The sequence below is a fragment of the Ranitomeya imitator genome, chromosome 6 (assembly GCF_032444005.1).
Source record: "Ranitomeya imitator isolate aRanImi1 chromosome 6, aRanImi1.pri, whole genome shotgun sequence".
NCBI classification, from domain to species: domain Eukaryota; kingdom Metazoa; phylum Chordata; class Amphibia; order Anura; family Dendrobatidae; genus Ranitomeya; species Ranitomeya imitator.
The window spans coordinates 86,471,318-86,615,496 of record NC_091287.1 but is presented as its reverse complement, the minus strand read 5'-3'; the positions used below and the strand labels follow the sequence as shown (position 1 = coordinate 86,615,496).

Below are 144,179 nucleotides of genomic sequence, written 5' to 3'. Positions count from 1 at the left end.
TAGTCATCCGACGCCTCTGTGACTGGAGGTAAACTTTTTGCCTCCAGTTATAGCTGCTGGTGGGGACCGCAGCTCTCTGACAGTATGGCAAACAATGGATGTTCGGGCACTCCATGCTTCTGAATGGAGTTTGGGTTCGGATACTGTTCTTGTACCCAAACCAAACTTTTTTTTAACCATTTGGCAGAATCCGCTGGACCCGAACCTCCAGGGGTTCACCCATCATTAATTGTGACATTAGCACAGGACATTACACAGGACAATATCACTGTATAAATCCTCATAGACTGATCAGAATAATAATGTGAACTGTCTGAGTCTCAATTTGTTTGTTTGGATTTTTTTAAGACACAAACATAAATGCTGGATGCCAAGATGTTTTAGACGAAAGAACCGTACTGCTGACAAAAACATGTAAGTATTTAACCCTTCCCACAAATGGATGTGCCCTAATGTCCTAATTGCTATCTCCTAGATGCTAAGTTATACAATGATTTGTTCTGGTAGTTACACAGGCAGATCAGTCCCCTTGCAAGAGCATATGAAATGTATGCAATGAGCTAATAGTTAGGGCTCATACTTACCTGCGAGAAACTCGGATGAGTCTCGCATGTCAATACCCGGCACTGCACCCGGCACTCAGGAGCGGAGCGTGAGGCTGCATGTATTGCTATGTGGCCGCACGCTCCGATCTGAGTGCCGGGTGCAGTGCGGGCATGAGGTGCGAGACTCAGCCGAGTTTCTCGCAGGTGAGTATGAGTCCTTAGCAATGACATCTATCTATATCATGTGGTGAAGTATATGAATCAGGTTGTATATTATGTTTATTGCCTGTGTCCTTATGGGGCTATGACTGGTTCCTGATTGCTACTTTAAATGATATTATTTGTGATAATTTCTCCACCAAAGTAAGTAAAAGCTTCCCCCATTGTTGTATGTGACATGTTGTTACACGTAGGACTCGCTCACACTGATGTATAATGCAGAAAAGTGCAATGCGAGAAAACATTTCATTGTAGTAATTGCTTATCTGTGGGACTTTCCTCAGCTACAATGAGTCTGAGGAAAAAATTGCAGCACGCTGCGAGTGGCCATGAATATAGGATGAGACACCAAAGCAATGGGTGCTAAAAAAAAATTGTACAGCACACGGGACATGCGTATGCTGTCAGATTTTTATGCACACATCTCAAAGGAACCACAAAATTTAATCAGCTAAGTACAGTAAATTCACAGCCAGAACTCTCAGAATAGATAAATAGATAGATAGTTAGAATATATTGATATCCTGTAGATATATATTTTCAAAAGACCCCTCCATATAATAAACTTCCATCCTTTAGTGTCTTTCATGTAGCACTAAAGGGTGTTTAGCCTTGTTTAACCTAATAAATAAATAAATGATGTGAGATCCCCCTATTTTTGGACAACCAGCAAAGGTAAAGCAAACTGCAGAAGGCTGATATTTTCAGGCTGGGACAGTCCATGATTTTAGGGAGTTCTCAGCCTAAAAATACCAGCCTGCAGCCACCCCAGAAGTGGTACATGACATTAAATACACCAATTCTGGCGCTTTGCCTGGCTCTTCCTGATTACCTTGGTGTGGTGTCAGTCAAAGTGATAGTAGTTTGGGTTGATGTTAGCTGTAACTTGCCAAAAATCACTGGCAGTAAACCCTGGGGTTGGTAATGGAGAGGTGTCTATCAGACATCCCCATTACTAACCCAGTAATCCAAAAATAAAATCGCACACAAAAAAAAAAACACTCCTCAATGCATTCCTGGTTCTCCAATATATTAAATCAAAATACATATAAAAAAAGCAATGAAGGTTCGCCTTAGTCCAGGGAATCCGCTGTAGTCCAGAAATTTATACCTGAAAAACATAAAGAGAGAAATAAAGATAAGACCTTGTCCCTCGGTCACCAATTTGATAGAAAATAAGAAGTTCCCACACAGGTCTCCGTCTTATGCCCTGACTCCTGACTGCGGATACAGACCAGCGTGAGACATGGCGCTGATCTGTGCCACTATTCACAATAAAAGGTGCAGTGTTCTTGGGCTTAGAAGTGCCAACTGCTGGAGTGGTGCAGATCTGGGTATTGTCCTGACAAATTCTGAATTAATCGGAAAAATCTCACCTGTTCATGAACGGTTTATTTATCTTCTTAGGGTGGGTTCACTCCATTTGACCAAGGTCTGTTTCTTGCCATATTTTTCCAAAATCGTCACAAAAAATGCACCATAATTGCACTGTGTGTACACACTCTAACCATCTCTTAAAATGGATTATGTTATTTAGTGAGGAAGAGAGGGGACAAGAGACCACCATGGTCGAAATATTCAAAATGGATGAAATAGAAGAGAACATCAGACCGTAAGCAAAGAGATAATGACATATACACATATGGATTGTATAGGATTGTATATGTGTAACTGTGACTGATACCTGACTTGTTACAACTGGGTACAGACTGAGGAAGGCTCAGGCTGAGATATACTAGATTTCACATGGCAGACATGGAGGCCTCCAGAAGGTTCCCGTCAGTCATAATAACCGATCGGCACCCCACAATTGCGTCTGATGGAGGAGGGGGTGTCAATGGCTGTCAGAAGTGAATGCACTCTAAAACTCATTTATAAAAGGATCAACTATAACAATGGCCATTTATTAGAGAGTTAATGCTTATAATCTGTTACTGCATGTGTAACAAGGTGGAACCTGGGGAGGATATCAAACATGGCTGTACATATTGTAAGGGATCAGCGGTAGACGCTGCTGCACACACACAGGGTTCAAAACAAATGTGCAGTTTATTAAATGTCCATAAACTATCCAGCTTAGCAAACAAAAACTGCCTCTTCTTCTACAAAAGGTATAAGATCACCAAACATAACATACACCGTCCATACATAGCACGGGCTCACTCGATTAAACGTTAGACTTTAATTCAGCCTATAGCAGACTGAGCCACACAAGTAAGGTCTCTTCACCTTGCACACAGCACCATACTGATACAGGTGGACTTCCGTACCACGCCCCGGAGTGGAGATATGTGGACACTAGTGATGAGCGAATATACTCGTTACTAGAGATTTCCCGAGCACACTCGGGGGTCCTCCAAGTATTTTTTAGTGCTCTGAGTTTTAGTTTTTAGTGCCACAGCTGAATGATTTACATCTGTTAGCCAGCATAAGTACATGTGGGGGTTGCCTGGTTGCTAGGGAATCCCCACATGTACTTATGCTGGCTAACAAATGTAAATCTGTCAGCATCATGGTTTGGGCCTGATTTTCTTCAGCAGGGAGAGGGAAGATGGTTAAAATTGATGGAAAGATGCATGGAGCCAAATATAGGACCATTCTTGAAGAATACTTGTTGGAGTCTGCAAAAGACCTGAGACTGGGACGGAGAATTTGTCTTCCAACAAGACAATGATCCCAAACATAAAGCAAAATCTACAATGGAATGGTTCACAAATAAACGTATCCAGGTGTTAGAATGGCCAAGTCAAAGTCCACACCTCAATCCAATTGAGAATCTGTGGAAAGAGCTGAAAACTCCTGTTCACAAACGATCTCCATCAAACCTCCCTGAGCTCGAGCTGTTTGCCAAGGAAGAATGGGCAAGAATTTCAGTCTCTCGATGTACAAAACTGATAGAGACATACCCCAAGCGACTCGCAGCTGTAATTGCAGCAAAAGGTGGTGCGACAAAGTATTAAGTTAAAGGGGCCGAATAATTTTGCACGCCCCACTTTTCAGTTTTTGAATTTCCACAGAAATTTAAAATAACCAATAAATTACGTTCAACTTCACAATTGGGTTCCACTTGTTGATTCTTCACCAAAAATTTACATTTGGTATCTTTATATTTGAAGCATGATATGTGGGAAAAGGTTGAAAAGTTCCAGGGGTCTGAATACTTTCGCAAGGCACTGTATGTGCTGGAGCCTGCTTTTCCATCCTTACATCACTGAGGATACCAAACTCAATGCTACATATCTCCCCTCGAGGACCTGTATGGCAGCCTTATTAAAATATACATGTCTGTAGGTCTTCCTCTGTAAAAGGGGTGTTTGAATGTCAATTGTGGAAAAATGAGATAATGAACATGAGGCCACAAAAGGAGCAATAGATGGATCATGGTAACAGAACTGAGTGACTCCTTTGTGCCCATTTGCCCATTTTGTGCAAATATTCTGTGAATATTCTTGTTTCGGTGCTGTTTATGTACTTCTGATCTTCTCTACATCCCTAAGTTTCCTTCTTTGTGGGCGTCACCACACCCTCTGTGTTCCCCTGTATACTGCTATCTGCCATCCCCACAACCCTAACTTTCCTGCAGTATTGGGGTTCTCCCTACCTTAGGCAGATTCCCCCAACACATTTTTCCCCCTCCACTCCCTTTTTTTCGGTTTCAATTAATTGTATAAATATCAAGGTTGACTCACAACTTGGTCCAAGTTCTTGACTTTGGCCCACTGTGTACTTGAGTTTGACATCCCTGGATACAACATGGCTGCATATACTGTACATAATTGATGTTAGAAGAGTCAAAAAAACATAAGAGCAGTGAGGACAGAAACCCTCCAGCATTTTTCTGAAGTTTTCACATTGTTATGTAAAGATTCTCATATAGATAGAAGTGAAGTTTATCGAGTCCATTGTTGGTTACCTTTTTTTTTTATCTACTCAGTCTCTATAACTGTGGTCCTGATTGCTACAACTTCAGTCACTGCATTTATTTACTGTACAGATGTTATTTTCTAACTTTCTCTATTTCTAATGAAAACTTAATTTTTGTTATACATATGAAATAAAGAATTCATGGGCTGACACACAGCCAATCCCTTAAATAATAAGAGCAATCATGGCTGCATTTACTCCAATGTATAATTGGATTTTTGAATGATGATATCATATTGTGACTAGTGATGGGCGAACCTGAACACTAAAGTTCAGGGTCCATACTGATCACTTTCTGTTTGGGCACAGACCCCGAACATGGTCTTTTCCAGGAAGTCCATTTTACTGTTCGGGTTCAGTACCCGAAACATCAGGTGTTTCCCACGTTGTTGTCTGCATGACAGGCCGAAAAACACCGGTGGCTCTGATTGGCAATAATCTTACTGCTGATCAGAGCACCAGCAGCTGTGACTGGAGGTAAAAAGTTTACCTTTGGTCACAGGGGTGTCAGCTGATGATAGTGCTACTCCCATCAGCCAATGCCTGCTGCCACTAATAACAGTGAGAGCATGTGCCACTAATGGGAATACTCATCATCTAGCACTTGCGCTATAAATAAATGTGAAAAAAAAGATTTTCTATTTTTGATAACCAGAATAGCAAAACTGACAGCTGCAGGCTGCAACCCTCAGCTGTCAGATTTATCAAGGCTGGTTATCAAGAATAGAGGGGTCCCATGCCATATTTTTCAAATTATTTAAATACATAATGAAAAAAACACCTGGGGGCCCTCTCAATTTTTACAACCAGCCAAGCTAAAGCGGACAGCTGAGGGTTGGTATTCTCAGGCTGGTAAAGGGCAATGGATATTGGCCCTCTCAGCCTAAAAATAGCATCCCGCAGCTGGCCAGAAAAGGCTTATCTATTAGCATTTTCTCACTGTGAACAGCAGAGAACTCATTGACCTCAGTGCTGCACCATGAGACTTTTTCTTGGTGATGGCTGCTATTTTTAGGCTGGAAGGGCAATTTCCATGGCCCCTTTCCAGCCTGAGAATATCAGCCCCCAGCTGTCTTCTTTAGCTTGGCTGGTTGTAAAAAAATTTGGGGATCCCATTCCATTTTTTTTAAATAATGTTTTGAATAATTAAAAAAAAACATTGGTGAGACCTCTCTATTCTTGATAACCTGCCTTGCTAAAGCTGTCAGCTGAAGGTTGCAACTCACAGCTGTCAGTTTTGCCATGCTGGTTATCAAAAATAGAAAGACCCATCATTTTTTTAAAATGTATTTATTTATAGCGCAGGCACCGACTGATGAATACTCCCATCAACGAAGCCTGATCTTGGTTTTATTAGCGGCAGCAGGCGTAAGCTGATGGAAGTAGTACTCTCTAATCAGCCGACGCCTCTGTGACAGCATGGCAAACAATGGATGTTCGGGCACTCCATGCTTCTGAATGGGGTCTTTTTTAACTGTTTGGCAGAACCCGAAAATCCAGGGGTTCACCCATCATTATTTGTAGTATTAGCACAGGACATTACACAGGACAATATCACGGTATAAAACTCATAGACGGATCAGAATGATATTGGGATGCAACAGCTTTCATCCAAGACACACAAAAAAAAAATCAATAATTTACAGTAAAGCTCTAAGGTACATAAGGATCTGTTCAATGAGGGCAGGAAACTACACCTACTATCACTGAGGAAAACATTCCTACTACAAGGGTATCAGCCACTTGTAATTTATGAACAGATCCACAGAGCTACAAGGATCACAAGAAGCAGCCTCCTGGATTACAAAGAGAAGGAGGACAACAACAAGGTGTCTCTTGTGGTCACATACAACCCTCACATGAACATCTTAAGGAAAATTGGCGCTGACCTCCAACCCATATTCCATAGAGATCACAGACTGAAAGCAATATTCCCAGAACTGCCAGTGCTCTCCTACTAAACCTCCCAACCTAAGGACTATCCTTGTTAGAAGTGTCCTCACATCACCATCACAGACGGCACAGTCCCCTGTAACAGTAAGAAATGCAAGACCTGAACCCACATATCACCATCAGATTACATCCCCATACCTAACACAAATCAGGACTATAAATAAGATCATGGACTCTTTTTCATGTACATCCTCCAATGTGGTGTACATGAAACAATGTACAAGGCGCAATGCAGGGACATACATCGGGGAAACAAAACAAAAACTACAAACAAGAATGAATCTGCATAGACATACAATGCAAAATGAGCTGGACACGCCTGGAGGAATACACTTCTCTAGACCTGGATACAGGATGGCAGATCTAAACGTTCTGATATTGAAAGGTCATTTTAACAGTGACAGAGAAAGAAAAATCTGGGAGTTCAAGTTGATAAATATGTTTCAATCTCTAACAATAGGACTCAATTTGACCCCTGGATTCACGACTCACTACATGGACACAGTTCACACCTCCACAAGAAGGTCTTCAGATCTCTAATAGAACATGTGCACCTCATCTGCATGTATAACAAAAACCTTAATTTGATCTCCTTGGCCTATCTCTAGCAAGCATCACCTCATGTCCTTGTGTAATTCCTACTTAAATGTTGCCATCTTTTCTCAGTAATTCACTTGTAATTTAGCCTGATGAAGGGGGCTTTTGAGCTCTGAAAGCTTGCAGATGTAATTTCTCTGGTTAGCCAATAAAGGTATCACTCCTTGAACACTTATCTCAATTTTTTGGGACATAAGTATTTACATTGATTTTTCTGGCTAACACGGTACCACAATTTTATGTTGCATTGTACATATGCACACATCACAAAGAAACCACAAAATTTCATCAGCTAAGTACACGAAATTCACAGTCAGAACTCTCAGAATAGATAAATAGATAGAATAGATTGATATGCTGTAGATATATATCTTCAAAAGCCCCCTCCGTATAATAAACTTGCACCCTTCAGTGCCTTTTATGTGGCACTAAAGGGTGTTTAGCCTAGTTTAACTTAATAAATAAATTAAAAAAAGATGTGAGATCCCCCTATTTTTGGAAATCCGCAAAGGTAAAGCAGACACCAGAAGGCTGATATCAGGCTGGAACAGTCCATGATTTTAGGCAGTTTTCAGCTTAAAAATACCAGCCTGCAGCCACCCCAGAAGTGGAACATGACATTACATACACCAATTCTGGCATTTTGCCTGGCTCTTCCCAATTACTTTGGTGTGGTATCAATCGAAGTGATAGTAGTTTGGGCTGATGCCAGCTGTAACTTGCTGAAAATCACTGGCAGCAAACCTTGAGGTTGGTAATGGAGAGGTGTCTATCAGACACCCCCATTATTAACCCAGTAATCCAAAGATCAAAGCACCCACAAAAAAAAAGACTTTATTTGAAAAAACACTCTTCGACACTTTCCTGGTTCTCCAATATATTAAATCAAAATAAAAAGTAAAAAAAAACAAAAAAACGAAGGTTCGTCTTAGTCCAGGGAATCTGTCGTAGTCCACAAATGGAAAAAAAATAAAGATAAGACCTTGTCCCTCGTTCACCAAATTATTAGAAAACAAGACGTTCCCACACAGGTCTCCATCTTCTGCCCTGACTCCTGACTGAAGATACAGAGTGGCGTGAGACATGGCGCTGATCTGTGCCACTATTCACAATTAAAGGTGCAGTGTTCTTGGGCTTAGAAGTGCCAACTGTAGGAGCGGTGCAGATCTGGATAACGTCCTGAAAAATTCAATTCCGAATTCATTGGAAAAACATCATCTGTTCATGAACAGTTTATTTATTTTCACAAGGGTGGGTTCACTCCATTTGATTGAGGTATGTTTCTTGAATCAAAGCAAAAAAGACCAGACACAATTTGGCGTGCACATCTGTTTCAATACTCAGATCAAAATAACAATAATAAAATATATAGGTTTACTTGGTCGTTAGGACACACAAATCCACAAACAATAAAAACAATTATAAACACATATACATCATGGCGGTCAACCCGCACCCCTCAATATGAAACGGTGACAACCTGTCAGTTTTCATAACCGTGTGTTAAATCAACAAGACACAACTGGCTGTTCATAATAAGCTATGACAGAATCACAAATCAATAAATTACAATAATTTGTGAGAATAATTCATGACTAATAATTCATAGCAACCGTGGCCAAACATCGAACGTGACCTATTCATGCCCAGAATGTGACCCAGTCGTCCCCTACAATAATGGGTTAAATGTCAGTAAACTGAGATTAGAATTGCATGGTATTTAGGTCACAAAGCACAAAAAAAAGTGTGCACATCAAAATATCTATTCAAGCTTAAAGCTCACCACTGCTGGCAGGAGGAAAAAAAAGCCAGAAATGTCCATTTAAAGTGAGTGCTTTTCAATACTGACAGGAGGAAAGGCCAAGGATATCAGTAGGAATGATCCAGTGACCTGAAGAAAAAAGTCCATAGGCATATATACCCGAAGACACACGGGAAGCACCAAGAAACTGCCATGGTGGGCAGTTCCTAAAGAAAAAGGCGTGGGGAGGAGAGCCCACGGGTATCGCTGTCTTAGGACAGCTTCATCAGGGAAGCTCAATCCTATTGATATCCTCGACCTTTCCTCCTGTCAGTATTGAAAAGCACTCACTGTAAATGGACATTTCTGGCTTTTTTCCTCCTGCCAGCAGTGGTGAGCATTAAGCTTGAATAGATATTTTGATGCGCACACTTTTTTTGTGCTTTGTGACCTCCATACCATGCAATTCTAATCTCAGTTTACTGACATTTAACCCATTATTGTAGGGGATGACTGGGTCACATTCTGGACATGAATAGGTCACGCTCGATGTTTGGCCACGGTTGCTATGAATTATTAGTCATGAATTATTCTCACAAATTATTGTAATTTATTGATTTCTGATTCTGTCATAGCTTATTATTAACAGCCAGTCGTGTACTGTTGATTCAACACAGTTATGAAAACTGACAGGTTGTCACCGTTTAATATTGAGGGGTGCAGGTTTACCGCCATGATGTATGTTTGTTTATAAATGTTTTTATTGTTTGTGGATTTGTGTGTCCTAATGTCCAAATAAAGTTATATATTTTATTATTGTTATCTTGATCTTGGTATTGAAACAGGTGTGGACGCCCAATTGTGTCTCTGGTCTTTTTTGCTTTGATTCCGGTTGTATTTTCAGGCACGGTGTGGCACCCTGCTACACTAACTGACATGCAGACTAACGGAGGTGCACCCTATTTTCTCCCCTTTTACGAGGTCTGTTTCTTGCCATATTTTCCAAAATTGCCACAAAAAAATGCACCATAATTGCAATGTGTGTACAGACTCTAACCATCTCTTAAAATGTTTTATGTTATTTAGTGAGGAAGAGAAAGGACAAGGGACCAACATGATTGAAATATTCGACTTAGATGACATTGATGAGAACATCGAACCGTAAGTAAAGAGATGAGATAGACACATATTATGGATTGTATAGGATTGTATATGTGTAAGGCTGTGTGCCCACATTGTGTTTTCTATGCATTTCCGAAGCGTTTTTACCGCAGCGGAAACACTTAAAAAACGCTTAAAAACGCATTCCCATGCAATTTAATGGGATTCAACAGTTGCTGTGCCCATACTGCGGATTTTCCCGTTGCAGAATCGCATAGCGGTAAAATCGGCAGCATGTTCATTATTTCTGCGGAATCACTGCGATTCTGTCGCCAAAGGATTGCATTAAAACGCTCACTTTACGCATGTGGCTATGCCCACCATGCATAAAGTGAGCGCTTCATGTGCAGATGGCACCCAGGGTTTGGAGGAGAGGAGATTCTCCTTCAGGCCCTGGGTACAATATTCCTGTAAAAAAAAAGAATTAAAATAAAAAATAAGGATATACTTACCTTCTGATGGCCCCTGGAGTCCTCCCGCCTCTCAGCGGTGAACGCGGCAGCTTACGTTCCCAGGGATGCATTGCGCGAATCACCTGAGATGACGTCGCGGTCACACGACCGTGACGTCACAAAGGTGGTTCTTCACACAAAGCATCCCTGGGAACGGAACTTACCGGGAACGCCGCTGAAGAGATCGGGGGCCGTCGGAAGGTGAGAATAACCGTTTTTTAATTTTTTTAATTATTTTTAACATTCTATCTTTTGCTATTGATGCTGCATAGGCAGCATCAATAGTAAAAAGTTGGTCACTCTTGTCAAACACTATGCTTGACAATTGTGACCAACCTGTCAATCACTCTTCCAAGCGATGCTTTAAATCGCTTGGAAAAGAGCAAGCATTCTGCAAGCTAAAAACGCTTGCAAAACGCTTGTGTTTTGAGCTAAAACGCATGCAAATTCCGCATGCGTTTTACCCGCGGCAGTGAGTTGCGGAAATGCTGTGGACATTTCCGCAGCACATAGCTTAACTGTGACTGATACCTGACTTGTTACAACTGAGTACAGACTGAGGAAGGCTCAGGCTGAGTTATATAGTAGATTTCACATGGCAGACATGGAGGCCTCCAGAAGGTTCCCGTCAGTCATAATAACCGATCGGCACCCCACAATTGCATCTCATGGAGGAGGGGGCTGTCAGAAGTGAATGCACTGTAACCCTCACTTATAAAAGGATCAACTACAACAATGGCCATTTATTAGAGAGTTAATGCTTATAATCTGTTACTGTATGTGTAACAAGGTGGAGACTGGGGGGATATAAAACATGGCTGTACATATTGAAGGGATCACCTCTCAGGGTTCAAAACAAATGTGCGGTTTATTAAATGTCCATAAACCATCCAGCTTAACAAACAAAAACTGCCTCTTCTGGGTACAAAAGGTATAAGATCACCAAATGTAACATAACCCATCCATACATAGCACGGGCTCACACCATTAAACGTCAGACCTTCACTCAGCCTCAAGTAGAGGCTGAGCAACACAAGTAAGGTCTCTTCACCTTGCACACACTGTCCTACTGATCCAGCTGGACTTCGTACCACGCCCCGGATTGGAGTGGACATATGTGGACACCTATCTCTCTGACTGCTCGTAAACCTTGAACTGGACACGCTCTATTAACTCTCTCAGCACTATATGTGCTGGAGCCTGTTTTCCCCCTTACATCACTGAGGCTACCAACCTCAATGCTACATACCTCCCCTTGAGGACCTGTCCGGCAGCCATATTAAAATATACATGGCTGTAGTTCTATCTCTGTAAAGGGACCATTTAATGTCAGTTGTGGAGAAATGACATAATGAACATAAGGTCACAAAAGGGGCAATAAATGGAACATGGCCACAGAAATCAGTGACTCCTTTGTGCCCGTTTGCCCCTTTGGTGCAAATATTCTGAGCAGCATAAGAGCAGTGAAATCAGAAACCCTCCAGTCGTTTGTTCTGCAGTTTTCACATTCTGGTGTAAAGATTCTCACATAGACAGAAGTGAAGTTTATGGAGTCCATTGTTGTTTATCTGTTTTTTTTTTTTTTATCTACTAACTTTCTATATCAGTGCCCCTGATTGCTACAACGTCAGTCATTGCATTTATTTAGGAGACACACTGTACAGATGATATTTTCTAACTATCTCTATTTCTAATGAAAACTAAATTTTTGTTATAGATATGAAATAAAGACTGCCTGGGCTGACACAGAGCCAATCCCGTAAGTAATAAGAGCAATCATCGCTGCATTTACTCCAAACTATAATTAGACTTTTGAATGATGATATATTGTAACTAGTGATGGGTGAACCCGAACACTAAAATTCAGGGCCTATACTGAACACTTACTGTTTAAGCACAGACCCCGAACATGCACTTCTCCAGGAAGTCTGTGTTTCTATTCGGGTTCATCACCCAGAACATCAGGAGTTTCCTACGTTTCAGGCTGCATGACAGCATGAGAAACACCAGCGGCTCTGATTGGCGGTAAGATTCTTACTGCCGGTCAGAGCGCCAGCAGCTGTGACCGGAGGTAAAAAGTTTTCCTCCAGTCACAAGGGCGACGACTGATGAGAGTACTATTCCCATCAGCCAACACCTGCTGCTGCTCATAACAGTGAGAGCAGGCACCACTGATGGCAGTAGTCATCATCTTTCGAATACGAATAACAAGAATAGCAAAACTGACAGCTGCAACCCTCAGCTGCCAGCTTTAGCATGGCTGGTTATCAAAAATAGAGCGGTCCCACGCCATATTTTTAAAATTATTTAAATAAATAATTTATAAAATAGCCTGGGTACCCTCTAATTTTTGACAACCAGCCAAGCTAAAGCAGACAGCTGGGGATTGGTATTCTCAGGCTGGTAAAGGGCCATGGATATTGACCCCCAGCCTAAAAATAGCATCCTGCAACCTCACGAGAAAAGGCTTATCTATTGGAATTTTCTCACTGTGAACTGCAGTGAACTCACTGACCTCAGCGCTACACCGTGAGACTTTTTCTTGGTGCTGGCTGCTTTTTAGGTTGGGAGCCCAAAATCAATGGAGCACACAGACCACCCGTATGCTGTCCGATTTTTACACACACATCTCAAAGGAACCACGAAATTTCATCAGCTAAGTATAGTAAATTCACAGCCAGAACTTTCAGAATAGACGAAAGGAAAGATAGTTAGTTAAAATAGATTGATATCCTTTAGATATATAATTTCAAAAGCCCCCTACATATAATAATCTTGCACCCTTTAGAGCCTTTCATGTGGCACTAAAGGGTGTTTAGCCTTGTTTATCCTAATAAAAAAATGACATGAGATCCCCCTTATTTTTAGACCATCGAAAAAGGTAAAGCAGACAGCAGAAGGTTGATATTATCAGGCTTGGACAGTGCATGATTTTAGGCAGTTCTCTGCCTAAAAATACCAGCTTGCAGCCACCCCAGAAGTGGCACATGACATTAAAAATGCCAATTCTGGCACTTTGCCTGGCTCTTTCCGATTACCTTGGTATGGTGTCAATCAAGGTGATAGTAGTTTGTGTTGATGTCAGCTACATCTTGTCAAAAATCACTGATTTTGACATTCCTGGGTACAACATGGCTGTATATACTGTACATAATAATAACTAATGTTAGAAGAGTCCAAAAACATAAGAGCAGTGAGGTCAGAAACCCTCCAGTCGTTTGTTCTGAAGTTTTCATGTTTTGATGTAAAGGTTTTTACATAGGCAAAAGCAAAGTTTATGGAGTCCATTATTGTTTATCTGATTTTTATCTACTAACTCTCTATATCTGTGCCCCTGATTGCTACAACTTCAGTCATTGCATTTATTTAGGAGACACACTGTACAGATGATATCTTCTGATTATTTCTAAATTCTAACTACCTATTTCTAATGAAAACTTTATTTTGTATAATAGATATGAAATAAAGTCAGTGAAAGTTAAAGTTTGTTTGGATTTTTTAAGATACAAACATAAATGGTGGATATCAAAATGGTATCAAAGAACGAGAAGGAACAATGTAACAAATGTGTAGCTTTTTAACCCTTCCCACAAATGGATGTGCCCTTATGTGCTAATTGCTGTCTTCTAGATGCAAAATTATACAATGATTTGTCCTGGTAGTTACACAGGGGGAAGTTTAGACCCCTTGCAAGTGCATGTGAAATGTATTCAATGAGCTAATAATTAGCAACGACATATAACTATATCATGTGGTGAAATATATGAGACCGTTCATATATTATGTTTATTGTCTGTGTCCCTATGATGCTAAGATTTGTTCCTGATTATTATATTACATGATATTTATTTGTGATCATTTTTTCTTTTTCTCCAGCAGCAAAAGTGACAAAAAAGAAACAAAGAGACGTCCATCAAAGTAAGGAAAAGCTTCCCCCATTGTTGTATGTGACATGTTGTTAGGCTCATAATATTAGGGATAGATATACTTTGTGTCTTCCCTTTATATATTTATACTTGTATTTATATTGTACAGTATATTTATAATGGAAGAAGCCAACATACTGTCTATCTATATGTCCCATTGAGAGAGAAAATAATTTCCCTTCTCAGTTCCTGTTTTCCAAACTCACTAACTTTCCATTCCTTTCTTCTCCATTCTAAACACTAGGCTCCTCAGAGCTTTTGTCTGCTGTTTCAGCAGACAAACACAATAAATAAAACGTGAGTATAATTTTTTTTATTGAAAGATTTACAAACTCTAATCAGTATCATCAGTTTACTATATAAACATTCGGGAGGTAACAAATAAGTTCTTATGAAAAAAACAGAATTATATGTTGATGAGGGCACATACGTGGAGGGGAGGTAGGAGGATGCATAATTATTTTACATTCAAAGATAAATTCTTTTTACAGAAGGAAGGGACTGCCAAGGGCACGGCCTGTGCGCCATTGTATGCAAACCTCTTTCTCAAGCCTATAGGTGAGGTAGATTCTTCACGGTGGCCCCCAGGCTGCTTTCCATGTGCAGTGCTTGTAAAGGTACATTGATGACCTGCTTATAATTTGGCAGGGCACCAAAATTGAATGTAAAGATTTTATGACTGTGTTGAACCAGTGTCTCCAATATCAGGCTCTCGCACAGGTTTCAAAAACAACAAATAGAGGCTTTGGCTATCCAACTTAAAACATCAGGGTACAAGGTGAGCTGCTTTGTTGGGTGGGGGCGGGGGGTCTTGGGATTGAAGGGGGTTTGTATTGAAAATGTGAATGTAACATGTTAATTGCCTTGTTATTCTTAATAAAAATCTATTTTTCTAAGCAGGCTCCTTGCATCTTCTCGCCCGACCACTTGCACCAGTGACCCCATTCCGTCACATCTCCTCCAGTCCCTTTCCCCGGCTGTCACCTCTCACCTAACAAAAATATTCAACCTTTCCCTCACTTCCGGTATTTTTCCCTCCTCATTTAAGCATGCCATCATACATCCATTACTTAAAAAACCATCCCTCGATCAAAACTGTGCCGCTAATTATAGACCTGTCTCTAATCTTCCCTTCATCTCTAAACTCCTCGAACGCCTGGTCCACTCCCGTCTTACCCGCTATCTCTCAGATAACTCTCTTCTCGACCCTCTTCAATCTGGCTTCCGCTCTTTACACTCTACTGAAACTGCCCTCACTAAAGTCTCTAATGACCTACTAACAGCTAAATCTAATGGTCACTACTCCATGCTAATTCTCTTGGATCTCTCCGCAGCTTTCGATACTGTGGATCATCAGCTCCTCCTCACTATGCTCCGCTCCATCGGCCTCAAGGACACCGTTCTCTCCTGGTTCTCCTCCTATCTCTCTGACCGATCCTTCACTGTATGTTTTGCTGGTTCCTCCTCCTCTCACCTTCCCCTTACTGTTGGGGTTCCTCAAGGATCAGTCCTAGGCCCCCTCCTCTTCTCGTTGTATACTGCCCCTATTGGATAAACAATCAGTAGATTTGGTTTCCAGTACCATCTCTATGCTGACGACACCCAATTATACACTTCTTCTCCTGATATCACACCGACCTTTTTAGAAAACACCAGTGATTGTCTTACCGCTGTCTCTAACATCATGTCCTCCCTCTATCTGAAACTTAACCTGTCAAAAACTGAACTCCTCGTGTTCTCTCCCTCTACTAACCTACCTTTGCCTGACATTGCCATCTCCGTGTGCGGTTCCACCATTACTCCAAAGCAACATGCCCGCTGCCTTGGGGTCATCCTTGATTCTGACCTTTCATTCACCCCCCACATCCGATCACTGGCTCGCTCTTCTTACCTGCATCTCAAAAACATTTCTAGAATTCGCCCTTTTCTTACTTTCGGCTCTGCAAAAACTCTTACTGTTTCACTTATTCATTCTCGTCTGGACTATTGTAACTCTCTACTAATCGGCCTCCCTCTTACCAAACTTTCCCCGCTCCAATCTGTCCTGAATGCTGCTGCCAGGACCATATTCCTCACCAACCGTTACACCGATGCCTCTACCTTGTGCCAGTCATTACACTGGCTACCCATCCACTCCAGAATCCAGTACAAAACTACTACCCTCATCCACAAAGCACTCCATTGCTCAACACCACCCTACATCTCCTCCCTGGTATCAGTCTACCACCCTACCCGTGCCCTCCGCTCCGCTAATGACCTTAGGTTAGCATCCTCAATAATCAGAACCTCCCACTCCTGTCTCCAAGACTTTACACGTGCTGCGCCGATTCTTTGGAATGCACTACCTAGGTTAATACGATTAATCCCCAATCCCCACAGTTTTAAGCGTACCCTAAAAACTCATTTGTTCAGACTGGCCTACCGCCTCAATGCATTAACCTAACTATCCCTGTGTGGCCTATTTATAAAAAAAAAAAAAAAAAAACTATCAGGTTCCTCGCATCATGTTCTCATTCACTTTATGCAGTTAATAGCCCACTGTGTCTGTACTGCTACATACTTAGGCAGTTAACTGGTTCATGCAGCTTTACATGAACACCCGAGCCTTACACTATGGCCGGTCCGAATAACTAAAGCAATTGTTACCATCCACCTCTCGTGTCTCCCCTTTTCCTCATAGTTTGTAAGCTTGCGAGCAGGGCCCTCATTCCTCCTGGTATCTGTTTTGAACTGTATTTCTGTTATGCTGTAATGTCTATTGTCTGTACAAGTCCCCTCTATAATTTGTAAAGCGCTGCGGAATATCTTGGCGCTATATAAATAAAAATTATTATTATTATTATTATAACAAAAAAAAAAAACCCCTCCCCCCTCTTTTTTGTTTTTCATTTTTTCTCTAGCTATAACTTCCCCTCTCTCATCATTTGGGGTTATCTAGTTACAGAGTGGTAGTCCACTCGTATTGTATTTCCATGTTGAATTCTATGTTTTTAGCCTTATGTTTATCTTGATTGAGAGGTACTTTGCCTTAATTTGCAAATTGGAACGCTAAACTAGTTACCGTCTTTAATAATGGGCTTCTGTAATACCGGAAAGAGGGAGGTAATTCCTTGTACCTATGTTTGCATGTTAATATACTAATGTTGAAAATGTTTAATTGAAAATGTTTAATAAAAACAGTTTGGAAAAAAAAAAAAAAAACATCAGGGTATGGCCTTGTACAGACGGATATCTTCAGAAAGGAGATGTTAGGCTGGTTTCACATTTGCGTTTTTTGCCACTGCATTTTAGCGCAAAAAAAGCATGCGTTTTTTTCCTATACTTAACATTAAAAACGCATGCGTTTTTTGCATGCGTTTTGCTGCCGCATGCGTCTTTTCTATGCATGCGTTGTGTTGCAGAAATGCAACATGTAGTAATTTCTAGCGGCGTTTTTTTGCCGCAAAAAAACGCATGCTTTTTTTGCGGCAAAAAAATCTATTGCTGTCTATGTAAACGCATGCGTTTTTAAGCACATGCGTTTGCATGCGTTTTTAAACGCATGCGTTTTAATAGAAAAACACAAGAATACACACTAATAAGCCAACCCCAAACCCTAACCCTAAGGCAGTGTTCCCCAAGTTCGGTCCTCAAGAGCCACCAACGGGTCATGTTTTCAGGATTTCCTTAGTAATGCCCAGGTGAGAACTCCATAATCTAGACAGGCATCGATTCCATCACCTGGACCATACTAAGGAAATCCTAAAAACATGACCTGTTGGTGGCTCTTGAGGACTGGAGTTGGGGAACACTGCCCTAAGGGACCCTAACCCTAACTCTAACCCTAAGGGTTAGGGTTAGGATCCCTTAGGGTTAGGGTTCTCTTAGGGTTAGGGTTAGGATCCCTTAGGGTTAGGATCCGTTAGGGTTAGGGATAGGGTTAAGGTTAGGGTTAGGATCCCTAGGGTTACTAACCCTAGCTATTTCTGTTTAAAGTGGGTTTTCTTGTTGATTTTGATGATTGGCAGCTGTCAGACACGTCTCATCATACGTTTTAAAAACGCAAACGCAGGAAAAAACGCATGTAAACGCGTCAAAACGCCGCGATTGTATTAAAACATGCAAAAACGCATGCGTCTAAAAAACCTGGTGTTTTAACGCGTTTACATGCGTTTTTTTCACCACATGCATTTGTGTTTAAAACGCTGCGTTTTTAAACGCAAATGTGAAACCAGCCTTAGATAGTTAATTACTGCACGCATCTTCAGCCCATATTAGATCAACTATAGGGGGCATCCCCACTGATCAGTTCCTGCAAATAAGGAGAATCTGTTCCTCTGAGGAAAGTTTTGAGACAAATGATGGTCTGAAAGATAGTGCTTTTGCTATAACATCAAGACAAAAATCTATCAAATATTGCTATTGCCGTGCTAAATCTACACTTCGCTTGAATTTATTGACCTTCACTTAAAAAAAAACCACATTGATCCAACATTGAGATTTATTTCCACCTATAATTTTTAATGGGAGGTCATCTGTGACATTTTCCAAAAACATTGGTCTATCCTAAACACTAACTCAGCATTGGCTGTGACACATACTGAAGTTCCCTTATTGATAACTAGAAAGAATAATAACTTCAAGGATTTGCCACTACATTGACAGATCAATCAAACTATTGCATGTAAAAAAAACTATTTAAAATCACAAATTAGATATCATGTGGCACTACACGTTATTTACTATGCCACATATACATGTCATTTGATTTATGTAGGTTTCATTTTCTGGGTATATACTCGTACAGACCAGACAGCATGTCACAGATATTCAGGCAGTACGTGAGATTGATGACATCTCCGTGCTCAAGACCATTACAAGGCACTTCAAGTCATAGCTGTGACCCTACTGGTTTTAAGGTGTGAGGCATAGAGTGGTTCCACTGTGGCATCAGGGGGTGATGTACAACGCCTGCTGGTACAACTAGAATGTCGCTGGATAGTGACTTAGGGTACCAATATTTTACCCATTTCTACTTATTATTTTCAGTACTTGTTATCATTGTTTTTTATTTCTTCTACAAAAATATTCTTTTTTTTTAATTATTTTTATCATGATTTTTGCATAAGTTGGTTACAACAAAAGGTTACATACAAGTGATAACCATTACGTCGGCAAAGACAGAGAAATGATCAAGATAACAGTGAAAATTTGAGTAACCTGTATTGGTTAATTATGGAATATGTAACTTAATAACGAACAAGTCATCAGAAATTCGACTACTCTAGTGGTAAGATAAAGAAAACCACTAGAGTGGTGCTTTACCTTTCATTGCACTAAACATTTTTATTTATTATAACTGTTCTTTGCACTGTTGGGCTTTTCATGTTAACTTATTACTTTGTAAAACAATAAAAAGATTTTTTTTTTTGGGGTGGCGTAGATGCATTCGATTATTATATTTTATTAAATTACTCTGGCTTTTAACCCCTTGAGGACCTTGGACATATACATACTTCCAAGATCGTGTCCCTGCGCCAGAGCCTGCAGCTTTCCCTGCACATAACAGCTGATCTGATCAGCAGTCAGGTGCATCTAACAGCAATGGATGGATTCGCAATCCACTCATGACTGTTAATCAGTTAAATGCCGCTGTCAAAATCAGTTTTTGCGGCTGCATGTCTCAATGGCTGATTGACAGCTACAATACATGTAGGGATAGCCTGTTTGATTGTCTAACGTCTGACATGTAACAGAACCCAGGCAGACCCCATAATAATCACGGGGGTCCCTCTGTCTTCATTTATATCAGATAAGGAACACCAATTTTTTTTTATCACATCAGAGGGAAGTTGTCATCTGATTTCTGCTGCATAAACCCCAGGCGGCAGGGATCACGACCGGGTCATATATACTCTGAAATAATAAAGATCCGACTGGGGACCACAGCCGGAGACCTGACTGGTCTGACACCGACTACTACTAGAACAACCCCTGCTCACACCCCACACTTGGCCCCGATACAATAAAAAAAAGCTTATACTCACCTTTCGTTCCAGCATTATTCATGTGTTGTCGGCACTCGCGGTCCTGGGGTTCTCCTGCAGTGTTGTGACACCGGCACCCAATCAGCACTGGTGGCACTGTCCCCACCTTGGTACAAATTGAACATGAAGAGGAAGTCGGGGCGGCAGCTCATCCCTGGCTTCCTATTCACGTTCAAGTCGTACGAAGGCGGAGACGGTGACAACAGCGCTGATTGAGCTTCGGTGTCACGTGTCACAACACCACAGGAGAACCCTGTGGAGAGCCAGTGCTGACACCGTGGGAACGGCGCCAGCACAGGAGGTGAGTATAAGCTTTTTTTTAATTGGGGCGAAGCTTTGCGCATGAGGTGTTTTCCTAGTAGTGGATGTGTTTAAATGAAATGCGGGATTACTGGTGTGAGACATGTAATGACTGACAGTCTGCTCTCCTGATCTACATGTCTCACACTGGTAACGCCTCCTTCCATTTAAAATAGTCTCTGGAGGCAGATTCTCAGGGAGATCTACGTCCTGCCCATAGATCTTAACCGTTCATTTACATATTAAGACAAATGTAGATTTGTAGCTAATAAGACATCAGACTGAGGATGTTAAGGTATCATTTTATTCAATTTCTTTTTACTTACATGGCCTTATAGATTGCTTAGGATTGATCCTCCTGAACCAGATACAATATTAATATTAAACTTTTTTTCCCAGAACCGGTACAGAAGTCACCATTGGAGTGGAGAGGAGGTCAGACAATATATCATGATTTATCTTATGATCAAGCAAAGAAGACCCCACATTGGGTCATTGAGCATCTTACAAAAGTGAAAATAGTTGGTGAGTAAAAGGAGTATTAGTTCTATTACCTAAATATATGGCTCGTCACTAAGTTTTGCAAATGATTTTATGAATGTTGGGGGCTGAGAATGCAGAGGTTGCAGTGGTCATTCAGGACAGCATTCTCTTCATGGTCATCCATGCATTGTGGGTGAATCGGAGAACATAAAGCAGCGTCTCATCATCTTAGTAGGTGAAAATTGTAAAATTGGCTCTTTTACACATCTCATTTTTGATGTATTTAGTATTTTTATGGCAACTCACCACTTACGCCAGACACGTTGTTGTAGTTATTCCCATGCAATAAAAAAAAAAAAAGTTTTCAAACCTATTCCATTTATTTCTGACTTGACTCAGTTTTCACTTACTGACTTCAATGTTGGGAGAACTGTAGCATTAGACATTTGTCTAGAGCAGTTACATTACAGAGCGCCTTTCACCAGTCTGAGGCTGCCCTTTTTATTTAAGAGAACATTGCACAGCCTCCGACAGTTTTTTTTTTTTTTTAAACAAAATGTTAGCAAATATGCAACAATCAGGTTCAAACTTTCGTGTTGTTGGATCCTGACATGCAGAATCCCACAGTGTGAGACCTCGTGAGGTGTCGTGAAATCTCACGTTGGAACCGAACCAGTGCTGCCCCATCCGGTACGTAGCAGTTACCAGTCAGTACCATCATTAGAGCGGTTACTACCTCGCACTTTGCTGTGATGGAGGCCGGGGAGGGTTGTTGGATCCCGCTCTGCATGTCGGCATCCCACAACCTGGAAGTTCGGACCTGATTTTTTGCTAGGCTGTCCTTTCAGTAAGCCTCTCATTAGGGACACTGCTGAACGTCTTTCTTAATAAGTTTTACTCTGTAAAACCGTCGGTCTGTGGCTGCTCTCTCTTTTCTTACATAAGTGCAGCCACAGACAGGTGATAGCTCTTCTTTAAGTGAAGCTGCAGCATGTCCTGAGGCCAAGTTCACATGTTGCGGATTTGCGGTTCAGTCTGCAGCGGTTTACAGTACTGCAGGAAGGACATGGAGACTTGAAAGTTCCAGTCACGCATTGTGAAAAAAATGAAAGCAAGGTGCACACTTTAAATCTGCAGCGTGCTCATTCCTGTGCAGATTTTCATTGTGGATTTCACCCTATTCAATGCTTAGTAATGGAGTAGGATGGAATCCGCAAGCAACAAATGCAGGATCTGTCTGTGGATCTATTATGGATTTGTTGTGGATTTGTGACCAAATCCCAAGTGGAAATGATCAACAGGGTGTGAACCTGGCCTATATATTTGTTTTTTATTGTCATAGTCCTTATGTATAGATTCCCCAAACTGTTCTCCTCAATCTTCAAAAAGTTCGTCAGCAGTATCTGTCACTCCATGTCGGGAAAGGGTAGGTGGAGCAGAAGGAAGCTGATCTACAAACTTGTGTGGTATTGATGGAAATCAGCAGAAAGATGGGATAAGACCTAACATGCAGAATAGACACAAAATGTCTGGCTGTGCTAGATCTACAGCCAGACCGGCCGCGAGTCTAATGGCCCGAACTCAGCAGTTTCATAGACATATGAGTAGAGATGAGCGAATTTCTTCGGGTCCCTGCTTAGGCTACGTTCACATTAGCGTTTCCCGACGCATTGGGAAACGCTGCGGCGACGCATGCGTCATGCGCCCCTATATTTAACATGGGGGACGCATGGACATGCGTTGTGTGACGCATGCATTTTTTTGCCGCAAGCGTCGGGCGCAGAAAACGCAACAAGTTGCATTTTTCTTGCGTCCAAATTTCGGCAAAAAAACTACGCATGTGTCGCAAAACGCAGCGTTTTTGCGTGCGTTTTTATTTGCGTTGTGCGTTGCGTCGCCGACGCAGCGGCGCACAACGCAAATGTGAACGTAGCCTAATTCACGGATGCAGCTGCAGAGCCAAACAACTGATCAGCCGGCTTGATCCAGGACGCCGGAGTCCCTCTGTAGTTTCTTCGGTAAGTGCTATAGCTTGCCAAATAAGCAGGGAGTCGAAGAAATTCGCTCATCTCTACATAAGAGGCTTTTGCGTTTGGGTCAGGCGACACGCTGCCGGTCCTGGCATGGTGGTCCATACTCGGGCTGTGAATGTTGGATGCGAGAGCATCGTATGCGATATGCTCTGCTCTGAGTGTGACCGAGTGTTAGTGCTCTGTGCTCCGATCCTCTCGCATGACAGGATCGCAGCACAGCTTCCGAGGAGATGGAGAAAGTCATTTCTCCATCTCCTCTGCTGCCGGCGGTAATCGGACTGCACTCGGATGGCATGCAATCGCAGCATGGTTTTTTCCCTATCTGATCGCGATCCGATCGGCGCTGGAAAAAAGAACGCCATTAATAACGAAGCATAGGATTAAATTAGTATGAATGCAATTCGATTTTTTTTTTTTATCGGATTGCATTAGTCCGATTTGATCACAAGTGGGAGTGAGCCCTAATGGTCATATACAGCTGCCAATGGGTAGATTTAAAGGGCCCCTGTTAAGACTGTAAACAGCAAGAAGGCTCAGTATAAATATAGATGCCCCCTAATTCAGGGTGTGTTGTGCTTTATTTTGTATGTCTAGGTTTAGGACATATTTTTTTTTTATCTTTTCCTTAGGCATTGCTGACCGGAAACACTGCCGATTTAATCCGGATCCAAACATTGCCAGCAATGAAGACTATTTACGTAGAGGGTGGTCCCGGGGTCACATGACATCAGCGGGGGACAGTGCATATTCTACAGTAAGAATTCTGTTTATTTGAAGAAGAAAATCTCTAAAAATATTTTTTTTGTTGAATCTTTGTATTTGCATAACAATATGGAATATATAAAGTTCATTACTGTGACTTGTCATAAAGCTTTAGGGTATGTGCACACGTTAAGTATTTGGTGCAGAAATTGCTGTAGCATTTCGGCATCTCTTGGCAGGAAAAACAACGTGTAATTATATGTGTGAGCATATTTGTATATTTGATATTTTTCATTACCCCTGTTCATATTACCTGGTTAGTCTGGTTGGTGTATTGTGGTACAATACTACTCCCCTCTTCCCTGGGTGGGGGAAGGTACAGACTGAGGGCGGATTCAGGAGCAAAGGCAAGGTACGTGGCCCCGGCGTCTTTGCCATCAGAAGTAATCCGGGGAACAGGATGAGCTAGGGTGCCACTAGCATTAGGGACAGGGAAGGAGCCCCTGGTCCCGGGACACCCGACAACAGTCGTGACACCATCAGTGACATTATACACAGGTGCTCTGTATATACTATATAGTGTATAGTGTCAGTGTACAAGTAATACAGTGATCATCAGTGACATTATACACAGGAGCACTGTATATACTATACTAGATGGTGGCCCGATTCTAACGCATCGGGTATTCTAGAATATGCATGTCCACGTAGTATATTGCACAGCCCACGTAGTATATTGCACAGCCCACGTAGTATATTGCACAGCCCACGTAGTATATTGCACAGCCCACGTAGTATATTGCACAGCCCACGTAGTATATTGCACAGCCCACGTAGTATATTGCCCAGCAACGTAGTATATTGCCCAGCAACGTAGTATATTGCCCAGCAACGTAGTATATTGCCCAGCCACGTAGTATATTGCCCAGCCACGTAGTATATTGCCCAGCCACGTAGTATATTGCCCAGCCACGTAGTATATTGCCCAGCAACGTAGTATATTGCCCAGCCACGTAGTATATTGCCCAGCCACGTAGTATATTGCCCAGCCACGTAGTATATTGCCTAGTGACGTAGTATATTGCGCAGCCACGTAGTATATTGCCCAGCGACGTAGTATATTGCCTAGTGACGTAGTATATTGCCCAGTGATGTAGTATACAGCAGAGCCACGTAGTATATTGCCCAGTGACGTAGTATATTGCACAGCGATGTAGTATACAGCACAGAGCCACGTAGTATATTGCCCAGTGACGTAGTATACAGCACCGAGCCATGTAGTATATTGCCCAGCTACGTAGTATATTGCCCAGCCATGTAGTATATTGCCCAGTCACGTAGTATATTGCCCAGCCATGTAGTATATTGCCTAGTGACGTAGTATACAGCAGAGCCACGTAGTATATTGCCCAGTGACGTAGTATACAGCAGAGCCACGTAGTATATTGCCCAGTGACGTAGTATATTGCACAGCGACGTAGTATACAGCACAGAGCCACGTAGTATATTGCCCAGTGACGTAGTATACAGCAGAGCCACGTAGTATATTGCCCAGTGACGTAGTATACAGCAGAGCCACGTAGTATATTGCCCAGTGACATAGTATATTGCACAGCGACGTAGTATACAGCACAGAGCCACGTAGTATATTGCCCAGCCAGGTTTGTCACAGTTTAAAAAATAAATATATACTCACCTTTCCGAGGGCCCCTTGTAGTCCACGGCAGCTTCCTGTCCCAGGGTTGGTATGAGCGCAGGACCTGTGATGACGTCGCGGTCACATGACCGTGACGTCATGGCAGGTCCTTCTCCCATACCATCTTTGCCACCAGAACCCGCAACGGAAGATGGTGGCCGGCGTGAGTGACTACGGAGGGTGAGTATAGCAGGTTTTTTTTTATTATTATTTTTAACATAACATTTTTTACTATTGATGCCGCATAGGCAGCGCCAATAGTAAAAAGTTGGGGACACTCATGATCCCAATGGCAGGGGATCACAAAAGGACAAGCACACAAAAAACAGAACAAGCTCTAGGGTGATGGAAACTGAGCTGACCGCGATCCTGAACCTAATTCACAACACTAGCAGTAGCCGGGGAACGTGCCTACGATGATTCTAGACGTCTCGCGCCAGCCGAAGGACTAGCTTCCCATATTAGAAGAAACAAAGACCTCTCTTGCCTCCAGAGAAACACCCCACAGAAATAGCAGCCCCCCACATGTAATGACGGTGAAATGAGAGGAAAGCACATACGTAGTAATGAAAACAGATTCAGCAAAATGAGGCCCGCTAAAACTAGATAGCAGAGGATACAAAAGTGAACTGCGCGGTCAGCGAAAAACCCTACAAAAAACCATCCTGAAATTACCTGAACTCATGTGCCAACTCATGGAACATGAGGAGTAATATCAGCCCACTAGAGCAACCAGCAACAAGGAATCACATAACTGCAAGCTGGACAAAAACAAAAATAAAGCAAAACGTGGAACAGGAAAAATCAAAAACTTAGCTTGTCCTGAAGATTACTGAAGCGGAAAGCAGAGGTAACAAGACACACTGATTACATTGATCGCCGGCGAGGAAATGACAAGAAAGCCAGGTTAAATAGGAAACTCCCATATCCTGATAGAACAGGTGGACACCAGAGACCGCAGAGAACACAAGTCACCCAGTACCATCTGTAACCACCAGAGGGAGCCCAAAAACAGAATCCACAACAGTACCCCCCCCTTGAGGAGGGGTCACCGAACCCTCACGAGAACCACCAGGGCGACCAGGATGAGCCCTATGAAATGCACGGACCAAATCAGCAGCATGAACATCAGAGGCAACCACCCAAGAATTATCCTCCTGACCATAACCCTTCCACTTGACCAAATACTGAAGTTTCCGTCTGGAAACACGAGAATCCAAGATCTTCTCCACAACATACTCCAATTCTCCCTCCACCAGCACCGGAGCAGGAGGCTCAAGCGAAGGAACAACAGGTACCTCATACTTCCGCAACAACGACCGATGGAACACATTATGAATAGCAAACGATGCCGGGAGATCCAAACGAAACGACACAGGGTTAAGAATTTCCAAGATCCTATAGGGACCGATGAACCGAGGCTTGAACTTAGGAGAAGAGACCTTCATAGGAACAAAACGAGAAGACAACCACACCAAGTCCCCAACACGAAGTCGAGGACCCACGCGGCGACGGCGATTAGCAAACTGCTGAGCCCTCTCCTGGGACAACTTCAAATTGTCCACCACATGACTCCAAATCTGATGCAACCTATCCACCACCATGTCCACTCCAGGACAATCAGAAGGCTCCACCTGACCAGAGGAAAAACGAGGATGAAACCCCAAATTACAAAAGAAAGGAGAAACCAAGGTAGCAGAACTAGCCCGATTATTAAGGGCAAATTCGGCAAGCGGCAAAAAGGTAACCCAATCATCTTGATCAGCAGAAACAAAACACCTTAAATAAGTTTCCAAGGTCTGATTAGTTCGTTCCGTCTGGCCATTCGTCTGAGGATGGAATGCAGACGAAAAGGACAAATCAATGCCCATCTTAGCACAGAACGTCCGCCAAAATCTAGACACAAACTGGGATCCCCTGTCAGAAACAATGTTCTCCGGAATCCCATGCAAACGAACCACGTTCTGAAAAAACAGAGGGACCAACTCAGAGGAGGAAGGTAACTTAGGCAAGGGTACCAGATGAACCATCTTAGCAAAGCGGTCACACACAACCCAGATGACGGACATTTTTTGAGAGACAGGGAGATCCGAAATAAAGTCCATGGAAATGTGCGTCCAAGGCCTCTTCGGGATAGGCAAAGGTGACAACAATCCACTGGCCCGAGAACAGCAAGGCTTAGCCCGAGCGCAAACTTCACAAGACTGCACAAAAGAACGCACATCCCTCGACAAGGAAGGCCACCAAAAAGACCTGGCCACCAAGTCTCTAGTACCAAATATTCCAGGATGACCTGCCAACGCAGAAGAATGGACCTCGGAGATGACTCTACTGGTCCAATTATCCGGAACAAACAGTCTTTCAGGCGGACAACGATCAGGTTTATCCACCTGAAACTCCTGCAAAGCACGTCACAAGTCTGGGAAGACAGCCGACAAAATCACCCCATCCCTAAGGATACCAGTGGGCTCAGAATTTCCAGGGGAATCAGGCACAAAACTCCTAGAAAGAGCATCCGCCTTCACATTCTTTGAACCTGGCAGGTATGAAACCACAAAATCGAAACGGGAGAAAAACAGTGACCAACGAGCCTGTCTAGGATTCAGACGCTTGGCAGACTCAAGGTAAATCAGATTTTTGTGATCAGTCAAGACCACCACACGATGTCTAGCACCCTCAAGCCAATGACGCCACTCCTCAAATGCCCACTTCATGGCCAAAAGCTCCCGATTACCAACATCATAATTCCGCTCAGTGGGCGAAAACTTTCTAGAAAAGAACGCACATGGCTTCATCACCGAGCAATCGGAGCTTCTCTGTGACAAAACCGCCCCCGCTCCAATCTCAGAAGCATCAACCTCAACCTGAAAAGGAAGCGAAACATCTGGCTGACGCAACACAGGAGCAGAAGAAAACCGGCGCTTAAGTTCCTGAAAGGCCTCCACAGCCGCAGGAGACCAATCAGCAACATCAGCACCCTTCTTAGTCAGATCCGTCAAAGGCTTAACAACACTAGAAAAATTAGTTCTGAAACGACAATAAAAATTAGCAAAGCCCAAGAACTTCTGTAGACTCTTAAGAGATGTAGGCTGCGTCCAGTCACAAATAGCTTGAACCTTGCCGGGATCCATCTCAATAGTAGAAGGGGAAAAAATATACCCCAAAAAAGAAATCTTCTGGACTCCAAAGAGACACTTTGAACCTTTTACAAACAAAGAATTGGCCCGCAGGACCTGAAACACCTTCCTGACCTGCTGAACATGGGACTCCCAGTCATCAGAAAAAACCAAAACATCATCCAAATACACAATCATAAATTTATCCAGATATTCACGGAAAATATCGTGCATAAAGGACTGGAAGACAGAAGGAGCATTAGAAAGTCCAAAAGGCATCACCAAATACTCAAAATGGCCCTCAGGCGTATTAAATGCGGTTTTCCACTCATCACCCTGCTTAATCCGCACAAGATTATACGCACCCCGAAGATCAATCTTAGTGAACCATTTAGCCCCCTTAATGCGAGCGAACAAATCAGTCAACAATGGCAAAGGATACTGATATTTGACCGTAATCTTATTCAAAAGACGGTAATCTATACAAGGCCTCAAGGAACCATCTTTTTTGGCCACGAAAAAAAAACCTGCTCCCAAAGGAGACGAAGATGGACGGATATGTCCCTTTTCCAAGGACTCCTTAACATAATCCCGCATAGCAGTATGCTCTGGCACTGACAGATTGAACAAACGACCTTTAGGAAATTTACTGCCAGGAATCAAATCTATAGCACAATCGCAATCCCTGTGAGGAGGAAGCGAATTGGGCTTAGGCTCCTCAAAAACATCCCGATAATCAGACAAAAATACAGGAACCTCAGAAGGAGTAGATGAAGCGATAGAAATCGGAGGTGCATCATCATTAACCCCCTGACATCCCCAGCTTAACACAGACATCGTTTTCCAGTCCAAGACTGGGTTATGAGTTTGTAACCATGGCAGACCAAGCACTAAGACATCATGTAAATTATACAGTACCAGGAAGCGAATTACCTCCTGATGAACGGGAGTCATACGCATGGTCACGTGTGTCCAGTACTGAGGTTTATTCATAGCCAAAGGTGTAGCGTCAATTCCTTTCAAAGGAATAGGGACTTCCAGAGGCTCCAGACTAAACCCACAGCGGTTGGCAAATGACCAATCCATAAGACTCAGGGCAGCGCCTGAATCCACATAGGCATCGACGGAAATGGCTGATAATGAACAAATCAGAGTCACAGACAGAATGAACTTAGACTGTAAAGTACTAATGGCAACAGACTTATCAACCTTTTTTGTGCGTTTAGAGCATGCTGATATAACATGAGCTGAATCACCACAATAAAAACACAACCCATTTTTCCGCCTATAGTTTTGCCGTTCACTTCTGGACTGAATTCTATCACATTGCATTGTCTCAGGTGCCTGTTCAGAAGACACCGCCAAATGGTGCACAGGTTTGCGCTCCCGTAAACGCCGATCAATCTGAATAGCCATAGTCATAGACTCATTCAGACCTGTAGGCGCAGGGAACCCCACCATAACATCTTTAATGGCCTCAGAAAGGCCATCTCTGAATCTTGCAGCCAGGGCGCACTCATTCCACTGAGTAAGCACCGACCATTTCCGAAATTTCTGACAATATATTTCTGCTTCATCTTGCCCCTGAGAGAGAGCCAATAAAGCTTTTTCAGCCTGAATCTCTAGGTTAGGTTCCTCATAGAGCAAACCCAATGCCAGAAAAAACGCATCCACATTGAGCAACGCAGGATCCCCTGGTGCCAATGCAAATGCCCAATTCTGAGGGTCACCCCGCAGGAGAAATATTACAATCTTGACTTGCTGAGCAGGGTCTCCAGAGGATCGAGATTTCAAAGAAAGAAACAACTTGCAATTGTTCCTAAAATTCAGAAAACTAGATCTATCTCCAGAAGAAAACTCTGGGATAGGAATTCTAGGTTCAGACATAGGAGCATGTAAAACAAAATCTTGTATATTTTGAACCTTAGCAGCAAGATTATTCAGGCTGGAAGCCAAACTCTGGACGTCCATGATAAACAGCTGATGTCAGAGCCATTCAAGGATTAAGAGGAGGTAAGACGCAGCAAACTCTGAGGGAAGGGAAAAAAAAACAAAAAAACACAACTTCCTCAGACTACTTTTCCTCCTACTTCGGCCAATATGATTACCACTTTTCTGGCCGGCGATACTGTCATGATCCCAATGGCAGGGGATCACAAAAGGACAAGCACACAAAAAACAGAACAAGCTCTAGGGTGATGGAAACTGAGCTGACCGCGATCCTGAACCTAATTCACAACACTAGCAGTAGCCGGGGAACGTGCCTACGATGATTCTAGACGTCTCGCGCCAGCCGAAGGACTAGCTTCCCCTATTAGAAGAAACAAAGACCTCTCTTGCCTCCAGAGAAACACCCCACAGAAATAGCAGCCCCCCCACATGTAATGACGGTGAAATGAGAGGAAAGCACATACGTAGTAATGAAAACAGATTCAGCAAAATGAGGCCCGCTAAAACTAGATAGCAGAGGATACAAAAGTGAACTGCGCGGTCAGCGAAAAACCCTACAAAAAACCATCCTGAAATTACCTGAACTCATGTGCCAACTCATGGAACATGAGGAGTAATATCAGCCCACTAGAGCAACCAGCAACAAGGAATCACATAACTGCAAGCTGGACAAAAACAAAAATAAAGCAAAACGTGGAACAGGAAAATCAAAAACTTAGCTTGTCCTGAAGATTACTGAAGCGGAAAGCAGAGGTAACAAGACACACTGATTACATTGATCGCCGGCGAGGAAATGACAAGAAAGCCAGGTTAAATAGGAAACTCCCATATCCTGATAGAACAGGTGGACACCAGAGACCGCAGAGAACACAAGTCACCCAGTACCATCTGTAACCACCAGAGGGAGCCCAAAAACAGAATCCACAACAGGACACACAGGGTTAATAGTGGCGGTAATGGAGTGCGTTACCAGCAGCATAACGCGGTCTGTTACTGCCGGCATTAACCCTGTGTTAGTGGTGACCGGAGGGGAGTATGCAGGCAACAGGCACTGACTGCGGGGAGTAAGGTGCGGCCATTTTCTTCCGGGCTGTGCCTGTCGCTGATTGGTCGCGGCAGCCATGACAGGCAGACAGTAGGACAGACGGAAGTGACCCTTAGACAATTATATAGTAGATAGTATATAGTGTCAGTGTACAAGTAAAACAGTGATCATCAGTGACATTATACACAGGAGCACTGTATATACTGTAAAGTGACATCTTTAGGTGAGGCCCTCCCTGTTTCCTATGCTAATGAGGGCTTTGACTAGTTGATGGGGCATAAGTTGTTTGTTACTAGTTAGTCCTCTTTCCATAGCTAGGGGCTCTATGTTCCTTGGCCTGGCCCCAGCATCATGCCGCATCCACAGTGACCGAAAGGGGAGGAAAAAAAAAGATCCCTCTCACCTGCCGGCGCAGCGTCCTCATCTTGCAGATTCAGTATGCTCAAAATGGGCGCCAGAGGCCACTGGCTGACATGAGTGCACCTGTTACATAAGAGTGATGTCATTCAACGACAAGCACACACAGTGCCATACATGTCAGCCTCTGGCCTCGGCAAATTGCAACGGGGCAATACATTTCAACTGAATGTGCAGCTGAGGACGCACATTCAGTTGAAACCAGCAGGCCCCCTCTACGTCCTGCTCGGAGGCCCCAGGGCCTTGCTTTGCGCAGGCGTGGGCCTTGCTTTGCGCAGGCGTGGGCCTTGCTTTGCGCGCAGGCGTGTACTATGGAGGACAGATGAACTTCAATCCAATATTGCAGCCAGCGGGTAAGGAAAGGGTGAATCAAACACCCGAAAACCCCGCCCCTATGGCTGAAGATTATCAGTGTAACCTGCAGTGCACCGCTCCGTAACCTCCAGCACAGCGCATCGTAATCTGCAGCGCTCTCATTAAGAATGAATGGAGCACTGCCCATGATCGACCACCACTCCATTCACGCAGGGTTCCGGGTGTTTGGGAATGAATGGGGGGCAGTGAGTTTGGCATCAGGTAGTTTATAACTAAAAAAAAAGTATGGGCCTGAGTGTGGCTGACGGTGTCCGCTCCCGCTGAGCGCAGCGCCGAGTGTTGCCCGGCGCCCTCCCTCCGGCCATACAGCGCTGCCTGCAGGGGGCGGAGCTATCCTGATGATGTCACTCAGGAGGAGGAGTAGACGCTGCTCTGACGTTTCGCTTGTGTTTTCGAGCCTCGTTCTCACGTCTCAGCAGCCAATAGGGTGGCTTGTTGCGGGGCCTGTGTGTTGTGCGCCGGTGTCGCTTCAGCACTGCTGCTGTTGACTGTAGCGGCTCGGGCCGTGTTCGGGTAAGGAGGGACGGAAGGGGCTGAAGGAGCAGAGGAGGAGGATGGCTGCGCCCGGCGCAGAGAAAAACCCCAACAAGAAGAAAACCGAGAAGAAATTCGCTGCCAGGGAAGAAGCCAAACTGCTGGCGAGCTTTATGGGCGTGATGAATATCATGCGGAAACAGGTGAGCGCCTGCCGGCAGAGCCCGGTACTGCACTGTGTGGGCTCCGCTGTGCTGAGACTCCCTGTGGGACTACAACTCCCAGCCTCACCCCACACATGGCCATTGCAGGACTACAACTCCCAGCCCCATCCCACACATTGACATTGCAGGACTACAACTCCCAGCCTCACCCCACACATGGACATTGCAGGACTACAACTCCCAGCCTCACCCCACACATGGACATTGCAGGACTACAACTCCCAGCCTCACCCCACACATGGACATCGCAGGACTACAACTCCCAGCCTCACCCCACACATGGACATCGCAGGACTACAACTCCCAGCCTCACCCCACACATGGACATCGCAGGACTACAACTCCCAGCCCCATCCCACACATTGATATTGCAGGACTACAACTCCCAGCCTCACCCCACGCACTGACGTTGCAGGACTACAACTCCCAGCATCACCCCACGCACTGACGTTGCAGGACTACAACTCCCAGCATCACCCCACGCACTGACGTTGCAGGACTACAACTCCCAGCATCACCCCACGCACTGACGTTGCAGGACTACAACTCCCAGCATCACCCCACGCACTGACGTTGCAGGACTACAACTCCCAGCATCACCCCACGCACTGACGTTGCAGGACTACAACTCCCAGCATCACCCCACGCACTGACGTTGCAGGACTACAACTCCCAGCATCACCCCACGCACTGACGTTGCAGGACTACAACTCCCAGCATCACCCCACGCACTGACGTTGCAGGACTACAACTCCCAGCATCACCCCACGCACTGACGTTGCAGGACTACAACTCCCAGCATCACCCCACGCACTGACGTTGCAGGACTACAACTCCCAGCATCACCCCACGCACTGACGTTGCAGGACTACAACTCCCAGCATCACCCCACGCACTGACGTTGCAGGACTACAACTCCCAGCATCACCCCACGCACTGACGTTGCAGGACTACAACTCCCAGCATCACCCCACGCACTGACGTTGCAGGACTACAACTCCCAGCATCACCCCACGCACTGACGTTGCAGGACTACAACTCCCAGCATCACCCCACGCACTGACGTTGCAGGACTACAACTCCCAGCATCACCCCACGCACTGACGTTGCAGGACTACAACTCCCAGCATCACCCCACGCACTGACGTTGCAGGACTACAACTCCCAGCATCACCCCACGCACTGACGTTGCAGGACTACAACTCCCAGCATCACCCCACGCACTGACGTTGCAGGACTACAACTCCCAGCATCACCCCACGCACTGACGTTGCAGGACTACAACTCCCAGCATCACCCCACGCACTGACGTTGCAGGACTACAACTCCCAGCATCACCCCACGCACTGACGTTGCAGGACTACAACTCCCAGCATCACCCCACGCACTGACGTTGCAGGACTACAACTCCCAGCATCACCCCACGCACTGACGTTGCAGGACTACAACTCCCAGCATCACCCCACGCACTGACGTTGCAGGACTACAACTCCCAGCATCACCCCACGCACTGACGTTGCAGGACTACAACTCCCAGCATCACCCCACGCACTGACGTTGCAGGACTACAACTCCCAGCATCACCCCACGCACTGACGTTGCAGGACTACAACTCCCAGCATCACCCCACGCACTGACGTTGCAGGACTACAACTCCCAGCATCACCCCACGCACTGACGTTGCAGGACTACAACTCCCAGCATCACCCCACGCACTGACGTTGCAGGACTACAACTCCCAGCATCACCCCACGCACTGACGTTGCAGGACTACAACTCCCAGCATCACCCCACGCACTGACGTTGCAGGACTACAACTCCCAGCATCACCCCACGCACTGACGTTGCAGGACTACAACTCCCAGCATCACCCCACGCACTGACGTTGCAGGACTACAACTCCCAGCATCACCCCACGCACTGACGTTGCAGGACTACAACTCCCAGCATCACCCCACGCACTGACGTTGCAGGACTACAACTCCCAGCATCACCCCACGCACTGACGTTGCAGGACTACAACTCCCAGCATCACCCCACGCACTGACGTTGCAGGACTACAACTCCCAGCATCACCCCACGCACTGACGTTGCAGGACTACAACTCCCAGCATCACCCCACGCACTGACGTTGCAGGACTACAACTCCCAGCATCACCCCACGCACTGACGTTGCAGGACTACAACTCCCAGCATCACCCCACGCACTGACGTTGCAGGACTACAACTCCCAGCATCACCCCACGCACTGACGTTGCAGGACTACAACTCCCAGCATCACCCCACGCACTGACGTTGCAGGACTACAACTCCCAGCATCACCCCACGCACTGACGTTGCAGGACTACAACTCCCAGCATCACCCCACGCACTGACGTTGCAGGACTACAACTCCCAGCATCACCCCACGCACTGACGTTGCAGGACTACAACTCCCAGCATCACCCCACGCACTGACGTTGCAGGACTACAACTCCCAGCATCACCCCACGCACTGACGTTGCAGGACTACAACTCCCAGCATCACCCCACGCACTGACGTTGCAGGACTACAACTCCCAGCATCACCCCACGCACTGACGTTGCAGGACTACAACTCCCAGCATCACCCCACGCACTGACGTTGCAGGACTACAACTCCCAGCATCACCCCACGCACTGACGTTGCAGGACTACATCTCCCATCATTGCCCTGCATTAGTCTGATCTGTCATAGTGGCCCAGGTGACTACATATTTTTTTGCCACTTGCTCTCCGGTCACAGTGCATCAGTATTCTAGGTTGGTTTGGCCTTTTCTTCTGAAGTATCCGCCTCCCAGCGCTTCCTGCTCCAGCGCACCTGCCCCGCCTCCCAGCGCTTCCTTCTCCAGCGCACCTGCCCCGCCTCCCAGCGCTTCCTGCTCCAGCGCACCTGCCCCGCCTCCCAGCGCTTCCTGCTCCAGCGCACCTGCCCCGCCTCCCAGCGCCTCCTGCTCCAGCGCACCTGCCCCGCCTCCCAGCGCTTCCTGCTCCAGCGCTTCCTGCCCCGCCTCCCAGCGCCTCCTGCTCCAGCGCACCTTCCCCGCCTCCCAGCGCCTCCTGCTCCAGCGCACCTGCCCCGCCTCCCAGCGCCTCCTGCTCCAGCGCACCTGCCCCTGCTCCCAGCACCCCATGCTCCAGTCTCTCTGCCCCGCCTCCCAGCCCCTCTGCCCCTCCTTCTAGTGTCCCTGCCCCTGCTCCCAGCACTCCCTGCTCCAGTGTCCCTGCTCCCAGCACTCCCTGCTCCAGTGTCCCTGCACCTCCTCCCAGCACCCCGTGCTCCAGCGTCCCTGCCCCGTCTCCTGAGGACCCTGTGCAGTGTCTATGGAAGCTTCATGAACACTAGAGTGCTCCTTCTATTGTGTGGGAGGCACCAGCATGACTTGTTCCTGTTTGGAATGTTTCTTTTTGCTGTATAAATATCATGTTTAAGGCTGTAAATCCATAGGCTGTGTGTGAACTAGACGCCACAGGAAAATGTCACTCACGTCTTCCAGATTGGATGTACTCTGTTGTGAGATTGTAATGACTGTTCCAGGAGCAGCAGGTTTTGTAAGATTGAACCAACATTGCATTTTTATAGGAGATACAAGGGCCCATTAAAGGGAACTGTCAGGTGATAAATGCTGCCCAAACCGTAGGCAGATATCAGCCACTGGCTGTACGATCCCTGCCATGTATGTTAGTCTCCGAAACACTCGCAGGGGACCGAGCCGCACTCTACACTAGTCATTCAGGTGGGTCCAGGGCGGCTTCTGTCAGCCGCTGACCGTGACAGACAAGCCTATACATGCATGCACAAAGAGGCTTGTCTGTCACTGTCAGCGGGATGGCAGAAGTGACTATTAAAATGATCTTTTACTGTGAAACGCCAAAGTGACTCATAATCTCAATTTTGGCTCCTTTGTGCTAAATTGCGTTAAAGTGTGACCTGACAACTAGGACTAAGGTTCTCATCACCCAAATTATTAGTCAGTGTGATCCTTCACTCACCATTTACATCCATTATACAAAAAATCTGTCAGTCAAATGGAAATTGCCCCCCAAAAAGTCTACAAATGGAATTTCTGGATTGGCTTCTTTTACAAAGAATGTGGCAAGGTCCTTTTAAAGGTTCTGTATTGACTTTTAGGATTCCTACTTCCAATAGATGGTGTACTGTCCTTTTACTGTCTGAAGAAATTACTTGCAGCTTTTATTAGAAACACAATGACGTTAGTGTGAACGGTGTCTTATTCACATGTACAGTTGTATCTTGTGTGTTTCTTCTGTGCATGCCTTCAGATCCTTGCAAAATTTTTTGGCAAGTATGAATAGTTTGTTATATAAAATCTACATCACATGACCATGTGCGGACAAGATGCTATTAAAGGAGTTCTCCTAGAATGTAATAATATGTCCCCAGTTATGTTATTAAAAAAGCAGCCTGTCCTGGTTACTAGTGATGAGCGAGTATACTGGTTGCTCGTGTTTTCCCGAGCACGCTCGGGGGGGCGGTCTCCGAGTATTTGTAACAGCTCTGGTGATTTACGGCTGCATGATTTACGGCTGCTAGCCAGCCTGAGTAGATGTGGGGGTAGCCTGGTTGCTAGGGAATCCCCACATGTATTCAGGCTGTCTATCAGGTGTAAATCATGCAGCTGAGGCAACGAAAACTAAATCTTTCAGCACTTACAAATACTCTGAGACCACCCGAGCGTGCTCGGAAAAACCCAAGCAACGAGTATACTCTCTCATCACTACTAGTTACATGTCAGGACTCGCTGCAATGTGGAGAAAAGTGGCTACCGAGACCTGTGTCTCAACTCACAGAGGAGCTGTATCTTAAGTACACATAACAGTGAGCTGAGGAGAAGGGCCCGTGACAGGAGAGCAAAAAAAAATCTCCGCTGACTGTGCATAGAGGACTGAGGCTGGAGAAAAATCTCCTTTGTACTCAGTCAGCCAAGGAGAAGATTTATGATACTGCTCCTCTGTCAGTTGAGACATAGGTCTCGGGAGCTGAGTTTCTTTATACTGCTGCCTGTCCTGACACGTGATTAGGACAGGTTACCAATTGAATTGTGACTTGGTCATTTTATTACATTCTTAGAGAACCCATTTAAAGGGGTTGACCGACCTTTGTAACCAGTCTGCGATCACCCTATTCTCTGGTGCCAGCAGCCGGCATGAGACCCTGAGTAATCGATTTTCATACATGCTGTTACCTGCTGCCTAGACGTGCACAGCTTCACTCAGTGCAAGTGTATTGAGAGAGAATGGACACGTCTAGTCAAAATGTGGCCGGGGTATGGAAATGTCATACTTGCGGTCAAATAACCGTCCGCTCCTGGCACCGAAGAGTCCTCACAGCGTGTAGTGTGTGCGTTGTGAGGATCACTAGTCTGCAGTCGCATAGAGCGCCTGCAGACTTGTACCCTAAGGTCGGCCTTTAAGGAAATTGCTGTTCATGCCATTGCTTCTGTTAACTTTCCTGCTTGTGTGATTTTAATTTTGTCAGGAAATGTTTTTTTTTTTTGTTTTCAGGTTTTGTAGCTGCAGACATTATCCATGTAGTTATCATAATATATCAGCATGAGGTTAAGGGTACCGTCACACAGTGCAATTTTCATCGCTACAACGGTACGATCCGTGACGCTCCAGCATTGTAACAATATCGCTCCAGCGTCGTAGACTGCTGTCACACTTTGCAATCTACGACGCTGGAGCGATAATTTCATGACGTATGTGCGATGTAGAAGCCGTTGGTTACTATGCGCACATCGTATACGATATATGTTACACCATGCGATCATGCCGCCACAGCGGGACACTAGACGACGAAAGAAAGTTTCAGACGATCTGCTACGACGTACGATTCTCAGCGGGGTCCCTGATCGCAGGAGCGTGTCAGACACAGCGAGATCGTAACTATATCGCTCGAACGTCACGAATCATGCCGTCGTAGCGATCAAAATTGCACTGTGTGATGGTACCCTAAGAATGATTCCTTCTGTCTTGGTAATGCAGGCTCGTCATTATCAGGAACTATCACTTAATCCTCCACTATGTGCTTTACAGTAAATCCCTGCTATAAGGATTAAGCATTTATTATTCTTTGTTCTTTTCTTCCAGAAAACCTTGTGTGATGTTGTTCTTATGGTGCAAGATCGAAAGATCCCAGCACACCGTGTAGTCCTGGCAGCTGCCAGCCATTTTTTTAACCTTATGTTTACCAGTAAGTTAGAACCTATTATATCTACCAACCTTATCATGCTCCGTTTATGCCCAGTACTCTGAATTCAGGCTATGGCATCTTGCCCTGTTATATAATAAGCGTTCCCTGCTTTGCATACCTTGGGAAAAGGCACCGTCTGTGGTTGTATAAAAGAACAGCAGGGTCTATTCTATGTACTAAGCTCTCTCATAAATATAGTGAAATATAAATATGTATGTGTGTATGTACTAGATGGTGGCACGATTCTAACGCATCGGGTATTCTAGAATATGCATGTCCACGTAGTCCATTGCCCAGCCACGTAGTCTATTGCCCAGCCACGCAGTCTATTGTCCAGCCACGTAGTATATTGTAGTAATATTTTTTTTTTTTTCTAGCAAACATGATTGAATCAAAATCTTTCGAGGTTGAGCTGAAAGATGCAGAACCGGACATCATAGAGCAGCTTGTGGAGTTTGCGTACACTGCCAGGTACTGTCTGTGATTTCTACACTGCAAGCATTTGTTTTATAGATCATACAAGGCTGGGTTGACACTGGTAGTTTTACAGTCAGATTTTATTCTTTGTTGAAAAAGCCAAAAAAATAGGAATGTAAGGCAAGGTTCACAATGACAATTCGAGTTTTGTTTTCCAGTTCCATTATATGAAGAAACAAAAACCTTTTTTTTTTTTTTAAATTTACGATATTCCATATTATTGAGGTTTATGGCAAATGGACATAAGCAGAAAGCTTTACTTAGAACTATAGAAGTCCATTTGCATCCACGTTGGTGTCTTTTGTGTGAATCTAGCCTCTAATACCTTGTTTTGTTGTGACTTTTAAAGGGACAGAGTCACCCAATTGGCTAAGAGGCACTACATGGTGGCAGCAGTGATACCTCTTGACATACTTAAGGTACCGTCACATTAAGCGACGCTGCAGCGATCCAGACAACGATCCCGATCGCTGCAGCGTCGCTGTTTGGTCGCTGGAGAGCTGTCACACAGACAGCTCTCCAGCGACCAACGATGCCGGTCCCCTGGTAACCAGGGTAAACATCGGGTTACTAAGCGCAGGGCCACGCTTAGTAACCCGATGTTTACCCTGGTTACCAGCGTAAACGTAAAAAAAAAAAACACTACATACTTACCTTCCGGTGTCTGTCCCCCAGCGCTGTGCTTCTCTGCACTGTCAGCGCCGGCCAGCCGGAAAGCACAGCGGTGACGTCACCGCTGTGCTCTGCTTTCCGGCTGGCCGGCGTTCACAGTGCAGAGAAGCAGAGCGCCGGGGACAGACAGCGGAAGGTAAGTATATAGTGTTTTGGTTTTTTTTTTACGTTTATGCTGGTAACCATGGTAAACATCGGGTTACTAAGCGCGGCCCTGCGCTTAGTAACCCGATGTTTACCCTGGTTACCAGTGAAGACATCGCTGAATCGGCGTCACACACGCCGATTCAGCGATGTCTGCAGGAGGTCCAGCGACGAAATAAAGTTCTGGACTTTCTGCTCCGACCAACGACATCACAGCAGGATCCTGATCGCTGCTGCCTGTCAAACTCAACGATATCGCTAGCCAGGACGCTGCAACGTCACGGATCGCTAGCGATATCGTTCAGTGTGACGGTACCTTTAGAGGTTGTCCACTACTTTATCACTGATGACCTATCTTTAGGATAGGTCGTCACTGTCTGATCGGTCAGGGTCCGATACCTGGGATCTCCGCTGTTCTTTGTGTTGGTTGTTGGCTACTGCCTGCTGGAGCTTCTCCGTCTTCTGATAGTGGCTGCGGCAGGAGACTACACATCCGCATCATATTGATTTGAATAGGAGGCGGTTATGTAGTACCCAGTCATGGTCACTATCAGAAGTCGAGCAGTGTTGTCACCAACACTGAGAACAGCTGATGGGCGGGAGTGCCAGGTGTGAGACGTCGACCGATCATACATGGATGACATCAGGATAGGTGATTAGTGATAAAGTAGTGGACAGGACAACATCCTTAAGTTTGGGGCAGCACTCAAAAAAATCACATCCTGTAAACTATCCTTATAAAGTATTAATAAAAATACTTTTAATTATATGATATTTGTATCAAATATTTTAAATTAGAACATTTGTAAGGCCCCAGGAATGATGCTGTCCGTTATTATATATGGTACTCTGGGTCGTGACTCTTACAGGGGTTGTTCACTTTGAAATTAAATGCAATTAGTTTTGCATCTTTAAAAGTTTTGGGCACCTAAACATAACCTTGCATAGTAATGTTAGATGATCATTCAGATCAATGAATGTTAGGAGAACTCGGATTGCTGGGGGCTGACCTCTGGGACCACCAACAATCCTAGATCGGGGCTCTGTTGAATGTCACAGATGTGATCAACATCCCATTGCCTGGTTAACTTCCAGATAAAGCTAAGCTCTGCACTCTGCTGTTCCTGCCAGTCCCATCAAAAGTAAATGGATCGGACCTCAGTCATGCGTCATCACCTGTGCCCCCTTGAAGGTGGGGCTCTGCAAAACCTAGTTCCCAAGATCCAGACCCTAAATGCTGGGAGTCACAGCAGTCTGCTCCACCAGTGATCAATTTTAGTAATCCCTCTATTTTATAGATATGGGAAAAATTTTGATTTTGGATCAACCTTTACGACCCTTCCTTTCCCCCAATGCATACCAGAGCAAAGTTATCTGAACCCGCTGTTTCCTTCGGCACTGTTTGGCTATCTAAGTGTATGGGGTTTTCCTGATTCTCCCCCAAAGGATAATGTTGGTGAACATATGGATTGCATGTTAATTTTAATGCCCAATGACTGTTCTCAGGGAGCAGAAGACGCCACCAGAGGTGGAGCAGGATGAACAGCTGTCGGCTTAAAGGGAGTCTGTCACCCCAAAAATCGTATATGAGATAAGGCCACCAGCACCAGGGGCTTATCTACAGCATTCTGTAATGCATTCTGTAATGCTGTAGATAAGCCCCCGATGTAACCTCAAAGGTAAGAAAAGCTGGTTATGGTAAACTCACCCAGGGGCGGTCCGGGTCAGATGGGCGTCGCGGTCCGGTCCAGCGCTTCCCATCTTCATACGATGTCATCCTCTTCTTGTCTTCCTGCCGCAACTCCAGCGTACTGATTTGCCCTGTTGAGGGCAGAGCAAAGTACTGCAATGCGCAGGCGCTGGGCCTCTCTGACCTTTCCTGGCGCCTGCGCACCGCAGTACTTTGCGCTGCCCTCAACCGGGCAAATCAGTACGCCGGAGCTGCGGCGTGAAGAGGACGTCATCGTATGAAGATGGGAGGTGCCGGACCGCGACGCCCATTAGACCGGACCGCCCCTGGGTGAGTATAATATAACCTGTTTTTCTTACCTTTCAGGTTACATCGGGGGCTTATCTACAGCATTACAGAATGCTTTTCCTCATAGTTTGTAAGCTTGCGAGCAGGGCCCTCATTCCTCCTGGTATCTGTTTTGAACTGTATTCCTGTTATGCTGTAATGTCTATTGTCTGTGCAAGTCCCCTCTATAATTTGTAAAGCGCTGCGGAATATTGGCGCTATATAAATAAACATTATTATTATTATTAATGCATTACAGAATGCTGTAGGTAAGCCCCTGATGCCGGTGGCCTTCTCATATACCATTTTTGGGGTGACAGATTCTCTTTAACAATTGTTTGGTCCCTAGATATTATAAGTGTATGAGGGCATGTAATGTAGTGTTAGGCCCCTTTAACAGCTTTTTGCCATCAGTCGCAATCCGTCGAATTTTTTGAAAAAAACGGATCCGTCGGATCTGTTTTTTTCTCATAGACTTGTATTAGCAACGGATGTTGCATCCGTCGTTCGCAGGATCCATAGAAAATTAATTGTCCAGCAGCCGGAGACAATGGACAAAGTAACGTTTTTTGTGTTCGTTGTTTGCTAGAATGGAAGCCTATGGCGCCGGATCCGTCAAATGACGGAATCCGGCGACAAATTCTGTTTTGTTTTTTTTTTGTGTTTTTTTAAGCTGTGCATACTCCAATCCAATTAGCCAGATCTGCTATTCGGATCCGTCCAAAAAATGGATCCATCGCAGCAGTTTTTCACAATCTGCGATGGATCCGTCGAGGCAACGAATTGTGACTGGCGGCAAAAAACTGATGTGTGAAAGGGGCCTTACTCTGTAAATACATGCTTGCTTAGAGTCTTACAGACTGAGATCTACGTTTTGCAGCAATTTTCTGCTCTGTCCAATGCACGGATCTTTCCTCTGATCTCCATATGCTCTAATAAGCCATATGGAAAGCGATGTCATAGCTCATCTTCAAGGGAACCTGTCACCCCCCCTCAGGCGTTTGTAACTAAAAGAGCCACCTTGTGCAGCACTAATGCTGCATTCTGACAAGGTGGCTCTTTTAGTTGTGCTGCCTGGCACTGCTGAAATAAACGTTTATAAAATGCACACCCTCATACTGTGAAATCGCCAGGGAGGCGGGTCTTTCCCTCCTAAGCCAGACGCCTCCCAGCCGTCTCTCCGGGCCTGTGCGCGCCGGGCACCACCACCTCTTGCTTCATTATCGTCCCGACGCCTGCGCATTAAGTTTTTTCTGGGCATGCGCAGTTGCGCTGCCCTTCGTACTTACAACGCAGGTCCCGGGGACGATAATGCAGCAAGAGGAGGCAGCACCCGGCGCGCACAGTTCCGGAGTGACGGCTGTGCTGCGTCTGATTAGGAAGGAAAGTCCCGTCCCCGGGACGATATCAGGGTAAGAGGGGGCACATTTTATAAGCGTTTATTTCAGCGTGTGCAGGGAGCATAACTAAAAGAGCCACCTTGTCAGAATGCAGCATTAGTGCTGCACAAGGTGGCTCTTTTAGTTACAAACGCCTGAGGGGGGTGACAGGTTCCCTTTAAATTAGCACCTCCCAGTCTATAGAGCCAATGTATTTCTGTCTTCTTAACAGTACAACAGAACATTATTTGTTGAATGCATTTGCATCATCAGTGTATTTTACAGGATTCCTAATTTAATGTATTTCTATTGACTTATTGCCTTCTCATTTTAATTGTTCACTACACAGAATAGCCCCAGTATTATTGTTCAACCTTCAAGTGTAGCTCCTATTTATGTAACAAAATGGATTTAATTTTTGTCTATCTTCTGCAAACCTATCTGCCATTAAGAAGATGTGTTCATACAGCCCTTAAAGGGACCATGTCTGTGCATTAATGCTGCTCGAACCACCGTGTTATTGCAGCCATATATGTTGTACTCAGAATACACTGAGGAATTAGAGAAAACATACTTTGAAAAGCCAGGACGATGATTAGTCTGAAGCCGGTCTCTGGCAGCTTCTTCCCTCCCTGGACCTCTATACTGACAGGACTCCTACTATGTGTGGGGAATACCTGTCCATCTAGGGGAGAGGGCCGGGGAGAACTGAACGGAAACTGGCCTTTTTGACTAGTCATTTGTCACTTTCCTTTCAAAATGTTTCTCTGAAATTCTGCAGCGTTCCATAGTAGGACATTCCTGCAATAACGCAGCCCATGTTTTATTTATATTGCTCGTGGTTCGGGCAAAATTAATCTACTATCAAGTTCCATTTAATTCTTATTTAGATGCTCTATCCCACTTCTGGGGGTCCCCATTATTGAAAAGTTATATTTCAGTGACCTTTGTATCCATGAATGCATTTAATTCTTTCATTGTATTCCTAATCGGAATAACTTTTATTTTTAGAATCTCAGTAAATAGCAACAATGTCCAGTCTTTATTAGACGCAGCTAATCAATACCAGATAGAGCCGGTCAAAAGGATGTGTGTTGATTTCTTAAAGGAACAAGTGGATGCTTCAAACTGCTTGGGTAAGCTTATAAAAGCGAAAAAAAAATTACAAAGAGTGAAATTTTTTTCTGCTGTGGATCTTCACATTGCCACAAGCATTTTCAGTTGACGATTGTTGGGAATGAGCATTGATATAAAAGAGGATACCAATCACCAAACCAATTAGCAAAACGCTCACGTTGGGAAAATGATTTTTAATCATTGTCCTTTGCAAAACCTTGTCCTTTGTAACCGTATGATCCATTACTGATCTTTCTGTGCACATAAGTGCGGTCAGCCTGCTTAACCCATTTACGACCAATGATTGACATAGCACGTCGTGAACGGGTGTCAGTTTCCGCATCATGACATGCTATGTGCATCATGCATTTAAACTGTCGCTGTGCGTAAACACGCACTAACAGTTGAGTGCCGACAGCTGAGCAGCACGAGAAGTGCGGTGACCCGTGCCATCAGTCCCCATACTCGGGACGCTGTGATCGGTCCGTAAATCTGACGACCCCAAATCACAAAAAAAGAATTCTGAATTGCTTGGTTTTGTTCATTCTGCCTCCAAAAATCAAAATAGAAAGCGATCAAAAAAATGTAATGTGCCTGAAAATGGTGGCAATAAAAATGTCAACTCGTTGCGCAAAAAACAAGCCCTGATGTTACTCTGTTGGCAGAAATATGGAAAAATTATAGCTCTCAAAATATGGCGATGCAGTAAAAAGTGTCTTTTAGTGTGTGATAGCTGCCAAACATGAAAAACTTTATAAATCTGGTATCGTTGTAATGGCATCGACCCGAAGGTTAAAGTTTTATAATCACGAATACCGCACAAGGAACTTTGTAAACCGTAAATAAAACCAATTCTTCACCTGCTGTTGATTTGTTCTTTCTGCCTCCCAAAGATCGCAGTAAGACTTTGCTCATATTTATCCTGCACTGAGGGCTTAAATCCGGGTTTCCTTGTAAATCTCTGAAATACGTGATTCAGACTGAACCCCAGCAGAAGATTCCCTATAATGAGGCAGATGGAGGCACTGTGGGCACCATAGGACCTGTGATCCGGCAGTGTCCGTCTTATTAAACGTGCATAAAAGCGCAGTGTGCCTCAGTTTTGTGCACTTCTGAAAATGCATAACAGAGATCAGACAGAGTCCAGAGAAGATCTGCTGCCTCATTATAGTGAATGGATCTCTTGGGGGTTTAATCTGAATCACGTCACTCAGAGATTTAGATGGAAACCCCGATATAAGTGCTCATCATAGAGCGCCGTATAAATGTGATTCCAGATGTTGTGTAAAGTGTTTCTAACAATAGCTTCAACTCAAGCCACAAAAATAGCAAGTCCTCACTCAGATCCGTCATCTGTTAAAGGAAATAAAGGGGGCTTCCACGTTACTGGTAGCACAAAGGCTCCGGTAAAGCTATATAGCTCCTCACCCCCCACCAAAAGAGATTCAGCAAGTTCTGCACTCCCAAATGCCCTCTCCCAGTGTGCCTAAATCACATATACTGTCCACATGTTTGGCAGGGGTATAGTTTCCAAAAGGGGTCACTTGAGGGGGGATTCTGCTCTTCTAGCACTTAGGGACTCTGTATATGGAGTCTGTAAACTACTCTTGGAAAATCTGGGCTCCAGGAGGCAAATAGCGCTCCGTCCCTCCGGAGTCTCACCGTATGGCTAAGCAGTACTGTACAACCACAGAAAATGTGGGACAAATTTTGGTGCCATTTCCGTGTGTGAAAATGTAGAATGTGGGGTTTAAACTATTTTTTTTTTTAAATATTCCTTTAGTATCCGAACAAGAAAAATGTTTGGCATCATTAAAAGTGAATGTGTGATAAAACCTGAAAATGTGCCTGGTTATGAACTGGTTAAAGAGGGTTAGGTGTAGGCATCGTGCAGCTGCCCTATAGTTTATGAACACCAGTAGTGAGCAGAGCTAGTTTCCTGGACTCCAGGCAGGACGTATAACCTCATCCGCTCCGTGTGATACCGAGTCTGATGCTCAGACATGATATTCTCCAGTCCCCGCTGTCAGCTGTTGTGACTTTTATGCTTTGTGAAGTGAGATAAAGGCGTCCATCGTGTTCTTGATGTGTTGTAGGTATTAGTGTCCTGGCAGAATGTCTTGATTGTCCAGAGCTGAAGTCTACCGCAGATGATTTCATTCACCAACATTTCACAGAAGTATATAAAACTGATGAATTTTTGCAGTTGGATGTGAAGCGTGTTACCCACCTTCTAAACCAGGATACATTGACTGTTCGTGCTGAAGACCAGGTACCAGGCTTATATTGCTGATGTATGAGAATGCTTGGTCTGGGGGAAATTGTGTGTAAATGGGTTAGTAACTGGCTTAGTAATAGAAAGCAGAGGGTGGTTATAAATGGTATAGTCTCTAACTGGGTCGCTGTGACCAGTGGGGTACCGCAGGGGTCAGTATTGGGACCTGTTCTCTTCAACATATTCATTAATGATCTGGTAGAAGGTTTACACAGTAAAATATCGATATTTGCAGATGATACAAAACTATGTAAAGCAGTTAATACAAGAGAAGATAGTATTCTGCTACAGATGGATCTGGATAAGTTGGAAACTTGAGCTGAAAGGTGGCAGATGAGGTTTAACAATGATAAATGTAAGGTTATACACATGGGAAGAAGGAATCAATATCACCATTACACACTGAACAGGAAACCACTGGGTAAATCTGACAGGGAGAAGGACTTGGGGATCCTAGTTAATGATAAACTTACCTGGAGCAGCCGGTGCCAGGCAGCAGCTGCCAAGGCAAACAGGATCATGGGGTGCATTAAAAGAGGTCTGGATACACATGATGAGAACATTATACTGCCTCTGTACAAATCCCTAGTTAGACCGCACATGGAGTACTATGTCCAGTTTTGGGCACCGGTGCTCAGGAAGGATATAATGGAACTAGAGAGAGTACAAAGGAGGGCAACAAAATTAATAAAGGGGATGGGAGAACTACAATACCCAGATAGATTAGCGAAATTAGGATTATTTAGTCTAGAAAAAAGACGACTGAGGGGCGATCTAATAACCATGTATAAGTATATAAGGGGACAACACAAATATCTCGCTGAGGATCTGTTTATACCAAGGAAGGTGACGGGCACAAGGGGGCATTCTTTGCGTCTGGAGGAGAGAAGGTTTTTCCACCAACATAGAAGAGGATTCTTTACTGTTAGGGCAGTGAGAATCTGGAATTGCTTGCCTGAGGAGGTGGTGATGGCGAACTCAGTCGAGGGGTTCAAGAGAGGCCTGGATGTCTTCCTGGAGCAGAACAATATTGTATCATGCAATTATTAGGTTCTGCAGAACGACGTAGATCTGGGGATTTATTATGATGGAATATAGGCTGAACTGGATGGACAAATGTCTTTTTTCGGCCTTACTAACTATGTTACTATGTTATGATGTCTACACCAGGATTGCCATCTGTCAGCTCACACACGGTGCATGGCCAGAGTTAGCTAATTTATTCTGCAATATATGTATCACTTATCTTCAGGTTTCATTTCTGCTTTTTCAAATCGCCTGTAAGAATGTTTTAACTGTGATTTTTACATAGGTATCCAGAAATAATAAAAATGCTGGCAGCACTAGTCTATGCTATTCTTTCTGTATAAAGTTTTATTACATAAACTTTATTTATACACTTTATTATATAAAGTGCTGTAGATTAAAGGGAATCAGACAGCGGATTCATTCTACCTGATCCAAGGTAAGCATGTATCAGGCCGTGGCTGCATGATTTCATCCACATATCCATCTGTATATATTAAACATAGTTTAATGGCTGCTGGAGACAGTCTTATGGGAGAATAGTCAGACAGGCAGGTCCTCTGCGGCTTTCTTTTGCCCGCTGTCCTGGAGTGATAGGTCTCTCCCTGCATGCGAGTATGGGAAGAAACCTATCACTCTTGGGGAGCTGTCCAGGAGACTGCCAGGAACCCACCTTCACGACCAGCCTCCAGCTCGGCCCAGTACCCGGAGACTGTTAGGCTATATGCACACGTTCAGGATTTTTTTTGTGTTCTTCGCTTTTTTTTCCAGTGGTTTTCCACATAAAAAAGGCTAAAAAAAATGCTTACATTAAAGGAAACCTGTCACTCCGAAAATCGCGGGTGAGGTAATCCCACCGGCATCAGGGGCTTATCTACAGCATTCTGTAATGCTGTAGATAAGCCCCCGATGTTACCTGAAAGAGGAGAAAAAGACGTTATATTATACTCACCCAGGGGCGGTCCCGCTGCTGGTCAGGTAAGATGGGCGTCTCCGGTCTGCTGCGGCGTCTCCCATCTTCATTACAAGACGTCCTCTTCTGATCTTCAGCCACGGCTCTGGCGCAGGCGTACTTTGCTCTGCCCTCTTGAGGGCAGAGGATAGTACTGCAGTGCGCAGGCGCCGGAAAGGTCAGAGACCCGGCGCCTGCGCACTGCAGTACTTTGTCTGCCCTCAACAGGGCAGAGCAAAGTACGCCTGCGCCGGAGCCGTGGCTGAAGATCAGAAGAGGACGTCTTGTAATGAAGATGGGAGGCGCCGCAGCAGACCGGAGACGCCCATCCGACCTGACCAGCAGCGGGACCGCCCCTGGGTGAGTATAATATAACGTCTTTTTCTCCTCTTTCAGGTAACGTCGGGGGCTTATCTACAGCATTACAGAATGCTGTAGATAAGCCCCTGATGCCGGTGGGCTTACCTCACCCGCGATTTTTGGGGTGACAGGTTCCCTTTAAGCATCCTATTATTAAAATGCAATCTGCAATTTTTGTGCACATGTTGCGTTTTTTTCCTGCAAAAAAAAACGCATCTCCTGATTTCCCACTATATAATATAGTAGTGGAAAGCTCCGGAAAAATCTGCATTAAAAAAACGCAAAAAAAGCGATTAAAAACGCGAGCGGATTTCTTGCAGAAAAAGTCTTTTTTGTTCAGGAAATTTCTGCCAAGAAGCCTGAACGTGTGCACATAGCCTTAGACTTTGTTTTCCTCTGAAACGCCACAGCTTTTCGGAGTTATACGTACTTAACTGAAATCATGCAATGTCTGATACACATTGCCCCTGGATCGGGCTGCCTGTATCCTCTGTCTGGTTCCCTTTTAATATGGTGTAATCTAAAAAATGTATGTACTTTCCATTTATTTGTTTTAGGTTTATGATGCGGCGGTGAGATGGTTAAAATATGATGAACCAAACAGACAACCATTTATGGTGGATATTCTTGCAAAAGTCCGATTTCCTCTCATTTCTAAAAATTTTCTGAGTAAAACGGTGCAATCAGAATTTCTAATCCAGGATAACCCAGAATGCCTTAAGATGGTCATCAGTGAGTGAAACCTTTGTTTGCACAGTACATGACAGAATGTTGTGAAACAACACACCACGTGTATGTTTTAGTTAAAGCTGCGTTTTTTTGGGGATTTTAAGCTTGTTTTTGTATAACTGCTATGTAGCATGTTCTCTTATTATGTGTGGGGTATATTTTACTTTGTTTGGCTAAGTAGGTTACTCAAGTGATGAGATCACCTAAACCCATTAATGCAGTAAAAAATAATTTGTAGTTACTGCTTAAATTACATGTATATCATTGTAATTGCAGAGGAACAGGTTTCGGATCCTGGCCTTTCAGGCTGAGATCGCACAAGCGTATTTAATGGTCTGTATGTGAATCACAGTGTCCAATTGACCATGGACCATGTCCCAAATCGCAGCCTTATACTTGTATATGTGTCTGTAAGGTCAGGTTGGGAGATGCACGATCAGTCAGGACATTACAGTCCATACCGTGAAATTCCCTTGTATGAAATCTGCCTTATCAACACAGAATATTTAGTTATGTTGGCCCAGAGTAGGGGCTGACATTGTCAATCACACTCCCTCTGCCCACCCAACAGTATTTTGGCAGAGTTTTCTAGTGGTGGCAAAGTACGCTAGCGAACATTTTGGGGAAAAAAATATAAAAATTCAACATGCCTTAAATGTCAAAAATGCCTTTTTTTGGATGGATGATGGGAACCAAACCTTCATTAGGCACCTGGCTTCCCTGACAATCCAACATATGTGTGCTTATGCTCCTTGGGTTTAATGGGGTGACAGTGTGGGCACCCAACCACTTTCAGGCAGGTGTCAGCTGTACGTTAATACCTTTCATGTGCTGTACGTTACATGGGTTAAAGTTACATCATGGTTACCTGACTTCCACGTATCTTGTTTTGTGTAGGTGGGATGCGATATCACCTGTTGTCTCCCGAGGATAGAGAAGAACTAGCAGATGGTACAAGACCTCGGAGAAAGAAACATGATTATAGGATTGCTTTATTTGGAGGCTCCCAGCCTCAGTCCTGTCGATACTTTAATCCTAAAGTATGTTCTTTTTATTATATATGTATATATTGCTTTAAAATGACCAGAGCTGTTAACTATCGTGAAGAAACTGTTACGTCACTTTAATTCTTGAAGGCTTTGTCCAGGTTTGGTAGTAAACCAGGGTTCCCCACTCTATCTATACATATTATCACTGCTTATTGAGCTCAAACTTCAGAAGATCCATGCAAACTAGGAGCAGTTGCATATGTCCTGAGTAAGGGTACCGTCACACAGTGCCATTTTGATCGCTACGACGGTACGATTCGTGACGTTCCAGCGATATCCATACGATATCGCTGTGTCTGACACGCAGCAGCGATCAGGGACCCTGCTGAGAATCGTACGTCGTAGCAGATCGTTTGGAACATTCTTTCGTCGCTGGATCTCCCGCTGTCATCGCTAGATCGGTGTGTGTGACACCGATCCAGCGATGTGTTCGCTTGTAACCAGGGTAAACATCGGGTTACTAAGCGCAGGGCCGCGCTTAGTAACCCGATGTTTACCCTCGTTACCAGCTTAAAAAAAAACCAAACACTACATACTTACATTCCGGTGTCCGTCAGGTCCCTTGCCGTCTGCTTCCCGCACTGTGACTGCCGGCCGTAAAGTGAAAGCAGAGCACAGCGGTGACGTCACTGCTGTGCTGTGCTTTCACTTTACGGCCGGCAGTCAGTGAGTGCGGGAAGCAGACGGCAAGGGACAGACACCGGAATGTAAGTATGTACTGTTTTTTTTTTTTTTTTTACGCTGGTAACCAGGGTAAACATCGGGTTACTAAGCGCGGCCGTGCGCTTAGTAACCCGATGGTTACCCGGGGACCTCGGCATCGTTGGTCGCTGGAGAGCTGTCTGTGTGACAGCTCTCCAGCGACCACACTACGACTTACCAACGATCACGGCCAGGTCGTATCGCTGGTCGTGATCGTTGGTAAATCGTATAGTGTGACGGTACCCTAACACACTGGGGTGGTGTGGCTTAGAGCCTTGGGGGTGTTGGCTGGCGTAAAAGGTACTGCTGGGCATCTCGATGACATACCCTATTATTAGGCGTAGCACTGCATGGGAAAGGACCCACTTAAAGATGTTGCAGTGGGCTTATACATTTTGATAAAAATGTTAGCTCAGAACTTAGTGTTTTTAATTTTTATGTTTGGATGTGTGGTCCAAGTCCTTTTCTACAGTTGTGATGGTTAATATCATGTGACCAGGGGAATAAAGTGCTTTTATCTTCCTATATATAGTATCTTCAAACCCATTGCTATTGGGAAGGATTTACTTTCTTGACACTCTGATTTGCTCATCTTTTACAATTGAAGTATACAGAAATTTCTTGATGAGGCTTACAATTGTATCTATAATATGATTTTTTTTTTTATCCCTTATATTAGGATTATAATTGGTCTGATATCCGATGTCCCTTTGAGAAGCGCCGGGATGCAGCATGTGTATTTTGGGACAACGTTGTCTATATTTTGGGTGGTTCTCAGCTGTTTCCTATAAAGAGAATGGACTGCTACAATGTAGTGAAAGATTCCTGGTACTCCAAGCTGGGGCCTCCGACGCCCAGAGACAGCCTTGCTGCCTGTGCTGCGGAAGGGAAGATCTACACATCAGGAGGCTCTGAAGTGGGTGAGGACCACAGTTTAAAACTAAAGTTGAAAATATAGCAACCTACATAAGTCTATGAAATAAAAGTATTGGACGTCTGCTTTAAGTTCTTGCAGTCTGCTGTGATTTGAGGACTATCAGGTCCACTGTGTACAGAGTGTTCCCTTTGGAAAGGGTTCTTTGGATCAGTGAGGGTCACGCAGCCAGTAGCATCACCAATCTGTTAGATCCTGCCATGGCCTTACGCAAACATTGAATGGAGCTGAATTGCCCAGTTCCATTCAACGTCTAACGACCACTACCGAATGCTGCAGATAAGGTCCTGTTCTCTTGATATCGGTGTGGGTTGTGGGTCCGGCACCCCCGCTGATCAACTGTCTGGCAAAGGCCGGATGTAAACATTGAATCCGAGCTGAACTACGCAACTCCATTTCATGTGTAGCGGCTGCTGCCGGATGCTGCAGAACAATTATTATTCTCTTGACCTATAGGTAGAAACCCTATGAATTAGTGGAGAAATAATTTAAAGAGGACCAGTCACTTATAGGTTCAGGCTATGAAGACTCAGCGAGTCATAACTACTACTAAAGCCATCTATGTTTTACTAGAAGATTTAGAAACCTGTTCAGAGGTGGCAGGTGTCTCTTTAAGGCTGCATACATTATAGTGGCTAGTATTGTTCATCTTTATGATATATTTACATTATATTCTGACTCTTAAGTTCTCCCTTCCCCTATAATTCTTTTAAGGGAATTCTGCCTTGTACTTATTTGAATGCTATGACACCAGGACAGAAAGCTGGCACACAAAGCCCAGCATGCTTACCCAGCGCTGCAGCCATGGGATGGTGGAGGCTAATGGGCTGATCTACGTCTGTGGAGGAAGCTTGGGAAACAACGTTTCAGGAAGGGTGCTGAACTGCTGTGAAGTCTATGACCCAACTACAGAAACGTATGTATCCCCAGAAAATGTGCGGTGGAAGGAGGTGGACTTTGGGAGCCCTGTTCCTGCCATAGGCCAGAGTCTCAGCCGCTATCTCCCCTATCATCATATACTAGTAACATATTCACAAAATACATATTGTTTATGGGGAAATCCCTTTAAATTTTCACTTTTAAGCATCTTGTTGGATTTAGTTTTCAAATGTTTTGGATTTTTTTTCCTAATCTAGAACCGAATAATGGGGCACAGATCCCTCTAACAATAGAATTGCTCTCTGCCGCATAGTGTTACAGTGAAGGGGAATCTGTCGCTAGGTTTTGACCACCTAAGTTGAGGGCATCATAATATTGAGAAAGGGAACCTGATTCCAGCAATGTTTCACTTACTGGGCTGTTTGTCTTCATTTTGATAACATCACTCACCTTATACCTCATGCATTTAGGCAATTAGTGGCTCAGGTCCACTCTTTGTCTACCTTGCATACATTCTTGCAATTGGTATTACCAAGATTTATGATACGCAGGGTCTCCTGTTTTCTGCACTTGGCATTGCAGCCTTTGGCATTATTTAACCAATCTGTATTTTAAATCATTATATATAATAAAATGTATTTTTATGGCACATATACTAAGTTTTCTCTTTCATTAGCATTTAGCAAATATATGCTGCCTGGTATACAGCCATGGCCGAAAGTGTTGGCACCCTTGAAATTATTTCAGAAAATTTTGTATTTCTCCCAGAAAATTATTGCAATGACATATTTTTGTTATACACATGGTTATTTCCTTTCGTATATTGGAACACAAAAAAAAACACAGGGAAAAAAAAGGCAAATTGAACATAATTTCATACACTGCCCCAAAAACGGGTAGGACTAAATTGTCACCTTTGGTTTGGTGGGTAAACCATTTTATTTGAAGCATGTGATGCTTGTTCAAACTCACCAGTGGAAAGTAACAGGTGTGAGCAATGTGACACACACCTTGAACCAGATAAAAGCTGGAGAAGTTGACTCAGTCTAAGGCTGCCGTCACACTATCAGTATTTGGTCAGTATTTTACATCAGTATTTGTAAGCCAAAACCAGGAGTGGGTGATAAATACAGAAGTGGTGCATATGTTTCTATTATACTTTTTCACTAATTGTTCCACCCCTGGTTTTGGCTTAAAAATACTGATGTAAAATACTGACCAAATACTGCTAGTGTGACGGCAGCCTAAGCGTGGAGAACAGTAAGAGCAGAGGAAAACTGTCTTGAGAACTTGAGAACCACAATTGTTTAACAATCTCAAGATTACAAGTCCATCTCCAGATCTTTTTATGTTCTTTGTCCTCGGTGGGCAAAAGTATTCAAGACGTTTGCAACCCATGGCAGAGAAAAATTTGATAAAAGGTTGCAATGCAGATGGATATGCTGCCCCAATCAAGTTCCAAAGAAATTCAAGCTGTCCTGCAGGCTCAGGGTGCATCACTGTCAACGCAAACTATCCGTCGACATTTGAATGAAATCCTATGGTAGGAGACCCAGGAGGACCCCCCTACTGACACATTGTGACTGCAATGTCTGCCTGGCCAGATGTCTGACGTAACGGTCACAAGTGCTTCATATAAGTCTGTGAGACCCTCGCACTGGCTCTCATAGACTTACACTGAGTTGAGGCTTGCCACTTCCAGCAAACACTGGAAAGATCTGTCAGTTCACAACCTGTTGTAGACCGACCGGAGCGGTGCTGTTAGAAGGTGAAGGCAGCAGCTGGTTATAAGAGATTTCTGTAAATGTTCACAATATGCCATATTATCTTTCTCATTTATTCTTTTAGGTGGACTGAACTATGCCCAATGATAGAAGCTCGTAAAAACCATGGATTGGTTTTTGTGAAAGACAGAATATTTGCAATTGGTGGACAGAATGGTTTGGGTACGGTTTTGTTGATTTTTTTTTTTTTTTTTTTTAATATTAGGAACAACAGTTATACATTTAGCAGAGCTTGTAAGACACATTTCTGATATTATAAAGAAAGCAGCTCTAAGTAAGTGAATGTACCATAAGAAGCACCCCAAGTTTAGAGGAGGTAAAAAAATATTTTTAACCAGTCATCAGGCATATCAGGGGTAACAGGTGCGTCTTATAGTCCGAATGTAGCTAACCGGGGTAGGGGTGGCAGCGGCAGAGGACCAGGATAACGGGGGGCAGGGTCTTGGCTACATCATTTGACAGCAGGAGTGTGGGGCAATGCTGTGGACCAGGAGGAGAGGGGTGTTCCTGCGGTGCGAGGCAGGATTGGAGTCCCCACAGCGCACATTGCTCCCCCCTCAGTTTTCTGTAAAATGGAGACGTATGCGCAGATTAATAACTCGGCTTGCCATTTTCCTGAAGCCTTCTGTGAAGTCAATCTCCAGAGTTAACAATACAAACTCGTTGCTTCTTATCTATATTGGTCCTGATGAAACTGGTATATTATTTTGAAAATCTTTGTCAGAATAGCTGTATAATCCTGATGTTAAAGTTGTTATCCCAGAAACTATAATTTTTTAAACTCCATAGTTTCTCACTTTAGTTTCACAATAATTGTCTTTTAGTTGTTCAATGCTGCCCATGTGACCAGTGTGTGTATATGTATGTATATATGTGTAAACTACATTTCCCACATCCCCATGCTCGCCCCATTCAGACATTTCTCATATCCCCATGCTCGCCCCCATTCACACATTTCCCACATCCCCATTCTCACCCCCATTCACACACATTTCCGACATATCCATTCATAGGTAGGAAGCCACCATTATAGCAAGTATGAACGGAAATATTCAGGGTATGTGCACACGTCAGGATTTCTTGCAGAAATTTTCCTGACAAAAACCGGACATTTCTGCCAGAAACCCGCATGCGTTTTTACCGCGATTTTGACACGTTTTTTGGTGCGTTTTTTGGTGCGTTTTTTCCCAAATGCATAGAATTGCGGGAAAAACGCAGAAAATCCGCAAAAATAATGAACATGCTCATTTTTTTACCGTGATGCGTTTTTTTTGCGGAAAAAAACGCATCCATGTGCACAAAACATGCAGAATGCATTCTAAATGATAGAATGCATAATGTATGCGTTTTTAATGAGTTTTTAGCGCGAAAAAACCTGAACGTGTGCACATGGCCTCATACTTTTAATGAGAACCATTGGTGGTTCAGTGGATGGTACGCCTATTTTTACTTTGCTCTGTCTTTCCACACAGCCAATTCTGTGTAGTTTCCGAGAGGAAAATGTCTATTCCTCCTTAATCAGCAGTGATTACACAGTGCCCATGTCCACCCAGTGGAAGAATATCTACTTATCGTGTACAACCTGACATGAAAGAGCTCCAGTACGTGTCCATGGAAAACCAGGAAGGAAAAGGATTCTAAGTTATGAGTTTCTAGGAGGTGATTTCCAAAGCTGCAAGGAAACTCTTGGAAATTGACTACATTTGACAACTTTTTTTATTTTACATAATGTGGGCGTAACACTTTTAGTTGAGCAATAAAATTAATTAGCTTATGAGTCCAAGTGTAATCAGTCTCTGTCCTTGGAGCCAGACTGAGAACTGCAGCTTGTACTGAGCAGTGTGGGGTCTCAGCAGGAGGGAGGAGGACTCTGAGGAGCTGTCAATCAGGCTAAGTGGGCGGAGGTCGAGTTACATTTTCATAAAGTATTATATAGCTATTCTGATATGGATTTTCAAAGTAAATATATCAGCTTCATCTGGTTGGAAAAAGCCTTTTCACTAATTTATGAAGTTTAGATTAAATCTGGCAACAGATACTCCTTAAATGGAGTCTGTAAGCCCAAAATGACAGTATAAAGGAAGCACATAGCATTGTAGAGCTTTTAGCCCCTACAAAAATTGCACCTTTAGCGTTAAGGTACCGTCACACTTAGCGACGCTGCAGCGATACCGACAACGATCCGGATCGCTGCAGCGTCGCTGTTTGGTCGCTGGAGAGCTGTCACACAGACAGCTCTCCAGCGACCAACGATCCCGAGGTCCCCGGTAACCAGGGTAAACATCGGGTAACTAAGCGCAGGGCCGCGCTTAGTAACCCGATGTTTACCCTGGTTACCAGCGTAAAAAAACAAACAGTACATACTTACATTCAGCTGTCTGTCCCTTGCCGTCTGGTTCCTGCACTGACTGCTGGCCGTAAAGTGAAAGTGAAAGCACAGCACAGCGGTGAGTCACACAGCGGTGACTCACCGCTGTGGCTGTGCTCTGCTTTCACTTTACGGCCAGCAGTCAGTGCAGGAACCAGACGGCAAGGGACAGACAGCTGAATGTAAGTATGTACTGTTTGTTTTTTTACGCTGGTAACCAGGGTAAACATCGGGTTACTAAGCGCGGCCCTGCGCTTAGTTACCCGATGTTTACCCTGGTTACCAGTGAAGACATCGCTGAATCGGTGTCACACACACCGATTCAGCGATGTCTACGGGGAGTCCAGCGACGAAATAAAGTTCTGGACTTTCTTCCCCGACCAGCGATCTCCCAGCAGGGGCCTGATCGCTGCTGCCTGTCACACTGGACGATATCGCTAGCGAGGACGCTGCAACGTCACGGATCGCTAGCGATATCGTCTAGTGTGACAGTACCTTAAATCACTGCTTTTGTTCTGCAGAATCTGGAGTTTAATCCAGTTTGCTAATTAGTTGGTGCTCCTTGCACTTTTGATGGCATTGTGAAATCAATGGTCAGAACATTGTTTGCATTACCATGCTAATTAGCATATCTCATTAGACCTCAGTTTCTGAGGAATGGGGGCAGTGATTAGAACACTAAAGGTACCTTCACACATAACGATATTGTTAACGATATCGTTGCTATTTGTGACGTAGCAACGATATCGTTAATTAAATCGTTATGTGTGACAGCGACCAACGATCAGGCCCCTGCTGGGAGATCGTTGGTCGCTGAATAAAGTCTAGAACTTTATTTAGTCGCTGGACTCCTGCTGACATCGCTGGATCGGCGTGTGTGACACCGATCCAGCGATGTCTTCACTGGTAACCAGGGTAAACATCGGGTAACTAAGCGCAGGGCCGCGCTTAGTAACCCGATGTTTACCCTGGTTACCATGCTAAAAGTAAAAAAAAACAAACACTACATACTCACCTACAGCTGTCTGTCCTCCAGCGCTGTGCTCTGCTCTCCTCCTGTACTGGCTGTGAGCCGGAAAGCAGAGCCGTGACGTCACCGCTCTGCTTTCCGGCTCCCAGACAGTACAGGAGGAGAGCAGAGAAGCAGAGCGCAGCGCTGGAGGACAGACGGCTGTAGGTAAGTATGTACTGTTTGTTTTTTTTTACTTTTAGCATGGTAACCAGGGTAAACATCGGGTTACTAAGCAAGGCCCTGCGCTTAGTTACCCGATGTTTACCCTGGTTACCGGCATCGTTGGTCGCTGGAGAGCGGTCTGTGTGACAGCTCTCCAGCGACCAAACAGCGACGCTGCAGCGATTCGGATCGTTGTCGGTATCGCTGCAGCGTCGCTAAATGTGAAGGGGCCTTAAGGGTATGTGCAAAAGTCAGGATTTCTTGCAGAAATTTTCCTGACAACAACCGGACATTTCTGCCAGAAATCCGCATGCGTTTTTAACCGCGATTTTACCGCATTTTTCACGCGTTTTTGGTGCGTTTTTTCCCAAATGCATAGAATCGCGAGAAAAACGCAGAAAATCAGCAAAAATAATGAACATGCTCTTTTTTTTACCGCGATGCGTTTTTTTCGCGGAAAAAAACGCATCCATGTGCACAAAACATGCAGAATGCATTCTAAATGATAGAATGTATGCATTTTTAATGAGTTTTTATAGCGTTTTTAGCGCGACAAAACCTGAACATGTGCACATAGCCTAATGGTGCGCTTATTATCAGGACTATAGGCCCCACAAGGCCATGTGTATGGTTTATACTGTCAGGTTGCAGGACTTTAAATAGGATCGGTCACCAGGTCAGAAGTGGCCAGTTTGCTCTTATTTTGTGCCCTTTACTCCCTGATGATGGGTCCTCTTTTTAAATGATAGTTAAAATAGCTCCCCGTTATTTAGGATCGCCCTCCCCTTTCAAAGCCTTCTTGAGGTACAGTTTCAATTAATCTGTAACATTGGCCCATTTTCATCATTAAAAGGGTTTTCAGATTTTATGAAAATTAAAAAAAAAAAATTGAGTGGCTTCAAAATATTGTTTTTTGGCAATCATCAGAGTACCGTACTATTCTTTTCCCATAACCGTGCGAGTTAGTTTAAAAAATGAATACAAATATTTAAAAAAACAAAAATATATAAAAAAATAAAAACAAATAATGTAAAAAATATTTTAAAAAATATATATGTACAGAATAAAATCTCTTACTGTCTGTAAACCTCTTAGATGCCGAAGTTACCAATTGTACTGAATCTGAAGGGTTAAAGATCTGGTCCCAGCTGTCTGGGCAGGGGGCTTGTTGTGCACTACAGATGCCTCCCATTACAGATGGCACAGGCTCTGTTCATGACTCTGCTGCATGACCGTGCCATAACTGTGACCGCTAGCTGATATTGGTAAACGTGACATTACCTACAAGGCGCCTCTTGTTTAAAGGTGATTAAAGTTCATTTCTCACTGCCGGGTTCGGCTACATGCTGGCGCCGGTCAGGTTATAGCTTTTTCTGGCGACAGTTTCCCTTTAGATAAAGATTAATGAGTTACTAGTCTGTGAGTTTCGCATTGGAGTATGCTCCACAAATGGCAAACAGGTTATGAAATCTGTGCGGAAAGATTGACATCTGCTCTAGTTTTATTTTATCCTTTTTTAACATCTGTGCTTAAAGAGTGTCTGCATTACCACTCACAGCCACTAGGTGACAGCATTTTAGATTGAAAGTACGGTACCTTTTCACATTCTTGTAGACTGGGAGACGATCTGAGACCCCGGAGGAAACCCACACAAACACGGGGAGAACATACAAGCTCATTGCAGGTGGTGTCCTTGGCGGGTTTTGAACCCAGGACTCCAGTGCTGCAAGGCATCAGTACTAACCACTGAGCCACCATTCTGCCCGTTATTTCATTTTAAACTAAATTTTGAATTTCAGGTTAATTTTTTTTATTATTATTATTATTATTGCAAACAGAATTTTTATGTGGTCGTTTTGTTTTTTTTTTTAATTAATGTAAAGCATTTTTCCTATTCTAACATGTTATATTCTGCTATTATTTAGGTGGCCTGGACAGTGTGGAGTACTATGATATTAAGCTAAATGAGTGGAAGATGGTGTCGCCAATGCCTTGGAAAGGGGTGACGGTGAAATGTGCTGCCGTGGGGACCGTCATTTATGTGCTGGCCGGATTTCAGGGAGTGGGACGCTTAGGACACATTCTGGAATACAATTCTGAGACTGATAAATGGATCGCCAATTCTAAAGTCCGAGCCTTCCCCGTGACCAGCTGTCTGATCTGTGTCGTGGACACTTGTGGGGCTAATGAAGAGACTCTGGAGACATGAAGACCCCTGATGTGGCGTCCGCACCTTGTAAATGATTATATTTATAAGCCTCATTTGAAGGATTCAATCTGTTGCACATTACAAAAGATTACCAGAGAAGACAAAGACCTGTGGATTGTGCTTCATTCTTTTTCTTTTGCTCTTGTTTCTTCACAATGAGCAGTGAACTGTTTGTTTTTTTTGTGGACGACTAAGGTTTTATGTTGCTTAATGTAAACTGTATAAAGATAATCTTGGCACACCTGCTTCAGTATATGCCAGCCCTGGTGACCGCAGATGGACATTTAAGTATATAGGAAGCTGTGTTGTCACTTTTAGTTCTGACTTGTTAAAAGGTTTTTTATGTTTACCTCTTGTGTCCGTTTTCTTCTTTTTAAATATAAGTCATGTTTCTCTGTTCTGCCATTTTCTATATTGTGACTATCTACTAAAGGCTGTGCCTGCAAACTAATATTTTACATTTTTATTTCAAACAAGGATACTAATGGCTACCCATGGTATAACCTTGTGTAGCGATGCTGTTGTAGACTTTTCACACTAGACATTAAAACTGTGCATAGAATTGCGGTAATATATCCATATACACCGCTGTGTTCACATTTTCATCAAATATTGGACCCATGATCCATGTATCCCATGGCCTGGACATCAGAGTGTAATGTTTGGATCATGTATTGGATGCTGGTTCTGCTTGTTTGAATTTTCTTTGTTCCAGTACCCATTGTACTGCGAGCTACCACACCCGATAGAGCCACACTTCATCAAGCAAATGATGTATTGTGACAGGTCCAGTGGCCAGCTGTGCTCATATCCAGTAACCACTTGTAATACAAAACAAACTTCTATTTATCCCGGTTCCCTACCAGCCCTCCATGTGGAGCGCGGGGTCTGCTGCTCCCTACCTGCCCCCCCACGTGGAGTGCAGCACCCACCAATCCCTACCTGCCCGTGGAATTCAAAAGGCGACTAGAAAGGTTCCACATTGTGCTTTCATTTATTATCTTTTTAAAGGGGGGCCTGTTTGATTCTTTGCTGTCCGTGGTTTGGGCAGCGCAAATCAACAGAGACCAGCTCCTTCATTCTAAAACTTTTTTTTTTTTTTTACTCTGAAATATTACTTTTGTTTTAGAGAAAAAACAAAATGAAAGCGTGGCCAAGGTGACTGGTCCAGAGACATCCTTGCTAGCTTCTCATTAGCTGCTCATCTAGACTGACACATTCCTCCTGATACAGGACAAAAGTTTAATGGGGGCACCACGGTTAGTGGGACTGAGACCAAGGCCTAAATGAACATCAGATATATATTAGGAAAGAAAAGGTAGGCCTTATAAAATGGGAGTCACCACTAGAAAAATACATATCAAAAACACATCTTTATTCAACATGTATGCAAGAGACAACAGCACATTAAAAACATTTAAAACAAGGGGATATAACATAACCCCGTACTTTCAAAGAGCCCAGAATGAGGCAAAAAACCGCACATATCCAGACAGGGTATAATACACATGCCCATTAGTTAAACATCGCATGAATAAGAGTGTAATAACACGACATAAACACCCCAACAGGTCCCATATAATCATACACCATAAAGGGACATAATATTACCCTGGAGAAAAAGCATGACCTTACCAGCACCATAAGATAAATATGCCGTGATTACCACAAATACAGTGGTTATATAAACAACATACGAACAGCCATGCCGGCGGTAAAGGCAATGCAGTAAAAGCAGATGTGAGATAAATATGCAGGGGAAGACTAAGCCACCAGTGCGTGGCGATACACGTTGGGTGCTTGCTGCCCGCACTTTTCCTCTCACAGGGTACACATGCCCTTTTGATTTTGCCCTGGACCATTACCCACGGGATTGGGTTTTCTCTGCACCCCATTTAGGTTTTATTCACTCTAGGCGGCCGGTTTCAGGTGCGGTGGGTATTGGACTGCATATTTATCTCACATCTGCTTTTACTGCATTGCCTTTACCGCCGGCATGGCTGTTCGTATGTTGTTTATATAACCACTGTATTTGTGGTAATCACGGCATATTTATCTTATGGTGCCGGTAAGGTCATGCTTTTTCTCCAGGGTAATATTATGTCCCTTTATGGTGTATGATTATATGGGACCTGTTGGGGTGTTTATGTCGTGTTATTACACTCTTATTCATGCGATGTTTAACTAATGGGCATGTGTATTATACCCTGTCTGTATATGTGTGTTTTTTTACCTCATTCTGGGCTCTTTGAAAGTACGGGGTTATGTTATATCCCCTTGTTTTAAATGTTTTTAATGTGCTGTTGTCTCTTGCATACATGTTGAATAAAGCGGTGTTTTTGATATGTATTTTTCTAGTGGTGACTCCCATTTTATAAGGCCTACCTTTTCTAATATATATCTGCCATTCCTCCCGATACACCCACATAGAGAGAGGAGAAACTAGCGATGACGCACCTCTTGGACTAGAGGAGAAATTAGCGGTGACGCACCTCTTGGACTAGAGGAGAAACTAGCGGTAACACACCTTCTGGACTAGAGGAGAAACTAGCGGCGATGCACCTTCTGGACTAGAGGAGAAACTAGTGGCGATGCACCTTCTGGACTAGAGGAGAAACTAGCGGTGACGCACCTCTTGGACTAGAGGAGAAACTAGCGGTAACGCACCTTCTGGACTAGAGGAGAAACTAGCGGCGATGCACCTTCTGGACTAGAGGAGAAACTAGTGGCGATGCACCTTCTGGACTAGAGGAGAAACTAGTGGCGATGCACCTTCTGGAATAGAGGAGAAACTAGCGGTGACGCACCTCTTGGACTAGAGGAGAAACTAGCGGTGACGCACCTCTTGGACTAGAGGAGAAACTAGTGGCGACGCACCTCCTGGACTAGAGGAGAAACTAGCGGTGACGCACCTCCTGGACTAGAGGAGAAACTAGCGGTGACGCACCTCCTGGACTAGAGGAGAAACTAGCGGTGACGCACCTCTTGGACTAGAGGAGAAACTAGCGGCGACGCAACTCCTGGACTAGAGGAGAAACTAATGGCGACGCACCTCCTGGACTAGAGGAGAAACTAGCGGTGACGCACCTCCTGGACTAGAGGAGAAACTAGCGGTGACGCACCTCCTGGACTAGAGGAGAAACTAGCGGCGACGCACCTCCTGGACTAGAGGAGAAACAAGCGGCGACGCACCTCCTGGACTAGTCGCCTCGCTCCCGCTTTCAGCTGTGTTTTTCTTTTACTCTGAAATGCTGCATAGTTTTAAACAGATGTTTAAAAAGCAGGATCATGGTGAGGATAAATCCGACAGGCACTGCGTGACTTCAGGAAATGAAGCTATCACTGCAGGAATATTGTTTTTATTTTCTATGGGGCCCTGAAATAATTTACCCTTTTGAGCAGGCCATTTTTCTCAAATCTGACATGTCACTTTTTGTGGCAATAAATCTGGAATGTATCAACATATCCTGGTGACTAGTAAATTTAGGTTATGTTTTGGGTTTATTTCTAAAAATATTAGAAATGTGACAAATGTAAAAAAAAAAAAATACAATGTTTAAACTTTGAATAATTATCCCTTTAATACAGATTTTCACACCAGGCAAAATAGTTAACAAATAACAATTACCTCATGTCTGCTTTACATCTGCACCATCTGTAAAATGTTTTTATTTTGTTAGGATGTTGGAAGGTTTAAAAATGTAGCAGCAATTTTTAATTATTTTTCATGGAAATTTACAAAACCTTTTTTTTTTAGGGATTGATTCAGTTCTGAAGTGACATTGGGGGAAGTATATATCGCAGAACCCCCCCCCCCAAAAAAAAAGTGATACCAGTTTAAAAACTGCACCCTTTAATGTATGCAAAACTGCCATCAGGTAGTTTATTAACCCTTTGGGTGCTTTTCAGCAATTAATACAAGGTAGCATGACAGAAATGAAAAATTGTATTTTTACCATCTAAATGTTGCTTACTTCTGAAGAGGTACAACCGGCAGACTCTAGGGCTTTATTTGACTGAATTGCCATGGCAAACATCCGGGTCACACAATCATGATCTCAGGGGGCTGATGGACCGCTGCCTCTAAGGGATTACACAACCATGGTCAGAGCCAACTCCGTGACTGATGCAGAAATGAGTACATAGAATAGGATATATAGACCCATTTCAATATAAATCAAAAAACTAGTAAATCTTGAGGGTACCTTAATTGTATGTTATAAAACCACTCTTAGATCAGGCGGGCTGCCCATTACTAACCAAAATGCATCCTGTGTGGACAGAGGCCACAGTTTATAAAGCCATCTGGGCCCAAACTGCACCCTGATGATAAAAAGTGCAAATAACACATAGCAATGTATGTGAGGTATTAGTTGATTAGATTTTTTCTGATGTTTTTGAACATTTTTTGGAGGATTTTGAAGTCCTCTTTTGATGTTTAGTGATAGGACTTGCAAATGTGGGGACCTGTGACGTGGGTTGCGAGCTTTCATATTTTGGCCATAATATCAACTAATACCTCACATATATTGATATGTGTTTTTTGCACTTTTTTATCATTCAGGGTGCAGTTTGGGCCCAGACGGCTCTGTACACAGTGGCCTCTGTCCACACAGGATGCATTTTGGTTAGTAATGGGCAGCCCGCCTGATCTCAGAGTATGTGCGTTACTAATAGGCTGTAAGCCAGATGCTCTGCATCACCTGTATGTGAATAACGCCACATACAGATTATTAGCTTTTGTGCACTAATATATCAAACAGCCACCCCCTCCATGGATTGGTAGGTTGAGAGTGGCTGTTTCATCGGTGTTGCTGCCATCTTTATTAATCGGGTCCACTGCACCCTGATAATGCATTTGTTTGGAGGCCTGGGCAGGTGAGCGTCTGCCTGTTTTCTGGTGTTTTTTCATAAACAGGATCAGCAGTTTGTCTAATGCCTGTGTTTTACATTAGGACCTGTTCCCGCTGTCTTTCTTTACTTCGCCTGGTGGGTTCTGCCTGAATCCCCTATAGAACCATAGATTGCAATGACAGGAAAGGAGTTCACATGAATTCCACATGTGATGTATTTTTTTTCTCTCAATGTGTCTATATGTTCCAACAGCCACAGAAAAGTCAGACACTTTCAGATTGAAGACACAAACATAGGTGCAGATGGTCAGTAAATGCTGTGCTTGCGCAGTGTCCAATCCGCAGTAGCCAGTTCTTGCAGCATAGTGGATGGGATTTCAGGAAATCCCATATCCACTATATGTGCACAGATGCCGCATATCAACCGTAGAGATGGACATGTGGCGCATCTTTCCAAACCGCAGCATGTCTATTTACCGTGTTTTTCGGACTATAAGACGCACCCCAAATTTTCAGAAGGAAAATGAATGCATCAAATGGGGGTCCGTCTTTCAGTCCTGAATTAATCTTACAAGGAGGGGAGGGGATTGGCAGCGTTGGGGGAGTGGTCATAGGGGGTGCTTGGTGGTGATCCAGCGATGATATGACCCAGACTGCTGCGCAGGTTCGGCGGTGCTCAGGCTCCAGTAACATTTTGTGAAAGCCCGTGGCCCCCGAACTTCTTTTGCCTTGATGCTGTGGCCTCCAGGAAAATGTCCGCCAGAGGCGGTGCATGCACAGATTGAGATCTTGGGAGGCGAGATCTCAGAGCCAAGATCTCAATCTGTGCATGCGCCGCCTCTGGCAGCCATTTTCCCAGAGGCCAGGCTGATTCCCCAGGCGCAGATTGAGATCTTGGCAACTAGATCTCATCCCGAGAACTCAGGAGATGAAATCTCAGAGCCGACATCTCAATCTGCCCATGCGCCGGCTGACATTTTCCCAGAGGCCACAGCATCGAGGCAACAGAAGTGTGGGGGGCTCCGGGCTTTCACAAAATATCACCGGAGCCCCCCCACACCACCAAACCTGCCGCACCAGGCTGCGATGGGAGCGAGATCATCGCCCTGCAGTGTCGGACCAGTGGAAGAATCACCCGACTCCTGCTGCCACCATGCTAACTGTAAGTACATTCCGACTATAAAGACGCACCCACGTTTTTCCCCAAAATTATTGGGGAAAAAAGTGCATCTTATAGTCCAAAAAATACGGTAACTTGTGGAGACGCCAATCCCTACACTATAATTTCCACCCTACAATGCATTGGACACGATGAATCTGCACTGTTCTGTGATCACTGAGGAGTCACCTGCGTGCAATAGCCGGCAGCGGACGTGTGCTGTGTCCAAAGCGCTGCCAATTACTGATCGTGTGCACCCGGCCTAAGAATCTAAATCAGTCAATTTCCGGAAAAAAAAAACAAATTCATTTTACCCCTGCTTGTGTCGGTGCAGTCTGTGGCCCCAGCGGGGATTTATGAGAATCCTAATTTAGAGGGAGTCAGGCAAAGCCCCCGGACGCACTGCAGACGCTCAGTGTGAACAGGGCTTAATAAACTATTGTGTACTATACTATTCTGTGGTGTACTATACTATTCTGTGCTGTCCAAGTACAGCGGCCAGAAGACACTTTTTTGTATAAATCAGTTGCACGTCGTCTTTCAGCATTTCTGCGTTTTTTCCTATTCAAATGAATGGGAAACAAAAATGCAAGTGAAAAGGCTGCAAAAAAAGAATATTTCCTGCCAACACTGTAGATCAATCCGCAGCAAAAATGGTGGGTGTGAACAGTGTCTACAGGAGTTTTCTGAGAATGGAAAATTAATTGGCATGAAATGATAAATCCCCTGCTGCTCCAGCACTGATGCTCCAGGGGTCTCTGCCAGTCTCCGCACTGGGCTGCAGTGATCTTGTGGCTCTGGGGGTCTCTGCCAGTCTCACCACTGGGCTGCAGTGGTCTTGTGGTTCCGGGGGTCTCTGCCAGTCTCAGCAATGGGCTGCAGTGGTTCGGGGGTCTCCGCTAGTCTTAGCACTGGGCTGCAGTCATCTTGTGGCTTCACCTTATAGCTGCAAAGTGAATAATAACCATCAGGGACTCCGAAGCATCGGCCACAGAGCCAGAGGGGATTTAGCAGAGTAGGTTGGGAGAAATGTAGGACTTTATTTAAAATTGTTTTTTATTCTGTTTGTGAGGTAGGATATACAAAAAATGGAAATTCTGCTGTTTCTATTATGTGACTGTACGGCCCCTTCACACAACCGTGTATCAGGTTTTTCACAGATGCCACGTGTGCCCTATTTAACCTACGGTGCTGCACTCATGTCCATGTTTTCCCAGCAGCACAGATGACAAGGGCCAATACAAGTCTATGAGTCAGTGTAAACATGCTGTCCGTGTGATCTACGTGTGCTGTATGTGTTTAACATGGAAAGTATGTGAGAGGCTTTGTAATTTCATTTCCAGTATCCATACAGGAAAACACGGACGACACACTGACTGAAAATACTGATGACACTGATATCGGTGTAACACGTACGTGTTCTATATGGACATGTGAAGGGGGCCTAACAGTGTTGTTGGTGGAATATTTCAGGATTGGGGGCCCCACTTTGTCTGAAACCGGTCCTGACCCGGCTCCACAACTGCAGACCCCCCTCCCCACCATCCCTGTATTAGCTATATTCGGACTATAAGATACACCCCAATTTGCTTCCAAAATTTTGGGGTAGAAATTGCCTCTTCTAGTCTGAAAAATATGCTAAATGCTGCTGAGGACAGGAAATAAATTGTCAGTCAGATCTGAACGATTTAGTGCGAGTCTACTGGTGAGGACTTTGCTGCAGATTGTTTCCCCAGCAAATTGCAATGTGTGAACATACCCCGAGCTATAGAAATAAAAATTCAACCCATAGTTCTCAAACTGTTTTATTAAAAACACAAATAAATAAGTAACAAAAAGGAGACAAATATAAATATATTTATACAAGTCTATAAACAAACTTTACAATTCAGTATGAAGAACTAGGGCACGTTAGAGATAAGTAATAAAAACAAAAAACACAGGAGAGACAGCACCTCTTCCCCACCAACATGCAGCCTCACGAGAGTGACATTACCCACTTCCCGACACAGCCACAAGGGATTTACAAATTTGAAGAAAATCCAGTTTTTTTTGTAATTCCAAAATTTATTGGAAAATAAAAAAAATAAAAACATGCTAAATTGCAGAGACCGCATAGAAGCATGTTTCAGGCGCACATGTGTTTAACCCCTTCATGACCTTGGGATTTTTCATTTTTCCGTGTTCGTTTTTCACTCCCATCCTTCCCAGAGCCATAACTTTTTTATTTTTCCGTCAATTTGGCCATGTGAGGGCTTATATTTTGTGGGACGAGTTGTACTTTTGAACGACATCATTGGTTTTAGCATGTCGTGTACTAGAAAACGGGAAAAAAATTCCAAGTGTGGTGAAATTGCAAAAAAAATGCAGTCCCACACTTGTTTTTTGTTTGGCTTTTTTGCTAGGTTCACTAAATGCTAAAACTGACCTGACATTATGATTCTCCAGGTCAGTACGAGTTCATAGACACCTAACATGACTAGGTTATTTTTTACCTAAGTGGTGAAAAAAAAAATTCCAAAGAAAAAAAAAATTGCGCCATTTTCCGATACTCGTAGCGTCTCCATTTTTCGTGATCTGGGGTCAGGTGAGGGCTTATTTTTGCGTGCCGAGACGACGTTTTTAATGATATCATTTTGGGGCAGATACGTTCTTTTAATCGCCCGTTATTGCATTTTAATGCAATGTCGTGGCGACCAAAAAATCATAATTCTGGCGTTTCAAATTTTTTTCTCGTTACGCTGTTTAGCGATCAGGTTAATGCTTTTTTTTTTAATTGATAGATCGGGCGATTCTGAAGGCGGCGATACCAAATATGTGTAGATTTGATTTTTTTATTGATTTATTTTGATTGGGGCGAAAGGGGGATGATTTAAACTATTATATTTTTTTTTTTTTTTTCACATTTTTTTTTTTTTTTTTACTTTTGCCATGCTTCAATAGCCTCCATGGGAGGCTAGAAGCAGGCACAACTCGATCGCCTCTGCTACATAGAAGCGATCTGCTGTTCGCTGCTATGTAGCAGAAAATCAGGTGTGCTGTGAGCGCCGACCACAGGGTGGCGCTCACAGCTGCCGGGGATCAGTAACCATAGAGGTCTGAAGGACCTCTATGGTTACAATACTGAAGCATCGCCGACCTCCAATCGTGTGACGGGGTCGGCGATGCCGTCATTTCCGGCCGCCCGGCCGGATGCGGTAGTTAAATGCCGCTGTTTGCGTTTGACAGCGGCATTTAACTAGTTAATAGGCGCGGGCAGATCGCGATTCTGCCCGCTCCTATTACGGGCACATGTCAGCTGTTCAAAACAGCTGACATGTCCCGGCTTTGATGCGGGCTCACCGCGGAGCCCTGCATCAAAGCAGGGGATCTGACCTCGGACGTACTATCCCGTCCGAGGTCAGAAAGGGGTTAAAACGCGTTGCTATGCTGTATCTGCAATTCAGCACATTTTGATTATCTAGTTTTCAATAAATCTTGCAATTTCCAAGAAGCTGGATTTTCTTCATATTTTATCTACATTTGGTTCCAGGGATTCCGTGCTTCTGTGCGCCCAGAGCTTGGGTAAGCTGTTTTTTTCTATTTTATGTACAAGGGAGTTACATCAACCCCATGCAGCCACCCAATATGTATCATCTCCCCCTTCTCCACACAGCCCTACATCATCTCCCCTTCTCCACAGAGCCCCTCATCTTCCCCCTTTCTCCCCATAGCCCCTTATCATCCCCCCTTCCTCCGCACAACCCTTAATCATCCCCCATTCCCCACACTGCCCCTCATCATCCCCCACACAGCCCCTCATCAAACCCCCCATTTCCCCACACAGCCCCTCATCATCATCCTCCCTATGCAGCCCCATTCAAGTACGATGCTGAAGTTGGTTTCTTATTCGTCCAGTTTCTTATTCAGCAATTTTTTCTTTTCTGTTTTTTATAGGTTTAAAAACAAATAATAAGCATCACAATAATAACATACAATGCAGCGAGGTGCCCTGATGTGAATACACTTAAAAACAGCTACAAAAATTATAAAACTAACACAAAAATGGACACCGAAGGGCGTTGATGAAAGGGTTAAATGACTTTGGGCCACTGATATCACACTGCAGAAATATAGAATAGGGAGCCCCACATCAAAACCTGGTCTCTCCAGCCTGGCCCAAATGGGTTCTATGCATCAGAACTGGCATCAAAATGGGCAGTCCATTTTGGCCATTTGAATAAGTAACTGCTGTTTTTAAGGGGTTAAATGACTTTGCTCCACTGATCTCACACTAAGAATACACAGATAGTGATGCCGCGCATCAAACCCAGGTCTCTCCAGCCTGGCCCAAATGGGTTCTGGGCATCAGAATTGGCATTAAAGTTGCCAAGCAGCCCATTTTCACAGATTTGAATAAATAACTAATGTTTTTATGGGGTTAAATGACTTTGGGTCACTGATCTCACACCACCATTACATACATAGTGAGGGCCCACATCAAACCCAGGTCACTCCTGCCTGCCCAAATGGGTTTTGGGCATCAGAACTGGCATCAAAGTGGGCAAAACAGAAAACTGAGCGAGAGTATGACTTGAAAACATGCATGATGTAAAAGCATGTTCACACTGGCCATGGAAACAAACAAAACCAAAGAAAGGACAATATGTGCATACTAGATGGGGATTCTAACGCATCGGGTATTCTAGAATATGCATGTCCACTTAGTATATTGCCCAGCCACTTAGTATATTGCCCAGCCACGTAGTATATTGCCCAGCCACGTAGTATATTGCCCAGTCACGTAGTATATTGCCCAGCCACGTAGTATATTGCCCAGCCACGTAGTATATTGCCCAGCCACGTAGTATATTGCCCAGCCACGTAGTATATTGCCCAGCCACGTAGTATATTGCCCAGCCACGTAGTATATTGCCCAGCCACGTAGTATATTGCCCAGCCACGTAGTATATTGCACAGCCACGTAGTATATTGCCCAGCCACGTAGTATATTGCCCAGCCACGTAGTATATTGCACAGCCACGTAGTATATTGCACAGCCACGTAGTATATTGCCCAGCCACGTAGTATATTGCCCAGCCACGTAGTATATTGCCCAGCCACGTAGTATATTGCACAGCCACGTAGTATATTGCCCAGCCACGTAGTATATTGCCCAGCCACGTAGTATATTGCCCAGCCACGTAGTATATTGCCCAGCCACGTAGTATATTGCACAGCCACGTAGTATATTGCCCAGCCACGTAGTATATTGCCCAGCCACGTAGTATATTGCCCAGCCACGTAGTATATTGCCCAGCCTCGTAGTATATTGCCCAGCCACGTAGTATACTGCCCAGTCATGTAGTATATTGGCCAGTCACGTATGTAACAGATTAAAAAAAGACTTAAAATAAACATATACTCATCCTCCGAAGAGCCCCTTGTAGTCCTGGCGTCTGTGTGCTGTGCACGCGGCAGCTTCCGGTCCCAGGGTTGGTATGAGCGCAGGACCTGTGATGACATCGCAGTCACATGACCGTGACGTCATGGCAGGTCTTTCTCGCGCAGGGCCTGTGATGACGTCGCGGTCACATGACCGTGACGTCACGGCAGGTCCTTCTGCCACCGGCGCGAGCTGCTACGGAGGGTGAGTATAGCAGTTTTTTTTTTATTTTTTATTATTTTTAACATTACATTTTTTACTATTGTTGCCGCATAGGCAACGTCAATAGTAAAAAGTTGGGGACACACAGGGTTAATAGCGGCGGCAACGGAGTGCGTTACCCGCGGCATAACGCGGTCCGTTACCGCCGGCATTAACCCTGTGTTAGCAATGACCGGAGGGGAGTATGCGGGCAACAGGCACTGACTGCGGGGAGTAAGGAGCGGCCATTTTCTTCTGGACTGTGGCCGTCGCTGATTGGTCGCGGCAGCCATGACAGGCAGCTGGCGAGACCAATCAGCGAATGAATAACCATGAAAGAAAGACGGAAGTGATCCTTAGACAATTATATAGTAGACTAGATTGTGGCCCGATTCTAACGCATCGGGTATTCTAGAATATGCATGTCCCTGTAATATATGGACAATGATGATTCCAGAATTCGCGGCAGACTGTGCCCGTTGCTGATTGGTCGAGGCAACCTTTATGACATCATCGTCGCCATGGCAACCATTATGACATCATCGTCGCTGTGCCCGTTGCTGATTGGTCGAGGCCTGGCGGCCTCGACCAATCAGAGACGCAGGATGTCTACGTCCTTTATGACATCATCGTCGCTGTGCCCGTCGCTGATTGGTCGAGGCCTGGCGGCCTCGACCAATCAGAGACGCGGGATTTCTACGTCGATGCTGTGCCGGTCTCTGATTGGTCGAGGCAACCTTTATGACATCATCGTCGCCATGGCAACCATTATGACATCTACGTCGATACTGTGCCCGTCGCTGAATCAGAAACGTGAGATGTCTACGTCCTTTATGACATCATCGTCGCTGTGCCCATTGCTGATTGGTCGAGGCCTGGCGGCCTCGACCAATCAGAGACGCGGGATTTCTACATCCTTTATGACATCATCGTCGCTGTGCCCGTTGCTGATTGGTCGAGGCCTGGCGGCCTCGACCAATCAGAGACGCGGGATTTCTACGTCGATGCTGTGCCGGTCTCTGATTGCCGGTCTCTGATCAGGGAGCCGGGATTTCCAGGACAGACAGACAGACAGACAGACAGACGCAAAAACCCTTAGGCAATTATATATATAGATACCCTAAGGAAAATAAATACCGTAAATAAAAAAGCAAGTGTATTAAAGAATTAAGATTTGGTATTTAGTAAACACTGTTTGTGATAAAAAAAAGCATAAAGCTGTCCCACCGCAACAAGGTATACCCAATTGGGACTGTAACTACACTCTCTAATGTTAAAGGGAATCGGTCACCCCATTTTAGGCCTACAAGCTAAGGCCACCGCCATCAGGGGCTTATCTACAGCATTCTGTAATGCTGTAGATAAGCCCCTGATGTAACCTGTAAGAAAAACAAGTTACATTATACTCACCCAGGGACGATCCGGTCCGATGCGCCTGCGCACTGCAGTACTTTGCTCTGCCCTCAACAGGGCAGAGAATTACGCCTGCGCCGGAGCCGAGGCAGGAAGCAAAGAAGAGGACGTCATCGCATGAAGATGGGAAGCACCAGACCAGGACCGCGATGCCCATCAGACCGGACCGCCCTGGGTGAGTATAATATAACCTCTTTTTCTTATCTTAGAGGTTACATCGGGGGCTTATCTACAACATTACAGAATGCTGTAGATAAGCCCCTGATGGCGGTGGCCGCAGCTTATAGGCCTAAAATGGGGTGACAGATTCCTTTTAAAACCTACCTAGTGTGAATAGTAGCAGAGAGTCACAGGATCCCATCAAAGTGGGCAAGTAGCCAATTTTCACAGATTTGAATAAGTAACTGGTGTTTTAAAAGAGTTAATGACTTTGGGCCACTGATTCCACACCACCATTACATACATAGTGATGCCCTTCATGAAACACAGGACCCTCCAGACTGGCCCAAATGGGTTCTGGGCCATTAGAATTGGCATCAAAGTAGGCAAACAGCCCATTTTCGAAGATTTGAACAAGTAACTGATTTTTTAAGGGGTTAAATAACTTTGGGCCACTGACCTAACACCACCTATGAAAATGAGCTATTTGCCCATTTTGATGCCAGTTCAGATACCCAGAACCCATTTGGGCCAGGCTACAGGGACCTGGATTTCATACGAGGCATCACTGTGTATTCTTAGTGTGAGATCAGTGGCCCAAAGTCATTTAACCCCTTAAAAACAACAGTTACTTATTCAAATGGCCAAAATTGACTCTCTGCCCACTTTGATGCCCAGAACCCATTTGGGCCAGGCTGGAGGGACCTGGTTTTGATGTGGGGCCCCCTGTTCTATATATCTGCAGTGTGATATCAGTGGCCCAAAGTCATTTAACCCTTTCATCAACGCCCTTTGCTGCCCATTTTTGTGCCAGTTTTATAATTTTTGTAGCTGTTTTTATGTGTATTCACATCAGGGCACCTCGCTGCATTGTGTGTTAATATTGTGATGATTATTTTCTGTTGTTAAACCGATAAAAAACAGAAAAGAAAAAGTTACCGAATAAGAAACTGACAAATAAGAAACCAACTTCAGCCTTGTCATTTAATTAACATTAACCCTTTCCTAAATTCATCATCAGAGCACTCACGCGGAGCCCTGTGTCCTCATTCCCATTTGCACAAGGGTCCCTGGTGCAGCCTCTCAGTCTTCCCCTCACATTGCTCCATGGTGCAGCCCCTCAGTCCTCCCCTCACACTGCTCCATGGTGCAGCCCCTCAGTCCTCCCCTCACACTGCTCCATGGTGCAGCCTCTCAGTCCTCCCCTCACACTGCTCCATGGTGCAGCCCCTCAGTCCTCCCCTCACACTGCTCCATGGTGCAGCCCCTCAGTCCTCCCCTCACACTGCTCCATGGTGCAGCCCCTCAGTCCTCCCCTCACACTGCTCCATGGTGCAGCCTCTCAGTCCTCCCCTCACACTGCTCCATGGTGCAGCCCCTCAGTCCTCCCCTCACACTGCTCCATGGTGCAGCCCCTCAGTCCTCCCCTCACACTGCTCCATGGTGCAGCCCCTCAGTCCTCCCCTCACACTGCTCCATGGTGCAGCCCCTCAGTCCTCCCCTCACACTGCTCCATGGTGCAGCCCCTCAGTCCTCCCCTCACACTGCTCCATGGTGCAGCCCCTCAGTCCTCCCCTCACACTGCTCCATGGTGCAGCCTCTCAGTCTTCCCCTCACACTGCTCCATGGTGCAGCCCCTCAGTCCTCCCCTCACACTGCTCCATGGTGCAGCCCCTCAGTCCTCCCCTCACACTGCTCCATGGTGCAGCCCCTCAGTCCTCCCCTCACACTGCTCCATGGTGCAGCCCCTCAGTCCTCCCCTCACACTGCTCCATGGTGCAGCCCCTCAGTCCTCCCCTCACACTGCTCCATGGTGCAGCCCCTCAGTCCTCCCCTCACACTGCTCCATGGTGCAGCCCCTCAGTCCTCCCCTCACACTGCTCCATGGTGCAGCCTCTCAGTCTTCCCCTCACACTGCTCCATGGTGCAGCCCCTCAGTCCTCCCCTCACACTGCTCCATGGTGCAGCCCCTCAGTCCTCCCCTCACACTGCTCCATGGTGCAGCCCCTCAGTCCTCCCCTCACACTGCTCCATGGTGCAGCCCCTCAGTCCTCCCCTCACACTGCTCCATGGTGCAGCCCCTCAGTCCTCCCCTCACACTGCTCCATGGTGCAGCCCCTCAGTTCTCCCCTCACACTGCTCCATGGTGCAGCCCCTCAGTCTTCCCCTCACACTGCTCCATGGTGCAGCCCCTCAGTCCTCCCCTCACACTGCTCCATGGTGCAGCCCCTCAGTCCTCCCTTCACACTGCTCCATGGTGCAGCCCCTCGGTCCTCCCCTCACACTGCTCCATGGTGCAGCCCCTCAGTCCTCCCCTCACACTGCTCCATGGTGCAGCCCCTCGGTCCTCCCCTCACACTGCTCCATGGTGCAGCCCCTCGGTCCTCCCCTCACACTGCTCCATGGTGCAGCCCCTCGGTCCTCCCCTCACACTGCTCCATGGTGAAGCCCCTCGGTCCTCCCCTCACACTGCTCCATGGTGCAGCCCCTCGGTCCTCCCCTCACAGTGCTCCATGGTGCAGCCCCTCGGTCCTCCCCTCACACTGCTCCATGGTGCAGCCTCTCGGTCCTCCCCTCACACTGCTCCATGGTGCAGCCCCTCGGTCCTCCCCTCACACTGCTCCATGGTGCAGCCCCTCGGTCCTCCCCTCACACTGCTCCATGGTGCAGCCCCTCGGTCCTCCCCTCACACTGCTCCATGGTGCAGCCTCTCGGTCCTCCCCTCACACTGCTCCATGGTGCAGCCCCTCGGTCCTCCCCTCACACTGCTCCATGGTGAAGCCCCTCGGTCCTCCCCTCACACTGCTCCATGGTGCAGCCCCTCGGTCCTCCCCTCACACTGCTCCATGGTGCAGCCTCTCGGTCCTCTCCTCACACTGCTCCATGGTGCAGCCCCTCAGTCCTCCCCTCACACTGCTCCATGGTGCAGCCCCTCGGTCCTCCCCTCACACTGCTCCATGGTGCAGCCCCTGATTTCCCACCTCTCCCTTCCAGCAGCTTCAGCCGCATAATGCAGCTTCTTCCTGCCATAGGGTTGTCACTGAACTAATAGGCTCCGCCCCTTCCCGTGACATCATTACCTAAAAAAATCAACTCCATTCTAGCCGTACCCTGAACATGGCGATCTGCAGCTTCTTCCTGCAGGGCCGCTGTAGGTTTGGAGACGAGTGCTGGAATGAACATCCGAGAGATGGACCCCACCATGGACGTAACAAAAGCCAGGCTGCAGGTATGGGGGTCACAGGGGAGCCGGGGCTCACACCGGGGGCGTACTGTCTGCAGACCACCAAGTGTGTGTGTCTGTGTGTGTGTGTGTGTGTGTGTGTGTGTGTGTGTGTGTGTGTGTCTGTGTGTGTGTGTGTGTGTCTGTCTTTCTCTGTCTGTCTCTCACAGGGCCAGACTGGGACCACCATTCCGCCCTGGCATGTGAATGTACACAGGCCCACTTGTCGCCTGGTGATGGTGTAATCTCTATGTACACCTGTATGTCACAAGATGTGAGGACATGAATATATAACACATAACATGGCCAGGTGATCTGCCATAGCACATTGCGCTCAACCCAGTGTTATACTATGGGGCAGCTCATAGCTGCGATTTTCTTTTATGATTTTGGCATGAGAGAACAATCCCAGCATGCTGCAATTAGCAGCGAGACTCCGCTCACTCGTCCCTGAAGAAGTCTATGGGTGCGAGTGAAACATCAGACTAACTGTCTTAGAGTACCTTCACACATAACGATTTCGTTAACGATATCGTTGTTTTTTGTGATGTAGCAACGATATCGTTATGCGTGACAACGACCAACGATCAGGCCCCTGCTGGGAGATCGTTGGTCGCTGGGAATGATCAGGACCTTTTTTTTGGTCTCTGATCATCCGCTGTCATCGCTGGATCGGCGTGTGTGATGCCGATCCAGCGATGTGTTCACTGGTAACCAGGGTAAATATCGGGTTACTAAGCGCAGGGCTGCGCTTAGTAACCCGATGTTTACCCTGGTTACCATTGTAAAAGTTAAAAAAAACAAACACATACTTACATTCCGGTGTCTGTCACGTCCCCCGGCGTCATCTTCCCGCACTGACTGTCAGCGCTGGCCGGCCGTAAAGCAGAGCACAGCGGTGACATCACCGCTGTGCTCTGCTTTACGGCTGGCGCTTACACAGTGCAGGGAAGCTGACGGCGGGAGACGTGACAGACACCGGAATGTAAGTATGTAGTGTTTTTTTTTTTTTAACTTTTACAATGGTAACCAGGGTAAATATCGGGTTACTAAGCGCGGCCCTGCACTTAGTAGCCCGATGTTTACCCTGGTTACGCAGGGACTTCGGCATCATTGGTCGCTGGAGAGCTGTCTGTGTGACAGCTCTCGAGCAACCACATAGCGACGCTGCAGCGATCAGCATCGTTGTCTATATCGCTGCAGCGTCGCTAAATGTGACGGTACCTTAAGTGTTTTAGGGGTTACAGACTCCCTTTAAGGTTGCAATCCACTAGGAAGTCATTCACATTCAGGCTGCAGTGTTAGGCCGGCGTCACACGCAGCGTAAGACAATACGGTCCGTATATTACAGCCGTAATACGCTGAAAAGTCCCCAAAATAGTGGTCCGTAGCTCCTCCGTAGGCAGGGTGTGTCAGCGTATTTTGCGCATGGCATCCTCCATATGTAATCCGTATGGCATCCGTACTGCGTGTTTTTCTCGCAGGCTTGCAAAACCGACATACGGCTATACAAGGGATCCATGTGTAAAAAAAAAAACTATATATATATATATATATATATATATATATATATATATATATATATATATATATATATATATATATATATATATATATATATTATTACTTCATACAGCGCTAGATAGCTTTAAAGCCGGTAATTCAATTACCGGCTTTTGCTATCTCCTTCCTAAACCCGACATGATATGAGACCTGGTTTACATACAGTAAACCATCTCATATCACCTTTTTTTTTGCATATTCCACACTACTAATGTTAGTAGTGTGTATATGCAAAATTTGGCCGTTCTAGCTATTAAATTAAAGGGTTAAATGGCAGAAAAAATTGGCGTGGGCTCCCGCGCAATTTTCTCTGCCAGAGTAGTAAAGCCAGTGACTGAGGGCAGATATTAATAGCCTGGAGAGGGTCCATGGTTATTGTCCCCCCCCTCCCCCCCCGGCTAAAAACATCTGCCCCCAGCCACCCCAGAAAAGGCACATCTGGAAGATGCGCCTATTCTGGCACTTGGCCACTCTCTTCCCATTCCCGTGTAGCGGTGGGATATGGGGTAATGAAGGGTTAATGCCACCTTGCTATTGTAAGGTGACATTAAGCCAAATTAATAATGGAGAGGCGGCAATTATGACACCTATCCATTATTAATCCAATACTAGTAAAGGGTTAAAAAAAACACAAACACATTATTAAAAATTATTTTAATGAAATAAAAACAAAGGTTGTAATAATTTATTCTACGCTCAATCCTTCTGAAGACCCTCGCTCTGTAACAAAGAAACACCGGATTACGTACCGGTAATGCTCTTTTATAGAGCCACGACAGCACCCACTTGAGAGAGGGGATCCGCCCCTAGGAACAGGAAACCCCTATGGAGAGAATAAAAGGGGCGGTCCCCCTCGCTCCCACAGTTGGGTTTACAGAGATTGCGAGGAACCGCCCACCAGATTTTAGTAGGTCATTCAATATCATCGTTTATAATTAGTTAACTTAAGCATGGCTAACTACAAGAACCAAACACCCTTAACCGTGCTCCTAATAAAAAACCTATAAGGGTGGGAAGTGAAGGGGTGCTGTCGTGGCTCTATAAAAGAGCATTACCGGTACATAATCCGGTGTTTTCTCTTCGCCACGACAGCACCCACTTGAGAGACTTTCAGAGATAGTCATTTGGGAGGGATCACCGTGTTAAGGACTGATCTACCGAAGGACAAGTCAGATGAGGAAGACAAGTCTAATCTATAGTGATTATAGAAGGTAGTAGGCGAAGACCAGGTTGCGGCCTTACATATCTGTTCTATCGGAACCTCCGCTCGCTCAGCCCAGGATGATGCAATCGCCCGGGTGGAATGTGCTCTTACGTTCTCAGGCGGATTCTCCCCTTTGGACGAATAGGCCAGACATATTGCATCTCGAATCCACCGAGATAAAGTACCCTTCGTGATTCCAGCTCCTTTTCTATGACCTTGGAAGGAAACAAAGAGAGCCCTGCTCTTCCTCCAAGCACTAGTCCTATCCAAATAAGCTAATATGGCTCTCCTCACATCTAATGTGTGGTATTTTTGTTCTTCCTGACTTGTGGGGTTATCATAGAAGGAGGGAAGGTAAATTTCTTGCGATCTGTGAAATTTAGTACATACTTTGGGTAAGTATGAAGGGTCTGTTTTTAGGACAACTCTATCTGGGAAGATTGACATAAAGGGAGGATCTATCGATAGTGCCTGTATGTCACTTACTCTTCTTGCTGATACTAAGGCGACGAGAAGAGCTGTCTTGAGGGAGACATGTTTTATGTGAGCTGAATGTAGTGGCTCAAAAGGGTGGTCTGTAAGTGCTTCAAGAACTAAATTAACATCCCAAGGTGGTACATGGGGAATGTGAACTGTCTCTGACCTCTGGCATGCTGCAACAAACCTGGCTACCCACTTACTACCTGCGATATCGTGACCATATAAAGCCCCCAGCGCAGAAATGTGTACTTTTAAGGTACTGACCGCCAGACCTAGATCGCGCCCTTTTTGGAGAAATTCTAGAATCCTAGGGATATGAATTTCGTTTGACAGGGCCGTTGGGTAGAGGTTTAGAAATTTTCTCCACACTCTTGCGTAGATGGAGGTAGTGGATTTTTTCCTACTTAATAGTAGAGTGTCAATTACTTTGTTTGAGAACCCTCTGATCTTTAGCAGCTGCCTCTCAAATTCCAGGCTGTTAGTCGTAGACCCTTCACATGAGGGTGGTTGAAGGGGCCCTGGAAAAGAAGATCCGATCCTCCGGAAGGATCCATGGGTCTGAAATTGACATGGCTCTCAGCCAGGAAAACCATGGCCTCTTGGGCCAGAACGGAGCAATTAGGATCACGTTTGCTCTGTCCTCCCTTATCTTCCTGATCACTGTCGGAAGTAGTATCAGCGGGGGAAAGGCATAAGCCTTTTTGAATACCCATGGCACTTGTAGGGCGTCGAAGATATCTGGATTGTCAGATCGGAATAAAGATGCAAATTTTTTGACTTGCCTGTTTTGTTTGGTCGCAAAGAGATCTATCTCGGGAGTGCCCCATTTTTTTACTATCATGCAAAAGATACGATGACTTAGAACCCATTCTCCTTGATGGAGAGTGTGGCGACTGAGGAAATCTGCTCTCGAATTGTCGATTCCTCTCACATGTAGCGCTGAGAAAGACAGAAGGTGCTCCTCTGCTATGGCTAGAATGTTGTCAGCTATAGACATGAGTGCTTCTGATCTTGTTCCTCCTTGGTGGTTTATGTATGCTACTGCTGTCATGTTGTCTGAAAGGACTCTTGTATGCGTTCCGTGTAGCTGCGGAAGAAATTTAGACAAGGCATGATAGATAGCCTTCAGTTCTTTTTTATTAGAAGAATCATCTGATTCTCTAAGAGACCACAGACCTTGCACTACTTGATCTCCTAAGTGTGCTCCCCAGCCACTAGGACTGGCATCAGTGAAGATAGTTTTTGAAGGTTTAACCACCCAGGGAACCCCACTGGTAAAATGATCCGGATCTAACCACCAAGTGAGAGATTGTACCACATCTGATGGTAAGGAAATACGACTATCTAATCGGCCCGGCAGTCTTTCTTCCTCACGAAGTATCGTATACTGTAATTTCCTGCTATGGAATTGGGCCCACGGAACAGCTGGAATACATGATGTGAAAGAACCAAGAAGGGACATACCTTCTCTTATGGAAATTAGGGGGTTGTTAATTACTGATTGTACTTTATTTATGATTGCTATTTGTTTTGACTCGGGAAGGAAGCACATCTGATTTGTAGAGTCTAGAATAATCCCTAAAAATTTTTGATTAGTTGTAGGGGACAATCTAGATTTTTCCCAATTTACTAACCACCCCAACCTCTGTAGGGACGAAATTGAATCGGATATACGTTGATGACATTGAGAAAGGGAATTCCCGACTATCAATAGGTCGTCTAAATATGGTATTATGAGGGTGTCTTTTAACCTCAAATATGACATTACCTCTGACATTAGTTTTGAGAAAACTCTAGGGGCTATTGATAGTCCAAAGGGCATTGCTGTGTATTGATAATGTCGAACCTGACCTTTGATCATAACTGCCACCCGTAGATATTGTTGATGCTCCCTGAAGATTGGAAGATGATAGTATGCGTCTTTAAGGTCAAGAACTGCCATGAAGCAATGGGGAAACAGAAGCTTAATAGTCGACCGAATGGATTCCATTTTAAAGGTTTGGTTCTCTAAGAAGATGTTTAGTCTCTTAAGGTTAATTATTGTTCTATATGTCCCGTCTGGTTTTGAAATCAAAAATAAAGGGGAATAAAATCCCCTTCCTCTTTGATGAAAGGGGACTTCCACCAATACTCCTTTGGACAGGAGAGTTATTATTTCCTGTTCCAAGGCTTGTTGTTGTGATGGTGACCCTAAGGAAGTCAGAAAAAAAGAGTCCGGGGGGACTTGGAGAAATTTTAATTTTAGGCCTGTAGTTATAAGGCTAGTTGCCCATGGATTTGAAGTTATTGCCAGCCATTGAGTAGGGAAGAAGGACAACCTACCACCAACAGGTAGATCTGTCCTAGCGGGGTTTATCCTCAGGTTTGAAAGGGCGTTTTCCGAAGAAGGCTCCTTTTTGCTTAAAGTCCTTGTTATCCCAACGGTTCTGGTTTTTATAGTCCCGTCTTCTGTTGAACATGGGCTTTCGGAATGCTCTCCTATGAGATGGAAGATAAGTGTTATTGGGGAACCCTTTCTTCCTCTCACCCGCTTTGGTAAGAATGTCATCCAATTGAGTACCAAATAGGTACTCACCTTGGCATGGTAGACCACATAACTTAGATTTAGTTTGTGGATCCCCTTTCCATCCTTTTAACCACAAAGCGCAGCGAGCCGCGTTAGTTAGACCTGCTGATTTGGCTGCTAAACGGATGGAATCAGCCGAAGAATCGGCCAAAAAGGCAGTAGCTCCTCTAATTAATGGAATAGAGGACATTAGTTTATTGCGGGAAAGACCACCTTTCAGGCCCTCTTCATGATCATTTAACCAGACCAGCATGGATCTCGCCGTACATGTGGCCGAAATAGCCGGTCTGAAAGCTCCTGTACAGGATTCCCACGCTCTTTTCAAAAGGGAATCAGCTTTCCGGTCAAGCGGGTCTTGCAAGGATCCTGAATCTTCAACAGGCAATAAAGATTTTCTAGAAGTGGACGCCACTGCCGCATCCACTTTTGGGGCTTTTGACCATTTGGAGAAATCCTCGTCATTAAAGGGATAGCGACGTTTTGAGGAAGACTGCAACCCTTTTTGTCCCTGGCTTTCCCACTCCTTTTTGACTAATTCTTTTATTGCTGGAATAACAGGAAAAGACGCTCTTTTTCTTTCAGATAGGCCTGCAAACATCACATCCTGTGGCGTTTTAAGGGTTTTAGCATCTTCTATACCCATGGTGTTATGTACTGATTTGACTGAGTTGTCAATGCTATCTGTAGGGAAGCATGAATCCTGCTCACTCTCCGAGGATATGACCTCTTGAGACCCGTCCGAATCCTTATCCTCCACCTCAGAGGATTGTTCAGATGTAGGAGAGGTATATTTCTTCCTACTTTCAGGAACTTTCTCAGAGCTTCTAAAGGCTCGTAATTCCTCTCTGATCATGCTACGTATGTCTTCCGACCTTACTGATGACTCCTCATGTAAGGTGGATTCAATGCATGACTGGCATAGCTTTTTTAAATAGATATCCGGGAGCGGCTGAGAGCATAAGGCACATTGCTTTTGTCTGGATTTCCCTGTTCTTTTAGCCTAGGGAATTAGATGAAAGAGGGGAACGTAATCAGCTTAAAATAGGGTAGGCAACACTCACCCCTGAAGCTGTCATCATAATACCGGCTGACGAGGAGGAGACGGAGGCACCGAGGGAAGAACCGACCGGTCCGATCTCTTGCTCTTGGAGGAAGATCTGCGGCTGCTGCTTGTCCGGCTTCCAGGAGTGACAGCGGTGACCTCCACTGAAGGCAACGCTGAGTCCTGGGGAGATGCCATGATGGACGCCGGGAATCAGCGCCAGCGTTCTCTTGTACTGGGGGCCGCCATCTTCTTCCTGCCGCACCTGGAAGTGACCACTACATCCGGGTTGCGGCTCTGCTGTGCGCGCCTGCCTCCACATCCAGCGCGCAGGCGCCGTCCTCCTTCAGCCTCACCCCGGAAGTTGTAACAATACTTCCGGGGGACAATCACTGGGCCACACGCTGCCTGTGCGCCACCCGAAGATGGCGACACAGGTTCTTACCGCAGCGATCCGGACCCCGCAGGCATGCTGGATGAAAACTCCTGTGAGCCAGGCGACTCCCCGATCCTGGCCTCACGGTACCTGCCGGCAGAGGGGGGAAGCTGCCATAGAACCCCCGACGCCGCTTCCAGCTCTGGAGCCATTGCCGTCCCTATAAGGTAAACTGCGCAAGCGGCATCCAGGCTGGGAATCCTCTTCTCTCCAGGTGTCTCCCGTAGGAACAGGAAACCAACTGTGGGAGCGAGGGGGACCGCCCCTTTTATTCTCTCCATAGGGGTTTCCTGTTCCTAGGGGCGGATCCCCTCTCTCAAGTGGGTGCTGTCGTGGCGAAGAGAAAAAATAATAAACCAACAATATACTTACCTTCCGAAGATCTGTAAGGTCCCACGATGTAAATCCATCTGAAGGGGTTAAAATATTTTGCAGCCAGGAGCTCTGTTAATGCAGTGGTGCTCGTGGCTGCAAAACCCCGGGGAATGAAGGTAAAGTAGGTCAATGACCTATATTTACCTTCATTTGCGGTGAGGCGCCCTCTGCTGGTTGTCCTCATATGAACTCGAGCCTGGGAGCTTTCTAGGAAAGTTCCCACGCTCCAGGAACAACCAGCAGAGGGCGGGTTTAGGAAGGAGATGGCAAAAGCCGGCAATTGAATTACCGGCTTTAAAGCTATCTAGCGCTGTATGAAATATTAATATACATACATATGTGTCTCACTGATATATATATATATATATATATATATATATATATATATATATACAGGTCCTTCTCAAAAAATTAGCATATAGTGTTAAATTTCATTATTTACCATAATGTAATGATTACAATTAAACTTTCATATATTATAGATTCATTATCCACCAACTGAAATTTGTCAGGTCTTTTATTGTTTTAATACTGATGATTTTGGCATACAACTCCTGATAACCCAAAAAACCTGTCTCAATAAATTAGCATATTTCACCCATCCAATCAAATAAAAGTGTTTTTTAATAACAAATAAAAAAAACAACAAATAATAATGTTCAGTTATGCACTCAATACTTGGTCGGGAATCCTTTGGCAGAAATGACTGCTTCAATGCGGCGTGGCATGGAGGCAATCAGCCTGTGACACTGCTGAGATGTTATGGAGGCCCAGGATGCTTCAATAGTGGCCTTAAGCTCATCCAGAGTGTTGGGTCTTGCGTCTCTCAACTTTCTCTTCACAATATCCCACAGATTCTCTATGGGGTTCAGGTCAGGAGAGTTGGCAGGCCAATTGAGCACAGTAATACCATGGTCAGTAAACCATTTACCAGTGGTTTTGGCACTGTGAGCAGGTGCCAGGTCGTGCTGAAAAATGAAATCTTCATCTCCATAAAGCATTTCAGCCGATGGAAGCATGAAGTGCTCCAAAATCTCCTGATAGCTAGCTGCATTGACCCTGCCCTTGATGAAACACAGTGGACCAACACCAGCAGCTGACATGGCACCCCACACCATCACTGACTGTGGGTACTTGACACTGGACTTCAGGCATTTTGGCATTTCCTTCTCCCCAGTCTTCCTCCAGACTCTGGCACCTTGATTTCCGAATGACATGCAAAATTTGCTTTCATCAGAAAAAAGTACTTGGGACCACTTAGCAACAGTCCAGTGCTGCTTCTCTGTAGCTCAAAAGTGGCTTTACCTGGGGAATGCGGCACCTGTAGCCCATTTCCTGCACACGCCTGTGCACGGTGGCTCTGGATGTTTCCACACCAGACTCAGTCCACTGCTTCCTCAGGTTCCCCAAGGTCTGGAATCGGTCCTTCTCCACAATCTTCCTCAGGGTCCGGTCTCCTCTTCTCGTTGTACAGCGTTTTCTGCCACATTGTTTCCTTCCAACAGACTTACCATTGAGGTGCCTTGATACAGCACTCTGGGAACAGCCTATTTGTTGAGAAATTTCTTTCTGGGTCTTACCCTCTTGCTTGAGGGTGTCAATGATGGCCTTCTTGACATCTGTCAGGTCGCTAGTCTTACCCATGATGGGGGTTTTGAGTAATGAACCAGGCAGGGAGTTTATAAAAGCCTCAGGTATCTTTTGCATGTGTTTAGAGTTAATTAGTTGATTCAGAAGATTAGGGTAATAGGTCGTTTAGAGAACCTTTTCTTGATATGCTAATTTATTGAGACAGGTTTTTTGGGTTATCAGGAGTTGTATGCCAAAATCATCAGTATTAAAACAATAAAAGACCTGACAAATTTCAGTTGGTGGATAATGAATCTATAATATATGAAAGTTTAATTGTAATCATTACATTATGGTAAATAATGAAATTTAACACTATATGCTAATTTTTTGAGAAGGACCTGTATATAATATACCTATTCTATGTGTACACATTTATTCTACCTATTCTATTGTAAGCTGTCAGTGTGATTTTACTGTACACCGCACTGAATTGCCGACTTTTCTCTCTAACACCGCTGCGTATTTCTCGCAAGTCACACTGCTGGTCCGTGTGTAATCCGTATTTTTCTGGCTTCCATAGACTTTCATTGGCGTTTTTTTTGCGCAATACGGTGACAAACGCAGCATGCTGCGATTTTCTACGGCCGTAGAAAGCCGTATAATACTGATCAGTAAAATACGGCAGATAGGAGCAGGGGCATAGAGAATAATTGGGACGTTTGTTAGGCGTGTTTTACGGACGTATTTTATGCGCTCATACGTCCGTAAAACTCGCTAGTGTGACGCCGGCCTTAGTGCCAGGCTCGTGTCCTTTACATTCTTCTGGGTTTTATAATGACAGATTCTCTAAATGCTGAAATAACTGGCGATATTTTGTTTTTAAATGTAGGGTTTTCTAAACAGGATAACACTGGAGTACAGGGGTGATCAGCTGCTGTGGGGAGGTATCTGTCAGACCTTTTCCCTGCAGTGTCATCTTTTTTTCCTATAAATGTCAATGAACAACACTTTGAATTGGCAAACTTTGTTCACTAAAGCCCCGTCTATTCCGATTGGTGCAGCTCTTTCCTTAGGGGTCCGACGGCTGCAATCTCCATAGAGCTTTCCCATAGACTTCAGTGAAGTCCTGCAGAGGTGGGATCCACCACTATTAGCCATGTACAGAGTATCATATCAATTTCCCATAGTTATAGGAGATGCCCGCTACTTTGATATTGATGACCATTGCTCGTACTGATGTTTTCCGTCATGGAGACCGAACACTAGAATCATGAATTTGCCTTTAAGCTTCGTCTTCATGCTTGATTCCATCAGGTCAGAGATACGTACAGCCTTCTACGTTTTCCAAAAATTTAACATGGACTAACAGGGACAATGACAGAGGTTCCTCTGTATCTGGCGATAATAATAGAAACAGAAGCTCAAAGTCAAATGACTCTTCAGGATACTACACGCCACAAAACAGGTTCAGCTCCCTGGCTAACCAGGATCATGGCAGAGATGGCGGCCAAGACAAAGAAGATGGTCCAGTGTAAGTATGTCATGCTTTTCTTGTAGGGGACCTATGTGACTCAAGTTTTTAATCAACTGGTACTAGTCTACAGGGGCAGTGTGGGCATGGTCAGACAAAAAACTCAAATAATATTGGAAAGAAGGCTGACATCTGTATTTCTGCTGCATGTTTGCTTTTGGCACGGCTTCTAATCCACACACTAATCTGATCAATGTTATCCCCAGTGTTCGGAGTTTGGGGCTTTGGCTCCCCGAGTTCCCCTGTCATGAATGGATTCTATTACATCAGCTCCATTCATTGTCTGTGGGACTGCCGGGAAAAGCAGAGTGCTGTATTCCGCAGTGCCATAGACAATGAATAGAGTGGATGCCGCCCATATGTAAATCTGTATAATTTAAGACCGGGCGGCAGAGCTTCGATTTCTGGGGTGCAAGCGGTCAGACTCCAGCAATCTGCAAGTTATTCCCTGTATTGTAGCATCTTGTAGATTCTCTAGAATACAAGAATCTCTGGTGTCACCAGGGAATAGATTTCAAGGATTCCTCTACTTAGGCCTTGGATTAGAGACACTATTAACCCCTTTCTGACCTCGGACGGGATAGTACGTCCGAGGTCAGATACCCTACTTTGATGCAGGGCTCCGCGGTGAGCCCGCATCAAAGCCGGGACATGTCAGCTGTTTTGAACAGCTGACATGTGCCCGCAATAGGTGTGGGCAGAATCGCGATCTGCCCGCACCTATTAACTAGTTAAATGCCGCTGTCAATCGCAGACAGCGGCATTTAACTACCGCATCCGGCCGGGCGGCCGGAAATGACGTCATCGCCGACCCCCGTCACATGATCGGGGGTCAGCGATGCGTCTCCATTGTAACCATAGAGGTCCTTGAGACCTCTATGGTTACTGATCGCCCGTCGCTGTGAGCGCCACCCTGTGGTCGGCGCTCACAGCACACGTGCAATTCTGCTACATAGCAGCGATCAGCAGATCGCTGCTATGTAGCGGAGCCGATCGTGCTGTGCCTGCTTCTAGCCTCCCATGGAGGCTATTGAAGCATGGCAAAAGTAAAAAAAAAAAGTTAAAAAAAATGTGAAAAAAATAAAAAAAATATAAAAGTTTAAATCACCCCCCTTTCGCCCCAATCAAAATAAATCAATAAAAAAAAAATCAAATCTATGCATATTTGGTATCGCCGCGCTCAGAATCGCCCGATCTATCAACTAAAAAAAAGCATTAACCTGATCGCTAAACGGCGTAGCGAGAAAAAAATTCGAAACGCCAGAATTACGTTTTTTAGGTCGCCGCGACATTGCATTAAAATGCAATAACGGGCGATCAAAAGAACGTATCTGCACCAAAATGCTATCATTAAAAACGTCATCTCGGCACGCAAAAAATAAGCCCTCAACCGACCCCAGATCACGAAAAATGGAGACGCTACGAGTATCGGAAAATGGCGCAATTTTTTTTTTTTTTTTAGCAAACTTTGGAATTTTTTTTCACCACTTAGATAAAAAAATAACTTAGTCATGTTAGGCGTCTATGAACTCGTACTGACCTGGAGAATCATAATGTCAAGTCAGTTTTAGCATTTAGTGAACCTAGGAAAAAAGCCAAACAAAAAACAAGTGTGGGATTGCACTTTTTTTGCAATTTCACCGCACTTGGAATTTTTTTTCCCGTTTTCTAGTACACGACATGCTAAAACCAATGATGTCGTTCAAAAGTACAACTCGTCCCGCAAAAAATAAGCCCTCACATGGCCAAATTGACGGAAAAATAAAAAAGTTATGGCTCTGAGAAGGAGGGGAGCGAAAAACGAACACGGAAAAATGAAAAATCCCATGGTCATGAAGGGGTTAATACATTAGATTAGTGGCGGTCATCTTAACCTTTTGTGGGTGCCATTTATGTGGCTCCTGATGACACCAAGGAGCCACACATCACATTTGGGCAGGGTCAATAGGTTGGCGAAGACAACACAACTTGCAGGAATGAGGAAGATGCCACAATGCCTCCATGACAGGAGAGCAAGGAGAGGCTCTTTATGGTCGGGCAGATCACTCGGCATGCCCTATCTGCGCTTGTCAGGCACATTAGGGCTGCAATTTGGCATAGCTGCACACAGTGAATGCTTATGACCTTCTGAACATGTATCTATTGACAAGAACGTTGTTGTTTTTTTTCTAATTTATGTCTAGAGCTGATATTATACAAGACATGAAGATGTGGGAAGTGTCTGGGCAGTGGCCGCTCTCTGTGTATTGTGTCCTGAAGGAGCGGCAGCATTTATCAGGTACTCATTATACGTTACTACTACACTTTTTGTATCCTGATTTTTTTTTTTTTCTCCCCCTTAGTGGGTGTTTATGTAAATGGACTGACTGTTTATCCAAGTGGCTAAATTTAATTGATGATCTTATTTTTTTCACAGGTTTCACTGACGTCTCACCTGAAGAGTTGCGCTTAAAGTATTACACATCTCACAAAGAAGGCAATCTTCAAAACTATGTAATCATTTTTAGTGTTTTTTCATTGTCATTATGTACAGTAGTCCCTGCCAAAGGACCTCATTATCACCGTCTTGATAATCCTATGAAGCCCAACCAGACACTGGGCTTGATAGGAGACTGTGCGATTTTTAATATTAACTGCCGTACTTAACCTTTAATTAGTCAGCTGAAGGGACGGGGCTCTAAAGCATCAGCAGGATCCAGGAGGAGGAGAATGAAGCCTGATCTGAGCATGCGTGCTCAGACTGCTGTCACTCATAGCTAGCCCCTCACCCACCAATGACGTGTGCTACTCGGTTTGTCAGATTCCTGTCCCCAGATCGGGAGTGGCAGTGGCTACTTCACAAGAAAGGACTATATTACCCACACAGAGTTGAACTTAAGGCCCCGTCACACATAGCGACGCTTAAGCGATCCCGACAACGATACGACCTGTCAGGGATCGTTGCTGCGTCGCTATGTGGTCGCTGGTGAGATGTCACACAGTGCGATCTCCCCAACGACGCAGCAGCGATGCGGCGACCTGTAGAACGATGCTATTTCATGATGATTCAATGGGACGTCCTGTCAACGAGGTCGTTGGTAAGGTGTCAAACACAGCGATGTGTGCTACCCAGCGAGACCTCAACGATCAAAAAATGGTCCAGGCCATTCCGACACGACCAGCGATCTCACAGCAGGGGCCTGGTCGCTGCTACGTGTCACACATAGCGAGATCGCTACTGAGGTCGCTGTTGCGTCACAAAACTTGTGACTCAGCAGCGATCTCGCTATGTGAGACGGGGGCTTTACAGAAGCCGGGAAGGTAATAGAAGTATATCAGAAAACTGATTATTAGGAAGTTTTAGGACATATGAAAAAGGGTTAAATCAGTAGTATAAAACCTCTTTTTAATGGAGTTTATCACTTATATATGGCCACTACTTTTTTTGGGAGTGGTATTCAGGGAGTGCTGAAGGATTCAGGGACAACTGACGTATTGGTGGGGATCAGGGGACCCTATTTTTCTCTCCTCTGAGGTGCGATCACATCATGGGAGAAAGGAATTAAATGGAAAATCTGCCTTTTTTGTTTTTGCAGTCGCCGTTATACCGTTAATAACGGCGATTGCAACACCGGGGTCGGTAAAAACTGACCTGAATTATGTTCTCTGGTACCCCCCAGTAGCTGAAACCCCAGAGAAATTCCGACTCCTGGGGGGCGCTATACCCTTAAACCTCAGCGCCGTTAATTAACGGCGCTGTGGTTTAAGTACCCTTAACTGCCGCTGTTAAAAGGTGTATCGGCGGTCGTTAAGGGGTTAAATACTCCTTCTCACCTGCTGCTTTCCCTCTCCCTCTTCTTTGATTGATTGACAGCTTTGGTTTCATAGAACCAGAGAAGAGTGGGGATATTTGGGAAGTTGTATATAAATGACCCCGCCAAGTGGCGCTTCTTGGTTTGAACAGTTATTCTCGATTTTAAAGGAAGAACATGTCGGCTTTGTCAACCCCATTTGAGGTCATCATAAAGAAGTGTCAGACACCGATACTAGTGATCATTTTGATCTTTGCAGGATGAGGGCAGCTCACCATAACAGGACAGCATACAAATATTAGCAATACACTGTTTGTGGACATGTAAGGCTAATAATAAAATGCCCTTTTATATTTAAAACCTAATTGTTGAATTTTCTTCTTCTTGTCAGGTGAGTTCGGTACAGCAGCTTGTTAATCAGTGGAAACAAAGGCTATGTGAAATTAAGGACTGGAATCCATTTTCTATCTCTGTACTGGTAAAGTAACATCTTATTCTTATTAGGTAGTGTTGCAAAGGCTAAGGGGGCTTTTCAGGCTTATCATATATATGAGCTATCCTTATAATAAAGGCGTAATCTCTTCTTTGATTAGGAGCACACTGCTCCCCTGCCTCCCAGCTTCCTGCTTGCCGGGGATGGTGCTCCTGACCTGACAGCTTAGCTGGTGTCACTGTGCACTCTCCGATACTGCTAGCATTGGATAAGCACAGGGAGATTGAAACTGTCCATATCTAATGATCCAGGGAGATTCAGACCACGTGCACGCAAGCTGCATCGCAAACAGGCAAGCACTTGCTTTTTGTCTAGGAAACAGCCCATATAGAATGCAAGTACAGTAAGAACAGGGCAAAGGGCATGAAGTATAGGATATATCCATGCCTGAGCAGAAATCCTACAACTTTGGAAGTGCTATTATAAGCGGTATATACTTAGTTAGTTACTCCTGTATACGGGTGGTGTCCGACCCCGACACGTGTTTGGGCTTCTTCCTTCTTCTGGTGTTTATACACACAGTTGCTTCTCACAAAATTAGAATATCATCATAAAGTTAATTTATTTCAGTTCTTAAATTTCAGTTATTACAAACAGTGATCTATTTCAAGTGTTTATTTCTGTTAATGATTATGGCTTACAGCCAATGAAAACCCATAAGTCATTATCTCAGTAAATTAGAATAATTAACAAAAAACACCTGCAAAGGCTTCCTAAGCATTTAAAAGGTCCCTTAATCTGTTTCAGTATGCTCCACAATCATGGGGAAGACTGCTGACTTGACAGATGTCCAGAGGGCAGTCACTGACACACTCCACAAGGAGGGTAAGCCACAGGTCATTGCTAAAGAAGCTGGCTGTTCACAGATTGCTGCATCCAAGCATATTAATGGAAAGTTGAATGGAAGGAAAAAGTGTGCTAGAAAAAGGTGCACAAGCAACCGGGTTAACCATAGCCTTGATAGGATTGTTAAGGAAAGGGCATTCAAAAATTTTGGGGAAATTCACAAGGAGTGGACTGCTGCTGGAGTCATTGCTTCAAGAGCCACCACACACAGACGTATCCAGGACATGGGCTACAAGTGTCACATTCCTTGTGTCAAGCCACTCATGACCAATGGATAACGCCAGAAGCATCTTACCTGGGCCAAGGAGAAAAAGAACTGGACTGTTGCTCAGTGGTCCAAAGTGTTGTTTTCAGATGAAAGTAAATTTTGCATTTCAATTGGAAATCAAGGTCCCAGAGTCTGGAGGAAGAGTGGAGAGGACACAATCCAAGCTGCTGGAGGTCTAGTGTGAAGTCTCCACAATCAGTGATGGTTTGGGGAGCCATGTCATCTGCTGGAGTAGGTCCACTGTGTTTTATCAGAACCAAAGTCAGCGCAGCCGTCTACCAGGAAATTTTAGAGCACTTCATGCTTCCCTCTGCCGACAAGCTTTTTGGAGATGGAAATTTCATTCTCCAGCAGGACTTGGCACCTGTCCACACTGCCAAAAGTACCAATACCTGGTCTAAAAACAACAGTATCACTGTGCTTGATTGGCCAGCAAACTCACCTGACCTTAACCCCATAGAGAATCTACAGGGTATTGTAAAGAGGAAAATGAGACACCAGACCCAACAATGCAGGCGAGCTGAAGGCTGCTATCAAAGCCACCTGGGCTTTCATAACACCTCAGCAGTGTCAAAGGCTGATCACCTCCATACCACACCACATTGATGTAGTAATTGATGCAAAAGGAGCCCTGACCAAGTATTGAGTGCATTTATTGAATATACATTTCAGTAGGCCAACATTACTGATTTTAAAATCCTTTTTCAAGCTGGTGCTATTAAGTATTCTAATTTACTGAGATAATGACTTGTTTTCATTGGCTGTAAGCCATAATCATCAACATTAACACTTGGAATAGATCACTCTGTCTGTAATGACTCTATATAATGAGTTTGTTTTTGTGTTAAACTGAAATACCGTATATACCCGAGTATAAGCCGACCCCCCCCCCCACCTTAATTTTGCAACAAAAAACTGGGAAAACCTATTGACTCGAGTATAAGCCTAGGGTGGAAAATGCAGCAGCTATCGGTAAATGTCAAAAATAAAAATAGATACCAATAAAAGTAAAATTAATACAGACATCAGTAGGTTGAGTGTTTTTGAATATCCATATTGAATCAGGAGCCCCATATAATGCTCCATACAGTTCATTATGGCCCCATAAGATGCTCGATACAAAATAGGCCCCATATAATGCTCCATGCAGTTCTTTATGGCCCCATAGATGCTCCATTCCGTTCTTTATGGCCCCATAGACGCTCCATATAGCATTGTGCCACATGTAATGCTGCTGCGTTAAAAAAAAAAATGACATACTCGCCTCTCGTCGCTGCCCGCTGCTCCTCAGCGTCCCGTCTCTGCACTGACTGTTCAGGCAGAGGGCGGCTCGCGCGCACACTAATACGTCATCGCGCCCTCTGACCTGAACAGTCAGTGCAGAGGACGGGAAGACAGAGCGGCGGTGGAACGCGGAAAGGTGAATATGACATACTCACCTGCTCCTGGCGCGGTCCCTGCATGTCCCACATCTCCGGGAGCGGCAGCTTCTTCCTGTAGTGAGCGGTCCTATGGGAGTGGAGTCCATATTCATAACTTTAATGAGCGGTGCCACGTGACCGCTGAACAGAGGAAGAAGCTACCGCGCCCGAAGGCCGTGGACATGCAGGGAGGCATTGCTCCCCCCCCCCCCCCCCCCCCATTTTTTTGGGGCTGAAGATCTCAAAATCTCGGCTTATGCTCGAGTATGTACGGTAAATTAATTTTTTGATGATATTCTAATTTTGTGAGAAGCACCTGTATATTTTTGTGATAATACTCTGTCCTGTATGCATTATTCCTACGTGTTTTACAGATTCTCAGTATTGCATACCATTTGTACTCAATATAATAATCTTTTGGACACCTGTCCATCCATTGTGGTGTGCGCCCCTTGTTTTTATATTCTGGTTTTGACCTGTTATTTGTGTTTATCACCTGATTTTTAAACAAAGAAATATCTACCATCATTCACTATTTTGGATACATTGGGACTTTTTTGGTCGATTTTCTGTTTATCTTCCTACATTACATTTCTATTAGTTCAGTATATCTATTGCCTCAGATTCCTGGGCATTCTGTATCTTCTTTTGTCCGCCTTGGTTTTTTTTTATAGTGTGCAATTTATAGTATATAAAAAAATTGATACTTTTTTTTTGTTATATACTTTAAAGTCAGAGCTCCAGTTTTGTGTTATCAAGTAGTAGGCTATACTAGTGTTGTGCAGAACGAGCAGTACTCGGCTCCTGCAGACTAAAAAGCGTTTGCATAAAATATTGTAACCTTTTTCTTTTTGATTTTTATTTTTTAAAGCATAATCAGCTCACCAAGCCACCAACATTTGGAGGTCTGCAGCAGTCTGGGTCTTTTGGAGGTCTGCAGCAGTCTGGGTCTTTTGGAGGTCTGCAGCAGTCTGGGTCTTTTGGAGGTCTGCAGCAGTCTGGGTCTTTTGGAGGTCTGCAGCAGTCTGGTTTCGGCACCTCAAGTAAGCAATTAGAGTGGATGAGCAAACAGTACGGCCAAGCGGCTTCTATTCCTTTAGACCAGCGGTCCCCAACCTTTTTGACCTTGAGATCCACATTCATCTCTGAGAGGGGGTCACGAGCAACATCCTGCTTATGTCCCCCCTCATTCATGTCAACCAAAGCCACCATTACGGGTATGATGATAACCAAAGCTTTTCCACAGAAATCACTCCAAAGCAGTACACTGAGATCCAGGGGTTCCCACAAAGCCCCAATTCAGTATTATCCCATTAAGGACTCCCAACACACTGTTGCATCCAGCTTCAAGAACCTCCTCTAACAGGTAGTATCATCCTGCAGCGTACCATACCTAAAACATCTCTAAACCCCAGTATATGTGCATCCAGATCTTATCTTCTGTGCTGGGCTACTCAAATATTCACCATTTTGAGATGTGCTCTTCATACCTGTTTGCTAGACCTGGAGCTAATGCACTAAGCTGGCAGACAGTCGCGAGCCACAATTCATCGGACCACGAGCCACATGTGGCTCCCGAGCTACAGGTTGGGGACCCCTGCTTTAGACGTACAGTGCCTTGTTCCCTCCATGTATTTTACCAGTGTAGCAGAGCAGAGACTGTCACATGACAGGAGTGTTAATGATATTTGCGTATAATTTCAAAAACCCAAAATAAAGAATTATGGTACCTACACCTTGCGTCCACTAACCCATGTACAGTGGGGCAAAAAAGTATTTAGTCAGTCAGCAATAGTGCAAGTTCCACCACTTAAAAAGATGAGAGGCGTCTGTAATTTACATCATAGGTAGACCTCAACTATGGGAGACAAACTGAGAAAAAAAAATCCAGAAAATCACATTGTCTGTTTTTTTAACATTTTATTTGCATATTATGGTGGAAAATAAGTATTTGGTCAGAAACAAACAATCAAGATTTCTGGCTCTCACAGACCTGTAACTTCTTCTTTAAGAGTCTCCTCTTTCCTCCACTCATTACCTGTAGTAATGGCACCTGCTTAAACTTGTTATCAGTATAAAAAGACACCTGTGCACACCCTCAAACAGTCTGACTCCAAACTCCACTATGGTGAAGACCAAAGAGCTGTCAAAGGACACCAGAAACAAAATTGTAGCCCTGCACCAGGCCGGGAAGACTGAATCTGCAATAGCCAACCAGCTTGGAGTGAAGAAATCAACAGTGGGAGCAATAATTAGAAAATGGAAGACATACAAGACCACTGATAATCTCCCTCGATCTGGGGCTCCACGCAAAATCTCACCCCGTGGGGTCAGAATGATCACAAGAACGGTGAGCAAAAATCCCAGAACCATGCGGGGGGACCTAGTGAATGAACTGCAGAGAGCTGGGACCAATGTAACAAGGCCTACCATAAGTAACACACTACGCCACCATGAACTCAGATCCTGCAGTGCCAGACGTGTCCCACTGCTTAAGCCAGTACATGTCCGGGCCCGTCTGAAGTTTGCTAGAGAGCATTTGGTTGATCCAGAGGAGTTTTGGGAGAATGTCCTATGGTCTGATGAAACCAAACTGGAACTGTTTGGTAGAAACACAACTTGTCGTGTTTGGAGGAAAAAGAATACTGAGTTGCATCCATCAAACACCATACCTACTGTAAAGCATGGTGGTGGAAACATCATGCTTTGGGGCTGTTTCTCTGCAAAGGGGCCAGGACGACTGATCCGGGTACATGAAAGAATGAATGGGGCCATGTATCGTGAGATTTTGAGTGCAAACCTCCTTCCATCAGCAAGGGCATTGAAGATGAAACGTGGCTGGGTCTTTCAACATGACAATGATCCAAAGCACACCGCCAGGGCAACGAAGGAGTGGCTTCGTAAGAAGCATTTCAAGGTCCTGGAGTGGCCTAGCCAGTCTACAGATCTCAACCCTATAGAAAACCTTTGGAGGGAGTTGAAAGTCCGTGTTGCCAAGCGAAAAGCCAAAAACATCACTGCTCTAGAGGAGATCTGCATGGAGGAATGGGCCAACATACCAACAACAGTGTGTGGCAACCTTGTGAAGACTTACAGAAAACGTTTGACCTCTGTCATTGCCAACAAAGGATATATTACAAAGTATTGAGATGAAATTTTGTTTCTGACCAAATACTTATTTTCCACCATAATATGCAAATAAAATGTTAAAAAAACAGACCATGTGATTTTCTGGATTTTTTTTTCTCAGTTTGTCTCCCATAGTTGAGGTCTACCTATGATGTAAATTACAGACGCCTCTCATCTTTTTAAGTGGTGGAACTTGCACTATTGCTGACTGACTAAATACTTTTTTTCCCCACTGTATATAGGAAAGCATGAAACGATCGTCATCCAGCACATGTTCCTTAACTCTCTGCAGACATTGGCGGTCCATGCCACTGCCTCTTGATAATGTCACTAGTGCGATGAATCTTCTTTTTTTTTTTCTTTTTTTTTGGTGGGGGGGAAGGGGGGTCTGATCTTCAAATTGTGCACTGCAGGCACACTGGCAATCTGTCACTCTGTATAGTTCACTTCAGGGGTCTCCATATGCCGGTTGTAGTCTAATCAGTGACCAATAATATTTAGTGATATTGCTCTATTCAAACCACATCAGCGTGGTAATACCTTCTGGGTGCTTTCTATAGTAATATGCATTCAATGAGTTTGGCTGCTAACTTTAAATTAGCGTAGAGAGGAATAATGTTTTTCAATCAATTTACTAGAGATGACTTTTTATACATCAGTTGGTGGAAGTAAGATCCCATATTCGTTTAATTGGAAAATTTCAGAGCAAAACCCACCTGGAAAAAAAAAAAAAGTTCTGTGCACATACCCTAATACTCCCCATACCAATCCCTGCCAATGATTTGATATTTACATGTGACCACAGCTGCCAATCCGTGTTGTTCGCCTCTGCCATAACATCTCTGTTTCGAAAGGGAGCAGGTAGTACAGGCGGGCCCTCTGTGATGCCATGGGCATGAGTAAGGTATTACTGAATTTGCCAGTTCCACGGTCAGCATGTATCAGACCGTGCCTGTACGATTTGATTTCAGCCATATGTGTTTAACTTCTGAAATGCTGCAGAGTTTCAGAGAAAAACAGTTTGAAAGCCCCCGGGGACCGAGCTGTGCCAGGCTTCTCCACTCCTGTTGCCATGAATTGACAGGTGTCTCCTTACATGTGTGTGTATAGTGAAGGTCCTGTTACTCACGGGCGGGGAGAAGCCACTGTGGACCCGCCTTTCCAGCTAGTCTTCAGGTCCTGGCGGCTTTTCATGTTTTTCTCTAAGGGTATGTTTCAACGGTCAGTAAACGCTGCGGGTTTGACGCTGATTTCATCCGCAGAGTCAAACCCACAGTGGCCAGATGTTACAGCATAGTGAATGGGATTTGAAGAAATCCCATCTCCACTATACGTGCAGGGACTTCTCCAGCTTCCCGGAGTAGAAGCACATGCGGTGCGTCTTTCCAGACTGCAGCATGTCTATTTATCTTGCGGAGACGCTCCGTCTCTGCAAAGTGAAAATCAGTGGACAAGTGCTGCTTCCAAAGCGCTGCGGTTTCTGCCCATGGAAACATAGCCTAATTCTGAAATGCTGCAGCATATAAGGGTATGTGCACACAGTGAGTAAATTGATGCAGAAATTTCTGCACCTTTCTGCATCTCTTGGCAGGAAAAAAGCAGCTTCAAAAACACGTGTTTTTGTCCTGCGTTTTTTGACTGATTTGAGTGAGATCAATGGTGAAAAATGCTGGCAAAAATGCAGAAAATTGCAGATTGTTTTCTGCACCAAATCTGCAAGTCAAAAATACTCAATGTGACAATTAAGGTTTCTCATTCACAATGCTGGCATCAGGATTGCTTCAGGTTTTGCTAGCAAATCAGCATGGCAAAACGCACCAAATCTGCAGCGTGTGTACAAGCCCTTAAACAAACATATATGGCTGAAATCCTATCCTAAAGCTACAGTCTGATACATGCTGCCCGTGGATTGAGCAGTATGAATGCAATTTGTTTTGCTACAGTTTGAGGTTATCCACATTTGTCTCCTGTCCTGTTTGTGTACATTTCCACTGCTTAGCATAGTAAATGCACAGTCTAAAGCTGGGGTCACACCTGTGTGTGCAATGTGAGAAACTCGCACGAGGCTCTCGCATCAATACCCGGCATAGAAATACATGTAGCCGCACGCTCGGGTCCTGAGTGTCGGCGGCAGTGCCGGGTATTGATGCGAGAGACTTGTGCGAGTTTCTTGCATTGCACATGCAAGTGTGACCCCGGCCTGATATGTGCATCCAGAAGGACAGAGCAGGAGTGTTGTGACTGGTCCTTCAGGCTGTGATTATATTATGGAAGTCGGGTTACAACAGCTAGAGATAACAGATCTCCTATCTCACAGGTAATGCAGCCACCTCATAAAATAAGGCCTTTTTCTTTGTGGCGATGTGTGATTTGTGCATGCTCGGCTTCTCTTAGGCTTTTCTGGCTTCCGATAAAGCCACTGGAGCTCATGAAAATGGCTGAGCAAGTGCATTAACATGGTTACATAAGAAGCGTCACTACAGTAAATGATATCCATTTGTAGCTGTAGCCACTGGCATCAAGATATTAAGAGCTTATCATAAGTCCAAGGCTCAATGTACTGCATGGAACCCAACTTTCCGTTGGCTTTACTTGCCTTTTTTCAGTGGCTACCTGACTAGCCTGTTAGAGTCTGTGATCGACAATGTGCTGTCTAAAAGGCAAAGAATCCCTGAGCATTGATGGCACAACTGATGGCCAGTTTGTTCCTGCAATTGGTGGGAGGCGCAGCAGGTGGATTTTGCACCGTAGAACATTAGCATATCCCACCAATGTGTTGTCACTGCACTCAGTGCAAGCGCCCCTTTAATGGTGGCATAGAGATTAATAGGTATAAATATCTCTGACCAACACAAATGTGACTGTGCATTAAAAACTTTGGTCCCCAGCTCACAGACCCCCTAGCAGAATTAACTTGTGACACATTACAGGTTTTTGCAAGAGTTGGTGCGACTTGATTCACAGAACTTGGTCCGTTGGCCACGTTGGTAATCCCTGGCTGCTAGACGGAAGCCCCGAGGACCGCCTCCTACCTCCCCGGCATTTGGGCTCTCCTTTTGATTAGCTGTCCTAGTGCCATATAATTGTTGCACATGTGACATTGTGCCAGGCCAACTAATCAAAGCAAGATCCGTGGATGCCGTCGGGTAAGAGGCAGTTCTCGGGCTCCCATCTTGCAGCCAGAGATTACTGACATTGTCGATGGACCAAGGCCTTGTGTATCGATTGGCAAAACTAGAGCTTCTGACTATGTAAAACCCCTGTCACAAGCTCTTACTTCTACTAAACACATTGCTAATTACATTTCACAATTTTTTCGTGTTGTGTTTGTTTGTTGTTTTTTTTTTTTTTTTTTTTTTTTAATGTTAAAACTTAGATTTCCATTTTTTTCCAGGCACTTCAGCAGACAAGACGGTAGCCGCAGTCACCTTCAGTTTTAAACCAGACTCCCAGTCTGCTACCCCAAATGCCGGGGCCAGCTCTAGTTTTTCTAGTGCTCCAGCATTCGGTAGTAAGCCTTCGGTGGGATTTGGTACAGCTGGAACTGGATCCGCTGCTTCATTTTCTTTTGCTCCAACAACAACTTCAGGAGGATCCGCGTCAACTTTCAACTTTGGTTCACCTTCATCTGCTCCTACTGTTGCTGCACCTGGCTTTGGTTCATCCGCGTCCTCTGGTTTTGGAGGAACTACAGTGAGTAATGGCTTTGGAAGCCGTGCCAGTGCAGGAGCAAGTTTTGGAGGCACCACTACTACTTCTGGCTTTGGAGGACTTTCAAATTCAACAGGGACATCTGGCTTTGGGGCAGTGCCCACAGGAGTCAGCAGTGTTTCTACTCCAGGGACATCATTATTTGGACAAGATATCACAGTAAGCACTGCATCAAATACGGTTGGGTCCTCTGCAACGAGCGTTGTGTTTTCCAGTGCTTTGTATACATCTCGAAATGAGCTCTCACAAGAAGACCTCCAGCAGTTCGAGTCTAAGACGTTTACATTGGGAAAAGTTCCTTTGGTGCCTCCTCCAGCAGACCTCCTATCTTTTTAAAGTAATTTAATACTTCTGTTGATGCCTTTATAGTAAATTATATATAATTTTACATGGATTTCCAGGGAATCTCCTGTCCTTTTAGTAATTGTATCTATTAAACCTATATTGTTATGAAAGCCTTCTAAAAGATAGATGGATCGATTGTACAGACCAAAAGTTTGGACACACTTTCTCATTTAAAGATTTTTCTGTATTTTCATAACTATGAAAATTGTACATTCACACTGAAGGCATCAAAACTATGAATTAACACATATGGAATTATATACTTAACAAAAAAGTGTGAAACAACTGAAAATATGTCTTATATTCTAGGTTCTTCAAAGTAGCCACCTTTTGCTTTAAGACATAATTTCAGTTGTTTCACACTTTTTTGTTAAGTATATAATTCCACATGTGTTAATTCATAGTTTTGATGCCTTCAGTGTGAATGTACAATTTTCATAGTAATAACAATACAGAAAAATCCTTAAATGAGAAGGTGTCCAAACTATTTCTATATCTATATATATTTTTTTATATAATAAACCGCACTACTATGGCCCACTGGTTGTGTATGATACTTCAGTTCACCTCCATATACGGTTCAGTAAACTTTGTGTTGTGCAAACTCCTTAGATGCTAAAATCGCTATCAAATGATGTATCTAAGGTATTAAACCGACAGGATTGGAAAGATAGGTAGTACGCCTTACCAATTTATCATTAACCAACTATATATATATATATATATATATATATATATATATATATATATATATATCAATATCAATTTTTCTTTATATATCACTTATATATTATCTATAATCAGTTGAAAGTGTTGGTACCCTTTAACCCCTTCGCTCCCAAGCCTGTTTTCACCTTCTTAACCAGGACAAATTTTGCATTTCTGAGGCTGCCGTCACACTAGCAGTATTTGGTCAGTATTTTACATCAGTATCTGTAAGCCAAAACCAGGAGTGGGTGATAAATGCAGAAGTGGTGCATATGTTTCTATTATACTTTTCCTCTAATTGTTCCACTCCTGGTTTTGGCTTACAAATACTGAGGTAAAATACTGACCAAATACTGCTAGTGTGACGGCAGCCTGACCGGTGTCACTTTGAGGACATAATTCTGGAACACTTCAACAGATCCCACTGATACTGAGTCTGTTTTTCCGTGACATGTTGTACTTCATGATAGTGGTAACTATTCATCGATATGACTTTTTATTTGTTAAAAAAATCAAAAAATTGTCAAGTTTTGAAAATGTCATAATTTAAATTTTTTTTTCTTTTTATGACCTTAAATCAGAGTTTTGCCACACAAAGAATTTCATAAATAACATTTCCCATGTGTCTACTTTACATCAGCACAATTTTTTTTAACTCCTTAACCCCCAGAGGTATTTTCGGTTTTGCATTTTCGTTTCTTGCTCCCGTTCTTCTTGGAGCCATAACTTTTTATTTTTTTTATTTTTAGTCAGTGTGACCATGTGAGGGCTTGTTTTTTGCGGGACGAGTTGTACTTTTGAAAAACATCATTGGCTTTACCATGTCGTGTAGTAGAAAATGGGGGGAAAAAAATTCCAAGTGCGGTGAAGTTGAAAAAAAAAAAAGTGAAATCCCACACTTGTTTTTTTTGTTTGACTATTTTATTAGGTTCACTAAATGCTAAAATTGACCTGCCATTATGATTCTTCATATCTTTACGAGTTCATCTACACCAAACGTGTCGAGATTCTTTCTTTTTTATCTAAGTCTTGAAAAAAAAAAAAATTTCCAACTTTGTTAAAAAAAATTGTTCTATTTTCCGATACCCATAGCATCTCCATTTTTCGTGATCTAGGGTCGGGTGAGGTCTTATTTTTTCGGTGCTGAGCTGACCTTTTTAATAATACCACTTTGGTGCAGATACCGTATGTTCTTTTAAGCATCTGCTATTTCATTTTAATGCAATGTTCCGGCAACCAAAAAAAACTTAATTCTGGTGTTTTTGACTCTTTTTTTTTTTTTTTTTTTTTTTCTCTCTCACTAGCGATCAGGTTAATCCTTTTTCTTTTTCTTTTTTTTTTTTTTTAACGGGCGATTCCGAACTCGGCGATACCAAATGTGTATGTGCTTTTTTTGTGTGTATGTATATGTGTATACAGTTAGGTCCATATATATTTGGACAGAGACAACATTTTTCTAGTTTTGGTTAGACATTACCATGATGAATTTTAAACAAAACAATTCAGATGCAGTTGAAGTTCAGACTTTCAGCTTTCATTTGAGGGTATCCACATTAAAATTGGCTGAAGGGTTTAAAAGTTTCAGCTCCTTAACATGCGCCACCCTGTTTTTAAAAGGACCAAAAGTAATCGGACAATTGACTCCAAGGCTATTTCTTGGACAGGTGTGGGCAATCCCTTCGTTGTGTCATTCTCAAATAAGCAGATAAAAGGCCTGGAGTTGATGCTTGCATTTGGAAGGTTTTGCTGTGAAGTAAACGTGCGGTCAAAGGAGCTCTCCATGCAGGTGAAACAAGCCATCCTTAAGCTGCGAAAACAGAGAAACCCATCCGAGAAATTGCTACAATATTAGGAGTGGCAAAATCTACAGTTTGGTACATCCTGAGAAAGAAAGAAAGCACTGGTCAACTCATCAATGCAAAAAGACCTGGGCACCCAGGGAAGACAACAGTGGTGGATGGTCGCAGAATAATCTCCATGGTGAAGAGAAACCCCTTCACAACAATCAACCAAGTGAACAACACTCTCCAGGAGGTCGGCGTATCAATATCCAAATCTACCATAAAGAGAAGACTGCATGAAAGTAAATACAGAGGGTTCACTGCACGGTGCAAGCCACTCATAAGCATCAAGAATAAAAAGGCTAGACTGGACTTTGCTAAAAAAACATCTAAAAAAGCCAGCACAGTTCTGGAAGAACATTCTTTGGACAGATGAAACCAAGATCAACCTCTACCAGAATGATGGAAAGAGATAAGTATGGTGAAGGCGTGGTACAGCTCATGATCCAAAGCATACCACATCATCTGTAAAACACAGCGGAGGCAGTGTGATGGCTTGGGCATGCATAGCTGCCAGTGGCCCTGGGTCACTAGTGTTTATTGATGATGTGACACAGGACAGAAGCAGCCGAATGAATTCTGAGGTATTCAGAGCCGCCATACTGTGTGCTCAGATCCAGCCAAATGCAGCCAAACTGATTGGTCCTCGTTTCATACTACAGATGGACAATGACCCAAAACATAAATCCAAAGCAACCCAGGAGTTTATTAAAGCAAAGAAGTGGAATATTCTTGAATGGCCAAGTCAGTCACCTGATCTCAACCCAATTGAGCATGCATTTCACTTGTTAAAGACTAAACTTCAGACAGAAAGGCCCACAAACAAACAGCAACTGAAAACCTCCGCAGTGAAGGCCTAACAGAGCATCAAAAAGGAGGAAACACAGCATCTGGTGATGTCCGTGAGTTCAAGACTTCAGGCCGTCATTGCCAACAAAGGGTTTTCAACCAAGTACTAAAAATGAACATTTTATTTAAAATTATTGAATCTGTCCAATTACTTTTGGTCCCTTTTTAAAAACAGGGTGGCACATGTTAAGGAACTGAAACTCCTAAACCCTTCATCCAATTTTGATGTGGATACCCTCAAATGAAAGCTGTAAGTCTGAACTTCAACTGCATCTGAATTGTTTTGTTTAACCCCTTAATCCCATTTGACGTACTATCCCGTCAAGGTGACCTGGGACTTAATCCCCAGGGACGTGATAGTACGTTATAGCGATCGGCCGTGATCACGGGGGGAGTGCGGCCGGGTGTCAGCTGACATCTGGCACTATGTGCCAGGAGCGGTCATGGACCGCCCCCGGCACATTAAACCCCGGCACACTGCGATCAAACAAGATCGCAGCGTTCCGGGGGCATAGGGAAGCATCGCGCATGTGCTCACCTTGTACCAAGCGTCTCCTCCCAAGGGGCTGCATCCGGGTCCTGCAGGGAGGTGGCTTACAAGCGCCTGCTCAGAGCAGGTGCCGGGAAGCCTCCCTGCTGTGCCTGTGTGATTGCTGATCTGACATCGTGCACAGCAAAGTGTCACATCAGCGATCTGTCACTTTACTGTGATGTCCCCCCCTGGGGCAAAGTAAAGAAAAAAGTTAAAAAAATAATAAATATTTACGTGTGTGTGTGTGTAAAAAAAAAAAAAAAAAAAATTACACATATTTAGTATCGCCGCGTCCGTAATGACACCGACCTATAAAACTGTCCCACTAATTAACCCTGTCAGTGAACACCGTAAAAAAAAAAAGGCAAAAAAACGCTTTATCATACCGCCGAAAGAAAAGTGTAATAACACGTGATCAAAAAGACTGCTATAAATAACGATGGTACCGTTGAAAACGCCATCTTGTCCCGCAAAAAACGAGCCGCCATACAGCATCATAAGCGAAAAAATAAAAGTTATAGTCCTCAGAGTAAAGCGATGCAAAAATAATTTTTTTCTATAAAATAGTTATCGTATAAAAGCGCCAAAACATTAAAAAAAAATATATAAATGAGGTATCGCTGTAAACGTACTAACCCGAAGAGTAAAACTGCATCCTCCATTTTACCAAACGCGAAACGGTATAAATGCCTCCCCCAAAAGAAATTCATGAATAGCTGTTTTTTGGTCATACTGCCTCACAAAAATCGGAATAACAAGCGATCAAGAAATGTCACGTGCCCGAAAATGTTACCAATAAAAACATCAACTCGTCCCGCAAAAAACAAGACCTCACATGACTCTGTGGACCAAAATATGGAAAAATTATAGCTCTCAAAATGTAACGCAAAAAATATTTTTTGCAATAAAAAGCATCTTTTAGTGTGTGACGGCTGCCAATCATAAAAATCTGCTAAAAAACCCGCTATAAAAGTAAATCAAACCCCCGTTCATCACCCCCTTAGGGGAAAATTAAAAAAATGTATTTATTTCCATTTTCCCATTAGAGTTAGTTTGGATTACATTTATGGTTAGGGGTGTGGTTAGGGTTACCATTGGGATTAGGGTTAGGGGTGTGTTTGGATTAGGGTTTCAGTTATAATTGGGGGTTTCCACTGTTTAGGCACATCAGGGGCTCTCCAAACGCGACATGGCGTCCGATCTCAATTCCAGCCAATTCAGCGTTGAAAAAGTAAAACAGTGCTGCTTCCCTTCCGAGCTTTCCCGTGCGTCCAAACAGGTTTACCCCAACATATGGGATATCAGCGTACTCAGGACATATTGTACAACAACTTCTGGGATCCAATTTCTCCTGTTACCCTTGGGAAAATAAAAATTTGGGGGGCTAAAAAAAAACATTTTTGTAGGAAAAAATTATTTTTTTATTTTCATGGCTCTGCGTTAACTGTAGTGAAACACTTGTGGGTTCAAAGTTCTCACAACACATCTAGATAAGTTCCTTGGGGGGGTCTAGTTTCCAATATGGGGTCACTTGTGGGGGGTTTCTACTGTTTAGTTACATCAGGGGCTCTACAAATGCAACGTGACGCCTGCAGACCATTCCATCTAAGTCTGCATTCCAAATGGCGCTCCTTCCCTTCCAAGCTCTGCCATGCACCCCAGCGGTGGTTCCCCCCACATATGGGGTATCAGCGTACTCAGGACAAATTGCACAACAACTTTTGGGGTCCAATTTCTCCTGTTACCCTTGGGAAAATACAAAACTCGGGGCTAAAAAATAATTTTTCTGGAATAAAAAAGAATTTTTATTTTCACGGCTCTGCGTCAAAAACTGTAGTGAAACACTTGGGGGTTCAAAGCTCTCACAACACATCTAGATAAAATCCTTAGGGGTTTTACTTTCCAAAATGGTGTCACTTGTGGGGGGTTTCAATGTTTAGGCACATCAGGGGCTCTTTAAACACAACATAGCGTCCCATCTCGAATTCCAGCCAATTTTGCATTGAAAAGTCAAATGGCGCTCCTTCCCTTCCGAGCTCTGCCATGCGCCCAAACAGTGGTTTACCCCCACATATGGGGTATCAGTGTACTCAGGACAAAATTGTTCAACTTTTGGGGTCCATTTTCTCCTGTTACCCTTGGTAAAATAAAACAAATTGGAGCTGAAGTAAATTTTTTGTGGAAAAAAAAAATGTAAATGTTCATTATTTTATTATTATTATTTTTTTTTTTTTAAACATTCCAAAAATTCCTGTGAAGCACCAGAAGGGTTAATACACTTCTTGAATGTGGTTTTGAGCACCTTGAGGGGTGCAGTTTTTAGAATGGTGTCACACTTGGTTATTTTCTATCATTTAGACCCCTCAAAATGACTTCAAATGTGAATGTGGTCCTAAAAAAAAAAAATGGTGTTGTAAAAATGAGAAATTGCTGGTCAACTTCTAGCCCTTAAACTCCCTAACAAAAAAAAATTTTGGTTCCAAAATTGTGCTGATGTAAAGTAGACATGTGGGAAATGTTACTTATTAAGTATTTTGTGTGACATTTCTCTGTGATTTAAGGGCATAAAAATTCAAAGTTGGAAAATTGCGAAATTTTCGCCAAATTTCCATTTTTTTCACAAACGCAGGTAATATCAAAGAAATTTTACCACTATCATGAAGTATAATATGTCTCGAGAAAACAATGTCAGAATCACCAGGATCCGTTGAAGTGTTCCAGAGTTATAACCTCATAAAGGGACAGTGGTCAGAATTGTAAAAATTGGCCCGGTCATTAACGTGCAACCCGATCAGCTCTGCTACGTACAGGTGATGATCAGATCGCCTCTATGTAGTAGATTTACTCACATGCTATGAGCGCCGACCACTGGGTGGCGCTCACAGGAAGCCGACACTGACAACCGTAGAGGTCTTCAGGAGACCTCTGGTTGTCATGCCAAAGAATCGGCACCCGCGATCATGTGATGGGGGTCACCGATTGGCGGGTTTCCGGCCTGATGGCCGGAAGTGTGAGTTAAATGCTGCTGTCAGCTTTTGACAACGGCATAATAGCCGCGGGTGGAATCGCTATCCACCCGCGGCTATTCCGGGCACATGTCGGCTGTTCACAACAGCTGACATGTCCTGGGAAAGATATGGGCTCCGGCGGTGAGAGGGAGGGAGTCTGACATCGGTGTACTATTACGCCCGATGTCTGAAAGGGGTTAAGCATTTTTTTTCTCTAAGTTTGAAGGGTTAAAAGTTGACCAATTTCTCACTTCTACAACAAAATTTACAAAACCATCTATTTTAGGGACCACGTCACACTTAAAGTGACTTTGAGGAGCCTATATGATAGAAAATACTCAAAATGACACCATTCTGAAAACTGCACCCTTTAAGGTGCTCAAAACAACATTCAAGAAGTTTATTAACCCCTTCACGACCTTTGACGCACCGTATGCGTCATGAAAACCTGTGCCAATCCGACCTGTGACGCAGCATATGCGTCATGGCCGGATTGGGCTCCTGCAGGCCGGGTGAAAGGGTTAACTGTAATTTCACCCCACCTGCAGGGACAGGGGGAGTGGTACTTTAGCCCAGGGGGGGTGGCTTCACCCCCCCCCCCCCCCCCATGGCTACGATCGCTCTGATTGGCTCTTGAAAGTGACGTTTCACTTTCAATCAGAGCGATAGTAATATTTCACCAATGAAAACTGGTGAAATATTACAATCCAGCCATGGCCGATGCTGCAATAGCATCAGCCATGGCTGGAGATCGTGATCGGACCCACCGATCGCCTCCCCTCCCGTCCTCCGTCCTGTCAAATGCTCCCCTCCGTCCTCCTGTCTGTCTGCCCCCCCCCGCTGTCCGAACACCCCCCCTCATACTTACCGACCTGTGTCCCTCCCGGTGTCCGTCCGTCTGTTCGATGGGCGCCGCCATCCTCCAAAATGGCCGGCGCATGCGCAGTGCGCCCGCCGAATCTGCCGGCCGGCAGATTCGTTACAGGTACATTTTGATCGCTGTGATAGAACCTATCACAGCGATCAAAATAATAAATAAACCCCCCTTTTATCACCCCCATAGGTAGGGACAAAAATAAAATAAATACTTTTTTTTTTCTTTGCCCCACTAGGGTTAGGGTTAGTTCACACTGCGTCTAAGCAGTCCGTTAGACGGACTACGTTACACCACGGCATAAACGCGGTGTAACATAGTCCGTTACGGCCGCCATTGACAGCAATGTCGGTCGCATCACTAGCGCACGCCCACAATGGGTGTACGCTAGGGATGTGCCGTCATTGAGTGACGGACCCGGAGACGCGGGCTGCAGCGTTTCCGGGTCCGTCACTGCTAGCGCAGATAGAGCATCTGCTAGCTCTATCTGCGCTAGCGCGATGCAAATGTCGGGACTTGCGCTAGCAGCAGCCCGTTAGCGTATGTGCTGAACGAGCTGCTGCTAGCGCAATGTGAACCTGGCCTTAGGGTTAGCGTTTGGGTTACGGCTAGAATTAGGGTTAGAATTAGGCTTTGTGCACACGGTGCGGATTTGGCTGCGGATCCGCAGCGGATTGGCCGCTGCGGATTCGTAGCAGTTTTCCATCAGGTTTACAGTACCATGTAAACCTATGGAAAACCAAATCCGCTGTGCCCATGGTGCGGAAAATACCGCGAGGAAACGCTGCGTTGTATTTTCCTCAGCATGTCAATTCTTTGTGCGGATTCCGCAGCGTTTTACACCTGTTCCTCAATAGGAATCCACAGGTGAAATCCGCACAAAAAACACTGGAAATGCGCGGTAAATCCGCAGGTAAAATGCCGTGCCTTTTACCTGCGGATTTTTCAAAAATGGTGCGGAGAAATCTCACACGAATCCGCAACGTGGGCACATAGCCTTAGGGTTAGGGTTGGAATTAGGGCTAGGGTTGGAAATAGGGTTAAGATTGGGCTGTGGTTAGGGTTATGGTTAGGGGTGTGTTGGGATTAGGGTTAGGGTTGGAGTTAGAATTGAGAGGTTTCCACTGTTTAGGCACATCAGAGGTCTCCAAACGCAACATGGCGCCACCATTGATTCCAGCCAATCTTGCATTCAAAAAGTCAAATGGTGCTCCCTCCCTTCTGAGCCCCGACGTGCGCCCAAACAGTGGTTTACCCCCACATATGGGGTACCAGCATACTCAGGACAAACTGGGCAACAATTATTAAGGTCCAATTTCTCCTGTTACCCTTGTGAAAATAAAAAATTGCTTGCTAAAACATCATTTTTGAGGAAAGAAAAATGATTTTTTATTTTCACGGCTCTGCGTTGTAAACTTCTGTGAAGCACTTGGGGGTTCAAAGTGCTCACCACATATCTAGATAAGTTCCCTGGGGGGTCTAGTTTCCAAAATGTGGTCACTTGTGGGGGGTTTCTAGTGTTTAGGCACATCAGGGGCTCTGCAAACGCAACGTGACGCCCGCAGACCATTCCATCAAAGTCTGCATTTCAAGTCACTACTTCCCTTCCGAGCCCCGACGTGTGTCCAAACAGTGGTTCCCCCCCACATATGGGGTATCGGCGTACACAGGACAAACTGGACAACAACTTTTCGGGTCCAATTTCTCCTGTTACTCTTGTGAAAATAAAAAATTGTGGGCTAAAAAATAATTTTTGAGGAAAGAAAAATGATTTTTTATTTTCACGGCTCTGCGTTATAAACTTCTGTGAAGAACTTGAGGGTTTAAAGTGGTCACCACACATCTAGATTAGTTCCTTTGGAGGTCTAGTTTCTAAAATGGGGTCACATGTGGGGAAGCTCCAATGTTTAGGCACACGGGCTCTCCAAACGCGACTTGGTGTCAGCTAACGATTGGAGCTAATTTTTCATTCAAAAAGTCAAATGGCGCTCCTTCCCTTCCGAGCCCTACCGTGTGCCCAAACAGTGGTTTACCCCCACATGTGAGATATCACTGTACTCAGGAGAAATTCCCCAATACATTTTAGGATCCATTTTATCCTGTTGCCAATGTGGAAATGAACAAATTGAGGCTAAAAGGAATTTTTTGTGAAAAAAAGTACTTTTTCATTTTTACGGATCAATTTGTGAAGCACCTGGGGGTTCAAAGTGCTCACTATGCATCTAGATAATCTCCTTGGGGGATCTAGTTTCCAAAATGGGGTCACATGTGGGGAAGCTCCAATGTTTAGGCACACAGGGGGTCTCCAAATGTGACATGGTGTCCGCTAATGATTGGAGCTAATTTTTCATTCAAAAGTCAAATGGCGCTCCTTCCCTTCCGAGCCTTGCCGTGTGCACAAACAGTGGTTTGTGACCACATATGAGGTATCGATGTACTCAGGAGAAATTTCCCAACACATTTTAGGATCCATTTTATCCTGTTACCCATGTGAAAATGAAAAAATTGAGGCTAAAAGAAATTTTTTTGTGAAAAAAAGTACTTTTTCATTTTTACGGATCAATTTGTGAAGCACCTTGGGGGTTCAACATGCTCACTATGCATCTAGATAATCTCCTTGGAGGGTCTAGTTTCCAAAATGAGGTCACTTGTAGGGGAGCTCCAGTGTTTAGGCACACAGGGGCTGTTGCTAAAACATCATTTTTGTGACTAAAAAGTTAAATGTTCATTTTCTCCTTCCATGTTGCTTCTGCTGCTGTGAAGCACCTGAAGGGTTAAACTTCTTGAATGGGGTTTTTAATACCTTGAGGGGTGCAGTTTTTAGAATGGTGTCACTTTTGGGTATTTTCAGCCATATAGACCCCTCAAACTGACTTCAAATGTGAGGTGGTCCCTAAAAAAAAAATGGTTTTGTAAATTTTGCTGTAAAAATGAGAAATCGCTGGTCAAATTTTAACCCTTATAACTTCCTAGAAAAAAAGAAATTTGTTTCCAAAATTGTGCTGATGTAAAGTAGACATGTGGGTAATGTTATTTATTAACTCTTTTGTGTCACATAACTCTCTCATTTAACAGAATAAAAATTCAAAATTTGAAAATTGCAAAATTTTCGCCAAATTTCCATTTTTTTCACAAATAAACGCAAAAATTATCGACCTAAATTTACCACTAACATGAAGCCCAATATGTCATGAAAAAACAGTCTGAGAACCGCTCGGATTCGTTGAAGCGTTCCTGAGTTATTGCCTTATAAAGGGACACTGGTCAGAATTGCAAAAAACGGCCAGGTCTTTAAGGTCAAAATAGGCTGGGTCATGAAGGGGTTAACCATTCAGGTGCTTCACAGGAATTAGTGGAATGTGGAAGAAAAAAATGAACATTTCACTTTTTTTTTTTTTTTAATTTGACTTTAGAACCAATTTTTTATTTTCAGAACAGTAACAGGAGAAAATGGACCCCAAAATGCGGTGTGAAATTTCTCCTGAGTACACCAATACCCAATATGTGGAGGAAAACTACTGTTGGAATTGAGCGATTCCATATTTTTCCCCTATGCTTGGTTAAAAAAAGTAACCATTACCGACTACCACATTTTTTTTGTTCTTGATTTCTTTTAGTGTTTCTTAACCCCTTCATGACCCAGCCTATTTTGACCTTAATGACCTGGCCGTTTTTTGCAATTCTGACCAGTGTCCCTTTATGAGGTAATAACTCAGGAACGCTTCAACGGATCCTAGCGGTTCTGAGATTGTTTTTTCGTGACATATTGGGCTTCATGTTAGTGGTAAATTTAGGTCAATAAATTCTGCGTTTATTTGTGATAAAAACGGAAATTTGGCGAAAATTTTGAAAATTTCGCAATTTTCACATTTTGAATTTTTATTCTGTTAAACCAGAGAGTTATGTGACACAAAATAGTTAATAAATAACATTTCCCACATGTCTACTTTACACCAGCACAATTTTGGAAACAACATTTTTTTTTGCTAGGAAGTTATAAGAGTTAAAATTTGACCAGCGATTTCTCATTTTTACAACGAAATTTACAAAACCATTTTTTTTAGGGACCACCTCACATTTGAAGTCAGTTTGAGGGGTCTATATGGATGAAAATACCCAAAAGTGACACCATTCTAAAAAATGCACCCCTCAAGGTGCTCAAAACCACATTCAAGAAGTTTTTTAACCCTTCAGGTGCTTCACAGCAGCAGAAGCAACATGGAAGGAAAAAATGAACATTTAACTTTTTAGTCACAAAAATTATCTTTTAGCAACATTTTTTTTATTTTCCCAATGGTACAAGGAGAAACTGAACCACGAAAGTTGTTGTCCAATTTGTCCTGAGTACGCTGATACCTCATATGTGGGGGTAAACCACTGTTTGGGCGCACGGCAGGGCTTGGAAGGGAAGGAGCGCCATTTGACTTTTTGAATGAAAAATTGGCTCCACTCTTTAGCGGACACCATGTCACGTTTGGAGAGCCCCCGTGTGCCTAAAAATTGGAGCTCCCCCACACGTGACCCCATTTTGGAAACTAGACGCCCCAAGGAACTTATCTAGATGCATAGTGAGAACTTTGAACCCCCGGGGGCTTCACAAATTGATCCGTAAAAATGAAAAAGTACTTTTTTTTCACAAAAAAATTCTTTTAGCCTCAATTTTTTTCATTTTCACATGGGCAACAGGATAAAATGGATCCTAAAATTTGTTGGGCAATTTCTCATGAGTACACCGATACCTCACATGTGGAGGTAAACCACTGTTTGGGCACATGGTAAGGTTCGGAAGGGAAGGAGCGCCATTTGACTCTTTGAATGAAAAATTATCTCCATTGTTAGCGGACACCATGTCGTGTTTGGAGAGCCCCCGTGTGCCTAAACATTGGAGCTCCCCCACAAATAACCCCATTTTGGAAACTAGACCCCCCAAGGAACTTATCTAGATGCATATTGAGCACTTTAAACCCTCAGGTGCTTCACAAATTGATCTGTAAAAATGAAAAAGTACTTTTTTTTTCACAAAAAAATTCTTTTCGCCTCAGTTTTTCATTTTCACATGGGCAATAGGATAAAATGAATCCTAAAATTTGTTGGGCAATTTCTCCCGAGTACGCCGATACCTCATATGTGGGGGTAAACCACTGTTTGGGCACACGGCAGGGCTCGGAAGGGAAGGCGCGCCATTTGACTTTTTGAATGGAAAATTAGCTCCAATTGTTAGCGGACACCATGTCGCGTTTAGAGAGCCCCTGTGTGCCTATGCATTGGAGCTCCCCCACAAGTGACCCCATTTTGGAAACTAGACCCCCCAAGGAACTTATCTAGATGCATATTGAGCACTTTAAACCCCCAGGTGCTTCACAGAAGTTTATAATGCAGAGCCATGAAAATAAAAAATAATTTTTCTTTCCTCAAAAATGATTTTTAGCCTGGAATTTCCTATTTTGCCAAGGGTAATAGGAGAAATTGGACCGCAAATGTTGTTGTCCAGTTTGTCCTGAGTACGCTGATACCCCATATGTGGGGGTAAACCACTGTTTGGGCGCACGGCAGGGCTCGGAAGGGAAGGCACGCCAATTGGCTTTTTAAATGGAAAATTAGCTCCAATCATTAGCGGACACCATGTCACGTTTGGAGAGCCCCTGTGTGCCTAAACATTGGAGATCCCCCACATATGACCCCATTTTGGAAACTAGACCCCCAAAGGAACTAATCTAGATGTGTGGTGAGGACTTTGAACTTCCAAGTGCTTCACAGAAGTTTATAACGCAGAGCCATGAAAATAAAATAAAAATTTTATTTTCTCTAAAATGATTTTTTAGCCTGCAATTTATTATTTTCCCAAGGGTAACAGGAGAAATTTGACCCCAAAAGTTGTTGTACAGTTTCTCCTGAGTACGCTGATACCCCATATGTGGGGGTAAACCACAGTTTGGGCACATGTCGGGGCTCGGAAGTCAAGTAGTGACATTTTGAAATGCAGACTTTGATGGAATGCTCTGCGGGCGTTACGTTGCGTTTGCAGAGCCCCTGATGTGGCTAAACAGTAGAAACCCCCCACAAGTGACCCCATTTTAGAAACTAGACCCCGAAAGGAACTTATCTAGATGTGAGGTGAGCACTTTGAACCCCCAAGTGCTTCACAGAAGTTTATAACACAGAGCAGTGAAAATAATAAATACGTTTTCTTTCCTCAAAAATAATTTTTTAGCCCAGAATTTTTTATTTTCCCAAGGGTTACAGGAGAAATTGGACCCCAAAAGTTGTTGTCCAGTTTCTCCTGAGTACGCTGATACCCCATATGTGGGGGTAAACCACTGTTTGGGCACACGTCGGGGCTCAGAAGGGAAGTAGTGACTTTTGAAATGCAGACTTTGATGGAATGGTCTGCGGGCGTCACGTTGCGTTTGCAGAGCCCCTGGTGTGCCTAAACAGTAGAAACCCCCCACAAGTGACCCCATTTTGGAAACTAGACCCCCCAAGGAACTTATCTAGATATGTGGTGAGCACTTTGAACCCCCAAGTGCTTCACAGACGTTTACAACGCAGAGCCGTGAAAATAAAAAATCATTTTTCTTTCCTCAAAAATGATGTTTTAGCAAGCAATTTTTTATTTTCTCAAGGGTAACAGGAGAAATTGGACCCCAGTAATTGTTGCCCAGTTTGTCCTGAGTACGCTGATACCCCATATGTGGGGGTAAACCACTGTTTGGGCACATGTCGGGGCTCGGAAGTCAAGTAGTGACGTTTTGAAATGCAGACTTTGATGGAATGGTCTGCGGGCGTCACGTTGCGTTTGCAGAGCCCCTGGTGTGCCTAAACAGTAGAAACCCCCCACAAGTGACCCCATTTTGGAAACTAGACCCCCCAAGGAACTTATCTAGATATGTGGTGAGCACTTTGAACCCCCAAGTGCTTCACAGACGTTTACAACGCAGAGCCGTGAAAATAAAAAATCATTTTACTTTCCTCAAAAATGATGTTTTAGCAAGCAATTTTTTATTTTCTCAAGGGTAACAGGAGAAATTGGACCCCAGTAATTGTTGCCCAGTTTGTCCTGAGTACACTGATACCCCATATGTGGGGGTAAACCACTGTTTGGGCACACGTCGGGGCTCGGAAGGGAAGGAGCACCATTTGACTTTTTGAATAAAAGATTGGCTGGAATCAATGGTGGCGCCATGTTGCGTTTGGAGACCCCCTGATGTGCCTAAACAGTGGAAACCCCTCAATTCTTACGCCAACACACCCCTAACCCTTATCCCAACTGTAGCCGTAACCCTAACCACAACCCTAACCGCAACACACCCCTAACCACAACCCTAACCCCAACACACCCCTAACCCTAACCACAACCCTAATTCCAACCCAACCCTAACCCTAAGGCTATGTACCCACGTTGCGGATTCGTGTGAGATTTTTCCGCACCATTTTTGAAAAATCCGCGGGTAAAAGGCACTGCGTTTTACCTGCGGATTTACTGCGGATTTCACCTGCGGATTCCTATTGAGGAATAGGTGTAAAACGCTGCGGAATCCGCACAAAGAATTGACATGCTGCGGAAAATACAACGCAGCGTTTCCGTGCGGTATTTTCCGCACCATGGGCACAGCGGATTTGGTTTTCCATAGGTTTACATGGTACTGTAAACCTGATGGAACACTGCTGCGGATCCGTAGCGGCCAATCCGCTGCGGATCCGCAGCCAAATCCGCACCGTGTGCACATAGCCTAATTCTAAAGGTATGTGCACACGCTTTGGAAAACGCTGCGGATCCGCAGCAGTTTCCCATGAGTTTACATTTCAATGTAAACCTATGGGAAACAAAAATCGCTGTACACATGCTGCGGAAAAACTGCACGGAAACGCAGCGGTTTACATTCCGCAGCATGTCACTTCTTTCTGCGGATTCCACAGCGGTTTTACAACTGCTCCAATAGAAAATCGCAGTTGTAAAACCGCAGTGAAATGCGCAGAAAAACCGCGGTAAATCTGCCATATATCCGCAGCGGTTTAGCACTGCGGATTTATCAAATCCGCTGCAGAAAAATCCGCAGAGGACCAGAATACGTGTGCACATACCGAAACCCTAACCCTAACCCTACCCTTAACCCTACCCCTACCCCTACCCCTAACCCTACCCCTAACCCTAACCCTAACCCTACCCCTAACCCTACCCCTACCCCTAACCCTACCCCTAACCCTAACCCTAACCCTAGTTCTAACTCCAACCTTAGTGAAAAAAAAAAAAATTCTTTATTTTATTATTGTCCCTATCTATGGGGGACAAATGGGGGGGGTCATTTACTGTTTTTTTATTTTGACCACTGTGATAGATTATATCACAGTGATCAAAATTCACATTGGAACGAATCTGCCGGCCGGCAGATTCGGCGGGCGCACTGCGCATGCGCCCGCCATTTTGGAACATGGCGGCGCTCGGGGAAGAAGACTGACGGACCTCGCCAGGATCGGTAAGTATAAGGGGGGGAGATCAGGGCACAGGGGGGGGAGATCAGGGCACGGGGGGGCGTCGGAGCACGGGGGGGGAGGGATCGGAGCATGGGGGAGAGTGATCGGTGTGCGGGCGGGTGGATCGGTGTGCAGGGGGGGGGGATCGGTGTGCAGGGGGGGTGGTTCGGAGCACGGGGGGGGATCGGAGTGCGGGGGGGTTTGATTGGAGCACGGGGGGGTGTGATTGGAGCACGGGGGAGCGGACAGGAGGACGGGGGAGCGGAGCACAGGACGGAGGGGAGCGGACCACCGATCGGGGGGCTGGGGGGGCGATCGGAGGGGTGGGGTGGGGGCACATTAGTATTTCCAGCCATGGCCGATGATATTGCAGCATCGGCCATGGCTGGATTGTAATATTTCACCATTTTTTTAGGTGAAATATTACAAATCGCTCTGATTGGCAGTTTCACTTTCAACAGCCAATCAGAGCGATCGTAGCCACGAGGGGGTGAAGCCACCCCCCCTGGGCTAAACTACCACTCCCCCTGTCCCTGCAGATCGGGTGAAATGGGAGTTAACCCTTTCACCCGGCCTGCAGGGACGCGATCTTTCTGTGACACAGCATATGCGTCACAGGTCGGATTGGCACCGACTTTCATGACGCATACGCTGTGTCACAGGTCGGGAAGGGGTTAAAGCCAGAAAGTTGCCATTTGAAATGACTTTAGTTTTGTGCCATGTCTGTGATCTGCTTTTTTTTTCTCTACAAAATGAAACAACTGATTGAACATCCTCCAAGGCCGGTGATTCCATAATTTTTGCCAGGGGTTGTAGTAGTGATGAGTGCGCATGCTTGGGTGTACTCGAGTAATATGTTTGAGTCCTCATGGCTGCATGATTCATGGCTGTACAGCACATGGCCTGTTTGTTAGACAGCCACAACATTTGCGGGGATTGCCTAACAGCCGTGATTCATGCAGCCGTGGGGACTCGAACATATTACTTGAGCACGCCCGAGATACTCTGATAACACCCGAGCATGCGCGCTCATCACTAGTGTATAACAAAATGTGTAATTGCAGTAATTTTCTGGGAGAAATACTTCATTTTCTAGAAAAAGGTCAAGGGTGCCAACACTTTCGGCCATGACTCTATATAATAGCTTTACTCTTCCTTACATGTCCTGAGACTCCCATTGTTGTTCATATAAAAAAATTAAAAAAGCTCCGTAAACTGATCGCTCTATAGATTTCTGTGACCTATCAATTTATACAAAGGGTGAAATGTACAGGAAACCTACAGCCAAATAAATCTGCTCCATTTAGGGCAAGGCGGACATTACTACTGCAGAAGAAAGATCTTGTGATTGGCGCGCCCCACATGCTTTTTAATCCAATTTGTTATATATTATATAGGACCAAACTATTATAGCTACGCACAACTCAGAAGTGCTAAGAAGTGTTTGCATAAGGGGTCTTCAAGGAGTCTGCATAAGTTTCAACAATTTGGCTATCTATGATATGGTCTATTCTGCAGATCTCTAGGCTGTAGCTTATGAAATAATTAATTTTCAAGATGAAGCGGCGTATGTCTGTAAGTTCAGTCATATGATTACACTGGCTGCCCTCTCTGTCATGTGCTTCTTAATATTACTGAGTTATCTGTAATTCTGCACAATGTGCCTAGTACTGATTTGTGTGCGTGTCAGTAATCAAGGGGTGAATGCCTCTACACAAAGCAGGATCGTCTTATGTAACACCACCATGACGAGGACATTCATGGATCAGTACTTCCATGCACACAATATACTGTATATTCCAGGTACGGACTGGGGATGAAATTCAGCCCTGGCATTTGAAATCACACCGGCCCATGTTGTCCCCGTCCCGATGAACCAGATGGGATATATTACTAATGTGACCCTGGATAGAGGAAAGGAAGGTTTTCTACAAGACTAATATTTCCAATGATACCCGTGGCCTGCTGGAGTAAGTGACGGATTCAGCGACTTTGTGCTTCGTCCCGAGCGTCTTGAGAACACCGATTCTGTTAACAATGTAGCAGACAATGCGGCCCACGACTAGACTGACCCTTCTGGCTTTTGCCAGATTGCCAGTCCGGCCCTGGTATATTCCAAAAAGAAAAACAACAATTATAAAAAAAAAAAAACTTTGTCCCACAAAATCTGTCTCTTGTGTAAATGGTGAATCATTTTTATTTATCTGATTTGAAATATCTGCTGATAAATTAAGATTTCCATTTTTATTCAAGAGAAATAGCGCTGGCCAATATTGTGGAGATTTCACTTGTAATTCAGAGAAACCTGACTTTTTAGGGGGTTTTATATATATTTTTTTTCAAGCCATCAAATTCACAGAATGTTGGAGCATTTTAGATTTCTTATAATGATGCAACCTCTCTTTATAGATCAGTAAATGGATATTTAGCAGCTGTCATCACAATGTTATGTCAGAAGTTCTTTATATCCATGGCTCCGGTAGGAATAATTGAGAAAGTTTTCCTGAAAGTAGACTGAGGTTTTTAAAGTTCCCTTTTTTTCTAACTAAAGAAACCACGTGCAGAACCCATCTTGCAGCTGTCACACTATGTGGTTTCAGGAGATACAGAGAAGTCCAACCAACAACATGCAAAAATCAGAGCCGAGTGCACTGAGCCTAAAGGTGGCACGTAACGTCCCCACAGCTCTCCACCGCAGAGCCATAGGTACTTATTGTGCTGCCATATGCCACCTCTTTCCAGCATTTTATTAGAGATGTGTAATGTTGGTCTACAAACAAAAAAACACTCAACTTTGTGTTGAACAGTACACCATAAATCAGTCTAGCCCTCTGGTTAATTTGTCTTGAGGTCCAGGAAGTTGACACCATGGAAGTCCTCAAGAAAGTGGCTGCACATGCTACAGTAAGACCAGTTCCTGTAGGCACCTCCATGGGCATCAGTGGGGTACAAGTTATTCCTCTATCCATTGACTGTTTTAGTCAAAAATGTAAACTTGGAATCTGGGAAATCAATCAGTAACGGCAGCAGCTAGATGATACATTTCATGGATCCTTCTACCTGCGTGTGGTGGCCATTTTGCAATTCGGGGCTCTCCTGAGGAACGTAGCGAAGAAAGGGTCAAGCCAATGATCTTACAAAGTCTCAAAGTCATCATTATGTGTTACGGCTTTTCCTCTTTAAAGGCCCCTTCACATTTAGCGACGCTGCAGCGATACCGACAACGATCCGAATCGCTGCAGCGTCGCTGTTTGGTCGCTGGAGAGCTGTCACACAGACCGCTCTCCAGCGACCAACGATGCCGGTAACCAAGGTAAACATCGGGTAACTAAGCGCAGGGCCGCGCTTAGTAACCCGATGTTTACCCTGGTTACCATGCTAAAAGTAAAAAAAAACAAACACTAGATACTTACCTACAGCCGTCTGTCCTCCAGCGCTGCGCTCTGCTTCTCTGCACTCCTCCTGTACTGTCTGTGAACCGGAAAGCAGAGCGGTGACGTCACCGCTCTGCTTTCCGGCTCACAGCCAGTACAGGAGGAGAGTAGAGCGCAGCGCTGGAGGACAGACAGCGGTAGGTAAGTATCTAGTGTTTGTTTTTTTTTACTTTTAGCATGGTAACCAGGGTAAACATCGGGTTACTAAGCGCGGCCCTGCGCTTAGTTACCCGATGTTTACCCTGGTTACCAGTGAAGACATCGCTGGATCGGTGTCACACACGCCGATCCAGCGATGTCTCCAGGGAGTCCAGCGACGAAATAAAGTTCTGGACTTTCTTCAGCGACCAACGATCTCCCAGCAGGGGCCTGATCATTGGTCGCTGTCACACATAACAATTTCATTAACGATATCGTTGCTACGTCACAAATAGCAACGATATCGTTAACAATATCGTTATGTGTGAAGGTACCTTAAGACGAATTCCCAGCCTGTTTCATTAGCATTTCTTCAAAGTTTAACTAAGCAATTGATTAAACGGCTCATAAACTTTTCTGCTTTTTTGCACTTCACAGTATTTCTGGGCCTAGTGGCAGATCAGCATGGAAAGGAGTAGTGATAAGTTGCAATGATTCCTAGTAGACAATTTGTTCCACAGCAGAAGGCACTGGGTCACAGCAGCAACAATTTCTAAAATGGAGGATTTTAAGAAAACATCAGTCTCTCTTCTGCACTATTGCAGCTTCACCACTTATTACTTCCATATCTTCTTCTTTCTCTTTTCTCCTACCTCTTGCTCTCATCTTCCCCAAATGTTAAGCTCCAATATTTGGGTCACAGACCTTCCCTTGTTTGTCAGGGTAAAGTGTTCCATATGCTGCCTCATGTATAGGGCTATCGTCCTGATGTCCACCTCTCTGGTACAGTTGCCATGACACCTCTATATTACGGCAAGGATGTACTAACTTTAGGGCAGATACAAGCTTATAACGGATTGGAATAACTAGTGGGGGGATACAAACCTACGACATGGGTGGACTGGCTTGTGGAGGGGTGCTAACTTACGGCAAGGGTGGACTAGCTTTTGGTGGGACACTAGCTTACAGCAGGGGCTGGCTAATTCATGGGGGGATACTAGCTTACAGCAGGGGCTGGCTAACTCATGGGGGATACTAGCTTACAGCAGGGGCTGGCTAACTCATGGGGGGATACTAGCCTACAGCAGGGGCTGGCTAACTCATGGGGGGTACGAGCTCACAGCAGGTCCTCAGAATGTTGGCAATGGGCAGTCAGTCACCGATGTCAGATGGAGGTCCTGTGGCTGCCTGGGGGCCAACCATGGATACATCCGTGCTAGGTATAATGTGTGGGAGCGGAGGGCAGGTGGGCCACAGCTAAGGGAATGTTACGTCGTGATTAAATCAGGTTCCTCTCTTAGGCTACGTTCACATTTGCGTTGTGCGGTGCTGCGTCGGCGACGCAACGTACAACGCAAACAACGCATGCAAAACGCATAGTTTTGCGACGCATGTGTCCTTTTTTTTCCGGATTTTGGACGCAAAAAAAATGCATCTTGCTACGTCCTCTGCACCCTAACGCTTGCGGCAAAAAAGACGCATGCATCTCAAAACGCATGCAAACGCATGTCCATGCGCCCCCATGTTAAATATAGGGGCGCATGCGTCACCGCGGCTGCGCCCGACGCAGCCCGGCAGAACGCAAATGTGAACGTAGCCTTATGTGGTGTAAAATGTTATTAGCTTTTTCAATAAAAGGTGCTGGGATGTTTGTGTGATTATTCTAACAGGAAGGTTATTTGGGATTGGGGGTGAAATAGCAATAGCATGTGAATATCTTGTAAATCTAGGTGTTCCCCTTTTTTCCGAGGTATTTTCCCCTTGAAGCATTGCAAAATTTTTTCTGTTCGATTGAATACAGGTCCAATTGATAAAGAATTCTGTACGGTATACCTCCATATGGGATAATAGAGGAATAGTACGGTCCCATAGTCTTCTATGGCTAATGTGTTATGGCCATTGCATTTGCTTGAGGCCTTGCCTTTATGACAGTTACTATGTTGTAGCATAAAGGAGGAAATTTGTCTTCATTCCTGATAGATTTCAATTCTCAAGTCCAATGCAAACACTTTTAAATGGTTATTCCTATCTTCATGGATGTTGTCAGATACTGCTTTTACATGCAAGCTCTTTTACAATACTCTGCTTCTAAAATTTGCAGCCATTCTTGAGATATTAGCATTTTTCTTTTCTTTAGTTTACAACTCGTTACCTAAGAAACCGACCACTGCTGATGCTGGCCGGGATTAGGAGACAACAGTGCGCTCCAGCAATATTGACCAGCTTCACAACAGTGCTTACAAGCTCAACAGAAAAGAACTTGTAAGCACTGGGCATGTTCTGCTGTCTAGCAGCAATGGCTAGTATCCAAGGCATCGATCCCTGGAGAAAAGCCCTTCTTCAGATAAGAAAATAAATGCATTCATATCTAAAGAAGGGCTGAAAATTAATAAGCAGAAAATTGTAAATTTATAAAAATGGGAATAAACGTTTACTCTTTCCATTAGATCTAGTTACTGGGAACAGACAGACGAGCTGCTATTTGGCCCAATTGCCAGGGAACTCACCTACACTCTGCGGTAAGGAAAGATGAAGATCATTGTGGCTGATGGACGCCAAAAGCAGAAGGATCACAGGAAATAGTATGCAGAACACCAAGACAAAGGAATGAAAGGAAAAAACATGGAGGAAAGAATGATGACTTAAATATCCATAAGTTACTCATGTTGCCCATGTTAGACTCCTGACTCCATCTACACTGTGCACAGTGACCAGTACAACATTTAGTTTGTGCCTTCCTTACAGATTCTAATGCAATAACATCATTTAGCATCATGCAGCGAATAATCATATCAAGGAAACATAATACTCCCTTTGTTATTTGGTAAGATATAAAAAGGGAAATTCCCATAATGGGAATATTTAATCAAGTCAGTGAACTTTACATAAGAAATCAAGTTTCATCCAGCTTTTTTTTTTTAGAACATGAATGATCATTTTGGCATTGGGGCAGTACCTGAGGGCTCATAACAGGACATGGACTACAGAAAACTGACTGGTACATCAAAACTAGTCTGAATAGGGGCATACCAAAAACAGCTACTCACATGTACAATATACGAAAAAGGTTGCACTCAATCGTGTTAAAGCATGTCAATATGAAACATGAAATGTGAATTGCAAAATGGCTAGTGAATATTAGAAAAAAAGTATTTGAGACGCTTTGCACAAAATTTGGCCAAATAATGTCTGCCCATCAACGTCAAGGTGGCCTCAAAGACTGATGGGTCCCTAACCTGTGTGAGCACCTCTCTTTCAATCACAGCAGGTTCCTACCTATAAGTATAGGCTTTGCTGAGAGAGGTGTCTACATTCACCTAGACATTCAGACATCAGCCTAAGAAAGGTATTCACACTTGTTAGGGACCCATCAGTTTTTGAGGCCACCTTGACGTTGGTTGATGGGCAAGTGTCTCAAATATTTTTTTCTAATATTCACTAGCCATTTTGCTATTCACATTTCATATATTTCATATTGACATGCTTAAACACGATTGAGTGCAACCTTTTCCAAATATTGCACTAGTAAGGACATGGACGACACCATGCCATTCTGCATTGTGATGCAGCTTCTACTGCAACTCTCGGTGTTCTTTTACAGCTGACAACAAATTGTATTACTCCAAGCAGACAGTGAAACTAGCTGATTGAGGTTGCCATGGAGAGACTGTTTCTTTATGTTTTAATTATATCAAAAAGACACTGCAATTTTTATACATTGTCCTCACTGGTGTTTTTCTTCAACCCTTTCCTACATATGGATTTAACTAACTGTATGTACTGTGGCTGTGATAACTTTTATTTTGTCTCTTAAACTCATTAGATGGTGCTGACAGTGTTAACTGTAGCATCTGGGTGGTTATTCTCCCTCAGTCACCAATAATTAGAGAGTTGTCATGGCAGCTAGGGGGTTGTAATGGGAGCTTGGGGGTTGTAATGGTGGCGGGGAGGGTTGTAATGGCAGCTGGGGGGATTTGTAATGGTGGTGGGAAGGGTTGTATTGGCAGCTGGGGGGTTTGTAATGGTGGTGGGAAGGGTTGTAATGGTGGTGGGGAGGGTTGTAATGGTGGGGAGGGTTGTAATGGCAGCTGGGGGGTTTGTAATGGTGGTGGGAAGGGTTGTAATGGTGGTGGGAAGGGTTGTAATGGCAGCTGGGGGGTTGTAATGGTGGTGGGAAGGGTTGTAATGGTGGGGAGGGTTGTAATGGCAGCTGGGGGGTTTGTAATGGTGTGGGAAGGGTTGTAATGGTGGTGGGAAGGGTTGTAATGGCAGCTGGGGGGTTTGTAATGGTGGTGGGAAGGGTTGTAATGGCAGCTGGGGGGTTTGTAATGGTGGTGGGGAGGGTTGTAATGGCAGCTGGGGGGTTTGTAATGGTGGTGGGGAGGGTTGTAATGGCAGCTGGGGGGTTTGTAATGGTGGTGGGGAGGGTTGTAATGGCAGCTGGGGGGTTTGTAATGGTGGTGGGAAGGGTTGTAATGGCAGCTGGGGGGTTTGTAATGGTGGTGGGAAGGGTTGTAATGGCAGCTGGGGGGTTTGTAATGGTGGTGGGGAGGGTTGTAATGGCAGCTGGGGGGTTTGTAATGGTGGTGGGGAGGGTTGTAATGGCAGCTGGGGGGTTTGTAATGGTGGTGGGGAGGGTTGTAATGGTGGTGGGAAGGGTTGTAATGGCAGCTGGGGGGTTTGTAATGGTGGTGGGGAGGGTTGTAATGGCAGGGGGAAAGGTTGTAATGGCAGCTGGGGGGTTTGTAATGGCAGGGGGAAGGGTTGTAATGGCAGCTGGGGGGTTTGTAATGGCAGGGGGAAGGGTTGTAATGGCAGCTGGGGGGTTTGTAATGGTGGTGGGTTAGGGTTGTAATGGCAGCTGAGGGGGTTTGTAATGGCAGGGGGAAGGGTTGTAATGGCAGCTGGGGGGTTTGTAATAGCAGGGGGAAGGGTTGTAATGGCAGCTGGGGGGTTTGTAATGGTGGTGGGTTAGGGTTGTAATGGCAGCTGAGGGGGTTTGTAATGGCAGGGGGAAGGGTTGTAATGGCAGCTGGGGGTTTGTAATGGCAGGGGGAAGGGTTGTAATGGCAGCTGGGGGGTTTGTAATGGCGGTGGGTTAGGGTTGTAATGGCAGCTGAGGGGGTTTGTAATGGCAGGGGGAAGGGTTGTAATGGCAGCTGGGGGTTTGTAATGGCAGGGGGAAGGGTTGTAATGGCAGCTGGGGGTTTGTAATGGCAGGGGGAAGGGTTGTAATGGCAGCTGGGGGGTTTGTAATGGTGGTGGGTTAGGGTTGTAATGGCAGCTGAGGGGGTTTGTAATGGCAGGGGGAAGGGTTGTAATGGCAGCTGGGGGTTTGTAATGGCAGGGGGAAGGGTTGTAATGGCAGCTGGGGGTTTGTAATGGCAGGGGGAAGGGTTGTAATGGCAGCTGGGGGGGTTTGTAATGGCAGGGGGAAGGGTTGTAATGGAAGCTGGGGGTGGTAATGGCAACAGGGGGATGTAATGGTAGCTTGGGGGTTGTAATGACAGCTACGGGGCATAGCAAAGGCTAATGTGTCAAGTTTAAAAACAATTATTACAAAAAAGTGTTTATATTTTGCAAAATACACACAATGAATACTAATTTAGTATATTTATGGTATCGCCACAATCTTAACATGTATAATACAACATTAAAGAGGTTGTCCAGTTCTTAGACATTGATGACCTCTCCATCAGATCACTGCAGGACTGGAACTCGCCCCCTTTTATTTGCTCCGGCTATGGCCGAATGTATTCAGTGTAAGGAGCCAGAGCAGCCCCATACACTGTGCAGTGGTCGTTGTCAGGTGCCACAGCTGAGTTTCTATTGAAAGTAATAGCGGCTGAGCTCTCCTACCCAAGAATAGACACAATACAGGGTATGGGGCTTTGCTGATTTGACTCCTTACATTGTTCACTTCCAGCTGCCACTGGAAAATGGGAAAATAAAGAATTCATTTGGTATCGCCATCACTGTTCAGATCCAAACAATAAACGTAACATATTATTCATACAACATAGGGGTTTCAACTGGATTAGAAACACATGGCTCCTTTGTCTTAGTAACATGTTGCACTTTCATGTGAACATCAAAGACTGACCGTCACTTCCAAACAGAGAACAGGTATGAACAGGTGCAAACTAAGCCACTCCATATATAACTAACAAATAAAGCTTAACTCTGTAGTGCTATAGCATGCAAACATGAAATATATGACATAGGAACTGCACTGCATTACAAAATAGTTAATACATAACATTTCCCACATGTCTACTTTACATCAGCACAATTTTGGAAACATAATTTTTTTTTGTTAGGACGCTATAAGAGTTAAAAGTTGACCAGCGATTTCTAATTTTCCCAACAAAATTTCCAAAACCATTTTTTTAGGGACCACCTCAGATTTGAAGTGACTGAGCCGTCTATATGACAGAAAATACGCAAAAGTGACACCATTCTAAAAACTACACCCCTCATGTGCTCAAAACCACATTCAAGAAGTTTATTAACCCTTCAGTTGCTTCATAATAACTAAAGCAATGTGGAAGGAAAAAATTTACATTTAACTTTTTTCACCAAAAATTTACTTTAGACCCAAACTTTTTTATTTTCACAAGGGTAACAGGAGAAAATGGTCCCCAAAATTTGTTGTGCAATTTCTTCTCAGTACGTCGATACCCCATATGTGGGGCAAAGCAACTGTTTGGGTGCATGGCAGGGCTCAGAAGGGAGGGACTTTTTGAACGCAAAATTGGCTGGAATCGATGGCAGTCGCCATGTCACGTTTGGAGACCCCCTGATGAACCTAAACAGTGGAAAACCTCCAATTCTAACTCCAATCCTGAAACAGCCCTAAACGCAACCCTAATCCCAATCCTAACCCCAACACAACCTTAACCCTAACCCCAACTAACCCCAGCTCCAACCCCAACTCTAACCCCAACCCTAACCGCAAAGAATGGAAATTGTTTTTTAAAAAATATTTTATTTTATCTAAGGTGGTGACAAAGGGGGGTTTAATTTACATTTTTTTCAATTTTGATCACTGTGATAGGATCTATCACAGTAATAAAAATGAACCAATAGGAAAAATCTATTGTTGCCGGGTACCAGCCGGCAGATCTTGGCGGGCGACTGTGCATGCGCCCGTCATTTTCTTCTGGGAAGAAGACATGGAGGGCCGGGGACAGAGCAGGAGGGTCTAGGAATTGCGGAAGTACCGGGGGAGGGGGGCTCAGGGGCCCCCATTTCTTTCTCTTTTGGAATGCTAGATCATATTAGAGAAGAGAGAAATTAATGGAAAATCAAGACTTTTTTTGTGATCGCCGTTATTCAGTTAATAATAGCGATCACGTGATGGGACAGTAAAAACCGACCTGAATCATGTTCTCCGGGGTCTCTGCTATGCCCGGAAGCTGAGACCCCGGACATTTTCTGACACTGGGGGGCGCTATACACTTATTTCTTCGCACCCTTAAAAAGCGCTGCTGAGGAATAAGGCCCCTTAACTGCCGCCATTAAAAGGTGTATCGGCGGTCAATAAGTGGTTAACCCCTTCCCGCCGCGGCCCTTTTTCGTTTTTGCGTTTTCGTTTTTCGCTCCCCTCCTTCCCAGAGCCATAACTTTTTTATTTTTCTGTCAATATTGTCATGTGAGGGCTTATTTTTTGCGGGACGAGTTGTACTTTTAAACGACTCCTTTGGTTTTACCATGTCTTGTAGTAGAAAACGGGAAAAAAATTCCAAGTGCGATGAAATTGCAAAAAAAAGTGCAATCCCACACTTGTTTTTTGATTGGCTTTTTTGCTAGCTTCACTAAATCCTAAAACTGACCTGCCATTATTATTCTCCAGGTCATTACGAGTTCATAGACACCAAACAAGTCTAGGTTATTTTTTATCTAAGTGGTGAAAAAAACTCTAAACTTTGCTAAAAAAAAAACAAACAAAAAAAACAAACAAAAAAAAACGCCATTTTCCGATACCCGTAGCGTCTCCATTTTTTTGTGATCTGGGGTCGGGTGAGGGCTTATTTTTTTGCGAGCCGAGCTGACATCTTAAATTATACCACTTTTGTGCAGATACGTTGTTTTGATCGCCCGTTATTACATTTTAATGCAATGTCGCGGTGACCAAAAAAAACTTAATTTTGGCGCTTCTAATTTTTTCTCGCCATGCCGTTTAGCAATCAGGTTAATGCTTTTTTTTATTGATAGATCGGGCGATTCTGAACGCAGCAATACCAAATATGTGTAGGTTTGATTTTTTTATTGTTTTATTTTGGATGGGGCGAAAGGGGAGTGATTTAAACTTTTATATATTTTTTTATTTTTTTCATATTTTTAAAAACTTTTTTTTTTTTTTACTTTTGCCATGCTTCAATAGCCTCCATGGGAGGCTAGAAGCTGGCACCACTCGATCGGCTCTGCTACATAGCAGCGATCATCAGATCGCTGCTATGCTGCAGAAGTGCAGGCTTGCTATGAGCGCCGACCACAGGGTGGCGTTAACAGCAGGCTGGCATCAGTAACCATAGAGGTATCAAGGACCTCTATGGTTACCATCCTGATGCATCGCCGACCCCCGATCATGTGACGGGGGTCGGCGATGAGGTCATTTCTGGCCGCGCAGCCGGAAGCGCCGGTTAAATGCGGCTGTCAGCGTTTGACAGCGGCATTTAACAGGTTAATAGCGGAGGGTGAATCGATTTTTCACCCGCCGCTATTGCGCGCACATGTCAGCTGTACAAAACAGCTGACATGTCGCGACTTTGATGTTGGCTCACCGCCGGTACTAGTACTGCGCATGTCGGGAAGGGGTTAATGACAGCAGGATCCTACCTACCCATATAATTGTGGGCTAGCAGCCCAGGAGAGAAGTCACTTTAGGTTAGTCTTTCTTTCTTTCTTTCTTTAACAATTATTACAAAACATAAGTAAAGCTTTCCTTTGACCAATAAGTAAACATGAAAATCAAATCATTGACAAGTGTTCTCTTTCGTTGGTCCTCCTGCAGGCCGATATCCTTCTTCTTTGTTTATTCCCTCTCTCCCCCTACCTCTCTTAATCTTTATTTCACCTAATCCCCCTCAGAGTACTCTTCATTGTCTTCTCCGTTTCTTTCCCGCTCCCTCCTACAACTCCGTTGGCCCTTGTTCTACATCTTTCTACTGTTTTTGGTCAGTAATGGTTTCGACTGCTTTAGGTTAGGTTTTCAAAGAGGATCGCCTTGTCGTTGGCTGTTGGGCACACATGAATTGGCCAATTTAGGCTCTAAGTATCTTCATTGTAACCTATTTTCTAGAGCAGCATTGCAAATGCAATTTCATATATGCCATGTTTGAATGCTATAGCGTTAGAGTGCAACATAATTTGTTAGTTAGCACTTCCGTGTGATATTGCATCTCAGCCACATTCACGTCCAACAGAGCTGATCTGCATTGCCAGAGACAGGTGTGTCACTGTTTATAAAAAATGCCAGGTTTTCCTAATCCTATCGAACCCCTTTAACAGCAGGCAGAGCATAGCCCCTGACACCACTGGAGGTTTCCGCTCTGGCACCTGATGCAATTGTTGATTCATTGTGGTCTGCTCGAGCTAAAGTTACATTCAGATGCTGCGCCAGCATGACTTATACTTCCCATTTTGCTGTCATATGAAACTTGTCTTCACGGCATCAAGTGATTAGCAAATGAATACCCTCTTCAAAACACATGATTACATAGGCAAAATGGACTGTTCCTGGAGACAGTTTATGTACTGTGTGAGATCTCTAAAAGGAAGCAGTCTACTCAATATAACACCCATCGCTGATCAGCTATCCATGCTAAATTGTTACTTATGTATGAATTGTAGATAATAATTTCAGATAATGTATGCATTCATACAAAATCCTCAAAATTATGGTAAATTATCATATACTTCACTTTGTGTCATCTTCAAATCTGCTTTGCTTTACCAGTCTGTTACACCAGGGGTCTCATACTACAGTATATATGGGGGGGCAGTATAGGGGCTCATACTGTATATAGGGGACTGTAAAGGGGCTCATACTGTATATAGGGGACTATAAAGGGGCTCATACTGTATATAGGGGGCTGCGTGTAGGCTCCTGCTTATAGGGGGCTTTGCATGGGGTCATACTGTATATGGGGGCTGTTTGGGGGTTTATACTCTATATAAGGAGGTTCTGTGGGGGCTCATATAATATATATAAAATAATAATTATAATGGATATGTTGACATTAATATTGAGCAGAATTAATTTCAGCCTATTGGCTTAGCCCTCCACAACCATCACAGTCTCTCATGTAGCTCCTCAAGAAAATTAATTGCAAGCCCCTGGACTATAGGAATCACTTTTCTTTAGTTTTTAGAGGCTTTTTTGTTCTTGATGAGTTTTGCAGAAGACTTTCTTTTCTACAAGTTTTTTTCAGCTTTTTTGAAGTGACAGTGTCAAGTTTGAAGCGAATTCCATGACAAATTTGCATTAAAGTTGTGGCATGCTAGTGTATTTTCATACACAATTCTAGACAGAGATTTTGAAAAGGATTTGCTCCAAAATCCACATCAAAAACAGCTTCAAATAAGCTTTGAATACTTTTCCTATTATTTCAATGGAAAATCCACTTTGCTGTCGATATGACCAGGTTTTTGAGAATTATTTTTTCCAATGAAGATTTGAAAACCTCACCATGAAAATAAAAGAAGTGACACATCACTTCTGTGATGAGGATTCTTTGTGGAATCCCCTCCAAGTTTGACACTGTCAAGTCAAAAGGATAGAAGAAAACGTGGGGAAAAAAACGCTTCAAAAACCTCTTCAAAAGCACTTTAATAAATGGTTCAGGAAAAAAAAGCTTAAAAAAAAAAAAAGTTACTGAAATAGATTCCACTTGGAAACAAGATAGGATACATACTCTCATTTTTTTTTTCTTTACAAGGAAGCTTTCAAAATCTCATGTGAAAAATCATTCAGAAATATCTTATGTGCAAAAAATTGGATTACACCGTGAAATTAATAGGATAAGTATTCGAAGCCTATTTGATGAGATTTTGGAACGGATACAAGGATTCTAGACGCACGTCTTTTAAACTCAAACTACTAACCCACCAAATTTTTTCAAGTCAAAACCGCTTCAAGAAATGCTGGAGTTTTTTGCAGCGTTTTTAAAACAGTACAAATGACATTGGGAATCTTATGTCAGCTTTTTGAGCTCCCCTTAGACTTCTTCATTTGGTTTGTGGTAACTTACAAGCAGAAGCCTCTTGAACAATGGTCCACACTCACTTCATTTAACCACTTCACGTATTTTGAAATTAGAAGCGGTTTAAAAGACGAGGAAAGTTTGAATATGCGAATAGCATACTGTACATATTGTTTTGACATAGAAATGCACATATTCAATCTCTTGGGCGCTTTTTCTGTTGGGTTTTTAAAGACGACCAACCTGAATAAATAAATTATGTACACATTCTGTAAGGCTGTGTTCACACGGATTTTTGATACAGTCTGCCAGATGAGAAAAACATTTCCTTTGCATCAAATGTTCGGATCGCACTCGGCCATGCAAGTCAATAAGTCCATGGAAACCATGGACTGACAGAATGGAGACATTATGTTCCAGTTTCTCATCTGAGAGAATCAGGACACACTATGGTCACACTCTGAACAAACCACACTGTGATGAGAGTGTGATTAGCATAATCCGTCACATTCTCTCGCATTACAGAAAATATGGCGATGCGACTCTAGCCGAAGACTCGAGAGATGATAATTAAAACACGTATTATGGGCCTGATTCATTAGTGTATTTGCCCCTGATTCATTAGTGTAGGGGGCAGAGAAGGACCCAGTGCCTGATTGTATTGGGATCTGCTGAATATTCCCGGAGCGAAGGGGTTGGCTTACCCCCAAATGTACTGAGCACAAAAAAATTAAGAAAAACAAAAATGAGGACCAGCACACCTTTTAGTATAAGTGTAATGTGCAGGTGCACATTCAGTATACACTGTGGCCATCAACAAACAAAACCTAAAATAAAAACTAGGCATATTGCAGTAAGTAAATAAGTAGTAAAACATGTGAAAACATAGGCACTTAGTTAAAAAAAATTTCTATCAAAAAAGCATAAAAGCCGATTCACCACAACAAGGTGTACTCAACCAGGATGGTCCCTAATTCTAATAACTCGCCCATCAGGCTTTAGAATAAACAGGGTAGAGCAGGACCACTGCCTGACTGTATTGGGACCTGGCTGTAGAAAGCTAAATATATATATTGTGAGGCAGTGACTGATGTTATTTGCGAGGGTCGCTATGTGTGCCCCAGGATGCGCTCAGAAGCATATTAGATCCACTGGAGGGCCTTGTGGTCACAGCAGGGTGCCTGTGAGTAACCAGGCAGAATAAAAGTAAGGATGAATCTGGTCAGGTTATGTGGCCAAGAAATTGTTCAGGAAAACCCGGTATGGGCTTTTATTTTTGAAACGGACTGCAGGAAGGTAGTGGGGCCGGAGCGTTTCCTCCAGGGCGGATACTATAAGTGGCCCATGGCCACAGATTCCAGAGGAGAGGAAAAAACCTTGCAGGAAGGGTTTGGGTGTGCCAGTGTTGGTCTTGGAAGCAGACCGAACAGGAGGCTTTGCAGAGCTCTTCCTGTGTGAGGCAACACAGGGCCAAGCGGAGCCAAAAGCCTGGCACCCCAGCGTGCACAGTAGTGCAGTCGCCCACGTCAACAAGTCACGGACTGTCTTTCTTTTCCCAGCTGCAATCCGGAGGATCCGTTTTACTTTCTGTCTCTGAGTATGCTGTACATTAAATTAGGCTTTATTTTGAGCTGTTGTTGGGTCACTGCCTTCTCACAGCACAGCGAGGACACCGTAGCACTACAATATATAGTCAATATACGATTTCTCAGTTTGGGATGTTATAACCAATCAGACAGCAGTTTCTGTATTTTTTTCAGTGCAGGTTTAAAAAGTATCTGTCAGTAGGATCAACCCGTCTATATGAGCATGTAGGTCATTGGAAGCTGAATAAAATGATACCTTGATATCTGTGATCTGATTTCTTATTCCAGAGAAATCCACATTTTTCTTATATGTAAATGAGCTGTTCCAGGCTATGGGCCAGACGCTAATCTGCATGAGAATCTGCTTCCAGAAATTATTTAAAAAAAAAAAAGTATTACTACTGTAATGTGTAATGGCCGCTCTCGGCTCACCTCATTTCACTGCAGAGCTATGTGTGATTAAAACTGACACATCTGCAGGTTCCTCTCAGCTTCCATCTCACAGACAGACAAGGTTGTAGAACTGTGAGAGTGTCACGCAGAGTGTAGGAAAGGCTAAGTGCAACAGAAAGGGATAAGGGAAGGTGAACCAAACACTATGGAAAGGGGAAGTAGAGACCCCTAGACTGATCTAATGTCACCCTGTCTGTCCTACTGTCCCAATCGCTGAGCAGAATACCTAGTCCCTGTGTGACCCTGGCGATAAGCCCTGCTACTGGAAGGACAGGATGAGCGCTAGTGAATCCCACTATCACTAAAGACAGTAAGGATAAATGAAACTAGGGGGACACTTAGATTGTGTAGACTCAGAGAGAAACGCTGATGCCCTCCAAACTCCAAGAGGACGCTAGCAGAATGCTACAGCTCCAAGTCTCACCAGAGAAGTGCAAATAGGAAAAATAACACCTGCACCTCCCAACAGGAAGTTGGTAGCTATAAACACCCAGGTCCAGGTGTGGCCATTAGCATTGGGAAAGGTGGCCACTAGTCTGCAAAGCAAACAACTGTGACCTTCTGCAGATGGATGCAGTGCACATCCGTGACAGAGAGCTGCAGCAAATGTGTAAAGAGACAAAGTTCAGTTCTACTGTTCTGTGTTATTCACATGTCTCACACTGGTAAGGCCTCCAGTCATTTAAAAAATATTTTCTGGGAGATCTACAGTTGTGCTCAAAAGTTTACATACCCCGGCAGAATTTTTGCTTTTCTTGACCTTTTTTCAGAGAATATGAATTATAACACCTAAACCTTTTCTCCTCTCATGGTTAGTGGTTGCGTGAAGCCATTTATTGTCAAACTACTGTGTTTTCTCTTTTTAAATCATAATGACAACCCAAAACATCCAAATGACCCTGATCAAAAGTTAAAATGATTATCATTTAAAAAGAGAAAACACAGTAGTTTGACAACAAATGGCTTCACCCAACCACTAACCATGAGTGGAGAAAAAGTTTTGGTGTTATCATTCATATTCTCTGAAAAAATGCCAAGAAAGCAAAAATTCTGCCGGGGTATGTAATCTTTTGAGCACAGCTGTATGTCCGGCCCATAGATCTTAAAAGCTCATTTATATATTGAGAAAATGTGAATTTCTCCTGAATAAGACATCGGATCACAGATATTGAGGTATCATTTTATCCAGTTTCCTATGACCTACATGCGCCCGATCCAGAGACCCTGCATTTTGGGTAAGATCCGTATATGGCTCATGTTCTGAGAGGGGGGTGGTGTCACGCCGACTGGCAATTTACTCTAATCTCCCGCTTAGACAGTTTGCCCACCTCTAGCCTGACTGTGGACTGGTAGTTACTAGCTGTATTTGCAGCAGTCTAGCCGCAATTGCGGCATTAGCACAATTATATACATAGTTCTATTTGGTAATCCTTGGTCCGGTTTGTAGGAGATGTTGGCGCCATGGATCTTTTCCCATTCACATCAATGTATGGTGATAAGGTTATAGTGTTAAATATCGATTGTAATACATACAGAATTTATATTGATGTATATGTACTATTCCTGGGTCTTTCTGGTGTTTTTTATTGGTGTCTTTTAGTGTGTTACTTTTAATGTTGTTGTTTTTCCAATAAAATTTGTATGGATTTTCCTATATGCTCCTGTTGTCCTCCTGTGTTCATAATGTCCATATAGACGGCTTAGGTGGGCTGATCCTATTGACAGATTCACTTTAAAAAAACAAAGCAGATACACTAATGATATCTGATAGAGTCGTTATAAAACCGCTAAAGTACAATAATGTCTAGTAAGAAATAACATATAATGAAGCCTTTGTTGCAATAATGTTTGTTGTGATACTTTTGACTTGCTCTGCAGATTCGCATACATGGAATAGTGCCCTACAGCAAACAGAAATGAGAGATCAGTTCATCTTTTCACAAAAGTGTCAAAGAAGAAATGTTGTGTGAACCAAAAGGGCAACCTCAGAAGTTCTGCAGCACATGGAAATGACGTGTTCATTAATGCAATCTAAACTATTTCAATATCAATAACAACATCACATGGTAGCAAATATTGGAAAAAAGTTAGGAAAAAAGTGTTTTGATCACTTTAAAGCATTACTAAGAATCCTAAAAGGAATGTGTTCCCTGAAGGGTCAAATTTACTGACATTTTGCAAAGACCTTCCTTTTGATGCAGTGAAAAAAAAGGGTAATTTACATAGATCCTATTAGGTCGAACATACATTGTAGGAGTGCAGCTGAAAAAGAATGACCGTCACGTTGCTTACGTTAGCCTGCCCACTAGAGATGAGTGCATCATTTGAACTTCAAATTCACAGACTTAGCTACATTTTCCCCAAGATTTCAATTCTGCCAACTCTCAATGCTGTAAAGTGTTATGAAAGGTAATTCAGTACCACAATGGACATAGAGGTCAGCGCACATACAGTGACCTGGCAATAACCCAAAAAACAAGAACGAGCTCTGAGACGTGGGAACTCTGTTGACCGCAATCCCTAATCCTCTCCAACCACACTAAAGGCAGCCGTGGATTGCGCCTAACGCTCCCTATGCAACTCGGCACGGCCTGAGAAACTAGCTAGCCTGAAGATAGAAAATAAGCCTACCTTGCCTCAGAGAAATACCCCAAAGGAAAAGGCAGCCCCCACATATAATGACTGTGAGTTAAGATGAAAAGACAAACGTAGAGATGAAATAGATTTAGCAAAGTGAGGCCCAACTTTCTGAACAGAGCGAGGATAGGAAAGGTAACTTTGCGGTCAACACAAAACCCTACAAAAACCACGCAAAGGGGGCAAAAAGACCCTCCGTACCAAACTAACGGCACGGAGGTACACCCTCTGCGTCCCAGAGCTTCCAGCAAGCAGAAAAAAACAAATTGACAAGCTGGACAGAAAAAAACAGCAAACAAATAGCAAAGAGGAACTTAGCTATGCAGAGCAGCAGGCCACAGGAACGATCCAGGAGGAAACAGGTCCAATACTAGAACATTGACTGGAGGCCAGGATCAAAGCACTAGGTGGAGTTAAATAGAGCAGCAACTAACGACTTCACCACATCTCCTGAGGAAGGAAACTCAGAAGCCGCAGTACCACTTTCCTCCACCAACGGAAGCTCACAGAGAGAACCAGCCGAAGTACCACTTGTGACCACAGGAGGGAGCTCTGCCACAGAATTCACAACAGTACCCCCCCCTTGAGGAGGGGTCACCGAACCCTCACCAGAGCTCCCAGGACGACCAGGATGAGCCATATGAAAGGCACGAACAAGATCGGGAGCATGGACATCAGAGGCAAAGACCCAGGAATTATCTTCCTGAGCATAACCCTTCCACTTAACCAGATACTGGAGTTTCCGCCTTGAAACACGAGAATCCAAAATCTTTTCCACAATATACTCCAACTCCCCCTCCACCAAAACCGGGGCAGGAGGATCAACAGATGGAACCATAGGTGCCACGTATCTCCGCAACAATGACCTATGGAATACGTTATGTATGGAAAAAGAATCTGGAGGGGTCAGACGAAAAGACACAGGATTAAGAACCTCAAAAATCCTATACGGACCAATAAAACGAGGTTTAAACTTAGGAGAGGAAACCTTCCTAGGAATATGACGAGAAGATAACCAAACCAAGTCCCCAACCCGAAGTCGGGGACCCACACAGCGTCTGCGATTAGCGAAACGTTGAGCCTTCTCCTGGGACAAAGTCAAATTGTCCACTACATGAGTCCAAATCTGCTGCAACCTGTCCACCACAGTATCCACACCAGGACAGTCCGAAGACTCAACCTGCCCTGAAGAGAAACGAGGATGGAACCCAGAGTTGCAGAAAAACGGTGAAACCAAGGTAGCCGAGCTGGCCCGATTATTAAGGGTGAACTCAGCCAAAGGCAAAAAGGACACCCGATCATCCTGATCAGCAGAAACAAAGCATCTCAGATATGTTTCCAAGGTCTGATTGGTTCGTTCGGTCTGGCCATTAGTCTGAGGATGGAAAGCCGAGGAAAAAGACAAGTCAATGCCCATCCTACCACAAAAGGCTCGCCAAAACCTCGAAACAAACTGGGAACCTCTGTCAGAAACGATATTCTCTGGAATGCCATGTAAACGAACCACATGCTGGAAAAACAATGGCACCAAATCAGAGGAGGAAGGCAATTTAGACAAGGGTACCAAATGGACCATCTTAGAGAAGCGATCACAGACCACCCAAATGACTGACATCTTTTGAGAGACGGGAAGATCTGAAATAAAATCCATAGAGATATGTGTCCAAGGCCTCTTCGGGACCGGCAAGGGCAAAAGCAACCCACTGGCACGAGAACAGCAGGGCTTAGCCCGAGCACAAATCCCACAGGACTGCACAAAAGTACGCACATCCCGCGACAGAGATGGCCACCAAAAGGATCTAGCCACTAACTCTCTGGTACCAAAGATTCCAGGATGACCAGCCAACACCGAACAATGAACCTCAGAGATAACTTTATTCGTCCACCTATCAGGGACAAACAGTTTCTCCGCTGGGCAACGATCAGGTTTATTAGCCTGAAAATTTTGCAGCACCCGTCGCAAATCAGGGGAGATGGCAGACACAATTACTCCCTCTTTGAGGATACCCGTCGGCTCAGATACACCCGGAGAGTCGGGCACAAAACTCCTAGACAGAGCATCCGCCTTCACATTTTTAGAGCCCGGAAGGTATGAAATCACAAAGTCAAAACGGGCAAAAAACAACGACCAACGAGCTTGTCTAGGATTCAACCGCTTGGCGGACTCGAGATAAGTCAAGTTCTTATGATCAGTCAAGACCACCACGCGATGCTTAGCTCCTTCAAGCCAATGACGCCACTCCTCGAATGCCCACTTCATGGCCAGCAACTCTCGATTGCCCACATCATAATTTCGCTCAGCAGGCGAAAACTTCCTGGAAAAGAAGGCGCATGGTTTCATCACCGAGCAATCAGAACTTCTCTGCGACAAAACAGCCCCTGCTCCAATCTCAGAAGCATCAACCTCGACCTGGAACGGAAGCGAAACATCTGGTTGACACAACACAGGGGCAGAAGAAAAACGACGCTTCAACTCTTGAAAAGCTTCCACCGCAGCAGAAGACCAATTGACCAAATCAGCACCTTTCTTGGTCAAATCGGTCAATGGTTTAGCAATACTAGAAAAATTGCAGATGAAGCGACGATAAAAATTAGCAAAGCCCAGGAACTTTTGCAGACTTTTTAGAGATGTCGGCTGAGTCCAATTATGGATGGCTTGGACCTTAACAGGGTCCATCTCGATAGTAGAAGGGGAAAAGATGAACCCCAAAAATGAAACCTTCTGAACACCAAAGAGACACTTTGATCCCTTCACAAACAAAGAATTAGCATGCAGGACCTGAAACACCGTTCTGACCTGCTTCACATGAGACTCCCAATCATCCGAGAAGATCAAAATGTCATCTAAGTACACAATCAGGAATTTATCCAGGTACTCTCGGAAGATGTCATGCATAAAGGACTGAAACACTAATGGAGCATTGGCAAGTCCGAATGGCATTACTAGATACTCAAAATGGCCCTCGGGCGTATTAAATGCAGTTTTCCACTCATCGCCTCGCTTAATACGCACAAGATTATACGCACCACGAAGATCTATCTTGGTGAACCAACTAGCCCCCTTAATCCGAGCAAACAAATCAGATAACAATGGCAAGGGGTACGGAAATTTAACCGTGATCTTATTTAGAAGGCGGTAATCTATACAAGGTCTTAGTGAACCATCCTTCTTGGCTACAAAAAAGAACCCTGCTCCTAATGGCGACGATGACGGGCGAATATGCCCCTTCTCCAAAGACTCCTTCACATAACTCCGCATAGCGGCGTGCTCAGGCACAGATAAATTAAACAGTCGACCTTTTGGGAATTTACTACCAGGAATCAAATCGATAGCACAATCACAATCCCTATGCGGAGGTAGGGTATCGGACTTGGGCTCATCAAATAAATCCCGGTAATCAGACAAGAACTCAGGAACCTCAGAAGGGGTGGATGATGAAATAGTCAGAAATGGGACATCACCATGTACCCCCTGACAACCCCGGCTGGACACAGACATGGATTTCCAATCTAATACTGGATTATGGACTTGTAGCCATGGCAACCCCAACACGACCACATCATGCAGATTATGCAACACCAGAAAGCGAATAACCTCCTGATGTGCAGGAGCCATGCACATGGTCAGTTGGGTCCAGTACTGAGGCTTATTCTTGGCCAAAGGCGTAGCATCAATTCCTCTCAATGGAATAGGACACTGCAAGGGCTCCAAGAAAAACCCACGACGCCTAGCATACTCCAAGTCCATCAAATTCAGAGCAGCGCCTGAGTCCACAAATGCCATGACAGAATACGATGACAAAGAGCAGATCAAGGTAACAGACAGAAGAAATTTTGACTGTACCGTACCAATGGTGGCAGACCTAGCGAACCGCTTAGTGCGCTTAGGACAATCAGAGATAGCATGAGTGGAATCACCACAGTAGAAACACAGCCCATTCAGACGTCTGTGTTCTTGCCGTTCAACTCTGGTCAAAGTCCTATCGCACTGCATAGGCTCAGGTTTAAGCTCAGGTAATACCGCCAAATGGTGCACAGATTTACGCTCGCGCAAGCGTCGACCGATCTGAATGGCCAAAGACATAGACTCATTCAGACCAGCAGGCATAGGAAATCCCACCATGACATCCTTAAGGGCTTCAGAGAGACCTTTTCTGAAAATAGCTGCGAGCGCACCTTCATTCCACTGAGTGAGTACGGACCACTTTCTAAATTTCTGACAATATATCTCTACCTCATCCTGACCCTGACACAGAGCCAGCAAATTCTTCTCTGCCTGATCCACAGAATTAGGCTCATCGTACAGCAATCCGAGCGCCAGGAAAAATGCATCGATATTACTTAATGCAGGATCTCCTGACGCAAGAGAAAATGCCCAGTCCTGAGGGTCACCACGCAAAAAAGAAATAACGATCCTAACTTGTTGAACTGGGTCACCAGAGGAACGAGGTTTCAAAGCCAGAAATAGTTTACAATTATTTTTGAAACTTAGAAATTTAGTTCTATCTCCAAAAAACAAATCAGGAATAGGAATTCTCGGTTCTAACATAGAATTCTGAACCACAAAGTCTTGAATACTTTGTACTCTTGCCGTGAGCTGATCCACACATGAAGACAGACCTTTAATGTCCATTGCTACACCTGTGTCCTGAACCACCCAAATGTCTAGGGGAAAAAAAAAGGCAAAACACAGTGCAAAGAAAAAAAAATGGTCTCAGAACTTATTTTTTCCCTCTATTGGGAATCATTAGTACTTTGGGCCTCCAGTACTGTTATGAAAGGTAATTCAGTACCACAATGGACATAGAGGTCAGCGCACATACAGTGACCTGACAATAACCCAAAAACATAGAACGAGCTCTGAGACGTGGAAACTCTGCTGACCGCAATCCCTAATTCTCTCCAACCACACTAGAGGCAGCCGTGGATTGCGCCTAACGCTCCCTATGCAACTCGGCACAGCCTGAGAAACTAGCTAGCCTGAAGATAGAAAATAAGCCTACCTTGCCTCAGAGAAATACCCAAAGGAAAAGGCAGCCCCCACATATAATGACTGTGAGTTAAGATGAAAAGACAAACGTAGAGATTAAATAGATTTAGCAAAGTGAGGCCCAACTTTCTGAACAGAGCGAGGATAGGAAAGGTAACTTTGCGGTCAACACAAAACCCTACAAAAACCATGCAAAGGGGGCAAAAAGACCCTCCGTACCGAAGTAATGGCACGGAGGTACACCCTCTGCGTCCCAGAGCTTCCAGCAAGCAGAAAAAAACAAATTGACAAGCTGGACAGAAAAAAACAGCAAACAAATAGCAAAGAGGAACTTAGCTATGCAGAGCAGCAGGCCACAGGAACGATCCAGGAGGAAACAGGTCCAATACTAGAACATTGACTGG

At 44.4% G+C, this 144,179-nt stretch overlaps 2 protein-coding genes across 3 annotated transcripts; both read left to right on the top strand.

Moving 5' to 3' along the window:
* The first annotated feature begins 32,721 nt into the window (after positions 1–32,721).
* On the top strand, positions 32,722–62,293 carry KLHL7 (kelch like family member 7). Of its 2 annotated transcripts, XM_069729862.1 has the most exons (11): positions 32,722–33,338; positions 39,492–39,594; positions 39,972–40,065; positions 45,295–45,419; positions 47,496–47,671; positions 50,570–50,744; positions 51,639–51,781; positions 53,172–53,412; positions 54,141–54,342; positions 56,154–56,251; positions 61,557–62,293. In XM_069729862.1, the coding sequence occupies exons 1-11, from the start codon at positions 33,216–33,218 to the stop codon at positions 61,838–61,840; spliced, it is 1,764 nt and encodes a 587-aa protein (XP_069585963.1). In that variant the 5' UTR covers positions 32,722–33,215; the 3' UTR covers positions 61,841–62,293. The 2 variants fall into 2 exon arrangements, with proteins under 2 accessions (XP_069585963.1, XP_069585964.1); XM_069729863.1 differs by lacking the exon at positions 39,492–39,594 and having other exon boundaries at positions 33,079–33,338.
* Positions 62,294–78,069: 15,776 nt separating this feature from the next.
* NUP42 (nucleoporin 42) lies at positions 78,070–103,587 on the top strand. Its single transcript, XM_069729861.1, has 7 exons — positions 78,070–78,279; positions 88,826–89,042; positions 91,226–91,320; positions 91,459–91,535; positions 93,225–93,311; positions 96,733–96,904; positions 102,385–103,587. The coding sequence occupies exons 1-7, from the start codon at positions 78,168–78,170 to the stop codon at positions 103,035–103,037; spliced, it is 1,413 nt and encodes a 470-aa protein (XP_069585962.1). The 5' UTR covers positions 78,070–78,167; the 3' UTR covers positions 103,038–103,587.
* The last annotated feature ends 40,592 nt before the right edge of the window (positions 103,588–144,179 follow it).

Excerpts from the sequence above, each read along its gene's own strand:
- KLHL7 (XM_069729862.1), top strand. The coding sequence starts at position 33,216 with ATGGCTGCGCCCGGCGCAGAGAAAAACCCCAACAAGAAGAAAACCGAG. Across the intron at positions 33,339-39,491 it reads TGAATATCATGCGGAAACAG|AAAACCTTGTGTGATGTTGT; the intron begins GTGAGCGCCTGC and ends CTTTTCTTCCAG. Across the intron at positions 50,745-51,638 it reads ATGCCTTAAGATGGTCATCA|GTGGGATGCGATATCACCTG; the intron begins GTGAGTGAAACC and ends TGTTTTGTGTAG.
- NUP42 (XM_069729861.1), top strand. The coding sequence starts at position 78,168 with ATGGCGATCTGCAGCTTCTTCCTGCAGGGCCGCTGTAGGTTTGGAGAC. Across the intron at positions 91,536-93,224 it reads AAGGCAATCTTCAAAACTAT|GTGAGTTCGGTACAGCAGCT; the intron begins GTAATCATTTTT and ends TCTTCTTGTCAG. Across the intron at positions 93,312-96,732 it reads CATTTTCTATCTCTGTACTG|CATAATCAGCTCACCAAGCC; the intron begins GTAAAGTAACAT and ends TATTTTTTAAAG.